Source organism: Phyllostomus hastatus, unplaced genomic scaffold (genome assembly GCF_019186645.2).
Source record: "Phyllostomus hastatus isolate PE091 unplaced genomic scaffold, TTU_PhHast_1.1 phas_contig_40, whole genome shotgun sequence".
NCBI classification, from domain to species: Eukaryota; Metazoa; Chordata; class Mammalia; order Chiroptera; family Phyllostomidae; genus Phyllostomus; species Phyllostomus hastatus.
The window spans coordinates 63229156-63331213 of NW_025333872.1; the positions used below are offsets into that span (position 1 = coordinate 63229156).

The 102058-nt window shown below is 38.6% G+C and overlaps 1 protein-coding gene across 4 annotated transcripts; it reads left to right on the top strand.

The window, feature by feature from the left end:
* Positions 1 to 37164: 37164 nt before the first annotated feature.
* Positions 37165 to 99145, top strand: DSE (dermatan sulfate epimerase). Of its 4 annotated transcripts, XM_045843900.1 has the most exons (7): positions 37165 to 37311; positions 55839 to 55926; positions 60177 to 60645; positions 85868 to 86121; positions 91727 to 91966; positions 94025 to 94232; positions 96512 to 99145. In XM_045843900.1, exons 3-7 carry the CDS (start codon positions 60230 to 60232, stop codon positions 98265 to 98267), a joined length of 2874 nt encoding a protein of 957 aa, XP_045699856.1. In that variant the 5' UTR covers positions 37165 to 37311; positions 55839 to 55926; positions 60177 to 60229; the 3' UTR covers positions 98268 to 99145. The 4 variants fall into 4 exon arrangements, with proteins under 4 accessions (XP_045699856.1, XP_045699855.1, XP_045699857.1 ...); XM_045843899.1 differs by lacking the exon at positions 55839 to 55926; XM_045843901.1 differs by lacking the exons at positions 37165 to 37311; positions 55839 to 55926 and having other exon boundaries at positions 60517 to 60641.
* Positions 99146 to 102058: the final 2913 nt, after the last annotated feature.

Below are 102058 nucleotides of genomic sequence, written 5' to 3' on the forward strand. Positions count from 1 at the left end.
ACCTCCCTAGCTCTAGCACCCTTCCTTTTAAAAAATGACTTCATTCCTGCATATATTCCTGGTTGGCAGGGTGATGCATGCATGCATAGCTCAAATCCCTCCCCCATTTCTGGGGGGGGGGGGTTGTGTCCCCCGTTATAATTAGATGTTTATATACCTTACAAAGTGATCATCCTGGTAAGACTAATACCCATCTGACACTACACATAGTTATTGCAATATTATTGACTATATTCCCTATGCTGTATTTTACATTCTCATGATTGTAACTGGAAATTTGACTTCTTAATCCCTTTCACTATTTTCACCATCCCCTTAGCCCCCTCACATCTGGAGACTATCAATTTATTCTCTGTGTCTATGAGTTTGTCTCTATTTTGTTTTGGTTTTAGATCTGCATATAAGTGAAGTCATATGTTATTTGTCTTTTCTGAGTTATTTCATTTAGCATAATACCCCTGAGATCCATTCATGTTGTCACAAATAGCAAGATTTTATTCTTTTTATGGCCAAGTAATATTCCATTTGTATATATGTACCACATCTTCTTCATCCATTTTTCTAGCAATGGACACTTAGGCTGCTTTCACATCTTGGCAATTATAAAAAAATGCTACAATGAACATAGGAACACAAATGACTTTTCAAATTAATGTTTTGGATTTCTTCAGTTAAATACCCAGAAGTGGAATTGCTGGGTCATATAGCAGTTCTACTTTTAATTCTTTGAGGAGACTTCCATACCGTTTCCCACGGTGGCTGCACCGATCTGCAGTCCCACTCAACAGTGCATAAGGGTTCACTCTGCTCCACATGCTCACCCGCACTTGTTGTTCATATGAGTGTTTTAACTGCTTTGCATGCAAATTTTTATAAGTTAATTGCTTGCAGAGTTGGACTAACTTATGCTAACTCATATCCTGAATCAGAGAGAAGATTCATAGAGAAATGAATTACATACAAACATAAGCCTCCTAGGCACAGAGCAATTTTCTCACTGTTTACATTGCTTCATTATCTTTGTTTTCAAGGCTCTCAGCCACTGCCTTAATGATTTCCTTTCCCTCATTTTTTTCTGTCAGTTTAATCTCACACTACACCAAGAGTTGCTGGTTTGTCTTTTTCTCTTCCGCTCCATATGCTTTCATGATAATGATAAAAGATTTTGCTATATTATCAAAAAGCACAACTCTAACAGAGCAAATTGTTTGTAACATAGGTTCCAGAATGTTTTGCAACATGTTTAAATTGGTTGTTGCTCTTTTCCTTACTCAACGTCAAATTTAATTGTTTGTAGTCTCGAGGGTCATGGGAACAAGTTTTCTTTCACTTGCTTTATATGGGTCTTGACTTTCATATTTATCTTACAACCCAAACAAATATTACTCATTCAAATAAAGGGTTATAAGGATTGTTTGGACATCTCATAGGACTTTGATTCAGATCATTTATTCCAATAAAACAGTTTTTCAAGAAAATGTCTTCAACTAATTGCTTTCCTGATATCTGGCTTCCTATAAGTTTTATAAGGTCCATTTACTCTTAAAATGTTTTAAAATACTGCTCTGGCCTAAATATATTTAAGGAAATTATTACATTATATTTATTCACAAGATAGTGCTATTTTATTTAATGGAAATTTCAAAAAATAATAATTATTTTTAATAGTATATTAAATTACGTAAAAAATTTATTCTATAGTATTCTTTTACACTTTTCCTTAGCCATTATTTACCTATTCTTAGTGTAAATGGAGACCAATCGATAGCCTCTCATATGACCATTTTAATACATAAGATGTTTAAGGAGTTGGCCCAAGCTATAGGCAAGGTGAGTTCCTTTAGCCTTTTATCTTAACCATGTTTTAAGGGATGCCAATACAAGTTGCATCTAGCAATATTTGCTTCTGATGTATGGCACCAGCAGGAGCTGCATCCAGGTATAGAAATCTGTCAAGAGGCAGGTTCTAGTTCCACTGTTTTAGGATTTGTTTTCCAGCCTCAGATTGAAATTGAGGGGTGTCAGTGAGGGGTAGCCCAGAGCCTGATTTGCCTCCTCTCTTAGATGTACTTGGGAAGATTCTTCCACCTCTTTGGATATCAGCTTCCTCACTGATAAAATGAGAGAATGGCAGATAGCACTTACTGAATATCATGTGCCAGGTACTATTCCAAGCACGTTAAACATGAACTCTTTAATCTTCACAACAAGTCTATGAGGGTGGAAGATCCAATACACACATATTCTCTCAATCTTCTCCTGCCGCCCCCTAAGGCTTTCCCCCCATATTGTCATACTACACACGCACACACATTATTTATTATGTTGCCATTTTGTTGGTGTCCTTACTCTGGGGTGAAAATATCACAAGAGCAGGAATTTCCACCTGCTTTGCTTGCTGTTATGTCTAGAGCACAGCCTGGTACTCAATGGGTATATACTGGGTGTTGAACAAATGGGACCTGGAGAGATTAAGCAATTTACTGATGCTCATGGAGTTTGTAAAAAAGCAGAGTTGGAAACTGATCCCAGGTTGTTTGTCCCCAGAACCCAGACTCTAAAGTACGATGTTATACTGCATTAAATTAGGCCATTGATGCCTGCTACTCCCCACTTTCCCCTTTTAAATACTTTGATTCCCCTTTAGTGGGCCTAGATTCACTGCATTTTGTCCTAAAATTCCCAAATGAACTTAATTTCCACCCAAGGTGGAAAATCGGTGCTTTAAAGTTTATGTCAATAAATTCCTTAACTTTAAAAATCTTTGAAATTTATCCTAAGCAGAGTGCAAATTGAGGCTGGAAAACAGAAGGAAAAATAAAAGACAGTAGGACCAATGCTTCCAAGCTAGGTTCACAAGTGAGTTCATGGATCTTTCTATAAAGACTTTCCAACTAGTCCTAATTATGAGGATTGGCCTGTGATTTACATCTAGAAACTTTACTCTAAACTGATGATGAACTAATACTAATCTACATGATTTAAAATCAGTGGTTTAACCATTTAGTGATTTAACCGTATGCTTAAATGCTTTATTATCTAGAATATATTATATCTTATTTGCAAGGAGTATAATAGTATGCAACAGCAAAGAAATAAAATTATACTCTAATGTCCCAATAGTAAAAGTAACAGTGATAATGAATGTTCTGATAGAAAATATTATCATTCTTTTATGAATAGTAATAATTAATAATTTCAAGATTATCCTTCCTTTTTATATATCTGCATCTGACAACATATGGACAGTCTAAACCTCCTCTGGGACTGTACTTTAGGCAGTTGTTTCTTTCTCAGCTTTGAATTAATGAATCCTGCTCTACTTAATAAGTAGGATTTTTATAGGTACTTTTCTGGTGAGGGAAATCCCTTCAGGTCCTGAGGTAACCGTTACCATAGCAACACAATGCAACAGGGTGCTGAATGACCTGAAACTAGAGCTAGCCCAGGAAGCTTGGTATTTGGTTGTGCTCAAGGTGACTTCCTGATTCCAAAACTAATGAATGAATAGAAGCTATTTAGCAGATGCCTGTGAAATGGATTGAGCATTCTTTTTTAAAAATATTCTACCCAGGTATCTTAACTCATTTACTTTTCTTAAAACTTCTGTCTCTGTTATTATGGATAATCCAAGAAGTAAATGCTAATTCAGGATTAAATATACAAGAGATTTATGAGGGTGAATGCCTGTGAGAGAAAATGGGGGAAGAAAATAGGGAATCTGATCATATCCTTGTTTTCCTTAAAATCCTGCAGTGCTCCTTAATTAAGGCCCTTGGAATTCATGTAGCATCCTTAACGTGGCCTGTAAGGCTCTGCCTGCTATATATAGCGCTACCCACCTTTACAGCCTCAACTTTTGATTCTTTCCCCTTCACCTTCTTCACCCAGTTATGTTGGTAAACTCTTAACTTCTTGAACATACCTTCCTCTATCCTATTCACAGGCACTTGAAGTTCAGTCCCCACATTTCTATAGAGCTAAATCCTTCTCTACCTTCACATCTCAGTTTAATTCTGACTCATTCTGGGTAACTCTTCCTGTGTCTGTGTTTACATGCCATTGAACTGGCTCTGACTCCTGGTGACCCTGTGAATGAGTCATGTCCACGATGTCCTGTCCTCAATAGCCCTGCTCAGCTCCTATAGACTCCTGCCTGTGGCTTCTTCTGTGGAATCGGTTCATCTCATATCTGGTCTTCCTGTCTTCCTGCTGCCTTTTACTTTTCCCAGCATGATTGTCTCTTCCAAGAAACCCTGCTTTCTCATGTTGTATCTGAAGTAAGACAGCTTCAGCTTTCTCATGTTTGCCTCCAGCATTGTTTTAGCTTAATTTATTCTAGGACCCAGTTGTTCGTCTTTCTAGAGGTCCAGGATATCTCTGGAAAAAGTGCCCCTATTATACGAACTCAACAGTCAACAGATCCCCTTCCCACTCTTCACCTCCAACCCTCAAAAGGATTTTTTTTATTTTCATACACAGGAAACACAGGTCCTAAAGCCATGTCTGTTGTTGATATTTTGCACTAATTCCACTATCATTTTGATGTGACTTTACTTATATCTTATTTAATAATCTTGCCAGATTTTCTTAGTTTTTGGCCTGGCTCCAAGATATATGCAACAGCAGGTACAGTTGAGGAAGTGAAGATATTTTGCCTATTTTCCCTGGCCTGCTTTAATAGCTAAGAATAAGCAACTTGATGGGATTTGGCAGTTTGGGTTAGTGGCAAGAATGTGAGTTTGGGAGTCACACTCAGTTTGTTATCCCAGCTTCATTCCTTAACATTTGTTTGAGTTGACTCTGTGAGTTTCACTCTTTTACCAGCCAAAAGGTCAGGGAAATCATGGTTGACTTGGGAGAACAAGGTGGTTGCAGGTTATGTGGCTTTGGAAACCTCAGGAGATTTTCCTGAGGATTGATGATTGATTATGTTCTTGATGATGACGATACAGATATACACATATATAGCACAAAGAGAGCACAGCTTTGTTGGACACCGATAGTAGACAACTCCAAGAGGCCCTGAGGCCCATTATCCTTTCCTTTATACCTCCATTTCTCCACCTCCCCCACCCATTAGTACCTCAGCCACCCTGAATTAGCTGGCTGTGTCCTTCCATTGCACAGATGTTCACTGCCTTCCTCCACCCATCCCTATCAATGGGTGGAGCATTACAGGAGCAGGGTCTCAGTCTTCTTAGGATGCATGCGGTTCATGTCTGTCTGGCCTACATTGTGGGTAATGAAGAATTGGACAATTGTGTGCACTATGCTATTTATCTCCTTTTCCATTTTCTCTCCATTTACCATACTCCGTTTCATATTTGCACTGCAAGGTACTGAAAATAAGTGCTCATGACGCCTTTGCATGACAGTTGGAGACCAAGTAGGGACACATACCACCTATTCCAGCCTTATGTATTTCTGGAAGCAGCAGAGTTTAACTGGTCCACCCATGGTGGGAAACAACTCTCCTAAGGTGACCCGTCACCTGAAAGGCAGGGGCCAGGTATTTGCCGGCCCAGGACCATGTTTGGTGGCATCAAAGGAACGCTTCAAACACCAAAGCTCTTCATCTCCCAAGTCACTGGAAAGACATTCCATTCAGCAACATCTTCACTGATATATCCCCTAAAGCAAGAGAAAGAGGTAGATTTTTTACAAAAGGAAACCCCAGAAGCATGAGACTGTTGGTTGCCTGGATTTTGCAAACTCTCAAGGCCTCACTCTCAGACATTGTTCCAGTGAGTCTGGGGTAAGGCCAGGCATGTTTTTGAAAATTTCCATCTCAAGCTGTGTTGTGTCCTCCTGGATGAGGATTGCTATAAATGTCATTCCCAAAGTCCCATCAGCTCCTTAGTCCTAGGGACAGGTTAAAGTGTGTACATATGTGTTTGCTCCCTTGTTTTATTAGAGGAATTGTATACAATGATTTATTTGTACCTTCTACCCTGCCTTCATCCCTGAATTTCTTGTATCTTTCATCAATTTCATAAAACCTAATGCCCTGACTCTCAGTTGGGGTAGGTAGATGGTTTCTTATGAAGTTCAAATATTTATATAACTTGTCACACTGTGATGCTCTGAGGCATATTGTGTGATTTCTTTTGGCACTATACAGGATCATGTTACGACCATTACTCTCTATTTTACTGCTGTCTAGTGTCTCAAATGTGCAACCCATTTATAATTTGCTGTCTGGCGTACAGCACGCATGCATATATTTTCCTGGCCCATCACCACTGTAACCTGGAGAGAAGCGTCATCCTGGAAGAACTGAGAGGAGGCAAAGGCAGGAAGACTGAGGAGTAAGGGCCTCTGTAGAGAAGAAAGGAAAATCTGAGGTAAGAGTTCCCTTCAGTTCTTTCTCTAAAAGAAAAACTTTTATGTTTGAAATATTTCAGGGGCTGCTTATACCAAAAGTGTAAAATCTTTTGGCTGTCCCTGTGATCTTCATGCCAGTTTATCTCTTTAGATCTTGCTGATAATATGTAAATGATGCCACCATAACACTGTTGGACCATCTGTCTTCATTGCTATGTACTTTCATCCAGTGCTGTGGCTCCATGGGTGCCTTTTGGCTGATGCAGAGGCAGCCAAATCCCGACTGACTGCAGTCACACTTCATGTTTCTTGTGCTTGGCCAAGAAAACCATTAGGTTCTCTCTTCATTTGTCAGATGTAAAGATATTGAGGTCTCCCTGACACTTAGTGCTGAAGTACAGAGCATGAATTAGGGTGAAGACTTAACGGAAGGAAAAACACAACGTATGAAAATCTAAATGGGAGAAGAGTGCATAAAAGCAAAGTGAAGCAGAAAAACTCCTAGGGAGATGAGAAAAATAGATAATATTTTCCTGGATTCATTCTGGTGGAACATTCTACAAAGAAGGAAAAGCCCAAATCAAAATATAACCCTAAGTAGACTTTGAAAAATGATTAGTCATGCAGTTAGATTTTCATGAAGTTTCACATTTACTAAACTCTAGCTTTGCTGTGGGGGTCACTTGTGTGATCTTCAAATACAAGGTCTTCTACATAACTCCAGGAAAAACAGATGGGTTTCCCCTACAGGAGACGAGGAGATTCTAAAGGGGTTTGCAGTACAGGCAGGAAGGGAAGGAAAGTCAGAGGAAGTCCTCTCCAGCTGGTACAGTGTCATCCTTCTCCTGAACAGACCCCGTGTCTCTCACTTCCTTAGTTACGCAGGGCATCACACAGAGTAAGCTATTGGCCCTTAGGTACAGAAAGAGGTGAGTCAAAAACTTTAATTCCTAGTAGAAGATTAAAATAAATACCCCATGGATTTTTTCCTCTTTCATCACAGAGTGAAAAATTAGTAAGAGAGGGTTAGAGTAAGTTTTTGAGCTTCCAAAGGTGACCTGGGGAGACTATAACTGACCCTGAACTGTCTCGTGATGTTGGGGTTCCAGAAATGTGGAGTTCGAAGAAGTTGGATTTTTCTTGTCAGGACCTTGGGCACATGATTTGCTGGAAGAACTGTAAGTGGTGTCCACAGGATTACATGGAATTTGGAGTTAAACTCTTGAAAGCATTCTCACAATGCTTAACTTCAAAATGGTCCTGGTAAATATTTCTATTTGTTGTCGGTATACCCAGGAGTGGTGTATGCTTCCTACCTTATTGGTTATTTTACACATTTTTTTTAAGGTCTTGTTTCTGTTGTCTATTTGGTCTGCCTAATTTTAAGGGCAGTTGAAAGCATGGTGTGTGTTGCTCCAGAAAGCATGTCCGTGCACAAGTACATTTAGAGACACCACTGCTGAAGGTCAGACTCTTGACTGCCACTTTCACTGCTTTTGGCTCAAAAAGCAGGTCTGTCCTCCATACTCACATGTCCACCACAGAGGCCAGAGCAGCACATCAAAGCCAGAAGTACAGCAAGTCATCAGAGTTCAGATTCTTTCCTGCTTCCCTGTGGAGGAGTTGAGAATACAAACATCCTCAATTGCTACAGCAGAAGGGAACACCAGTCCAGCAGAACTAAACAGGAAGCACCAAATGGGCAAGTCTTCTATTTATTTTATGACTATTAAGACAGACATAGTTTGGTTCTTCCAACCAGATTTGTCAATGAGGCATAGAAAACACCTTATAAAAACCTCACAAGGTGCAGTCATTTTGGTGAGTTTAAATTCTGCGAAAAGATTTAGTGCTGTTTTTCCAGTTATTTTACTTACTACAATTTATGCAATACTACATTCTTAGGATGTTGGAATTTTACCATATCTTAAGTTAGTTTTTATGCTGTGAACCAGAAACTTAACATTTGCTGTAGTCTATTGAAATTCATATTATGATTTACTTAGATTTTTATTAAATCTCTCAGATATTTCCTTTCCAAGTCCGGGAGGATGTGCCCCTTTTGAGCAGAGTACTTTTATCTCCCTTTAATTTGTGATGGGATGCTAATAGTTTCAGATAAGACCAGGAAATGCTTCAAATGGTACTTCAGAGGTTTGTTTGCCTTACCAAAATTTTAATCTTGTTATATCAGTCTGTTATCCAATCCATTACATCAGAGTAAGTGGTATTACTCGCCGCCATGGAAGGCAGATAAGCAAAAATGAGTCACAGTGTAATAATTTAAACAAGCCTAGTGAAGGAGCAAAAGGAAAGGCAATTTGGATTTTTTATGAATATTTCCAGAAATAGATCAATGAGCCACATTATTCGTATAATTATTTGGAATCGTGTAGTTCCAGAAGACTATTTGGCCTGCTGTTAAAAGGAAATGAATGTTTCTTTTCAGCTTCCTTCATTATTTTTCTCATCCAGCCCGGTGTGTACCACTGGTAGGAGTGGCCCACCCCTAGGATAGGCAATAAGGGAGAGCTTTGTGTGTAGAAACTTTTAAAGAAATAGAATGGAATAACAATAAATGGTAGTCTATTTTTATTATCTGGGTAAGGCCAGTGATACTACTCCTCTCTGAAAAAAATCTTTTTTTGTTTGTGTAAGTACTAAAGCACTGTTGAAGTTACTGAAATTTAACAACATACTATACATAAGCTAAACATTACCATGTTTTTTATTGCTTATTCTTTAGTAAACATTGTGTCCTACATGGAAGTAACTGACTCCCCTGCACTGCACTCAGCTATACATGTTTATTTCAAGAACAAGCAGCCAAGTTCTGTTTCTTCATTTTCACAATCACTGTGCTCTAATCGCTTATTTTGAATTTATGTTGAAACACAGGATTCCATACTTCTTCAGGGACTAGAGAGATGAACTGAGCCTGAAGCAAGCTCAAATAATTTACAACCATTACAAGCTTTGGAGAGTTTTACCAAATATAATAGAAATTTATGATGAATTTTCTGGTGAAGGTATTTTAGTGTAAAAGTTTCAACGGCAGAAACATTTGAAGGTGGACTAGAACTGACTGCAAAGAACAAAGAGAGATGGTATTGCAATTTCTGGAATTTACAGTTAAATGGGACTTTTATGAATTCCTGATAAACTTATTACTATTTTAAAGCTGTCCTATTTGTATATCTGTTTTTTTCATGTAAAAGAAACATTTGAAATGAAAATAAGTAAAAAGTGTCCTTCAATCAACTGTGAGTGAAGATAGACACATCTCCATACTCTAATTCTGTTGACTGTGGACGTGTGAAGGTCAGCCTGACAAAGGCCTTGACAGATTTGCAGGAGTGAGGGCCCAAAGCCCAAAACTGCAATGGGATTATTCATCACCACGGAAAATCAATATATGTAGCTGTAAGTATTTTTCTAAAAACACATCCATTGTACTTAAAAAGTTTTAAAACTTTGTGGGTTTTTTTTTGCATTTTACTAATTTGTACTTGCATTATTGTATATGCAAAATTTAGTAAATGAAAATTGTCACTGCATTTCTTTTCTGGACATAAAAATTGTTATTTGTTTCATTTCATGATCATTACTGAGAACACTTTTGTCATATACAGGAAAAGGTGTTAAAAATTGTCCCTTGCTGGTGTCAGGTATGCTAGGTATGCCACTGCATCCATCTTTTCATTTTAACTCAAAAGAAAATGCATTCTCAGTATTTTTAGTGCCACAATTATGTTTTTGCAAATTATGCCCCAAAGCCATTCATTTGATAAGGTAAGCTTTTAATTACTTAGAAATACAAAGAACTACCCTTAAATACAAAGCTCTCATCCACCATAGATTTTTTAAAAGATTTTATTTATCTATTTTCAGAGAAGAGAAGAGAGGGAGAAGAGAGAGACAGAAACATCAATGTGTGGTTGCCTCTTGTGTGCTCCCTACTGGGGACCTGGCCTGCAACCCAAGGTATGTGCCCTAGACTGGGAATTGAACCAGTGACCCTTTGATTTGCAGACCAGCACACGCAACCCACTGAGACACACCAGCCAGAGCAGATTTTTGATAATAGTTACATTTCTAATAAATCTATGTTTTATGTATTAACTATTTTATATAGCTTAGTAGGATAAAAATAATACAAAAATTCAGCCTGCTGAAATTTGAACATGAAAAACAGAAATTATGAATATCTCATAAAAACTAATAATAGTTGAATCTCTAATTTAAAACCTTCTACTACAAGTACAGATAGTTTCACTTTTTAACTCTAGCAAATGTTTGAGGAATAAATATCGTTATGCCTTTTCAGAAAAAAAGGAAAGCAAGGAACACTATCCAACTTAATTTTTGAGGCCAGCATAACCTTCATATCAAAACATAAACAGGAAATTATGAGGGAAAAGTTTCCAGGCAACCTCAATCATGAACATAGATACCAAAATTCTTAATGCCAGCTCACTAAACAACATGTACAAATGGTAGTATGTCACAAAAAGGTTGAGTCTGTTATAATTATGCAATGTTAGTTTAACATTAGAAAATCAATTAGTAGAATTCACCACACTAACAGAATAAAGGGAAAAACTTGAATGATCATCTTACTAGAAAAGCAGTTGATTAAAGTCAGCATTTGTTTATGATTAAAATGCATCTTTTGGCAAACTAAGAATAGAAGAGAATTTCTTTAATCTTACAAGAGATATCTACAAAACACCAATAGCAGACTCCACAGAGATATGGAGAGCTTTCCTTCTGAGATCAGGATTAAAGAAGCATGAGAACTACTACCACTGCCAGTCCCCTCCTGCTCCTTTGCTACCTTCCAGCAGAATTAAAGCCAAATCATGTTCTGAGAGATAAAGGATTCTACTTCATTTTCCATTCGAAGTTATTCACAACCAATTCCACTTTCTGTTGCTCTCTCAATTCACACACTGCTTGAGTTTCACAAACTGCACTCAGAGAGTAAGCCTTTCTTTGCTGATAGCATTGTTTTTACTCTTCCGTGTGTACTCAGTCAATCATAAACACCTCTCTGAGAATTATGACCAGTGTATGAATGTCCCTGCTATACTTTTGTATTTAGATGTCAGCTCCTTTGGAATCCAGGGAGAATTTTATTTTGGTTATTTTTAATAATAAATGAATCTCTAGGGTTTTTTTAGGAAAAATCTAGAAATATGTATCTTGCAGTATATTAACAGAAAATACACTCCTGTTGAAAAGGTTCATGATGGCTTAAACTGAATCTGAACTGTTGAATGGGAGAATAATATACAAACTTACAAGATGCTATTGGAATAATGTCATAGAGTTAATTTTAGGCAAAGTCTTGTTCATCTGAATGGCTAGTTTTAGTAGGTTGGGCATCATTCTTCAAACCAAAAGGTTGTGAGTTCAATTCCCAGTCAGGGCACATGCCTGGGTTACAGGTTTGGCCCCTGGTTGGAGTTCATGCAAGAGGCAGCCAATTGATGTTTCTCTCTCTCATCAATGTTTCTCTCCCTCCCTTGCCCACTCTCTACCACCAATATAGCAAATAAAAAGCATTATTTTAAGACTAATATTGTATTGCCACCTACCTTAGTGACATGTGAGCTGTTCTATGTGCTTTCATGTTTTAAACAAAAAATACCATCAAGTTATATTAGTACAATTTGTTCTAATATTGTGCTAAAATTATCTGACTATGTATTTTAGGCTAAGTTCATAGTCTTTGTTGCAAAAATATTAATGGCTGTGAAAGATACATATATAAAAATATTTATGACTATAATGAGAATAGCTAGTGATAGTGATTTACTGATAACCCCTATGTTTACCTTTCACCTTTAATGCAATAACCCTATGAGTTATAAATACTATCATTAGCCCAATTTGACTGATAAGGAAACTGAGGCACAGGCAATAAATGTGTTCAATGTCACACCACTGATAAATGGTAGAGCTGGTACATAATTTTAAATAATCTGACTCCAGAAGCCTTGTTACTCACTGCCATGCTATAGTACCTCATGTATATGAGGAAAACATAGAGAAGAAAAGTTGCTTTGTGCAGCATTTACTTTAGATAAATTTTGCAATAGTATCATCATTCATCATTTAAAATTAGAAAGCCCTGATTGCAGAATTAATCTGGACAAAATGAAAAGCATTGGTATTACTAATGATTACATAGAATCTTGAGGTCAAATAGAGGCTGGAGATTTAGAAAAATTATGTTTTGACAAAGTATGAGATTTCAGATAGATCCTAGTAAAGTGGTTTTCATTCTTCTTAATGACTATTAGTAGCAAAGATGTCCTGTGTGATTTTTTTTTGAAATAGCCATAAGGACATTGAATATAAGTTAAGTCTGCTCTGATGTATTTAGACATATTATTCCTACATTCAGTAAGACCCTTGGCAGTTTAGGGGGGCATTGTGAAATTAACTATAACTATTAAGATTACACCTTCAGCAACTGCAACAGAAATTTTACAATTATAGCTTTCCCCCCACTATCCAAAAGCAGTGCTCCCGTGAAAACTTTCATAAGACAAAATAGCATAGAATAAAGAGTATCCCCACTCTCTGAAAGTTTGCATTCCTCCATTTCACTTTTAGGGAAGATTTATGTTGTATCTGTTCTCACTAAATGAATGAAATCTGAAGAATATTTTTGCTTTTATAAAAAAACCCATTACCATACTAATGTACATCTTTTGTAAAAGCAAAATGGCATAATGCAAACTTTTGGAAAGCAGGGGATACACATACATTGATTCTGTCAGGTAAGAGAAATGACAACAATCACACATAACAAACTTCATTAGTTCTTTCATGTAACAAGAGCTTTGTTATTCTTCACATGTTTGTTTGGTGTCCTGATTAACCATCTTCTGTTTTAGCTCCACTTATCTTTAATTAACATGCATCCTTTTATAGCAAAACATTTAAGTTCAGGTCTTATGAATTCAGAGTTCATTATAAATCATAGAATAAACCAAAAATCACTTTGGCATAAAGTGCAGAATTTAAAAGTGTGAGCTAAACAATTTGACCCATACCTAACCAGCATTGGCAGAGTTTTTGTTGCCTAATTTGCAAAATCCAGGTCGCTTGTTCCATTCACAAAGCTGTAGAGTGATAGAAAGCTATTTTGGTTTTTTAGCAAAGCACAGTACAGGCAGCAGCATGTTTATAAAAGCAGCTGCATGCCAGTTCAACAAGATTCTTCAGCTTCCTATTTTCAAGGGTCTCTGGACCTCTGAGGGCTTGTCTAGGTCAGTCTGGAAGTACAAGTTTCTCTAAGGTTCCAAACAGCAAAACTGAATATTCCAGAAATAGTTGCTCTAATCTTTGTTATATTTATCTCACGTGCCCTGTGTTAGAAGCTCTGCTCATCTGTATCCATTTACTAGTAACTTGCTCCTGTTCAGTAGATGAATTAGTTTGTCTTCTTGTCTGTAAATGGTTGAAAAAATCCAGGGTGGCTCTCCTCCATTCCAACCCTGTGCATCTGCTCACCATATTCAGGCCACGTGTCCTGAACTTTTCATCTCCTATAGCTGATGTGGCCACTCTGCGCTTCCAAGAACTTACATAATGTTAAATCTTAGAACATTTACAAGTTGTCAGGAAATGTGCCCGCCCACAAGTCATAACCCTTTCCCCCATTTTTCCTTTCTCTTTCTTTAAACTTTATAGTTTATTTCAGTTCAGTGAAAATAGTCTACTTTTTTTTCACAACTGGAATTTGGAGCTGGTGAAGGGAATTGGTAAATACACTTTAGAAAGGAATGTTCTGCTAACAAATTCAGATTTTATTTTTTTTTTGAGCCATAGGAAACTATGGTTCAATTTTGTTGTTGTTTTAACAGGGAGTGAAATCATCAGATCTATAATTTAGGAATATTAATCTGACTATGATGTTCTCGATGGATTAAAGGAAGAAGAGTACAAACAAGGTCATGAAAGCCAGTTATTGCTGTCAGATAAATCTTTGGTGAGAAAAATAATGAAATCCTGAACTAGGGAAGTAGCAGAGGACATGAACAGGAAGGAAAAAATTGTCAGTAAAATTGGAAGAACTTAGCAACTGAGTAAAGTTGGGGGAGAAGGAAAGTCAAAGGTAACTGAAGTCTCAGGTTGCCGGTTGCTGACCCTGAGAGTGAATGGTATTTCAGAAATGTGGAACAGCAGAAGAAGAATCTTTACTCTGCACTTAAGAGGCCAGCAAAATATGCAAGAAGAGGTCTTTAACCAGGCAATGGCAATGCAGAAGGCATGCTCTAAAATTTGAAAGTTTCTTTTTTTTAAAGATTTTATTTATGTATTTATTTATGTTTAGAGAGGAGAAGGGAGGGAGAAAGACAGGAAGAGAAACATCAATGTGTGGTTGCCTCTCATGTGCCCCCAAATGGGGACCTGGCCTGCAACCCAGGCATGTGACCTGACTGGGAATTGCACTGGCAACCATTTAGTTTGCTGGCCGGCGCTCAATCCACTGAGCCACACCAGCCAGGACTGAAAGTTTACTGATAGTCTGAGAAAATGGATAGAATTTCTATGTGAGAGTAACCAGTATAGAAATATAAGAGGTGCATGGGGTTTTAAAATGCACTCACAGAGAAGAAAAGATTGAGAGAGAAAAATACATAAGGGAGGGATAGTCAGGGAGGTTCAAAGGAGCCATGAGAGTACACAATCATGAAAAGCTGGGGAGGAGATTTCATTCAGGACGTTCATCTATCTGGGCTTTGTTGAGCCTCTTGGGTATACAGATTTATGTTTTTAATCAAATTTGATAAACTTTCAGTTATTATTTAAAAAAAAATTTTTTCAACCGTCTTTTTATTCTCCTCACCTTGTGAAAGTCCATCATATGGATATTGGGTACACTTGCTGTTGTCCTGAAGCTCTCTTATCCGTCTTCATGTTCACTGCTTCTTCCCTTCTGCCATCTTGAATCTGTACTGAGCCATTACAGTGAACTTGTATTTCAGTTTTCAAATTGAAAATATGCATTTGTTTTTTTCTAGTTTGTATCACCTTCCCCCAAATTTCTATTTGTTGATTCATTGCTGTCATATTTTCCTTTAATTCTCAAATATGGCTTACTTTAGTTCCTTAAAATAAATAGCTGCTTTTACAAGTAAGTGCTTTGTCAAAAACTCATAGACACAGACAACAACATAGTGATTACCAGGAGGAAAGGGGCATGGGGGGAGGTAGAAGGGGGTACAGGAGTGATAAATGGTGACGGGGCGTGTAATAGAATTGTACCTTTGAAACCTATATAATTTTATTAACCAATGTCACACCATTGAATTCAATAAAATTTTTTTTAAAAAATGCTCTGTATTTTTTTGTCTGCAAAATCCAGCTTTTGGAGACAACCAGAGATTATTGTATTTGACTGCTTTATTTCTTGAATATGGGTCACATATTCTTGTTTCTTGGCATATTTTATAATTATTTTGTTGAAAACAGGACATATTAGACAATGTTGTAATGAGTTTGGATTCTGATTTGTTTTACTTCTGAAGGTAATTGTTGTTGCTAATTTTTCTTTAATAACTTGCCTGGGTTAAATTTGTGAAGTTTTTCTCCCCTGTCACTTGCATGTGCCCATGTCTCTGCTTGGTTAAAGATACTTATATAGATGTGGATATATGTGTGTATATATGGATATATATATGTTATATGATATATATATATACACTTAAGCAGTTATTATACATGTATGTCCATATATCAGTATATATGCATAATATGTTCTCTCTCTCTATATATATATATAGAGAGAGAGAGAGAACATCTACACACACACAGCTGTTTTTATTTCTAAGCCTGGTTTCCTAAGGCCATATGGCTTAGAGATTGGACAGAGGTTGTGTTCAACACCTTGAGCCAGTTAAGGTTTCTTTTGTTTGCCAATAAATCTCTGTGTGAGTAGAGGAGCTCATTCAAAGTTCAGACTGTTTTCAAGTCTGCTCAGGCTCCACCTTTTATTCCCCACTGGGCCTCTTCTTATCTCCTCTTTGCATGCACACAGCTCCAGAGTTGGCCAGGAATGGGTGACTGGCTCAGGCTGTCTCTGGTCTCCACATATATATAGCCAGGAATATGCCTCAACCATGACCACAACCCCAGACTAGTAGTACTGTTGGCTCTCCCTGTTTACCTACCTAAAATATCATCGCTTCCACAAAAAAATGCTGCTGGGAGTGGCTGTCTCCCACCAGTCCAAACTGAGTGAGCTCATACTTACTATGACAGAGAAGTTGCCAGTGGTCATGGCCTGCTCAGCCTCTACAAAACCTCTGTCCAAATGGGCTGGCGCAGAAGCAAAGGGGGGCGTGTGAGTGTGAGGGGAGAGAGGAGGGCGAAGTAGGGGAGGAGTACAAGGTGGGGGCAGCTGCTCTTGTCCAGAATGTCACAAATTCTCCTTAATCTTTTATTTTGGTTCTGAACAAAGTTGTTTTATTTTAAAATATTTTTAAAATTTTATTTTTATTAAGATTCTCATTAATTTTACTCAAAGTTCAGCAGTTTTTCAGGTCTAAGCACTTCTCAGATTGCTGTATGCCTCCAAGTAAAGAAAAAAAAAACAACTAGGGCAATACTTGCGTGTTTTCCATGATGTTAGACATGATGAAGATAGACTATTTCACTGTGTAAGGATTTCCTTGGCATATCTTCCTTTCAGAAAAAAATAGGTCCTGAAAGTTCTTGTGTTTCATCAAACAGTCCAGCCTCTGCTCTGCATTACATTACTTGACATAGAATTTACAGCCTTAGAAAGGAATGTTTGTTCATTTGTCAAAAGCTAGTCAAATTGTAGTTTTTTTTACATAGTGTTTAGTAGAACCTTTGTTGTTATTGAGCACAAATTTGATTCTTTGTCTACCTTTCTCTTTTGCTCCAAAGAGTGCATATCATTAATAACTTTCCTATAGCAGAGATGTGAATGTTTTCCCCTTGGTGAATTCCCAGTCTCATGACTCCACAGTCTCAGAACACTTATTTTAACAGAACAGTCATCTGATCTCAATTTGGCTCTCCCATACCCAGATCTCCTGGCAGCAACAGAATAACTCTTGTTGGTACCTATGAGGGAAAACAAAGGGTCTGTTTTAAGTGTGGTGGAAGCTAAAAAATAAATCTGATACTTCATTTCACATATTAACGTATTAAACTTTTGCTTTTTATTTTAAGAAAAGTGCTAATAAATTGGTAACATATTAACTTTTTTTTAAGAGACAGAGAAGCATCAATTTGTTGTTCCACTTATTTATGCATTCATTGGTTGATTCTTACATGTGCCCTGACTGGGGATTGAACCCACTACCTTGGCACATGGGGACAGCGCTCTGACAAACTGGGCTACCAGGCCAGGGTAGTAATCCATTAACATTTAAATTCCGAGCAACTACTTTGTTAGCTGATTATAATATTATATTCTTGTTGACTAAGTATTACACAACTACATTCTATTATATTCTGTTTTAGTGGTGTTTATTTATTAATAACTTCATTATTTTGATCTCATCAGAAAATAGCTACATATATACTAAAATTTTTAATAGTGTTCCACAGAAAAAAAGAACAAGAATTATAGAGCATTTTGGATTACATTTCATGAATCCAGAGTCCTCAAGTGTGTGATTTTAGAAACTCAAGTGTATCAATTTAATTCAAATGATTAGTCTTTGCTAAGTAGAGCAGTCTTCTCTGCCATCCAGTGTACTCCAATTTTAATCTCAGGGCATTTAGGAATTTGAGCTTTGTCTCAGAAAGCTCCCTGGTGAGTTATGAATGGAGACAAAGGTCTTAAGGAATATTCGTCCCAACTCGGGTAGAACCTGGGCAGTTAGTTGTCTCTTACATTTTATTAGACACCTTTCCAGTGACTTCAGTTCTCCTACCCCAGGGTGCTGCTGTTTAGTTCATGAGAACTTTAAGTCTCATCATTTAATCTCTAGTACTTGTGTGTAACCTCCTTGCTTGCACTTAGTTTCCACTGAATTATAAGCAAAGCTCATTTCAGTTCCTACCCACCACCTGGGAAAAGTTAAAATCTCAGGCCTCAATTCTGTCTATAAATATGTAAAATGAAGGGTTAAACTAGATGTCTGGCTGTGACATTTCATGATTTTAGGAGTTTAAACATTCGTGGAATCAGTACCAATACACAGTGGTGCCTCATTGAATGTTTCTTTAAGCAAATCAACTATTATCTATCTACCTGTAGCTTCCTTGTTTGGCACAACCAATTGTTTCAGACCTTCGCTTGCCCTGTTACTATGTCTAAGGATTAATTCAGCTAAAACAGCCAGTCATAACTCTTTCTCTTCTCAATCACAAGGGTTCCCAAGACATAGGGCTGCCTAGGATGATGAAGTACCTGCCTTAGGAAATCTCTCAATATGGTGTTGAATTGGCATGGGTCATCAATTCTAAATTCTAGACTCTGCATGGAGATAGGTATGCTTGGAATGGTGGTTCTGACAGGCAAAGGGATTTAAAATCCACAGGTTTAGTGCTGGGTGGAGCAGAAGTCAGTAGCTCTTCAACTAGGTAGTAAACATCGAAGAAATGAAAAATAAAAAGTAGGAACTTCGGGATGCTTTGAGAAGCACACCTCAAACTACCACAACCTCAGCTGTTTGTATTAAAGAAGTAAGAAGGCCAGGAAGAAAACATTAGTCAGGTCTGGAACTCCACTCATTCCAATAATGTGCCTGGCAGAGAAATCACTGCTTGGTTTCCACATAGCCTCAGGGCGAGTCTGGGCAAGCTGGGAGTGGGCAAAAAATTGGCCTCCCAAAATGGATCTGCTTGCCAACCCAATCTACACACATGCCCTGCACTTGGAATCTTTCTTTGCCCCTTCCTTTCCTCATTCTGTCTCCCTTCCCTTTTTTTCTTCCTCCCTCTTTCCTGCTGCTGTTCTCTTTTCTTTCTTTGCCAGAATGATCTGTAGGAATGTGGAATGTGTGTGTCAGACAAACCCATCAGGGACGGTTAAGAGTAAGACAGAGGCATGAGTCTTGTCCTCATCATAAGTGCTTGAGCTTCCCTACCAGCTCATTCTTTTATGTTAGCTAAGTACTAAAATCTGGGTTTTTACTAATTTATACTTCAAATATACACAGGAGTAAGTGTGTTTGTGTGTATGTGGGCACATGGAAGTGTATGTGTGTGGGCCCTTGTGTATAAACACTGATGGATATTTTTCCAAATGAATTGATGATGACTTCTAATTTGTGGTTTAGAGAAGGAACTTTGTGTTCTTCTTTTCCTCTGGAGAAATGAAGAGGCTACGAAGGGTGGTGGAGAAACAGCATCATGCGTGTGTGTGTGTGAGTATGTGAGTGTTAGGTAATATTGGGAGGAAAATGTAGAAATGTTTTCCTTTGAAGTATTGCAGATAAATCTGTCATGTTATGGATAGTTATCAGGAATAAATATGTTTTTAATAAAGGCTTTCTTAATTTCCAGAAAAATCTCATGCAGGTTTATCGGTAAGGTCTTTTAATAGACTTTGTTTCAATAATCATAGTTGCTACCTTTGAGCATTTACTCTGCTAGTCACTGTGTCCAACACTTCACATTCTTTGTGTTTCATGCTCATAACCTCAAAAGATGGTTTTTGACACCCCAAGGAAACTGAGATTTGGAGAGGCTAAGCAATTTGTCTTAGGTTATAGGACAAATAAATCGTATAACTGTTATTTGAACATAGATCTGACTATCTCTAGCCATTGGACACGTACAATCATGACATAAAGGGACTCAGATGGAGGGGCTTATTTTATAATTTTTTAATGAGAGCTTGTCTCTTAGATGGCTGCTTTTTTGTGATTTTAATGGACAATGTAAATATTTGATAATAATTATTTTCAGTTTAATAAAATCTTAGTGTGAATCCAAATGTAATCATGTACCATGTCCTGAGGTTTGTAGATACGGTTTTGGAGTACGCATAAGCAGCCTTCAGACTGAATCACAAGGGCTATCTGCTTTTAAAGAGTGATATAGCACCGCTTTCTAGAACTTAGACTTCAGGTAGCTTTCAAATATACACTCAATATGCAGCAATATTTAGAGGTAATATTTCCTTAAATATAGTTCTTTTTTAAAGAGACTAAAGATAATATTTACTGCATACTACACAGGAACAGAGAGAATCTCCTTTCTCATATTTGTCATTGAAATCTGAGGTAAGGATTCGGGATTATTAAGTAAATGTTGATCCAGACTATTTAAACTTAAAGGTGAAAATTTTAAAAAATTTTAAGGAGGTTGGAAAAATAGTAATACTTGTTGAAAGTCTGTTGTGTGTTGTGTGCTGCTGGGGTCTTAGATAACATAACTTCATGTAGATGTTACAACTGCTCTGAGTATCAGGCATTGTTCTCAAGCAAGGATTTTCGTTGCAAGATACAGAGTTTCCAAAGAGGTGGGTTATTTTAAGAAAGAATGGAGAAAGGGTTTGTATAATAAGGGAACCAGGAAGCTCAGGGACTAAATGTACCATAAGACTTTACAAAAACTTCAGTTAGAACTCTCTTAGAATGGGAAGAAGCTCAAGAAACTCCACCTCAAAAAGGGTAACATTTTTCTGGTACATATGTGTTTATGACTGTTATGTTTTCTTGATGAATTGACCCCTTTATCATTATATAATAGCCTTCTTTGTCTTGTTACCACTTTTGACTTAAAGCTTTTTTTTCCTGATGTAAGTATAGCTAGCATTGCTTTCTTGGTTTACAGTGGAATATGTTTTTACATCCCTTAACAGTAAACCTATGTGTTCTTAAAGCTGAAGTGAGGCAGCAAATAGTTGAGTTTTTTTAATCCATTCAGCAGCTATATGTCTTTTTATTGGAGAATTCAATCTATTTACATTTAAAGTATTTATTGACAGGTAAAGACTTACTAATATCATCTTATTGTTTTATACTGTTTTGTCATTTTCCTCTTTCTTTTTTTCTTGCTGCCTTCCTTTGTTAATTGATTATTTTCCATATTGATATCCTTGGATTCTCTTCTCTTCACTGCTTGTGAATCTATTGTAAGTTTTTGCTTTGTGTTTGCCATAAACTTACATATAACATCTCACAGATATAAAAATCCATTTTACATTTATAATGAATTAACTTCAATTGCATATCACAACTATTCCCCCTTTTATGTTTTTGATGTACATTTTACCTTTTTTTATATTATATATCCATTCCTTTCAGCATTTCTTATAATTGGTGAAGAACTTCCTCAGCCTTTTTTTTTTTTTTGGTTAGGGAAAGTTTTATTTTGCCTTTATTTCTGAGGGGTAACATTGCTGAGTAAAATATTCTTGTTTGGAAGTATCTTTCTTTCAGCACTTTGAATGTTTCACGCCTTCTCTCCTAGCCTGCAAGGTTTCGTTTTTTGTTTTTTTTGTGTGTTTTTTTTTTAATTAATTTCCTTCTATTTATTTTTAGAGAGGGAAGGAAGGGAGATAGAGAGAGAGAGAGAAACATCAATGTGCGGTTGCTGGGGGTCATGGCCTGCAACCTAGGTATGTACCCTGACTGGGAATCAAACCTGCGACACTTTTGTTCTCAGCCCACGCTCAATCCACTGAGCTATGCCAGCCAGGGCTGCCTGCAAAGTTTTTGCTGAGAAATTTGCTGATAGCTTTAGAGGAGTTTCCTTATATGAGAAAAAATATTTTTCTCTTGCTCCTTAAAAAATTTCTCTCTGTCTTTGATTTTAGACATTTTTATTATAGCGTGTCTTGGAGAAAATCATTTTGGATTAAAATTTGGGAGTGACCTATTAGCCACATGAATTTGTGCATCCAAATCTCCTCCCAGATTTAGAAAATTCCCATCCATTATTTTGTTAAATAAGTTTTCTGTCCCTTTCTCCCTCTCTTCTTCCCTGGGATTCGAACCATATGAACACTGTGTTTTGTAATGGTGTCCATAGGCTTTCTTCATTCTTTTTTATTCTATTTGTTTTTCTCCTGTGATTGAATAATTTTGAATGATCTATCTTCTACATCACTTTCTCTTCTTCTAGGTCACATTTGCTATTGAAGTTCTCTTCAGGTCTTCAGTTCAGTCATTGTATTCTTCAGCGCCAAAAATATATGTTTATTAAAGTGAATGTATAAAACTATCTTTTCAGTATTTCTGTTTGTTGAACATGTCATTTTGTTCTTGTATTGCTTTCCTGGTCTTGTTAGATTGTTTGTGTTCTCTTATAGCTCTCTGAGCATCTTTAGAACAATTATTTTGAATTGTTTGTCAGGCAATCCCTTTATCTTTATTTCTTTAGGGCCAAGTACTGGAGGTTTTAGTGTTCGTGTTTCCCTGATTCTCTGTGATCATGTAGCCTTGTAAAGCTGTCTGCGATTTTGAAGTAGCAGTGACCTCTTCCAAATTCCATGGACTGACTTTGTTTTAAGAAGACTTTCACCTGTGGGCAGGGCACACTGAAGCATGCTGTGACCCCAGGTCTAGTGGTGCAGGGCACCAAGTGTGAGCACATGGCAGCACCGGGTTGGGGGAGCCATGGTGTCTCTTTGGCTTGGACTGCTGGGGTCCACAGCATCAGCAACTCGGTGGTACTTGGTGAGCACTGAAGGGGGTTACATGGTGGCTGCAAGGGCTCTTGGGGTCCTCAGCAGTGTTCCCAGGTCCAGTAGCTAGAAACCAGACCAGGGGAGGGAATGAGAAGGGACTCAAGAGGCTGGCATCAATGAATGAGAATTCCTATGGGGTGAAAGCTGGTGAAATCTGCAGGGGGTCTGTGGCAGCTATGGTAGTCATTACTTTATTCAGTGGCAAGGACTGCAGATCAGGTCACTGTGAACTACAGTTGCTATTATTGCATGCATGGCTTCTATTGGTAGCTTTTGCTTTCCCCTCTTATTCTTAGCCATTTCTGTATATCTCAGCTCTACTGGTCTGGTTAGTGTGAAACCAAAGCAGATTCTTTGTGTAGTGTCTGAAAAGGCTGAGTAAGCTTTTCCTTTCAGGGAGAAGGGAACTCTTTCTGGTTAGAAGTTCCCTCTTGGCACTGAGCAATGACAGCTGAGGGATGGGATGATGCAGGCAAAATGAAACTGTCTTCATTCTCTTCTTGTGTAGTTGTTCTCAGGTTCATGGTTCTACTGTCTTGCTGAAGTTTATTAAGTGGATTCTAGAGCTCCTCCAGAGCAATTTTTGTTTGTGGATAGCTGTCTCATTGTTGATTTTTGTGGGGGTTCTCTTATGGCACCATATTGGTCCCACCTATTGTTTTTGCCTAATAGTTTTAAACCTTTATCCTCATCTATATTCAACACTCCTTTCCTTTCCCTTTGATGTAACACTGGCTAGAGCAAATTCAACATAATTTCAGCTTGTTTTCTGAACATTCCCTGGTAGCCTCCTGTGTCCATGCATAATTAGTTCTGGAAGTCTGGAAGCCAGACTTCTAATACATATACCATCCATTTTTTCATGTCAGAAATATTAAAATATTATGAGACTCTTTATTTTGATAAGTTGTCTCAACCATTCTGTCCCTGCTCAGTTGAAGACATCTGAAAGTGAGAATTAGTCCTAGATCAAGGGCAACCATTAAACAGACTCCAACATAGATCTGTAACTATGCGGCTCCATCAAGGCACCAGCTAGACATGTTGACGGGTTAAAGAAATATTAAGAATCCTCCCTGTTTATGCCCGACCCACAACCTTTTATTGTATGAATGAAATATAAGTGTGCTGTCTCCCAGGGAGAGCTAGCCCTTCTCCATGGAAGACTAAGCACCATTTTTAACTCAGTACCTGTAAACACTGATCATTTTCTTGGGGAAGAACTGTCTGTTCTCCCAGAGGGAATAGTTAGTCAATTGCATCACGAAGGGCCCTTGGCATGTAATCACTTTTGTCTAAAACATATTTCAGCAGACCCCCCAGAGTGAGACTTTGGAATCCCATCTGAGGGAAAGATGGTTCGTTTGAAACTGTTTCCAGATGAACCCTGAATACGGCTGCCTCCAGGATTCCCCAGTATTCACCTGTATTAGGGTGTTGGTGTTTTTCCCATCTGGTGATGTATGCTCTTAATTCTTGCTTTTTCTTTGCTCTTGCTTAATAAATTGCTTAACTATTCACCTTTGACTTGGGGTTTTTTATTGTCTGTGAATCTGAACTTCCAAATTAAGTGGCCACAATCTCACACATGCCCCTTAATGGCACACATGTCCTGGTTCATCATTCTTTAATACATTTTAACATGAAAAAGTTAGATTGCCTTCAATAACTGAAAGCATCCCACACTGTCAGGATTAGTGGTGAAACTTTCTAGCCCACATAGCAGGTAGAAAATAGTCCTTTTGACAACTCTCTGGAAAGTCTCTGGAAAGATTGCTAATCACATGCCCTCTACTTTCCTTATTCTACCCACCTCTGAATAGTGACAAAGCTCAGTTAGGTCGGTGAAGAGGTTTTCAAACATGGCCCTGTGTGAATGAACTAGCTGCATGTCAGACTTATCTAGTAAGATCATCTAAGATATGATCCTTTGCTAAGAAATGGGGTAGGCTTGGAAACATTTTTAAAGTTCCTCCCGTAATTTTGGTGAATAGCCAGGCTTTGCACCCGTGGTTCAGAGCATTAAAGAGAAATGTGGCTTCTGTGCCCATCCTGAGAACTTTACACTACCCTCTAGACCTGCACTGTCCAATGTGCCAGATGGGGGCCATTAGCCAAAGGCGGCGGCTATTGAGCACTTCAAGTGCCTGGGATTGCTCGAGATTCCAGACATGTTGAAATGACGACATTATGGATATATTAGGTTAAATAAAAATATAAATCATTATTTTACCTGTTTCTTTTTATGTACTTAATGTAGCCAATGAATATTTTAAATTACATATGTGGTTTGTATTATATTTCTGCCAGACAGTCCTGATCTAGAAAGTCTCTGTGCCATAGCTTAGAAGTGTTGGCTCATAAAATTCTGAAGTTCAAAGAATCTAATGAGGATACTGGCACCCAGATGGGTGAAATGACTTATTTAGTTTACCTGAGCTGGTGACACATCCAGGTTGTCCCTAAGTCCCACATCTCCGGGTCCCCATCTGGTACAAGCTTCTCTGTCTCCTGCTGCCCATGTGTGGCTGTGGTAGCCACACTGAATTTGTTTCAGAGTTTCTACAAGTCTGAGGCACAGAACAGCTCATCACACACAGACCCCACTGCAGTCTCTGCTCACTGCGCTTTTTCCTGTATAGCTAATGCCTCCAAAATTCATTACTAAAGAGCCGTATTTGGGCCCTAAGTTGCTGTCTCCACTTTCACTATCTCATATTAATGGTCTGTTTTGATTCCATGTACAGCTGTGATTTTAGTGAGGTCTTAGTATCTTTTCAAAGGATAGCCCCAAAATAATCACTTTTAACTAATTGAGGAGTGTGAACGTTTGAAATTCATTAATACTATTTCCCCTTTCCCCAGTGTTTACTACATCTCGCTGGGCTTTGGGATCCACAAAATAACATTCCTTCTCTCTTTTCCAGTGCTAGTTTGTTCTTCAGAAGGCTCAAGTGTTGATGGATGGTGAGGCATTCCCTGGTTCCTGCCCATTAGCCATAAAAACAAGTTATTTTTTTTACATGGGATGAGCAGAGCCTCACTTATATAAGACTATTTCTTAAGCCAAAAATATTTTTCCTTCTCTCTTGTCCTTTAATAAACTACTTGAGAATTTTAAGAAAATAGTGTTATTGGTAGCATCCAAAATATTTCTAGAATCCCCACCCACTACCATCACCAATAGGAACATTTGCTGCTCTGAATGGTGTATTCTAGGGACCTCCTTTCCTAGGTGCTTGCAAGCCTACTAAGATCCATGTACGGACATGTCCCAAAATATATGAAAATCCATCTGTGTGTGTGTGTCAAAGTCAGTGATGATGCAGAGAAAAGCCTGATGTCTTTGCACTCAGATACATATCCTTCTGGTTTCTTTAGGTTTAAGTTGAGCTGTCAAGTGCAGAATTTATAGGGAGTAATTAACCCAAGTCACCAATAAATTAAAACGCCCCCAGCAAATAAGAATGTGTGAATAAATCTGGTTTTAAGGTTTCTCAAGACTGTGTCACAGAGTGCTTTCTAATTTTAGTCCTTTACTGTCTAGTTGAATCCTCGCTGCTGGCAGAAGGCCAGCAAGTCTTTTTGGCCTGGGTCCAAAACCCTGTATCCAATGCAGCAAGAATTTCTGGTCATGGCCCTCTCCCCCTCATTATTTATAGATGTCTTTTGCTGCTATTCATTCTCTCTGACCATAGCAGTATTTACTCTGTGAAAAGAAATAAAAGCAACAATCAATAGATGACATATTTAGAGATCACAGTATCAGCACCATCTGTAACAGCAGACTGTAACCTCTGCTGGTATATATTACCACACAATTATTTATAAATAGAGGAGTATTTAGAAGTCTCTAGTTTGTTGGGAGAAAGGGCTACTCTTTAGTTAGTAAGGGATTATGATGGGTTTGGTCTGGGATGTGCAGTCCTTGGACATATCCTTCCCAGTGGCAGGAACTGGTCATACATGTGGACCTTCTCACTGATGAGCTGATGACTTCTAAGCTGTTGGGAACCCCTGGTGCTCTCTAACAACTACAAAATGTTCTTGAGGTGCCTCATAAACACATGATATTCCTGTTAGTAGATCTATGTAGCTATTGGGAAAATCTTAAAGGTAGTGTGTTGTTTCAAACCTTATCTATTTACTACTTTTTCCTTCTGCCAGTGTGAGCAAGTTTTATGCAAGGTTGCCCCTACTTCCAGTTTGGCTAAGGCATCCAAGCATCTTCTTATGTGTTTAACAGTCAGATTTATGCAGGTTAGAAAGAGTTCAAAAACCACTTACAGTTTCATATTTTTTAGAGGTCTATACTCAAACTTTGATGGTAAACATGAAAAATATACCTCTACACATACATGAGAACCCCACACAATGTATTTAAGCTGGAAGTTGCAGTCCATTAGTGAGTCTTGAAATTTATTTAGTTGATCAAAGAATCAACTTTATTTTTAACTGTACTAAAATAAAAATATAAACATTGGTTCAGAGCTTTATTTTATACATATCTATTTTCATATCTTTGTCATCTATGATTTGTCCACCAACCTACTATCTATCTGTATTTTTAGTTTAAAAAAAAGGGTTTGAAGAAAGGCTGCCTTAAGAGAATTGTCAGAAATAGATTATTAGACTTTGTAACAATTCTAATGATTTCTTGGTAGATTAAATAGGGAACACTTCTTATAAGTTTGCATATATGATGATGTCCTTCTTTTACAACTTCCTCTCCCCCACAACTCCCAATTTTTTTGTCCTTTTAAACTGTAAAAACATAAAAAAGGAGGGTAATACTAAGTCCTAAGGACACCAAGATAAATGATCAGAGACCTGCACATGGACGCACCCAATCTCTCTGGGCCAGACCTGGCTCACGTTCCTCCTCACTGATGCCATCCAAGAGAAGAGGCAGGCAGGATGTCAGCTCCTGAAAGCCTTGCCTTGCTGTGCACTGATTGTCAACGGTACATGAAATGAAAGAGGTTGATGAAGAATTCAGGTACCTGTTTGAAAACTGTCTTTCATGTATCATACTTCATGTACTTGGAGGTCAGTAGCTAATGTGACTTGATTATACTTCTGAGCAGTAGAAACACCAAACAGGTAACAAAAATTTAAATCAAGAACTTTATAGTGATATATAAAGCAGAGCATAATTTCTAAAGGAGAAGGTATCGTGAAAAATATTGCTTCCCCATACAACCTGACCCTCCACTCAGGAGGCAGAATCTGGCGCTCCTTTAATTGTCAATCTGGAGTCACTGAAACATCATTTGTTATCTGAGTGTTGAAGCAACAAAACCACCTACAAAGATGGAACCTAAAAATAACTTATATTTTCTGATTTATCTTTCATTAGAACCATCCTGCTACTGGAGAAAGAAGACACAAACACGTTCTGCTGTCAGTTCCTGGTAAAGCTGGCAAGAAAGACTTTCTTACACGTTTCTGAACTAAGAAAATACATAAGTTTTGACAATGCTTTCAATAAAACAAAAAATATGTTTAGAATGATATTTCATCAATTACCTCACTGAATGTAAACAGTATATTTTACTAAGCTTCTTGGTAATAAAATGCAATTTAGCAATGACCATTGTTATCAGAATTTTATGACTTTCAGAAATCATTGTCAACCATCACAAATTTAAATACATCTTTTTTCCTGTTTGTAATTTTAGCTTAACTACTCTAGTCATATCTCTTATTTCTTATATATCAAATATTGTTTTAATATTCATGAAGTTCAATGGGGGAAAAATTGGGACAACTGTAATTGAAGAACAATAAAATAAAAAATATTCATGGAGTTCAGAAGCCTCTTGGCTTTCAGAGAATGGCATCTTAGAGATTAGGGACATACCAAAGTTAAAACATTTTTAGACTCAAAATAGAAACTTTTTTTATATAACTTTAATTTTAATACAGTATAAATAACAGTTATGTGGTTAAGTGGAAACAGCTGGGAGTTTCACAATATTATTACAAATCAGAATTTTATAATACTTCCTCTTCTCTTAAAGCATTTGTTAATCTCAGCTCTTCTATGGTTCTAAGTGTTGATATAGCTTGCTTTTCTCATAAAATGATATCCATTGCCTTGTGAGGCACCATCCCTTAGGATACAATTGTTGAGTTTTCCAAGTTTATAGGAGACAAAAACTCTTTTGGGGTATGTCCTAGAACACAGCACTCTCAATTTACAGTCTTAACCCATTCGTTTTACCCCAACAACATTAAAATTGGTTTAATTCAGGCAGATTCACTCTAAGTGATTTTCCATTATAGTACAATCTAAGAATGTTGTATTCTATATTCTATGTCTGCTTCATAATATTTGCTATTTGTTGCATATATGTATATACATATACACGCGTATATATGTATCTATGAGTACATGTGTATACGTGTTTGACCTTCACATTGTCACATTAACCTGTTCACCATGAATAGAAACACTGCTATCTAGCATTATCCTTCTTGTATAACAGCAGAAAACTTAAAAAATTGATTCATGCAATAAAAATATGCAGATTTGTTAAAGACTTTTCAATGCTTTAAAAATCCTAGTTATAATGAGGATAAATGACTCAAGATGGATAAAGTTTATTGAAGATTGCACCTTCAGGAAAGGAGCTTGGTTAGGTAGCAACCATGTGTATGTGGTGATGAGTTTACTCTTCCCACATGCCAGTGGAAAATTATAAGTAACATACACCATCAAGTTTAACAATGCTACATGGAAACTACCATCGCATTCACGTTTTGAGTAGACATTTGATTTCCTCAAAAAATAAAGCTATTTCTCCTTATGCATGGACATTTTGTTCATGGAAGGAATGCATCTTTACATTTTTCTATAAATTCCCACAGTTCATATAAATGTGAAAACCTCAAAAGGAGAAGTCAGTTGCCCTTTCTTGGCCAATGATGCAGATGGAGAAGTGGGAAAAAGAAAGTTTGGGTAGGAACTAGGGGATGACTTCCCTTCTCACCTCTACCAGTACTTAGCAGCAGGAATTGGTTACTATTACCATCTATGTTAACCTTGGTTTCTTTGTAAAATGAAAGGGTTGGCTCATAAATATTCCAAGTTTCCTTCTACTTTTTTGCACAGATGGTAAGAGCTTCTAAGGAATGCTGTTTTTCTGTTAGACTTTAATCGGGCTTTCAACTTTTGTTATTTTAGCATTTTTAAATATTACCCATGTTTTCCATTTGGCCACAAAGAGCAAAAATGGCTATCTAAAAATGGCACTATTTTTAAAAATCATAAAAATTAAGACAGAAGAAAAAATAGTCTGTATTCTTTGCTGTTACGTTAGAAAAAGATACAGAAAAATGTCACTGGATTACAAATTTAGGTTTAATACCAGTAAACTATCAATTATTCCTCATCTAAAGATATTATAAATGCAAAATAGCCAAGATTTTCTTTGCTTGGTACTGTTAATCTCATCAGTAGAAGAAAAAGTCTGAACAGATTGGCTGTTAACTGTTTTATTGAAATTCATTATTTATATAATATTTAGGCAGCAGAAACATGAAGTGAAACATTAATTACAATCTGAAAGCAACTTAACTAGTTCAGCCAATACTGAAATTAAGTATTATTTCCCCAAACTGCATATCTAACAAAAGTATAGAAATAAGTATGTCAGTGAACTGGTGTAAATGGAAACGCTTCTTCACAATATTTTATTAATTATTAAACTGGTACGAATGTGGCAAGTAAACACATTGTCTGAACCTAATGCTTTGTTTGGTTCAAGTGCCTGCTCAGTAGAACTTCTGTGGAACAGTGGTTCCCAAACTCCCCGCATATTGGAATCACAGGGCTCTACACACCCCAGTCATTATTGATTGGTAAAGGCTACTGCCTGGGCATCAGAAATGCTAAAAGCTCTTCCCAGGTGGTGCTAATGGTCAGCAAACTTTGGGAACCACTGCCTTGGAATACTATTTTTAACTGGCTCACATTGGAACCACCCGGCATATGAAAGCATATGGGTTGTTTGGAGCTCATCCTAGAAAGAATTAAATTAGAATTTCTGAGACATTGGTGTTTTACGTACTCCCCAGGTGATGCTAATATGCAGCCAGGGGTTAGAATTACCACTACAGAATTCTGCTGGAGCAACTCCTTAGCACCTCTTGAATACATTAGCATGACATCCCAATAGGCTTGGCTTCCAAACTGGTGCAAACATGGTGTAATCTCTACTTTTAGCAGGGTTGAGTTTTCCAACTTTATAGGAGACAAAAAAACTCCTGTGAATGAGTGGGGTGCATGGAGACAAGTTGTGCTATTTCTTGAAAAACAGACCATAATAGCACACGGACATTGGGAAATCAGATTCCTGGACCATGAACTTGCCCTCAGAACTTCCTTCACACAATTCTTCCTTAATTGCACTTTTTCTGGAAAAAGCCAGAGTTTGGTAAAAAGAGGAGGATTAAATACTAACCAAGTATATTATAAGGAATCACCAGATTAAATTAAGCCTCAATAAACATTCATTTTCCAAACTCCTCAGTGATATCTACAGTTCCTTACAGTTCTCAAAAACCATGTTTAAGAAAACATGAAATGCTTAAACTTCTTTTGGTCCATTTTGTAACTCTGAGGAAAAGAAACTTCTAATTTCATTCAGTCATGTGGCAAATATCAATAACCATGTTTGTCACTTCGGAGAACAATGCTGTAATTTGGTAGGTGTATGAGACACCTGGGGTAGTTTAAAATGAATCAGGAGGTGATATAAAAATCTTCCATTTCAAAAGTCAATCAAGAATGGAGAATAACTTTCACCTGAGGCCAGGACACTCAAACTACAAGTGGGGCTTTAGATAATGAAAAGTTAGTGCAGGCTGAGTGATTTAGTGGAAAGAACCTGGATTTGTTATCAGAAAACTTAATCATATGTGTTCTGAGCCATCTTGGGAAAATCCCTTCAACTTTCCGAGCTTCATTTCCTCATGAATCAAATGAGCATAGTAATACCGACACCAGCGCCTGTGAGGATAAAATGAAACACATGGAGTGTCTGGCACTTAATAATCTGCTAGAAGATTGTGAGGCCAGGGAATATGTACCCAAAGAATTATATGTCGAAGTCTCCAATTGTGACTGGGGTGGAGAAGGTGCAACTCAATTCTGTCCAAGAATGTAGGTAAATGTTTCTTTTTGTTTCCTTTTGTTTAATTGAGACAACACTGGTTTATAGCATCATATAAGTTTCAGGTGTACATTATAATTCGACATCTCACCACCAGTCTGTTTCCATCTGTCACTACACAAATGATCCCTTTATCCATTTTGCTCTTCTCCCATCCCTTCCTCTCTGGTAACCACCAAGCTGTTGAGTTTGTTTTCGTTTTATGTTCATTTTGGGTTTTTTAAAAAATGAATATATTCCACATATGAGTGAAATCGTATGGTACTTCCCTTTCTCTGTTTGACTCAGTTCACTTAGCATGATCCCCTCAAGTTCCAACCTTGTCATTTCCTTTGGTTTTAATGACGAAAACTAGGCTCAGGCACCTTGAGTCATCTGGAGATGAAGCAGCAGCAGCAGAGCAGCCTGGGTTATGGAGAAAAGCAGGTCAGCACTGAAGAAGTCATGGGAGGCAGCAGCCCCTTGTGAGGAGAGGGCCCGAAGAAGAAGCCTTGGTGGGCATCTGACCAGAGCGGAATTCCCAGGAATGGAAGGGGAAGCTGGAAGAGATGATCACTAAGCACAAGTGTAGGGCAATGGGGCCTAAGTAACCGAAATGATAGTACCTCTTCAGAGACTCAGGGATGAACCTTTCAGGTGTAAGATAAAGTGGTTTTTATTTTAGTGTGTGTGTGTGTGTGTGTGTGTGTGTGTAACAATAGGACTAATTTTGCCTGAGGTAGGAAAAAAACAAAGCATTTCAAGGATCAAAACAATTGTATAGTCATGAACAAGCTGGCTGGCCAGTAAAACCTAAAGGGTGAATTTGAGTTTAATTTAATGGCTTATAACTAAACAAGGGAACAGAAGACATGTACTTGTGATATCCCTGTAAGTTTGGGGTCTGTTGGACTAGAGCCAAGAATAAACTAAGGACACCAGAAAAAAACATGCACTTTTTTGGTTTTTGTTCAGGTAAGCGGAATATAGAAAGGATGCCCCTACTTGGGTTAAGCAAATGATAAGCCAGAACCAATTCCCTTTGTTTCTTCTCTTCTCTGTCATGAAAAAATAACCATTCAACTGAAAGAATAAAAGGAACTTGGGAAGAATTAATTAAAACTAAGTGAAGAACTTGTAAGAAAATATCCTGGATCCCTGAAACTTAACTTCCCTTGCCTAAAAAAATTACATCCCAGCAAAGAGAGTTTAAACATTTAGGACTTTCACCTGGAATCAGCACCAAAAGCTATGAACACTAAAAGAGTGGGTATGGACAAATAAGTTTTCACAAAAGAGCAGCTTAATTCCTGAAACCAAGACAAGGGGCTTTTCACAGATCCTGAGCAAAATTAATAAGCCTACTATCGAAGTAATATCTGGCCACTTAAAAAAGTAAGAAGAAATTCAGAAGTTAATGAGAATTCACTAAGTAGTCATTTCCTTTTTTTTTTTTTTTTTTGACAATGTTGCAACACCAGCAAAGCAAACTCACTGGATAGACAAAGCACATCTGCTGTTTAGGGTTCCATCTGGGAGGAAGAGGTCAATCCCTCTGCCTGAGGAAGGGTGGCATACCTTCTTCTAATTCCCACAAAGATGCCATTGTAACTGAAAGCAGGTCTGACTGCCTGCTGCAATGAAAGCCAATAGTCAGGAGGCAGGTACTGATGTAGAGGAAAGTAGTTATTTTCTACTACCTGGTTGCCAGCACCAGGTTGCCCAGGTGCTGGCAACCTGGAAGATGGGGGACTCACATCTCAAGGCCCAACTCCTGGAAAGATGGGGGACTCACATCTCAAAGCCCATTTCCACATCTCAGTGGAGGCAGAGGTTTTTATAAGGATGGAGAGGGGAAGAGAACAAAGAGATCAAGGGAGGGGGTTGCAAAGTTCTCGACCTGCAGACGAGCACAGTCCATTCCGATAAGGCTAGTGATGGTCTGGTGTGCATCATCCTGGCTTAGTCATCTTGGATTCACGTCATCCTGTTTTACCTCATCCTGACTCTGTGGTTGAAGGTCAGCAAATCTCCCAGAGCTGGGATGCCTAAAGGTTGGAGTCTGTATCTTTTGAAGTTAGTTCCCAGAATTCTTATACAAACATGCTGCTCATCTACAAGCTACACATTAGTCAGAGTCAGCACTTACAGAAACGAGGTCAAAGAATGGTGGTGTGGGTTCAGTTTCCCACCATTAAAATTTTCCACTGTGACAGCATGCAGCCATGTGCATTAAATGCTGCTCTGGAACAAGGAATGAAAATAGGACTCTAACATGTGGGGTCTCATTTGATGTTATTATTCATCAACAGTATGCTATTCAGTTTTGGTTGGCATGGAAGGTACAGGAGAATGGGAACATAAGTGATGACATAGCACACTGATCAAATTTACAGAAGACATGAAATTGGGAGGCAGAATTATTCAGTTACATCACTTATATCCAACATGTCAACAAGCTAAGAGGCCTGACTTAGCATAATAGAATTTAATAGACAAACACGTTAGGTGCTAAACACAAATTGTAATACGTGTAGGTTGAGGAGGTGTGTTTTGCAACAGTTGTGAAAAAGACATTACTGCTTGAGAATTTTAGTAAATTGTAATATAGGAGTCAACAGGGTAGTATTACAGCCATAAAATCTTCCAGGATTTACTCAGGGAAATACAGTAATTAGAACAAAGCCAAAAAAAAAAAAAAAAAAAGAAAGAAAGAAAGAAAAGAAAAAAAAAGAACAAAGCCATTAAATATCTTTTACTGTGTGTTATTTGGATAAAATGCTGAATTAAATTCTTGGGATCAGACTTTCAGAGGGATGATGGCAAAGCAAACCAACTTCCAAAGGCTTTCAGAAAGGATGAGAAAAGCTGGTGGAGTTGGTGGGTACCCAGGCAAACTGAAGCACTTTCCTGTGGAATCGAGGCTAGCTGCATCCCGGAAGACTCTAGAGAGTAGAATTGCAGATTTTTGAGGCCTACTGTATGGGGGGCACTTTCCAAGAGGTGGATATTATTCAGTGGCAGATTTCCAGGTGCATGGAAGGTAAAACTGGGGGTAAAGGAGCAAATGCCAGTGGCTCTGCTAAGCATCTCAACATACTGCTTGCACACAATGATGACATGGGAAGAGAGTTTAAAACGCTGATGCTTAAACTCTAGCCCTAGAGATTCTGATTTATTGGTCTGGTGTGGGGCCTCTACTAAAAAATATTTTATCAAAGCTCCCCTGATGATTTGATGTTTTAGGCTGAAGAATTACTGTGGCTAGAGGGCTACTTGTTGAGGAGTTAAATAAATCAAAACAAATGCTTTTTCCAAAGTTGCTTCCAAATTTGAGAAGATAAATAGAAATGAACATATGGGTTACATACTACAGCTAAACATTTTCAGAATTAATCATCTCCAATATTTGAATTATTACACATAAATCCCTTAGCACAGTAACTAGCATCAAGTAACTCTCAAATATAAGCTATTTTTATTGCACCCTTTCTATAACTGTTCTAAGAAGGTATTAATCCTCTCCATTACATATGAGGAAACTGAGGCTTTGAAGTTAGTTTTCCAAGGCCCCTAGTAGTAAATTGCAATATAAGGATTTAAACCAGAATTCAAAGCTAGTTCTAAATTCTCAAGCCCCTTCAGGTCTCCTCCACAGGCCACCTCTAAAACAGTTGGAAGTTTATGCAAATCAGTGGTTTACCTGAGTAAACATCACAAAAAATTAACAAAACCACTTCCTCTTGATCTGTTTGTAAGGAATCTCTTCAGATGCACTTTCTGAGTTAGAAGCCTAGCAGGGGGCATCCACATTTTTTTCTAATGTGGCCTAAGGGAAACTCCTCTGCAGGTCTGGAGAACCTCTGAGGGCAGGGGGCATGGTTGGATGTGGCTCTTCACAGGTCAAAGGATTTTGAAGCAAACGGGGGAAAAAAAGCACTGCTCTCAGGTAACATCTCCAGTTCTAAGGGATGGGTAAACATCTGTCATTCCTGCACTGTCTAGCGCTGGTCGGTTAATTACATGCTAACACAGAGAGGCAAAGTTAGCCCGGAGGTGATGGCCTGGTACCTATCTGACACCTCTTGAGAAACGTGTTGGTACAGTGGCTGCATTTAAGAGAACTGCAGAAACTTCTCCAAAGGAGCTGTGACGACTAAGGTTCCAGAACTCAGACAGATAAATGCTCTCCCTCTCCTTTTCTCCCACCCATCCACACAGGCCTAGGAGATAAGATAAATGGAATTTTTTCTTGTGAGCTTCAGGCATTAAATGCTCTGTTCCTGACCCTTCACCTTTGATAATTAAAATCCATTCAGTTTGCAGGGTTCAGTGGTTTCAATTTAGTGTTTGTTGTTAGTACAGTTACAGCAAGAAGTACTTTTAAATAGGTGATTTTCTGCCTTCTCTCTGAGAGCAGAGTAAAACGGAATGCGGGAGAAAAGGAGGAGTTAACTATTTTGAAAAAGGCGAATGGAGTAGGCAACAGCCTCCCCCCTTTCCTCCCCGCAATAAGGTTCGCCAAGTTTTCCTCGATTTCTTTCTCCGGGCTCTATGGAAGCATCAGCTCCTCCCCGTGGGCCTTCAAAACTATCTTTCATTTGGGAGCGATTCTTGAGTCCAGCCAGAAACGTACGGGTCATTAGAAGCGATTAAGAGCAAGTCAGAGGCAGAGGCCTGGCAAGGCAGGGGTGCGTGGAGTCGTGGCCAGAGTGGAGGGGAAGGCCGGGTGTAGCTCCCGAGCCGCGAGGCCGGGGAGGGGCAGAAGGAGGGGGAAGCGGGGCAGGCCGGTGGTCGGGGTCCCACAGGGGGAGGGGGTCCCACAGGGGGAGGGGGTCCCCGTTTCCCCCTCCCCATCCTCACCACTACGGGCTCCGGGCTCCGGTGACGTTGTGGTTTCCTCCTCCCTCGGCTGAGCCTCGCGCCCGCTGCATCCCGCCCTCCTCCGGGTTAGCCCACACCCCACCCGCCCGCGCCCTACGGGCTCCAAGTAGCGCCACCCGAGGCTGCAGCGGTGCATCCCGCTGCGCGGCGCCCACCAGCACCGATGGCTCCTCGGGCGAGCTGAGGACTTGGCTCCGAGGGCGCCGGGCGCCCTGGAGTTGACGGGCGCCGGGAAGGGGCTCTGGAGCCTGGGCCGAGGCTGGTGGGGCTACGCCCGAGAGGGCGAAGTCGCAGCGGGGAGCGGTGAGCAGAGGGGCGCGCGAGGGGGCGGACAGGGGCAAGCAGTGGACGCCGCTTTGGGTTCCCCTCGGCACAACTTTCTTTCGAAGTCTTGTCGGGGTGGCTGGCGGGAGGAGGACAGCCACGTCCCCGGCCGGGCACCAGGCGCCAACCGCTGTGGGCTGAGCGCTGGGGCCCGACTCGGCGGGGTGCCTGGAGGGTGCGCTAGGCGTGAGGTCCCGAGCCTTGCGGCTGTAGGACTTGGGGACAGCCCTTCGTCCCTTTCCGCCCCTTGAGCGCTCAGTGCAGAGCTCGGCGCACCGCGAGAACCCAGAGATCGTTTTCAGTGCGTTGGGTCTACCTTTGCCACAATTTTTCGGACGGCCTGCTGGGCTCTGGCTACACTCTGCTTGTGGTTGGGGGATGCTTGACTCACAGGCTGGGAAGCTCTGTAAGCGATGCCACATGGGCTCAGGATCTGTCGCTGCTGGAATCGGAGCCAAGTCTGTGACCTGAGAGCTTGCTCATTTTCATTGCTCACTTGATCGAGGTAGCAGCCTCTGCTTAGGCCTGCTGGCATGAAAGGTTGAAACCGAATCCGTTGCTTAAAGGAAGGGAGTGCACCTCATTTACCTGGAATTCCTTAGGTCAGGTAGTGACACATAGTTTCTAGGGATCTTTGTGTAGTAAAACTATTAAAAATTATTTTCGTTATAGAAAGTCCTGTTTTAGCCAATGTAACATTAAATTTGAGAATGGACGTTCTTGCTTAGAAACTGTTTAAAAATAGGGTTTTTAAAGTATTTTTCACATTATAGGATTTAATCATCTAGTAATTACCCTTTTCTCAGTTTTTTTGACTTCTCAGTGTGATAACCTGTGAAAAATATGATGTACAATAGTTTGTAGAATATTCAGACAGTACTGCTAAAGTCGAATCACAAAAATGTTTGTAATATGCAAGGAAGAAATAAAATACAGGATTATCAATCTGAGTATTTGACTATTCGTGCCAATTTTCTTTTGAAGTTGCCAAACAGATATAAGTGCCTTTATGAAGTGTTGTAGGTAAAAATGGGGTCTAGTAAAATGGAGAAAGAATTGAATTTGATACCTCTGTTGTTTGGTGACCCATCTGTGTGGGTTCAGCAAAAAGTACAATACAGCGCGGTCCATGTAGAGGTATAGGAGGAAATGCGCCAGCTCTCCTGGAGTCGCTAATGCAGACAGGAAGAAAACCTAAGTAAACATTTGAGAGTTTGAGAGCTTGGAAAGTATCCTTTTTCATTGATTGGCATATGTCAGATCAGTGTCATCATTTTAGTTAATTAAATAAAAACAGTGGTCTACAAAGTACAGTTTTACAGTCAGGTTAAATATTGGTAATACAGTCACCAAATAAAAGGGAATTCTCAAAATAAAAAATAAAAAATCTTGGACAAAGAGAGATTTGCAGCAGAACACACTGTATGTTGGCCTTGCTACTGAGGGCATTATTGGGACCTCCCAGGTCCTGCTGGGTAGACACTGTTTAAAGTTCCTCCCTGACGGTGGGGGCCTGGCTGTGGGACACAACCCCTAACAAGTCAGCTAGGTTGGCCACATGAGGTCAGGACCTTCATAGTGACTGACACTTGTGTGTGCATCTACTTTTGTACTTATAAAACTAGTTCACAATTTAGTTTGTACAGACACAGGCTTTCAGTGAGGTTTGTGATCTTCCGAGTTTGATACCCGACAGTGCTGCTTGAGAGGACCTGATGGTTATCCATGACGTGAGGCTCTTAACATCACAGGTGTTCCCCACCTTTCCCAATGCCTCATTATAGAGATTTTGTAATCTTTAAAACACTCTGAAAGTGTTTTAAAATCATAGGTGAAAATGCATTCTGCAATTAAATAATGAAATATTTATACATTTCTTCATATTATTTGTGGTAGATTATTTAGGTATTTATTTCTACTGCCTGGGACCACAGTGCATTGCATGAAAGCTGTTCTATGATTCCCTTTTAGTATTATGATTTCAACCAATGGTTGGAGAGGAATAAAGGAAGATAAAATATTTAGATTTGAGTTTTAATGTATCAGTAATTTTTGTTTCCAAAAGGAGTAAAGAAATTAGTAAGGAAAGACTAACATTTTTGTGGTTGCAGTAGTTAGTACTTAACCACTGGCATGTTCTGAGTTCTAAGTACATATAGTAAATACTCTTACTCTTTTTTAGCACCCTAATAAAAAGAGAAATATTGTTATTATCCCATGATGCATGTGTGGCAGGCCTTTGAGGAGATCTGGGCTGTGGTAGAGGTAACATCATCATCATCATCATCATACTGGATGTTGTAATTCCATTTACTGAGAGGGGCTGGATCTTTACTCTTCTGGAAGAAGGGGGAAGGCACCTGATGAGGCTCAATGACCAGCAACCTTCTGGAAGTTTCTAAGCAGAGGGCAGGGCAATTCTTATGATTAATGCCTTAGGGCTTTCTCATTACATTACCTTCCCCTATAGTGATCTGTAGAATAAAACTCTTTGGGGGTCACCAAATTGCTAGCAGATATTTGGATGACACAATAAAATTCTCTAAATCTAGAATCAGTGCCCAAAATGGGAATTTGGAAAGTGTATAAAACCAGAGTACTAAAAAGAGAAATTATTTTCTCATGAAATTCATATGGTGAATTGGTGGCAGAAGGGGAAGTAGAGATTAAAATTACAGAATCCTGATGCACTGATCCATTTGCTGATAGCAATAATTAGAAATGGGTGAGTTCTAAAAAGTCTTACTAACTCCAATGTGCAATTCTAGTGGGGAATTCCCTTTTAAAAGTTAAACTTTTCATTAAGTGGATACTGTTTAATTGAATAATTGTTTTTTAAAGAAAAACCTTTTTATGTATGTTAGTAAATAAATGTAGTCCCAAGTTCTGACCCATCTAAATTTAGTGTTTCACAACTCCTAGTTATGTTTAGAACAGTAATTTTGTCAGCTAATGGCGGAGTAGTGTTGTAGAAAAGAATCAAACTGGAAAGAGAAATGCAAAGTATTTGTGGTTGGGTTCAAAAGGGGCCATTAGGGTGAATAAACTCTTCCTTACAAATTCATATGTGTTTGCACAATTGAAGGAAAGTCCCCGTAGATCATACAGCTACAGGAATACTTGCATTTTAAAATTGCCTAGTACTTCCTAATTTTTTTCAAATCTAGTATTTTCATATTTTAGCCCAGTGGAAATGGAGAGTGATGTAGAGCAGGTGACTTGTCTTTTTAGGGGGAAATGGAAATACTGTGAAAATAAGTAATTTGTTTGTAATCTTGCATGTAGTTAGTGGCTATTTTAAAAGTGAGATTAAACTAAATATCATGTTTAATTGTACTTTTCTCCTTTATGACTCCAAATTTATATTATTAAAGACTCTTGCATTTTATTTTCCTACAGATCCAAGTTATTATCCCTTTTAATACTCACCACTGTCCATGAACTGTCAGCTCTCTAGAATGCCTCTGTGCTTCTCAGGCTTCTGTAAACTGTCCTCTGCTCCCTCCTCTTCCTCTCTTCTGTATCTCTTCTCAGGCCTTATAAGGATTCCATTGTGGGGCCTCTGTTAGTTTCTGCAGGACCCTTTACTTTCTGCAGGGCCCTCAGCTTATCACTCTGTTCTCATTACCTGGCCTCAGGTCTTTGGGTGTTTTACCAAGTATGTTGCTTACTACTGACTATGTAGGCAAGCTCCAGCCTGTTGAGGGTGTAGCAGATCCTCTTTCAAATGCCCAGAAGAGTATAAACCTGCAGGAGGCAGAGTGTTCAGAGACATGGTTAGAGATCAAAAAGAAGAAAAGGGATTTGGAAGGAGGAGAGAAAAATTGTTGAGGTCATGTGTTTATTTCCTGAATGCAGTAGTTTGTTCAGTCCTTAATTCAGAATAACATTATGAATTTCAGTGTGCTTAAAGATTAGCACTGGGTTTCTATTTGTTTCAACTGTCTTGGGATATCCCATAAGCATGAGTTTGGTTAGTGTTGTCATGAAATGTTAGTAAACAATTCCTGAAGGAACAGAATTTGCCTCTTCAGAAATATTTAGAAGCTATAAACCTACTGATAATAAGCATGAGTTCTTTTGGCCTTGCATATTTGGGAGTGGTTCTAACTATTAGGTTAGTATAGCCATTTTTAAAAATATAACAGATGACAAATGCAGTTAAGTCTCAGTTACACATACGTGACACATTCATTGTTGATTGTTGGTTGTTTGTGTCTACCTGCTTTTCCTAGATGTGGTCAGAGTGAATTTGCAGCTGAGTGTGTGTGCATGCCAAAATGTTTTTTGATATTATTTATAGAATTAATAATGCCTCTTTCCTCCCCAGTTAATATGAAAAATAGGAGGACAGTCATAGCAAAATTCCTTGTGTGTGTTTAATGTCCTGGCTCTTTTAGTAGAGATTGGATAGGTTCACAGTCAGTTGAAAAAGCTGCCATTTAAATCTGAAATATTTGTCGCACACACATGCCATAGAGACGTAAATGTGTATCTGTTGATTAAATCAAGACTTTTGTGTTAAACTTAGCTAGTAAGCAACAGGTATTTAATACATGCAGATGTGATACCACAACAAAGTTGAATCAGCATTTCATAACTCTTAAAAGAGATTTGTAAAGGAAATCGCCTCACCAAGCTTGTGGGTCTATAATATTTTTATTGATGAAGTAGGCAGGCAATATACTGACTTTACTGTTGCAGCCTAATGGTGATTGCAAGAAAAATGAGAATAATTGTTAGCTTCCTGGAGTGGAAGGTAACAACATTAGGTTGCTTATATAAATTTTGGTTTAAAATGTGATCTGCAGATTATGTTGTGAATCTAGTAGCAGTAGTTCATTTAAAGAAATAATGGGCTGCAAATTGACACTTTGATTTAGAGGAGTCCTTTAGATTGCAGTGTTGCAAGAGTTAATGCATTTCTGAGGTTAGCTTATATCCAGAAAGTTGTGTCAATGACAAGAAACTCAAGAACTGGGTGATAAAATCAACAAGCAGTTCAGATGTGTTTCATGCTAAGGTGTCCTCACCACCCAACACGAGGAGTGGAAACCAGGATGGTGGGGCTATCGTGGGGCTGCCAGGCAGTGCTGCTTACCTTCTTCACAGCTCCGATCAAAAATGTCTTGAAACTGAGCTATTTTTGTTATTTGACTATATCTGAGGAATGACTGTAAGCAGTGGGTTTCTAGAATTTCACACATTCTGGTCAAGAACTGTTCTCGGAGCCTTTGCAGTTCCGTGATGTCTTTCCAGGAGGTACAAGTGGGGTGGGGCTCACCAGCCCGGTGGATCGTCAGGCAGGGGCCGGCTGGGTTTGGGAATCACCTGTGGTGTTTACACTTCTCCCAGGGAGGGGCTGGGCCTGGAGGGAAAGAAAAAGAAGCCTGAAAGGGGATGTTGAGCAGCTGTTTTCCATCTTCCCTGAAGGGAAAGGAGAGGAAATAGACTTACAGCTAGCATCAAGAGGGATTTATGCTAAATGCAGGGAAGTTTTCCAGAATTTTTAACCTTCAGAATAGATTTCTGATGGAGGCCTTTGAGGTCTTCTCTGTTTAGAAAGGTTTAAGAAAGGTTGTCTTGAGGAGATATTAGCATTTGTCTCCTGGGGGTTTAACTTGATGACTTTGCTCAGCTAAAGTAGAAAATCATAGAAATTAAAGATTATTTAATTACAGTTGACCCTTGAACAATGCAGGTTTGAACTGCGTGTGTCCACTTATGTGCAGATTTTTTCAATAAATACATACAGTACTGTAAATGTAGTATCCTTATGATTTTTTAAAATAAGATTTTTCCTCTAGCTTTCTTTGTATTGTAAGAATACAATATATAATTCATATACAAAATATGTGTTAATCAACTGTTTATGTTGTCGGTGAGGCTTCTGGTCAACAATTGGCTGCCAGGTGGTGTCAAAAGCAATATGCAGATTTTCAGCTGAGGCAAGGGTGGTGTCCACTGGGCAAGGACCAGCTGTATCGTGAATACAGAAGACATGGTCCATTTTAATGTCTGAAATACAAGTTGCCTTTATTGTTTCTACTTAGCATTTTTATTTGTTATTACAGAGTATTGGCTAACTGGTTAAACATTAAGCATACATTAAATTCCTTTACCTTTCCATTTAGGTACACATTACAATACATGAAAATCCTCTGTGCTTCATCTGTTTTTACCTCAAATAGGTCACTTTTCTTCATATTTCTTTTTGATTCCAAAAAATCTTGAAAAAGGGTTTTGGCATCAGACTGTGATGTTCCATTTGGGCTTTCAGCAACAACTTTTAGGTTTCTCTGCTGCGTGTTGTACAGTAGAACTAGGCGGGCCCCAGCGACCACACAGATGTCCCAGGCATTCATCAGTCACTGGGCAAACTATACAGGTTGGGCGTGTCAGAAGGGGTCTTCCCTCGTGTACCAAAGTTGTTGTAGCAGTATTGATGGTTAAAACTAATAATTATATTTATAGAAACAATGTGAACTCTGTTTCATGTTTGTTTAGGAAGATAGACTCTCCAGTAGAATGGATTCTGTGGTTTCAGGCCAGTGGTTCTATTTTTTTCTCAATATTAAAATTAGGCAATACCGAAGATGTAATTATCCTAAAAGAGGGTTTATTTTGATGAGCGAAAGGTGTTTGAAAATGCATTCTCAGCCAATATTGGGTCAGTGGACTTCAGGGATGCCAAAAAATTAAGCCCAACAAAGTCAGTGTTGTAGGCAGTTGGAATTAAGTGTTTCAACTTAGTTTTATAGCCCATACTTGTAAAGTAGTTTTGAAATGCTTTTCACAATTACCTTTCTCCAAGACAACTGATTCTTGGGAGTACTAAAAAAGCTGTGGAGTTATCTTAGGTTAGAGTGTGTTTTTGTCAGCCCCTTGAGTTGTGAGGTTAATTTCTTCTTTCTTATTATTTATTGTAAAAACGGACAAATTAGACTCTATTGCCCATGTAGCAAACAGAAGGCCCGTGGGCCAAATCTGGCCCTCCACCTTGTTTCTGCCTTGTGGCAGCACCAAGCTCCTTGCCCCTAGTTAAGGAGTAGTTACATTTCTACAGTCCTAAAATTACATTTGGCCCTTTGAAGGCAACTGTGAGGCTGATGTGGCCCCCGGTGGAAATGAGTTTGACACACCTGCTCTGTTGGTACTAATGAGAGCCCAGGATAATTGGAGAGTGAAATAAGAATCCTAGCCACTAGACCACTGACAGACTGACAGTGACCAGAGGGAGAGAAGAGGAAATTTCAGGGGAGAATGGGAAGGGTTTACAGGAACAAATTTAAAGGACACATGGACAAAAACTAGGGGGAGGGTGGTAATGGGAGGGAAGTGGGGAGGGTTGGGTGGGTGGGCTGGAATGGGAGTAAAAGAGAGAAAACTGTACTTGAACAATGATTAAAATAAAATAAAAATTTTAAATTAAAAAACAGAATCCATCTGTTGCTTTTGTGCAGTAGTTCAGCATATCCCTTCCTAAACACTGGTGTGAAATTTTAACATCCACCTTTTTTCCTAAGGAAACCAATATTATTCAGATTGGTTATTCATGTACTATGATAGGGTTCTAAGATTTTCACTGTTAAATTAAAAAAAAATTTAATATGTTGATTTTTTTAGAGAGAAAGGAATGGGTGGGTAGGGGAGAGAGAAAGAGAGAGACAGAGAGAAACATTAATTTGTTGTTTTATTTATGCATTCATTCATTGATTCTTATATGTGCCCTGACTGGAGATTGATCCTGCAACCTTGGGGTATCGGGATGGTGCTCTAACCAACTGAGCTACCTGACTAGGACACATTAAACTTTTTAGGCTTTTGTGACTTGCATAGCATTCTATATAAAAGTCAAATTAATAAATGGTATTTGAGTATCTGCTGTGGAAACTTGGGAACTTCTAAAATTCAGTTTCACCTCTCCTTTTTACATTTCATGTTGCAAATTTTAGGTTAAGTTAGACTACTTCCAATGCCTGTTTCTAGAGGAAGAAATGTGTGGCAGTATTTATTCTACTAAATTGCCATAAAATGATAAATCCTGTGCCTAAAAATGTTGAATTGAGCTAGCAGCATTAGGCTGTTACATAACAGATGCTTCTTTGTGTGCTTATACCTTTTTTCTTGTTGGGGAAGCCACTGAAGTTGGGTTCAGTGATTGCAAGTTTTAGAAAAGATAAATCTGTGTTACTTGGCGATGAATACTTTGATATATGACTTTTTCCAATGTACTTTTGAACCTGGAGAGTCAGATGAAAGAATGTTGTACTTTAGCGATAGAAATACTGAAAGGATTTAGTCATTCAGCAAGTATTTGCCTAGTTGTGTTTGAGGGGATATCTGGGTGGAGGTCAAGAGAGGAGGCATACAAAATAAATATGATATAGTTTCCAGCCTCGGGGAGCTATAAAATTTGGTTGGAGAAATAACTGAGCATGGGTTTCTGTGAGAACAATTAAATGCATGTAGTAGAATCGCAGGTGGGAAGAGATCTGTAAAGGTTGCATGGGCAGAGAATACTTAGCTGGGAGGGGAGAATGGACTGGGTCTCAGAGGATTTCATGCCAAAAATGGAGGGGGGGAAACACTGTAAGGAGGGCAAATGCACAGGAAGAGGAGTGGGCAGAAAGTGAGGTGGCTGCCAGGTCAAGGAGAACTTCCTAGAAAAATTATGGAAAGTCAATGACATTTTCTTTCTTCCTTCCCTTCCTCAGTAAAATCCTCACCATTGAAAAGCAAAGGGAAGAATTCAATTCTCCCTTCATCTTATATACTTTCAGATAATGATACATCACCCAAATTTATAGAGAGGACTGAAATTTACCAGTGCAAGTATAATGTCCCTGAACTTATCTTAATTCCCTTATCTCCAATACCAAATGGATAGAAGTCACAGATAGTGCCATGCTGGAAAGAAGAAAGGCAAAAAGAAAGTAGATCCTTTCAGGCTACGGGGAGCGTACCAACATCCCAAGACCTGCTGTGACATGTCCATTGCTGTGGCTGTTCTGAGAATGGCTCAGATATAAAGCAAACAGGAGATAGAAGAGCCAAAGACAGCTCATTCGGACACACACAGGAAGAGTGTCATGTGAAGATAAAGGCAGAGAGTGGAGTGAAGCATCTGCAAACACTGTAGCACATCTTACCTCCAAATGGTTTGTCTTGGTACCAAAAGATTTTTATTGCTTCTGTTTATGTAATTAATTTTATACAGCTATATAATTATATGTATAGTTATCTCTGAGTTTTTGAAGGTTTATGTCTTAACACATTAGTTAATCTATTAACTAGTGTTAATCTATTAGTTAATTATTAACTATTAGTTAACCTATTAACTAATAAATCTGAGGGTTTATTAAGTGTCTGGCACTCTTCTAAGGTGTTAGGGATATAACAGAAAGCTAATGCCCTCATGAAGTTTACAGTCTAGACGAGAGAGCCAGACACATAAAAATGAGTGAATTATATAATAGATTAGAAGATTATATGTACAATGAAGAAAAATAAAAACCCAGGAGGAAGATAGGGAATGGTGGTAGTTGTGTACCGTAAGGGTGTGATTTAAATAAGGTAGTCATGGACAGCCTCACTGAGAAAGTGTCATTTGAGCAGATACTTAAAGGGGGTGAGGGAGCAAGCCACGTGGATCCCTGCCGGGACAGGCACATAGGCCCTGAAGAGCGAGGACTCCTCACCTGTGCAAGAATAGGAACAAGGCCACATGGCAAGAACTGGGAAAGACAGGGTAGAGTTGTAGGATGTGAAGGCAGGGAGGCAACAGGGTCAGACCATGCAGAGCCTTGAAAGGTATTGTCAGCACTTTGGTTCTTACTCTGAATGAGATGGGGGGCTGTTGCAGGGTTTTAAACAGAGTGGTGACATAATCTGAATTATGCTTGGACAGGATGGCTCTGGTCCCGATGTTGAGAAGGACCAGTGGGAGGTGAGGGTGAAGGCAGAGAGGCTAATTTAGCGGCTTTTGCAGCAATTCAGGCAAGATGTGGTGTGGTTTAGGCCATTATGGGGGTGGCAAAATTGGCTGGATTCTGAGTGTATTTTGAGGGTGGAGTCAACAAAATTTGCTGATGGTTTGGATATGGATTCAGAGGAAGGGAAGGAAAGGAGGGGGGATTTGGGCCTGAATTGCTGGCAGGATTTGTTGCTGTTCACTGAAATGAGGAAGTCTAAGAAGGCAGTGTCTGCGTCTTTGGGTTAATCACATCTGTGTCATTGTTTTACAAACCAAATCTGTGGTGTTCTGGGATTTGATTATGATTCATAAGAGGACATTTGGAAAGTACTCAGATGAGGCCAACAAACTATGATTTGTGAGACAAAAATGACAAAAAGTACATACAAAAATGTTGGAGCATGCGAAAGGCAGCAAAAAAAGTAAATTTATCATTGGTGAGTATTTGAAGATTGAAAAATGGAAGAATGCTTAACTATAAGGAATAAAAAAGAGCTTTATGTATAGTGCTAAAAGTATCACTCCGTATGTACCCATCCAATAAATAAAATTTTTGTTTTAAGTTAAATATACTGGAAATGTAGGTTTAATGCCAGCAAATTACTTTCCCATGAGATTCTTGAAAGCCTTTTGCCTACCATCTATGTATTTCATTTTTAGACAATATCTAAAGCTTTTAAGCAATTTGTAAGTCCAATATTTTCTGCTATGTACTTTGTTCCAATAGTAACATCCTTGGACAGAATCCTTTTTCTGGGTTTAAGTCAGAAAACAATAACAAAAGTTGAGTAAAGAGAAGGATTTGGTGAAAAATATCACAATATTTTTTATTCTAATAGGAAGGAGTATTATAGCAAGACTCATAATTCTAACAGGAATTTGGATGACTGGACTAAAACCAAAGGTTGGTGTCCCCAAGACCACTTTCAGACTCAGCGAGTCACTGGAAGGACTCACGTAAAGCTGTTAGAATCGGGGTTTAGTGCAGCCAAAGGATATGCAAATGACAGTCAGCAAAGGGGAAAGGTGCATAGGCCAAACAGTTCAGGAGAAACCAGGCACAGGCCCCAGGTGTCTTCCCTAGTGGAGTTGCACTTCCAGCAACACTATGCAACAACCCATGCCAAGTGTTGCCAGCCAGGGGAGCTTGCCCAGCCCTGGTGTCCAGGGCTTTTATTGGGGTTCTGTCATGTAGACAGATTCTGGCCTACCAGAGCAAAACTAGCAGTTTGTCATAAATCACACTTAGTATAAACTCTCTGATCACACTGGTATCACATCGTTCAAGGCTTCAGGCAGACGAAAAACTCATATCAGACAGAATATTACAAGGGCTCTGCCCTGAGCAATACAAGGGCCAGTGCCAAAGACAGGCCTTTCTGTCTTTCTTCTTCTTCTTTTTTTTTTAGACAGGCCTTTCTTAGAAAAGTGTGGTCTTTGAGCACTAGGCCTGCTGAGTTAGCCCTTCTCTGCCTACTGTGATAGAGCCTTGAACATGGTATTAGTGCTTCGTAGAGTCATTATTATTAGGGGTAAACTTACAGGACCTGATCCTGGAGGAGACGAAATAAGGACATAGCCCAAATATGCACAGTGCTAGTGAACTGGAGTAGATCACATTTAAGAGGTTATACATATTTTGTGGTACTTTGCTTAATAATCTATAATTGATGTCATGACTCATGCCAAAGAACTTTGCAGGTACTGGTCTAGAAGAGCAGAGGAATACGTAGTATTGACTGGAATCAGGAAGGAGGTGGAAAAGAGGAAATGTAGCCTGAAAGTGGATGTTCAGGTAGAGGAATTAGCTCGTGTGACTATGGAGTCTGAGATGTCCTGGCGTGACTTCCAGTCGAAAGGCAGGAGAAAACTGCTATCCCAGCTCCACGGGGTGGGGACAGTAAGGGTGAGGGAGAGGAGAATGTTTTTCTGTGTGTGTGTGTGTGTGTGTGTGTGTGTGTGTGTATAACATATTAGTGTACCATACATATTAGTATGGTATATCAGTAAGCTTTATCTCTCTATATAAATTTTGTTGATGAAGAGATAGTATTATATTTGAAGACTTCTTTTCTCCTTAAATATCTTCAGATACTTGTATGTACCTCGAAAGTTATGTGCAGTTGAGCAGGAAGAAGGAAAACCTCTTGGCATCAAATATTTCATATTTGTCAAAATATTTGGTATTTTTAGTGTCCTGAAAGTCCCCAAGGTTATGAATACACAGTACCCCGTATCTAGTTTTTATGAGCACCTCCTCCTGGCATATGGCACACTCAGTCTGGGTTGGCATGACTTTGGTGTTCTCCTTGATAGGCAGTGATGCTTCTGAAGGCCTTTATTGAACACTTTGTAAATCCTTGGCACCCTTTTATTACTTGGAGTGTAGCATCTAATTGAAGGTCACAGAAACCCTGGGGGAAGGTGCTATTATTTCACCCGTTTTACAGAGGAGAAAATGGGCATGGCTGAGGGTGCGGTGGTGCAGGGATTTGAACCCTGGAAGTCTGGCTCCAGCCTGTGCCCTCAACCACTGACGATGTTCTGAGGGGAAGAATGGTTAACTAGTATTTTGAAGAAACACTTACCAGAAAGTGGTAAGTGTTTTATAGGTGTTATCTCATTTAATCTCCCAACCAGTCCAGGAGAGAAAGACCATTTTTATCTTCACTTTAAATGACTAGGTTTAGATGGTTGGCTCGTCCCAAGCCACACAGTGGTGAAAAGAGCCCCTCTGTGGCCCGTGGCACTCTTCTGAGCCACCTCTCCGTGCTGCACTCTGAGTCTACTGCAGGGAGAGCGTTTTTGCTTTAGTTTTCATGAGCATTTCATTGGTTAGTTTAATGTTATTTGAAACTGTATGTTGTTACATTTAACTGTTGGCTTCATTATCTCTATTCATCTTCTTTTCTCTGCTTTATTTTTTTAGCCCATAGCGCCAGAAAAGAGTGTTTTCATGCTTAAAGTTATTGCTGAGAAAGCTATAGGTGGTTTCTCAGACCCTTCCAGAAAACCTTTGGTTACTTACTGTTCAGAAAAAATTTGAAAACAAAGATTGTTAATTTTCTTTTGAAGTCAGCACAGTAATTTAAATAAATTGCTTTGGACTAAGGGAGAAATTCCTATTTAACTTTAATGGCAGACAGAGTAATACAAATACTGCAGTTAAAAGAAAAAGAACCTCAGAAACATCAGTTTCTTAGATTTTTTTTTATCATATAGTATTTAGAGCAGAACATAGTTTTTCTTGTTTACTTTGTATCCTCATTGCTAGCACATTTCCTGGATTTAACAGCTACTCAGAACATACCTGATTCATTAATATATACAAGAAATTCTTACCCTCAACATGGATAGGGAATTGATATTCCAATTCTGAAAAACAGTGCATTGGAAAATTTAACACATATGCATAAAATACTACTTTTTAAAAGATTCAGGACACCAAAAATAAATACACTTAGTTATGCTCAACATTATTTTGAAAATATCAGAATTAAAAATTAAGGTATTGCATTTCAATCAAAATTATTTTGAAAATAATATCAGAATTAAAAATTAAGGTATTACATTTCAACACCATCGTTGAGAAAATTAATTAAAAGTGTAATAAAGAAGTACCAATCAGATGTCCAATTGTTGGACTGCTAGATAAACTGGAATTTATTTACAGCATAACTTAGAAAGTCTAACCATTTCATTTTGTCTTTTAGCCTTTTTAAAGCAAAATGAAGCACTCCAGTAGTTGCATCAGTGGACTTGCAGACTCCTCACCTCTCCCCTGCTTTCGCTTTGCTCCATGAAAATGATGCACACTTAACTTCCTTTCTACATTTTATAAGACAACCATTCTCTCAAAAACTGGATCTTAATGGTTCTTAATTTTGTAATAATGCGCACCAGGCAAAAACTCTACTACTAAATTAATGCCTGCAGCTAGATAGCCACTAAATTACTCTTTCAAGTAGTCTCTGGTGAATGGGAGATGGAACCTTCAGACTTGACACCAGAAAATATGTATAGCCACTTTAAACATAATTTAGATTAATTACTGTTTTCATAAAAGGAAGTTCTACAACCGTCATTGTTGATGTAGGAAAGAAGTGAGCTTCAGATGTGTTATGAGAAAACGTGTCGTGCACAGAAACTTTCCTGGGGACAATGCAGAAATATTCTCCGACTGCACAGAGCTGCACTTAACTTGCAAACCTAACCTGAAGTTTCTCCAGTGTTGAGTGTAGAGGTTGTGAGCACCATTATTATACACAGTGTGGTTTTGCTGTGTGGGTTCAGGGTTATAATTACTCCCTCAGTAGTTTGTGTAAATTCTTGGGGGTTCCATGTGGTATAATTCCATATTGTGGATTTTTGTTTGGAAATGACTTTTTAGGGAGATATATTTCATTTCACCCTTAAATAAGGAAACAATAAGCCCTCAGTAAAAGGAACTTTCATTTTGATTAAGAGCCCTTGGTTTTTAAAATTTTCTTTTTTGGCTGAGTCTGCAGACTTTACACATCAGGGAGTATAATTTTAGGGAATGATTGTATAGTACCCAAACCATATGTTTTCTTAGGATTTGACATTTTTAAGAATAATGTTAGATTTATTTTACTACAAAAATTTACCAAGAACACATAAGGTTTATTTTGCTATTTCAGAAAAAAATATTTTTCAAAAAATTACTCTAAACCTACATTTAATAAAATCAAAATAGAAAAGTAAGCAGAACTTTAAAATATGTGCATTCCATAAATTAAAATATGTGGAAACAGTGAGGGTAGTATGTATGAGACCACGGTGAGATGTTTCTCAATTACAGGGTTTCTCTGAGAGTTCAGTCCTGCACTAGATCAGAGAAGGAAATGTCGGCTCCGTTAGGATGTATCAGTGCTCTCAGGCCAGCAGAGTTTGCCTAAAACCAGATCAGAGGTCTAAAGAAGGAGGGAACTTGGGTTTCTGTGGAAGCAGGAGTAAGGAAGTGTTGCAGATGCTAACTATGCAGTGTCCACACATTTTTCAGGGGAAAGGGTATGATGTCAGGAGCATTCAGATGTCTGGTTTGCTGGATTATTTTAGGCCTTTATTGTGTTTCCTGCCTTAGTGTGGGAGGTATTTGACTCTCTTAATCATGTAACTAACTACTGGGCCCATCCATTGGGTTGGGAGAACTGGAACGGCTACTCTTGGGTGAGCGTGAGTCTGGTGCGGGGCCAGGGATGGGGGTGGTGGCAGGAGCTGTGGGGGATGTTCATTTTGACCGTCTTTCCTAGATGCCATGACAATTCAATTTTTAAATTTTGTTTTTAATGACATCCCAGATGCTAACAATTCAGCCCCCTTTTAAGTGCAGTTATGGTGGTGATCTTGACTGGTTGAGTCACCCCAAGCCTAAGGCCCCTCCCACTGCTTGTGTTCTGACTCTTTGTTCAACAGGCAATTATCTAATAATTTTACTTCTTGTATAGTTTTTTGATGAAGCCAGAAATATTTCCCAATCTGCTTGATCGTTGTATTCCATATACACGAATGCAGACATTCTGGTTTTATTTATGTTGGGGAAGGAGAGTTTTAGTTTTATTAATGTTGGAGAGCATTTCCTGGGCTGATCAGCTGAAATATTGATGACATTGACTGAGCCAAGACCATACCCTGGACTGAGGTTAGCACAGCAGTTCTGGCAAGGGCAGCAGATGTTCCACGAGAACTCAGGTACCCCTTTCATAATATAAATTCATTACTAGGAAACAGATCCCCAGCCAGAGATAGCAGTATTTCCCAGTCCTTATTGTGGACTTTCTTTTGAAAGAATACAGTAAGAAGTGTAACCTTTTGTACATCAAGAATTGCTGGCCTTGGGAAGCAATCAAACTCAGGTAATAGTTTACTTTGATGTTGTTCTTTTCTTTGGGAGCAACTAATACTTGAAAAATTTCAAGGGTTGCATGCTTTCTTTCCTAGTGAGTGTTGAGCTTACTGTGAACAACGTGTTGAAGAGTCAGGAGTGTTGTGTTTGAGCTTCAGCTGTCTCTTAACATGTGCCATGACCTTGCCCTAGTCAGTTCACATCTCTGGTTCTCATTCTTTTGCTTATAATATTCTGTTTCTTTCAAATAAAATATTTTATGACTAGGATAATATAATCTTATGCCTAAAACTTCTTCCCCTTTTAAAAAATTACAAATATTTATTGAACTCCTACTTCATATCAGGTTCTGCATTACATAGTATTTAATCTCCCCAGGAGGTTGGGGCCATTTTACGAATGAGAGAATGGAGGCTTTGGGACCAAAAGTCACTTGATTAGAACTAGCAGACAGCACAGCTGCAATTATATACCCATGTCTGCCCAGCACATTATATTCATCATAATGCTGTCCTCCTTAGACTTGACACATCTTATAGAAGGGTTTTAATCCATCCTAATTTAGGATATGTTTTACTTTCTGCAGGGTGATTTCTCTATTACATTCTTATACATTCAATGTTTAAAAATTTTTTAAATTATTTTTTAATCCTTTTTATATTTTGTAAGGCCAGAGGAACTGGAAGAACATTTGCAGTGCCATGAGTTTAATTTTTAAACAATCTCATACTTGGGAACACACTTCATTTTGGAAACTTGGTGGACTAATCTAGTTTTCAGTTCTTTTAACGTTCATACCACTCTGTGCTTTCCTTTTGGAAGGATGGCAGAAATGTTGTTGAATTGGTAAAAATTTGGTTATAGGAAAGAAACTTGGCTTAGGATTTAGGAAATTCGGGTTCTAATTCTGCCTCTGAAGTTTACTCTAAGACACTGTTAGAGTAATGGCATACAGTAACTTCATCATATTGTTTTGCCACATTAACTTATTGTAAGTAAAAGATCAAATATGTGAAAAGCACTTCACACAGAATTTCTCTGTCAGAAATCAAAGTAGCTGCAGTGGGCAGTTGGAACCAGAGCTAAAGCAAAATAATTTCTGGCATATTTTTGTTGTACAAGGACCTGCTTAAGATAATTAGAATTTAGACATCTTGTTAAATACTTTTTATATTTTTTGGCTTGGCCTAAGCAAAATGTCAAACTAGGATTACTGCAGATATATGTAGGGCATACAGGTGGAGAGGTAGTCAAATTGCTATCTGAATTGTCTTGTAGTGACAGGTTAATTCTTGAAGGACAATTGTATTCATTAATTGGTTGTAAATTTGGGACTGTTTTGCTCTCTGAGGAGCAAAAAGGAGACAAAAGAATGGGAAAGAAACCTGGATTAGGAAAACCAGTATATTATAGTGGAAGAGAAAAGACTTTGAAGGGAAATGAGGCCTAACAGAGTCTCTCAGTAACGTCCTGAGAACTGACTTATGGGTAACCTATATTATTAGAGTCAGCTGTGGAGGGTAGCCTGCGATTTTGCCATGTTGAAAATGCCATGCTTTTGAGCTGGGCCAAGTGCAACTTAAAGACTTAAGTGAGTTGGCTCTGCTGGGTCTGTCACACAATCGATGAGGTAGAAAATAGCTGAGAGATCATCCACAGACATCTGGAAGTGCAGAATGATTTGTCCAATCTGTGTGTGTGTGTGTGTGTGTGTGTGTGTTTTGTGGTGGGGGAGTTGGCCATTCTGGTAAACTCATTAGCCTTTAACGAATGGCCACTATTTCACTCAGCATTCTCAGCATCTCCCCAAGTTGAGTCATTCAGGCCCCACCTTCAACAAATTTTGCCTTAACCATTTACTTAAAAAAAAACACACACCCAAAACTTTTAAATTTAACTGTACTGAAACAGGAACTTTCTGTATCTGTTGAAATCTCAGGTTTGTTGTGCTAGTTACAATTTTTCCTAATGTTTATTGAAATAAGTATGTAATTGAACACCTGTCCATCTGAGGTTCACCTAAAACTATGTTGAGAAAAGTTCCTTTCATCTAATTTCAGCTCTTCTCTTTACAGAGTGCATTCACAGAATGCCAAAGTAGAGGTTAAAGGAGAAACCCAAAGGCTGGACATAGGGGCTTTGGGTGGAATTTTCTAGACGGACTTAAGAGGGTAGATGGGAATTAGGTTTCCCTATAGGTTATCAGCTTAAAGTAAGTTTGGGTTAGACTTTAGTTATCCTTCCTTCCTTCCTTCCTTCCTTCCTTCCTTCCTTCCTTCCTTCCTTCCTTCCTTCCTTCCTTCCTTCCTTCCTTCCTTCCTTCCTTCCTTCCTTCCTTCCTTCCTTCCTTCCTTCCTTCCTTCCTTCCTTCCTTCCTTCCTTCCTTCCTTCCTTCCTTCCTTCCTTCCTTCCTTCCTTCCTTCCTTCCTTCCTTCCTCCATACTTTTTAGGCTACAGCACTTTCTAGGCCTTGTGAGTGTTTCCCTCCATTAGTTTCCTAGCAGACGTTTTTTCTGAAAAATTCTAAACTTGCATTGGCTTCAAATAAGAGGGAATAAGGTTTCTCCTTGCTCACGTTTAGTGATGATATCTACTCTGCTGGCTCCTAAGCCCAGGAGTCAGTTCGGTTCAGCCAGAGTTCATGAGCCGCGTTTTCTGTGGCAGGCACAGTGCTGAGCCCTGAGATGCGAAGAGAAAGCTGTGGTCCTGCCTTCTGTGAAGCACAGTATATAAACAGCCAGAACAACCCAAGGTAATCCAGCCAGATGCAGGGCAAACGAATTATCCGAATAGATGCACAAAGGCCTTAGTAGCTGGGAGAGCGCTGGGGGTTGGGCATGTGGAGTGTGATGTAAGGGAGGCAGCACACCATGTCAGCCACCTTGAAGGCTGTGGGTTTTTCTCCCCGGGAAGTCTTTGCCGATCGTTCTGCAGAGTTTCTGTGGGTTCTGCGCTGGCCCACATGGAGTTCCAATAAGAATTAATGTTTTATATGTGTGGTAACGCACAGCCTTGCTGCCCTGACACCCTCACATGAATTTCAAGTAATAACTAGGGAACCTTCAATAACAGTTGGCATATTGAGATGGCACCATTCCCAGAACAACATCTTAATGAGGTTCTGTGCTTCAGGAGCAACTCTTCTTGTTTAAATACACTCAGGCACGTCCTACCGAACGGGAAGCAATGTGGCACAAGTGGCTGGGTGCATAGTGTGAGTCCGAAATTGTGAGGGACTCTGTGGAGCAACGCTGACTTTTTCAGTGACTCTGTACCTGGATAGGAGGATGTTATGCATAAGGAAAGAGAAAAAAAAAACAGTCTTAAGCACCTTGAGGGAATGTTTATACAGAATCTAAAATAGAGAATGTCTAGTTTCCACATAGTTTCTTATCCATAACTCAAGCCACCCCCTACCCACCTAGAATAGGGGCTGCACATTCAAAAACCAGGCCCTGGCCAGGCAGCTTGGTTGGTTAGATTTTAACCATTAGACCCTTTAACCGTTAGAGGGTCTTCCTGATTTGCCAGGGTTGCAGGTTTGATCCCCAAGAATCAACCAGTGAGTGCATAAATAAGTGGAACAACAAATCAATGTTGAGCGCTCTCTCTCTCAAAATCAATTTTTAAAAAAGTAGTGGAAAGATCTTTAATTCTATGCATGTAGGGGTCAGTTAAAGGAGAAGTTTCCAATCCATCCTCACTCTGGGTACCTAAAACCCCCACAATGTTAATTGTATTGATGGCTGCATTCAATCTTAGACATTGGGAATTTAATACACACAGGCTTTACAAAAACTGTTAGCATAATTATTGTCTGAAAAGAGCAAGAAATAAAGCTAGGGTTGGGGAGGCCGTGGGGGCTGAGCATTATTACTTCAGATCCAGCCACGTCTTTGTGTTGCTAGAGACCCACACCCCTTCTCAGACACAGCCATGAAGGATTATTTCTTTTGGCCAGGTCTCTGACCTTGAAGGATCCAGCCAGCTGCCTTGAAGTTTGGGTGCTAGACATAATATAGGCAGAGTCCAAGAGTTATTTCTGTTTTATATATTTTATTTAGCATGACTACATTGATCTTTTTTAATTCACCACCAGTTCTTCTCTTGAAGTAAATCTGAAATCCTTTGCAAAACCACCACCATTGATTTCTTACACTGTGTGTATATGCTATAGCACTTTGAGAAATATAAAGAATACTAGAATTTATGGCAGTATCCACAAGTGAGGCCCCAGTGCCTTTCTCTTGGACATTTAGCAAGTCAGGAACCTGGATTGATCTCTAATGTGTGCTAAATCCTTAGTCTTCTTTTTTCTGAATGTGATGAGCCAGTTTTTCCTTGGAGAAATAGTTTGTGTTCAGCTGGGGGGGGGGGGGTGATTTTTCTCGATCAGTTTCTCCCTTTAATAATTGAAAACTACTGTTCATTATTTACATAAAAGCTGTCTTTTTCTAGTCTGCTTTCTATAACCTTTCCCCTCTGAAGAATTTCAAGAATTCCCTGACTTTCCTCTAGGGGATTTTATGCGTGCTTTATCCCAGATGTGAGACATAGACCACTAGGCTGAGGGTGTCTTTCTTTCTTTCTTTTTTTTTCTAATGTTCCTACATTTAAAAGACGTTCTTTTAACCTGTGAGCAAAGCTGCCACTGAAAAAAAAGACTTTATAAAGAAAGTTAAGTAATAAGAAAATATGTGAGCTTGGTTTAAATGTCTGACTTACTGAATGACACTAAAATCCCATATGCACAATGAAAAAGTAGACAGTAGTTTCAAATAATAAGGGGGAAATGCACACGTGTTATTTTAGCCTTTTAATTCTGGGATTTTATTTCCTGACTGAAGGCATGTCGGTTTCCAGTCCCAGCAAGCCCGCGTCTGGTCTTTCCCTGCATGCTTGCTGATGGCAGCCTAGGGAATGCCCGGGCCTGGCAGATGTTTACCCTGGTTTTGTCTTCTCTGTCCCCACCTTCTGCTGACACAAAGAGGATATTAAGCCTTACTCATAATATTTTGTCTGCTTACATTCTCATAGACATATTGATCCTAATCCCTGGTTCAAAATATAGAATGTTAGGAAGCAGGGAGAGATTAGAGTGAAGGAGGCTATGTTAAGAAAGATAGGATTTTCTGGTTTTTCCCTAATGTCCGTTTAGATTCCCAGACCACATTTCACCACCAGCTTTTGGTTATTGTGGTTTTCATATTAGTGGCTAAAAAATAACCATAAAACCTGAACTTTTTGTGTGCTAACTATGAGAAGAATGCCTATTTACGGAAGTATTGGGTTGGCCAGAAAGTTCATTTGGTTTTTTTCTGTAAGATGACTCTAGCAGCGCTTAGTTGTCTTTAACTTCATTTGAAACAATTTTGTTAGATTGTATTGTGACAGCTATCATATCAGTGTGCATTAAAAAATAAACTGATCAGAACTGGTAAATTTTGGGGAAGCCATTTTAATATTGAAGATGGAGGAAAATATGCAACATTTCAGCATATTATGCTTTATTATTTCAACAAAGGTAAAAACACACAACTGAAACACAAAAAAAGGTTTGATCAGTGTATGGAGAAGGTGCTGTGACTGATCGAACATGTCAAAAGTGGTTTGTGAAGTTTCATGCTGGAGATTTCTCACTGGATAGTGGATGCGCCATCCAGTGGAGACCAGTTGAAGTTGGTCGGGGAGACCAGTTGAAGTTGATAGCGATCAAATTGAGGCATCCTTTAAAAACAATCAATGTTATACCATGTGGGGGAGATAGCCCACATACTCAAACTATTCAAATCAATAAAGTTATTCGATGAAAATGAAACCAAATGTCTTTTATTTTATGGAAAAAACCACATGGACTTTTTGGCCAACCTAATATTATTCTGTTTCCCCAAGTCCAAAGTTCTGTGTTCCACAGTGAATATATGCCTGGTGTACCATACCTAATTAATTAATTTTAAATAATTAAGCTTCAGTGAGTTTCTTTCTCTTTTAAATTTTGTTGTTGATTGGGGAGGAATAAGGTAAAAGGTGGTATAAATGGTGATGGAAGGAGACTTGACTTGGGGTGGTAAAGACACAATACAGTATACAGATGATGTATTATAGAATTGTATACTTGAAACCTATATAATTTTATTAACCAATGTCATCCCAATAAATTAAAAAAAAATAAAGCATATACATGGTTAAAAAGAAAAAATCTAAATTCATATATGCTTTATTTTTCAATACAAGGCCTGTCTGGGAAAAAGTCCAGCTGTTGTTAATGTAACAAGAACAATTTGTGCAACGTCAATGTAACCTGGCAGCCAAGGAGAGTGGACTGGAATGTACATGTGTGAACAATGACAACTTCACTGTACTAGTCAGTGGGGATGGTAGATGCTGTTGAGTGAGCATGTGTGGCTATGGCATTCAAAATAATTGAGTGAGTAGGGCAATAAATCTGCATCAGATTTTGTGTTAAGCTTGAATATTCCTCTGTGGAAACTATTCAAATGGTTCAGAAGGCTGCAGCTATGTGCAACTGGTGATTGGCAGCTTCATCATGACAATATGCCCACTTGTGCTTCACGTCTTCTGAAGGCTTTTATGGCAAAACATCAAATCATCCAGGTGACTCAGCCGCTAGATTTGATACCTTGTGACTTCTGGCTTTTCCCACAACTAAAATCACCTTTGAAAGAGAAGCAATTTCAGACCATGGATGAGATTCAGGAAAATATGACAGGTGGCTGATGGAGCTTGGGAGAACTGTGTGATGTCCCAAGGTGCTTACTTCGAAGGGGACTAAGGCATCATTGTCCTATGTTCATTGTTTCTTGTATCTTGTATCTTCTTCAAGAAATGTTTTTATTTTTCATATTACATGGCTGAATACCTTCTGGACAGACCTCATATTTAGACCTTTTCCTAGTAAGTGGGTTGACTACCTACTATGTTTCTACTTTGCAGTGTTTCTTTAGTTAACATATTTTTCTCTTCTTTTTCTTCCTCTTGTAGTATCTTTCAAAGATGGTTTGGCTGCCTTGGAGATTTGGAGATCTGATGCCACGATGAGGACTCACACACGGGGGGCTCCCAGTGTGTTTTTCATATCTTTATTCTGCTTTGTGTCAGCCTACGTCAGTGACGAGAACCCAGAAGTCATGATTCCCTTCACCAATGCCAACTATGACAACCACCCAATGCTGTACTTTTCCAGGGCGGAGGTGGCGGAGCTCCAGCTCAGGGCCACCAGCTCACATGCACACATCGCTGCCCGGCTCACAGAAGCCGTGCATACCATGCTGTCCAGCCCCTTGGAGTACCTGCCTCCCTGGGATCCCAAGGACTACAGCGCCCGCTGGAATGAAATTTACGGCAACAACTTGGGTGCCTTGGCGATGTTCTGTGTGCTGTATCCTGAGAACATTGAAGCCCGAGACATGGCCAAAGACTACATGGAGAGGATGGCAGCTCAGCCTAGTTGGTAGATTTTTGTCTTTTTCTTCTTACTGTATGGATTTTGCAATTTAAAGAAATGAATTTATACTCAGATGAAATCTCAAGAGGCCAGAGTTTCCCATACTTGTTTGTGTGTGTGTGTGTGAGTGAGCATGAGTGAAGGGAGGAGTTACTTGTGATTTGTGTTACCAGTGGCTTCTGAAAGGTCCACAGTTTCAAAAGGTCTCGTAACTTTTGTGTTTAAAGTTAGAAGGAAAATATTTAGATACAACCTAACCAAGGAAAAAATAATTTGTTGAGTTGAGTAAACAGTACCATTTTGATTATTGAGAGTTTTTTTTCATCCTTTTTAAAAAGAATCTATATATGTATATATTATTGTCATCTGCCCTTAGGTTCTGATTGACCCTACCTCCAAGTGGTTAAAACCTTTATTCAGCAAGAAATTTCAGACAATTAAAATGTTTTGCATGATAACATTTATTTTTATGATAATTAGGAGCTAAAAGTAAATGTGATGGGATTAATATGCAGTTTATAAACAAGATCCTATTCAGTTACCAGCAAATTATACAAACCTGTAGAAAAATCAGTGTTGTAGGATACTTGGGTGAGGAATTCTTATTTGTAATAATTTACATGCTGAAATTCGGGTTTGAGGATAATCTTTCTCTTTCTGATTAGTTTAACTATATTTATAGCTGATGTGCCTACTTGCTCCCCAAAAGATATGGATAAATTGATTAATTTAGAGATTCAGTGGGTATTCTTACTTAAACTATGTTTTAATACATATTCATGGTTTAGTTGCACTAAAAAATTTACAAACCATATGAAATACCCTTTTAAAGTTACATAAACTGCTACTTGTCATAGGGCTAGAGAAACCTCATTGTTAAATGCTTAGGAAAGTCAGTGAATGTACTTAATGCTGTGATGAGTTATATCTCCCTCACGTGAGTTAAATCTTACATTTCATAGGGATGGTAGTTTGCAAGCTTCCTGAGTTTCTCTCATGGGGTGAAGGCATTGAATTCTTCCTAAATTTCTGCCAGTATGGTAAAGACTGTTGTTTGCCTATAGAGCTTGAAGAATTTTCTGGAATTTCTTATTGAAAAAGATTATGGAAGAGTTTGCATTAAATCCATATCAGAGATGATTTTAAAGACATATTAAGTATGTATAAACATTTTAAAAATTTTATAATATTTGAGATTGAAAAGGACCTTTTTAAAATTTTTGTTTCATTGTTGAACCTTGTATGCAATAGTTTCTGACTTTGGCACTAAATCACTGATCTTACTCTGTTGATGCCAAAAAAGAAAATAAAAGATGTATGAAAATTTATTTGATATTTACACTATAAGATTATATTATCATATTATAATTATAAATTATATAGTATATATTATAATTACTTGACACTGTGTAGTTAGTTAAAAATCACAAGTATACTTATTCAGGGAAAAAACTCTTTTTGGCCCTGGCTTGGTAGCTCAGTTGACTCAAGAGTTATTCCCAATACAACAAGGTTGTAGGTTTGATCCCAGGTCAGGGAACATACAGGAGTCAACCAATGAATGTGTAAACAAGTAGAACAACAAATTGATGTTTCTCTCTCTCAAATCCATAAATTTAAAAAAAAAAACAACTAGAAAAAAACTTTGTTATTTTACAAGGGTACTTTTTCTTTCAAAGCTCCCCCCCCATATTTTTTAGATACCTAGTGAAATTTGAAATGTTCTAGAGAGATGGTTACTGTAAAAAAAATCTATTTAACATCATAAAAGAGTAGATGACAGTGAAGTAGCATTTTTTCCATGGAAATTTTTTTAGCACAAATATAATAACATTTAGAGAATTGCACAACTAGTGCACTTTTGTTTGTTATAGTATTAAACATTCAGGCATATAAATATCAGGTTGAATGAACACTGTTATTAGAGAGGATTATACTTCTATCACAAAGGAGAATAAATGACTTCCAATAAAAATGACAATTTTTACATAGTTTTTTCAGGTTTATATTTACTGGTTATTGGAAATGTGTAGAAATTTACTAGAAGACTAGTATTTTATTCATGTTAGTATTGATAAAAATAGGTATAACTTTATGCCATTATTATCCAATAATCTAAAAACCATTCTGAACAATTGACTTCTTTTGCTTGCCCTCCGAAAAGCTGAAGGCCAGAGATTGAGAATTTATCTTTTCATCTAGTTTCTAGCTCCAGAAGTGATCCTAGCAGAAAAATTTGAGCTACTGGAACATTTTGTCTTGGCAAGTACTGTTACTAGGCTGTGTTTTTTAATGATTTTATGGAAATTTTAACTCTCTAAAAGCTACCACACCTAATCCCTAGACTCTTAAATTTTCATTTCAATTTGTAGTTGAACATAATCACTTTTTGAAAACTTAGAACACTGTTCAGTGTTTTTATAGTTTAACTATCTCTGTTGAAAGCCACTAAATCATGCATCCCCACTATGCATAGAGGAGTATAGTATGTTGCAGGGGTGGGCATTGTCTCAGGATAGTTTACTTGTATTTGGTTTCAGAGGGAAAAAAAAGACTAGCTCTTACTTACAAAAGATCAATAATTAATATTTTGGGGTGAAAAACCTTTTTACAGTGGCTTCATTGGACTGAATACATTTGCCATTTCCTTGAACATTTCCACTCTTTAGAAAACCAATAACCAAATTGTGTTCGTTGACTTAATCACCACACACTTATTGAGTATCTCTTGTGTCATGCACTGTCCTGGGGTCCAGGGATTCAAAGATGAAGAAAGAGCCCAGTGACTTTATAATTTGCACCTGGGGTAAGGGGTACAAATGTCTGGCGTTTGAAACTGAAGTTGGGGCTATATTCTCTTCTCAGAAATGAGTACGTTGGTGACCTACTTAAAGGTCTGTGTCATGCTGCCCTCAAATGCAGCAGAAAGTGTCAGTGCGAACTCCAGCTCCCCGGTCTGCAACTGTGTCTGAGCCCCAGCATTCTGACATATATAGTGACAGTAGCAGCAGTATCTACTGCATAGGATTATAAGGATTAAGTGAGATAATGTGAAGTACTTAGCACAGCTTTCGTCACATATTAAGCCTCCAATAGATAAGAATATCACAATAATAATTATTGTTACTCTTATTTACTTAGTCCTAGGCCCTGTTTGGTTTATGACTTGGTATATGTAGGCTTTAAGTGAATAGTATTTGGGATTTATTTGGAGAGTTTACTCATTTTTGTTTAGATTGCTCTCAAAACTCCTAAATTTTTCCTTTTGGCTTTGTTCCATTAAAACTTTAAGCGATGCTCCCCTGGGCCTTTCCCTGTGCATCCAAGAGTCTGATGGTGACACCAGTGAAGAAGGCATAGGGCAAAGTCACGATGACGTGTCTTTTGTCTGGTGTTAGAAAGACCCACATCTGAGATAAGCATGAACACAGATTTATTAATGTGGTTCATTTCATCTGAGTATTTTGTAAATGAAAATCTGAAAGATCACATCTGTAGATTCACTTACCCATGAATCTTGGGCCATTGTAAATGTTGAATGGAAAATGTTCTCTAATTCTACTAATCTTGTCATGTGTCCATCTGATATAATGTGCCACAGAGTGGGAAGGAAATCTGATAGACATGACGATGTGGTGGGGATTTGGCAGCACAGGGAGAGGAGACTGTGCGCTGAGTCTGCCTTTGCAGAGGTCCCCATCCTGTTGCAGAGGCTTTCTCTCCTTCGTTCTCCCTTCTGCAGTGCTCATAGTCTTCATAACAATTAAAGTACCATATTTTGCCACATGTAATGCACATTTTTTGGCCCAAATTTTTGAGGGAAAAATAAGTATCCACATGATACATGGGTAGTACCTGAAATACCTTGAATCTGTTCTTGTGTTTTGTGATTATTTGTTACATAAAATTTCTTGTACCACTATATGCTCAAAAGTAAGTGCTAAAATTATTTTATAGTACAAAAAACAAATATCTAAATATAAATAAATAAATAATTGAATTAAAAACTTAAAACAAGATTTTTTTCCTGAAAGTTTGGGCCAAAAACATGGGTGCACATTATACATGGGTGCACATTATACATGGCAAAATACAGTAACTCAAGCTTGCTCTTAACTTAGTTCTAAAAATCAAAATTTAAAAAATATTTTAACATATGTATGTAATGGCAAATTATTTTTTCCCAGCTAATAATGTCTTCGACATCTCAATTAAGCCTTTTCCCCCTGTAGATCTCATCTTCTGAATGAGATTTGGGTTGCCATGGGCTCTGTGTTAGGTGAAAGCATGGCTAGAATTTAACATGCTACCATTTTAAGTCTGCTTAATGAGCTGAGATAATAAATCTAGGGCTGGTAACAATAGAAAATGCATTTTATTGCACTTAAAAGGAATTCATTTTTATATAATATCACCTAGTCACTAGAACAAGTTCTGCATATGCCAGTTGGCACATGGGAGTATTCTCATTTATAAATGGTTGCTTTGTGCATTCAGTTCTGACATAGTTAAGAAAAAGAGCACAATTGAACTCCAAATAACTAAAAATCTTTCATTGTTTTTTTCCTCAAGAGCTTAATAAAGTAGCAAAATAATAAAAGAAGTTTTTAAAAAGATTTTATTTATTTATTTTCAGTCTGCAACCCAGGTATGTGCCCCAGGTGGGAACCAAACTGGTAACCAAACTGGCAACCCTTTGGTTTGCAGGCCGATACTCAATTCACTGAGCCACACCAGCGAGGGCATGAAAGCAGTTCTTAATAGAGGTTTATAGTGATGTCCATAAAGTCAGTTTCTATGATGAGTTTTTGGAGTCAGCACATATTATTCTACTCTCCTAATTTTTTTTAACATTTCTGTATGCATGTATGTATTTATTTTTACTTATTTCTACTGTGCCTTTCCTTCAGAAGATTAAGGAAACAGAAAATATAAGATTCAAATTAGAAGTAGCTGAGAAAGAAAAGAGAGGAGAAAAAGATGAGAGGCATCAACTGGACCAGGAATGAGATATTGATGAAATGTATCCTATATACCATGAGTGGGCCACAGGCGGGCTCTGAGTTTTTTAGCCACAGATAAAGTAGGCTTGGTTAGTTTTCAGTACACAGTGCCTTGGGATTAAAAACAGATCAGTTACTCTGTAGAAATGCTATTTTGGACATAAGGATCAGACAGAATTTCTCCTGGGGTTTTCATGAAGAACTTCCACAGTAGCCTCAGGAATATCCTTGTGTGACATGTGATGAGTTGTATGATGCTGTTGTCATTACACAGACTAGACTGAGGGGCAGGACCATGTGTGTTTTGCCCATGTGTGTATCCCCAACATCAGGTGCATTTCTGCCGAGTGCGTGAATGAATGCTGTAATATCCCCGGATGGAAGATCTCCAAAGTAAAGTTCCATAAAATGAGGTGGAGGAAAAGAGCATACAGTTAGCCACAGGTCCCTATTCCCCCCATCTAGCCTAGTCCTTCAGTAGAATTTTGCATATGTAGAAAAATGAAATGACTGCATATCTATCAGGCAGCTTCCCTATACATTGTACATCTAAGCCAAGGTCTCAATAGATGTGGTGAGGTTGACATTACAGTCACCCTCAGCAAGTTCTGAGAGTAATTAATCTACAGTTGAATGCAAACAGAAAACTCACTCCAACGATTATTAGAAGGCCCTAGAGATCCTGAATCGCTTAAGAAAAGGGCAGTTAGGTTGACCATATTTTACTTAGCATGCATTTAAAAGAGATTGAAGATAGGATTGTAACAGCAAGGATTTGTTGTCCAAGCTCTAATTGACAGTGGCTAGTCATCTGGTATGCGCTTCTAGTCCACAGGCTTTGGGGACTTCTGTGTAAGACTGCCAACCATGGAGGACACAGGGCACCTCACAGAAGGTGTACTTGCCTCTTGGCTGCCAGTTTATTGGCCAGACACCCTTTGGTAGGTCACTTAACTTCTTTAAACCTCAGTCTCTTCATCTATAAAATGTGGTGATTCTTCCCATATATCAATAAGATTGTGGCAAGGATTAAATAAGATAATGCATGTAAAGCTCTGAGCATTATGTACCTGGCACATAGTTTTAATAAAAAGTTTACTGTTATTACACTGAAATACATATGCACATGTAACTTTATTTTTAAGTTTCTCAATACACAGCACTTTACCTACCCAGTCACTCTGGAGTTGAGTGTTTGAGAAGTATTCATTGTGAATCATTCTTTCCCCCTGTCTTTATGACATTTTTGCTCACTTATTGTCAGAAAATAAATCACAGAGGAAAGAAATTACTTCACTCTTGCATTAGAGCCAGTCAGCTAAAGGAATCAGAACTGGTGAGGGAAACAAAGGAAGTTGAACTTTGGACAGAGATGTAATTATATTTTTATTTGCAACAGACTGCATATTAAATCCTTACCTGTGAACTACAAGTTTCTGGAGAGTGACATCTGAGGTTGTACTTGCAAAATAAAATAAAATAATAAAGTAAACAGAGAAAAAGAGAAAGAAAAGCCCCTGGCACATTGAAATGAACCCATCAGTTTCATTTCTGCACATTCCACAATGATGACTGTGTCTGTCTTGCTCAGCCCTGCTGGGCTCTAAATGCAGTTCCCCACAACTGTTTTTGTGGGCTCTTTACTTTTCTAATTTGCACGTTAAGGCTGGGAATCGAAGGGGGAGGAGGTAGCCTGGCCCCCAACATGAGGAGCTATAGCACTATGAATCAGGGTTTCCTCCACTGACCCTAGAGTGGTAAAGACAGGAGGCCGAACCCAGAATGCACCTGGAATCCATTGCATTCAAGGAAACAAGTCCAGTGGACTTGTGAAAACAAATGCTGGGCTCTCAGAAAACCCAGCCCCCAGCTCCCCTGGTTTGTTCTCAGTCATGTTTTCCCTTCCTTTTACTCTTCCTCCTCTCTCTCTTTTTGCCTCTCTTTTCCTCTGTTCCTTTCATTCTGTGATTGAAAGACAGTTATCCCCTTTTACTCCACTTGAAATCCTTGGAAATAAAACACTAAAACTGATGACTTGAAGGTTTTGAATGATGATTGGATTCTTTAAAAGTTATAGAAACACATGTTTTAGGAACCTGGTCACTGGGATTTCCCTTTTTCAAAAAGCAGGTTATTGCCAGCATCATTCCAAGTGAAGACATGGGGCAAGGGTCAAGGTCAGGTGAACTGTGGCAGGGGGAAGCATGGGAAGAGTTGCTAAGGGAGAGGCAAAGTGAGCTGTGCTCATTAGCTGAGCATCTCAGTGTGATTGTCTAATCCGTATCAGGCAAACCGTGCTCCATCTGTTTCAAATGCAAGTGAGGAAAAAGTAGTTTTAATAAGGCTCCTTTCTAACAACTAGTGGAAGATACTGTACAAAAATGGTAAAAATACACAATTGAAAAGAAATCCAAAGTTAATTTCCTTTGTGGGGTCTGTTTGTTGTTTGACTCTAAGATTCAGGATTGGTTTGACCTTCAACATGTCTCTGTGATAAGTGACTCGCTGTCCCCTACCTCCTGCCCTTTCATTGTTATATGCTGCCTTTTTAAACACAAGGTGGGCTTTTAGAGTTGCCTGAGGGAGCTAAGGTCAGGAGAGTTTTCCACCTTTTGGTGGGGTTCTAAATCAGTGCCCCACATATGCAAAAACATGCATATATTAAGTTCAACATAGTCTTTAAATTTGGCTTTTAAATTTTTCTTATTAAAAACTTGCCAGTGATGATGTTTATTTAAATTTTGTGCATTCCTTGCCCCGTATATTGAGGGAAAATGTTAGCTGGCAAGTGCTACATATATGAGGTCTGTTCAGAAAAAGTAAAGCCATTGTTAATATAATGAGCATGGTTTGAGCCATACAGAAGTAATGTAGCAGCCAAGGAGAGTAGACTGGAATGCACATGCATTAACAATGATGACCAGTCAGTGGTGGCAATTGAGCCATTGAGTGAGCACATGTACTGTGTGGCCATTGCATTTAAAATGACTAGTGAGAATAGCAATGAATCTGCATCAAATTTTGCATTAAGCTGGAACATTCCTCTGTGGAAACTATTCAGATGATTCAGAAGGCTTTCAGGGACAATGCAATGAGTGCAGCGCAAATAAAAGTGTGGCACAAATGCTTCAAAGATGGTTGAGAATCAGTTGAAAGTGATCCACATTCCAGAAGGAGGCCTGCAACAAGCAGAACACCTGAGAATGTTGAACATGTACAGGCTGCAGTCAACAAAGATCAGTGACAGAAGGAGAACTAGAAGCTGATCTAGGGATTCCAAACCTACTGTGTCTGAGTTTTTGACACAGGAACTTGGCATGGAAGGTGTTGTGGCAAAACTCATTCCACAGCTTCTGCTACCAGGGCAGAAGGAACATGTTGCTGAAATTGGTAATGACTTGATTTAAACTGCTACCAATGAGCCAGGTTTCCTCAAGAAGGTCGTAACCAGAGGTGAATGGTGGGTCTATGGCTATGATCCAGAAACGAAGGCCCAGTTTTGCCAATTGAAGTCTGCCTGGTTCTCCACACCCAAAGAAGGTGGGGCAAAGTTGCAGCATTATCAAACTATGTTAACTGTGTTTTTTAATTGGGAAGGTGTTTATCACAAGTACACTCCTCCAGGCCAAGCAACTAATAAGGACTACTACCCCAATGTTCTTCATTGATTGAGAGATACCATACAACAAAAATGGCCACATCTATGGGCAACTGGTGATTGGCAACTTCATCATGACTACGTGCCCAACCAGGTATCATGTCTCATGCAGAATTTTTTAGTGGAACATCAAATTACCCAGGTGACTCAGCCATTCTACAGCCCAGATATGGTGTCCTATGACTTCTGGCTTTTCCCAAAACTAAAATCACCTTTGAAAGGGAAGAGTTTTCAGACTTTCGATGAGATTTGGGAAAATACAACAGGACAGCTGATGGTGATTGGGAGAACTGTGTGAAGTCCCAAGGTACCTATTTTGAAGGGGACTGAGGTGTCATGTCCTATGTACAATGTTTTTTTTTTATTTTAAAGATTTTATTTATTTATTTTTAGAGAGAGGGGTAAGGAGGGAGAAAGGGAGAAAAACATCAATGTGTGGTTGCCTCTCACACACCCTAAACTGGGGACTTGGCCCACAACCCAGGCATGCACCTTGACAGGGAATCGAACCAGTGACCCTCTGGTTTGCAGGCTGGCACTCAGTCCACTGAGCCACACTAGCCAGGGCTGTACAATGTTTCTTGTATCTTCTTCAATAAATGTCTATTTTTCATATTGCACTGCTGTGTACTTTTCTGGACAGACCTTGTATATCTGTATTCTATTTCAATAATGCTTTATAATTATTTTTTTAAAGTTGGTTTTATCTTTGAGCGAAGTAACTATTCCCTTTTCATACCATTTAAGAATAGGGTCTTACTGAGAGAAAGACCAATACCAGATGATTTCACTTACATGTGGAATCTAAAGAACAAAATAAATAAGGAAACACAACTAAAACAGACTCCTAGACACAGAGAACAAAGTGACTGTTGCCAGAGGGGACAGGGTTAAAGCACAGGAAGGGAACATAGTCAATAATAGTGTAATAACTATGTGTGGTGCCAGGTGGGCACTTGGAACATAGGGGCATCACTTTGTAAAGGATATGACTGTCTAACCACTGTGTTTTACACCTGAAACTAACACAAAATAACATTGAATGCAAACTAAATTGAAAAATAAAATTAGAAGTACAGGGTCTTGCTGACATTGAGTTCTTACTAATGCTATATAGACATTTATAAGTGCTAGAGAGTAATGATGACAGGTGTATGCATATGGAGTATAATAAAGTTGGGTAGTTCATTTTACCTTAGTTATCTTCAGAATTGCTTTTTTACCTCTTCATTTCCTCCTGCCATATCCATTAAGGAAATGTGGTTTAGCTATGCTTAACACAGCTTCTCATCCATCTTTCCTGTTCGTTTCCAGTGTCAACATGCTGGCATAGGACAGCAGGCAGAGACACAGTCAGGGGCCAGATCACTGCCAATCCCATGTAAGCCTGTGGTTTAGAAGCTTTGTGTGTGGAATGCCCTGGAGGTGAGAAATCAGGAGGAAGAGAACTCAGTAGAAGCTCATAATATTAGTCTAGGAAGGAGATGAAAACCACAATTAAGACAGTACAGTGGGGAGAAAATGGGATGCATTTTAAGAGACATTGAGGACAGAGAATCTACACAAAGATTGATTGGATAAGGGACAGTTTTTCTGAAGTATGATTCTTTCACCAGAACCATATAAGTAGTCTTAAAAAGACAGATTCCAGGGCCCTGCCCAGGCTCCATAAATGATTTCTTGGAGTAGATCAAGGAACCTGCCCTTTTAACAAGTCCCCATGTGATCCTGAGGCACACTGAGATTTAAATGATAAAGGAAAGGGAGGTGTAAAGACAGGTACTTGGTTTTTGTCTCGAGTGAGTGACAGCTCAAAGATGCTACAGATAAGATAGAAGAGAAAGTGGGTTTTGTGGGAGAGAAAAGATAATTCACTTTTCTAAATGCCTTTTTGAGTCATTCTCCCTCCCCTTTATTCTCCCCTTTTCTCCTCCCTCGCATTTATTCTGTTCTTGTTCTTGCTACTTTGTGAATACATTTTGTTAATTGTTGTTTGTGCCCTTATTGCATGTGGGTGCACCCTTCAAGAAAAAGTATCTTCAGGTGGTAAAAAAAAAGTTAGCCTGTCATCACCATCACTGTAAAACATGCTTCCATCCAGAGCTTACAGATTTTTAAATCTCTTTTTTCTAGAACTTGATGATTTTAGTGTTTCAGGCTTTTCACTGATAGGCATTGATGTACACTCCCCTGTGGTCTGTTTGCACCAGGTGCATTGACATTTGCAGCTCTGCCTGGGTCTGGTGGCAATACATTTACAGACCAGCCTGAACTGGCCTTTCTGCTGCAGGGAGCCCAGACTTATCCGTCCCTTCTCCTCCTCCTTCCCCTCCAACCCTACCCAGACTTCAGGATGCAGTTAACTTCTCCTTCCTCCATAACATTTTCGCTAATGTCTGCCCCTCTCAAATCCCAAGTTACCATTTTTCATGTGACTCCCTGGTTTGCAAATGTTGACTGGATTACTTTCCTTGTTCTCTCATCAGAAGTGTATGTCTTCAAGATGCAGCCCCAAAGAAACTTCTTTCTAGAAATCTCCTGAAGTCCAACTTCTACTCATACCTTTGCCAGTGTGACTGAGACATGTCAAGGAACCCATGCAGAACCCCTAGAGGATGCTCCTCCTGCACTCTAATTCTTGGTTTATTTGTTTGCCTCTTCCACTGACACCTAAGTTTATTGAGGGTAGCACCATCATCATGTTTTGCCATCGAGTCCTGAGAACCAACTACATTATATTGCCCACAAAGGCTCTAATAAGACATAGTTAATGAATGAATAAGTGATCTTATTTTGATTGAGAGTCTAAGCTTACCAAGTGCAGAAGTCCTGGATCTGTATACAGCTTTAAGTCTGGTTTGGTGCATTGTACACTGTGGGTGCTAGGTGTCTGGTCTCACGTCCCCTCTGAAGACTTGCCTGCTGTCTGCCTATAATCACAGGCATTGCACCCCTGGCCTACTTGGAGGCCAGTAGGAGGTATGTCAGGACTTGACATCTGGGTGCCTAGTTTACCAGAGAGTCTTGGATTAGTTGCACTCTGAAGTGCTCCTCCTTTGCACTTGGTATTTTTTCCTCCCTATTCCTTGAATTTTGTCATCTAGCATCTCAACATATATGTGATATTCATGAATGTTTCCTATCAGATAAACTCAAATTTTTTTTAGTGCAAAGCCACCTGTTTTCAATCTTTGAAATGAATGGTAGTGACGTTAGGTGGTGGAAGGTGATACTTTATTGGAACTAAGGGCAAGAACTGTGGAGCCAGACTGCCTGTCTTCCAATCCCATTCAAGAGCTGTGTGACTTAGAGCATGTCACCTGACTTCTCCATGGCTCCCTTTCTTCATCATAACTTGGTGATAAATACAATACTTACCTCATAGTGGTGTTTAGAGGATTAAATAAATTAATGAGAGCAGTACCTGGCATAATGTGTCAGCTTTAACTATTTGTTCATATTTTGTGTTCTTATAAATTAATACCAACAAAGGCAATTTTAATTTATAATAAATATATGCATGTATCCATTTTTAAGTTTATTGTGTACTTATTCTGTTTTAGGCATTGTGCTAGGTATCGGGGACACAAACATCTGAGGCCAAGTTAAACATCATCTTGCCTTCATTTGCTGACCTCTGGAAGATGTAGACTAACAGACAGTGTGAATGCAGGTGTTCATGTTGTGAGAGGGGAGAGTACAGTGTGTGTGTGGTGGGAAGACCTGGCCAAGTCGGAGCATCAGGGAAGGCTTTGCTGCTGGGCCCTGAAGGATATAAAACAGTCAGTTGAGTGAAAGGGGAAGAGAGCACGTTTGAATGTTCTAAGCAGAAGTGACTGATATTTGGAGAGCGGATCTATGCCATAGCTAGTACCCTGGTGCCCACAAGGCGATGTAGCTCCTATTTCTTTTACCAGGAAGCAAGGAGGCCGCTAAGGAGCGTTCCTGGAAACTGGCCAGAACAGAGACAGGGGCAGATGGAGATAAGTGTTGTAGAGACTCAGGGCTGGAATCAAGACCTAAGTTTGCACCATGCTACAGCATGTGCTGTACATGTACCATATATGGTGTAACATGTTATACTGGTGAGGAGAGAGAACAGGCTACTCCATAATATGGGAGTGAAGTAGCATGACCCTTTTTAGAGAAACTTGACAGACAACTTATCTTGGTATTAGGAGAAAGAAACAGAAATTGTTTTAAAAATTCACAAACACTAATTGAGGGTATGCTAGGTGTCCATGACCCAGGGGGAGCATAAGCCAGGTGAGGAGAAAAGGCAGCAACAATTAAAGTTATCAAAGCACAAAGTGAAATCACATTACCCAAAATGGTTTAAGGCAAAGTGGGATTAAAAGCCAAGCGAGTGGAAGCCCCCACATTATATGATTCCATTGATATGGAATGTTCAGAATCGGGAAATCTTTGAAGACAGAATGTGGGTTAGTGGCAGCTTAGGGCCCAGCAGGGCAGGCATGGGAGCCTGGAAGGGGTATGAGCAAAGGGTGTTGGGTTTCCTTCCGAGGCCATTAATGTGTCCTCAAGTTGACTGGTGATGGTCACACGTCTGTGAAGGTACTGAAAATGATCGAATCACACATTGTAAATGGGTGTATTGTTGTGTGGTATGTAAATCATATCTCAGTAAAGCTATTATATGGAAAAGGTTAAAGAATAAAGAGAAAGCAGAGAGCTTTTGAGGAACTGAAAATTTAATGTAGGAAAGGGACGAGCAAGCTTTGAGTGGAGAACCAGATGCTGCAAGGCCTTGCCCGCCATGTGAAGGGACTCGAACTTTTCCTTACAAGCACAGTGAGGCCAGTGCAGGGTTTTCACAGGGTAACAACACGATCCGATTTGTGTGTGCCAGGATGTTTTTCTAACCTATTCACTGCAAAATGAAATAGAGCACCATACAGACATGTGTAGCTTAATAAAGCAACTAACACCCAGTGCCCTGGTAACCACAGCACAGGTCAAAAAAGAGAACTTGCCAGCCGCCCAGAGAAGCCCCTTTGTGGGCCCCATTCGAATCACAGCTCCCTCTGTGCCCACAAAGCACACCCTGACTTCTATACTCATCACAGCCCTGGGTTTCTTTACGGTTCATTCAAGGGTGCATCCCTAGGCACACGTTTAGTTTTGCTCATTTTTAAAAAATTGTCTTTTGAAAGTCATTTTTATCAGCAGTTTTTCCTCCATCGCTTTACTTTTGTTGCAATTATCTATAGAAGGACCTGGGGCTCTTCGAAGACCTGTGCCACGTCCCACAGTCTGGATGCTGCTGACTACACAGTCCAGGTGTAGTTCCCAGAGCCCCTCCCCCTGAGGTATTTTCTGCGGACTGACCGCTGGATGCTATGGCTTGCTCCAGCTCAGTTTTGATCACTTTGACACCAACATGGGTGGTGGCTTTGCTCCCTTCAGGGGACAGAAAATGGCTGCTGGTTTCTCCATTTGACAGATTTGTGCTTCAGAAAGGAAGAATCTCTGACCACCTGTGGAGAGGGATTGCAGAGGTCAAACCAGGAAGACCAGTTAGTCCTTTTGCATTTATCCTGACGAAAGCCTGGAATAGGGACTCTGAGAATGGAAAGAAATAATGGTTTCCAGAAAGGGTTAAGAGTTAACGTGTATGAGACTTGGCCATTGTATTTGAGGACAAAAAGGACAGAGAAATATCTTTCTGGAAGGGATGCTGAGAGGATGATGGGGTCTTTCAGTGAGATTGTAAAACTTGGAGTGGTTGGGGAAGGCTAATAAAGTGTTTGGTTTTGGATATACTGAGTTTGAAGTGCCTGTGGACGGAAGAGATGTCAAATTCATATCTCTCAAGCATTATTTTTAACCACTTCCTGCTTGCCAATAGTGTATAGTGACTTAAAAAAAATGTTGCCACCAAAAAAATTGAAATAGGCTTTCAAGTACAACAAACATAGTTTCTGTCGATGATAAAAAATCATAGAAGGAAAATTCAAAGAAGGTGAGATTTAATTCAAGTGGGGTTCCCACTATATGTGAATGAATAACAACCAGAAGCTGAAAAGGAAAAGCAAGGTGCTACCAAACATTCTAGCCACACAGGTGCCCTCAGATCACTTCCTGGAAGTGAAACGAAAATGAAACATCATGTGGTAGCTCTTTAAGAAGAAAGTGTCAGCTTGAGTGAGTTGTGCTGTTTTTTTCTGAAGTTAGAAAAAGAAAAAAATTCTTGATGAAGCACAGATAGTGACTTGGGTTTGTCACAAGTTAGTGAACAATTTGTAGTTCATTTCTGTGATTTCTTTACCGTGAATTCACTGTGACAAAAAATCTGGGGAAGGAAAAGATAAGAAGAAATTCACATATACTTCTAAAACTTTATCTTCTTGCCCTAAGCTTTTAGTCATAATTAAAAAACCACAAGGACTTTACTATTTTCCCTTCTTTGGAGAGTTTTTGACCTGGGAGAGATTTTAAAGTGTTACTGAAGCCAGTTTGGATTGAAGCCAGTTTGAATCTTTGACTCTTTGCTTTTCTACCATGGCCTGGGGTGGGATCAACTTTTGTTTTCAGTATGACAAATAACCAAAGATCTGAAATTTGGGAAACTGTTTAATGACTATGACATGTTGAAGACAGCCCGCAAGTTTGACTCATAATTTAATTTAAATTTAATTTATTCATTCTTTTTTGTGGCAGCATATGAGATAGCACATCTCCAATTTTTTATGATTCACAAAGCACAATCCTAAACTGACTTTTTTCCACCTTATTGCCAAATATTTTTAAGAAGTACTCCTTGAAACTGTGTTCCCAGGACATGAAAGAAAATAAACACTATTCATATAGGGTGCTGTTCATAAGCATTATTTCATTACCCTGCTGGAATAGAAATGACTTCAAAGCCTAGCAGAACTGTTTGGGGGGATGAGAGATGTTTTATTTTTATTTTTTTAAAATTTCATTTATTCATTTTTAGAGAGGGGGAAGAGAAAGAGAGAAATATCAATGTGTGGTTGCCTCTCATGCACCCTGTACTGGCGACCTGGCCCACAACCCAGGCATGTGTCCTGACTAGGAATCGAACTGGCCACCCTTTGGTTCACAGCCTGAGCTCAATCCACTAAGCTACACTAGCCAGGGCAAGAGATGTGTTATTGTTGGTTTCCCACACACTGATGAATTACTCTTTTGCTCCTGCATTGGCTGCCTAGACTTATTTGGTGTTTCATATCTGCCTTCATCAGACAATACCTTTTGCCCTCTACTTGGAGCAGTTTGCACTTTTCTGGTGTCTGGGTTCCTTCCTGATGATCTGACAGTGGGACTAGCCCTCAGTGCTGGCCCCAGACCCTCTGCTCTGGGAAAATGCTCTGGGAAGCCCGGGACCTGACCCAGCTCCACACACGGACCTGGACCCAGGTCCTCTGTCTGCAGGAGGCATCAGAGGGACTGCTTATTTGGTGTCACCTTTACCTTCTAAAACAGTGGTTTCCAAACCTTTTTTCACTGTGACTCATGATAAGAATTAAAGTTGACATCACAACCCAATGTACACATCACTTGAACTCTACATGTATAAACAGTAAAAGTTGCACAAATCAGCCCTTGCATCTAAACCATGCTTTGTAGTCTACCATTTTCTACTCTATTGCATTTCCTTAAATTACACTAAAAACATGCTTGTCACAACCCATTATGTTTATTTCACAATCTATTAGTAGCTCGGAATTTATAATTTGGAAACTCTGCCTAACATTTTGATAAACACAATTTGTTTTTAGAGAATCCCTTCTTAATATACCCCTGATCTTGACTATCTCCAGAGAGGAGATCACTTCATTCTTTGAGGTGGCCACTTTATTCCATATTTTTAGTGTTTATAGAAGAGTACTTGTTCCTAAAATATACTAGGAAGCAACTTTTTTTCATTAGGAAACAGTGCAAGTCTGTGATTGATGACTCCATTTCAGGTTTCCAGGGCTGAGTGGAATAAATTCTTCAGTCTGTTATTTCGTATTGGCACCCAGAATAAAATAAGCCACAGTTAACTCCCTGTTTTAAAAAAGGTAACTTCAATGAAACCTTTAAAAATTATATTGTAAAAGAAAAAAGTTTTCATAAAGCATTAGAAAGTGGGCATCTCATGTAAATACCACCCTTACCGAGGAGACCGTAAGGAAGCATGAAATGTCATTGTATGTATCCTAGCAACTCAAGACCCACCTCATTTTGTTTTTATATTTTCCTACCATTAGGGTGCCAAGATTTACCAATTTGAATACAGTGTTTGCCATTGTTAAATTGTCTCTCACTTTTTAAACTTTATATCACAAGACATTCTTTGCCCTTTTTCATGTGTTGTCCGTAATATTAGGGGATTGCTCTCTGAAATAAGTGTCAGTGTTTGCACGGGCAGCAGCAGGGAGATGGTGGGTGCCCGATGACAGCGATGGTGGGCTGATTCCATAAGGTGTGTGTGCTCACAGCCAAGACAGGTGCAACGAAGCACCACAGATGGGGTGGCTTAAAAGAAACCAATTACTTCTCTCATAGTTCTGGAGGCTAGGCGTCTGACATGAAGGTGTAGCAGGATTGGGTCTTTCTGGAGGCTCCCAGGAGAAACTGTCCCGTGACAGTCCCATGCCATTCTCCTAACTTTGGGTGGCTGTAGGCGGCCCTTGGCATTCCTGGGCTTACAGATGTGTCACTCATCTCTCTCTCATTCAGACCATCCACCACCAACACCTGTATGCTCTTGTCCTTCCATCCTCCCAATATAGACAGAGAAATGTGGTAATTTTAACTAGATGAATATTGTGTTTGTGTATTTTAACAAGGCCAAAGCTATTGACAACTGAACCATATCATGTACTTAGTGATCACTTTGCAATTTGCACACCACTTTTTGTTTTCTCTAGGATGGTTAGCAGCTTTCTTTCTTTCTTTTTAAATTCTCACGTAAGGACATGCACATGGATTTTAGAGAGAAGGGAAGGGAAGAAGAGAGAGGGAGAGAAACATTGATATGAGAGACATCGATCAGTTGTCCTTTGCATATATCCCAGCTGGTAACCGAACCCTCAACCTAGGCATGTGCCTTGACCAGGAATCAAACATTTGACCTTTCAGTTTACAGGATGATGCTCCAACCGAGTCACACCGGCCACGGCACAGCTTTCTTGTTTTACTTGCTTAGTTTCCTGTACATTTATTACTGATTTCCAACCAGACTCTCAGGTAAATCTCAATCCATTCATATAAGACATTATTTTCAAGACATTATTTGTAACAATTTATCTTAAAGAAGTAACTGCCAGAGCCGCTTGACTTGCTGTGATCTGGATCTCTGTACACCTGCTGACTTGGTCTCCAGTGCTGCCTGGTGTTGGATGCCCTGGTGCTGGATGATCTCACGTGTGCTCTTTTTTGTCACACGTCCTAATTTTGGTGGAGAAATTCTCCACTGGTTTCCAGAGGAAGTATTGAAAACAAGTACATTTTGCAACCTAGGATGCCTGCATATGTTTTTTCTGCCCTGGTGCTTAAGTGGAAGCTTGCCTGGGTATGGAATTATAGCCTGGACATTGTCTCTTTGAATTTTTGGTCTTCTAGCTTCTAGTGCACTGTTGAGATGTGTGATTCCACTCTGATTCTTGACACTTGGAATGAACTCTGATTTTTCTTTCTGAAGCTTTTAGGATCTTTTCTATGTCACCAGTGTTATGAATTGTAGGATCACATGCCTTGGTTAGGGATGAGTCTGTTTTCATTCACATCCTGTGAACTTGATGGACTATTTCAGTGTGGAAACTCATGCCCTATAGTTCTAGGAAATTGTCTTGATATATTTTGATTTTTTTCTCCATTGCTTTTTCTTGTTGATTGTTTGGGGGGGCGGCTTTCTTCTTATTCAGTTGTTCAACATTTTGGGCCAATTCTTTCCTTTTCTTTCTTTTTTTTGGGTCTTATTTTCCTGCTTTCTTGATATTTCCTCAACTTTCCTTCAGCCCTTCTATTGAGTTTGTCTTTTTGACTTTTTATTTTTCATTTTCAAAGGTTCCTTTTTGTTTTGAAATTTTTTCCTGCCTGCATGGTTTAATTTTATCATTTTGTTAATTTGCTGCATTTATCATTTTGTTCATTTGGACCTCTTCTATTATGGGATTTCCTTAAATCTCTGGTCATTGAGTGCCTACTCATGTATTAGAGTGGGTATTACACGTTTCCTGTTGTTGCTGTCACAAGTTACCATAAATCTAGTAACTTGAACAACACAGGTTTAGCTTACAATTCTGTAGCTTAGAAATCTAATGTGGGTCTCTCACTGGACTAAAATTAAGGTGTTAGTAGGATTGTGTTCCTTTCTGGAAGCTCTAGGGCAGAGTTTATTGCCTTGATATTTTATAGCTTCCAGAGGCTGCATAAATTCCTTTGTTCTTGTCTTCCTTCCTCCATCTTCAAAGCTAGCAATGTTGCATCTCTGATTTTTCCACTTGGGTTACATTTCCTTTTGACTGCAGCCAGGAAAGGTTCTTTGCTTTTAAGTACTCATGTGATTGGATTGAGTTTACCCAGATTGTCTAGGACAAGCCCCCACCACAAGGTCCTTGCTCTGATCACCTCTTCAAACTTCCTTTTGCCATGGAAGGCAAGGTATTCATAGATTCTGGGAATTAGGATATAGACATCTTGAGTGGACTGTTATTCTGCCTTCCACAAATTCTAAAGATATGATTGTCCACTCTGTGAGTGTATTGTACAGGGGTGACGTAGGGGGTTCAGAACACCATAAGGCTGACAACAATTTGGCTAAACCTTTCTTGGGAAACTCAATGTCAAAATCGTGAGATCTGTATTCTCAGTCCTAGAGTAGTTACTTTCCCTTGATGTATCATGTTATGTTTGAAATAGATGGCATGTTTTTAATGTTGCACATTATAAAATTTACACTGAAGTTTAGAAGATAAGTACATAAAATACACAGAATTATAACTGATCAGTTACTGTCAGAGCCAACATTTATAAATTGTCCTTTTTCCTGAACTTTTTAATTTGAAAAATTTCAAATGCATAGAAATTATATATTATACAGTTGATGTTACTTACACCCTCAATATCTGGATTAAATTATTAGTTGTATTTTCAGAGAACCAGTTTTACCTTTGTTGATTTTTCTCTTATTACTTATCTGTTTTGTATTTCATATATTTTTGCCTAATCTTTATTATTTGTTTTGTACTATTAACACTAGATTTAATTTGCTTTTCCTGCTGGAAGCTCAGACCATTAATTTTATGCCTTTTCATTTTGTGTTATCACTTGAAGCACCATACAGTTTCCTCTAAGGACCATGCTAGCTGTATCCCCCACATTCAGACATGCTGTGTCTCCATGATCATTTGCAGTGATTTGTAATTGTGCTTATGACTTCTTCTTTGACCCATGAGTTATTTAGAAGTACATTGCTTTTATATAACTATATGATATATTAGTAAGCTCTTAAGCTGATAGTAGTGGACATGTTTTCCAAAATTCTTATTGTCATTTGAAAGCTCAAAATTTGTCATTGGCAACCAAAACTTTTAGTTTTCCTTGGCCTGAAAAGCTTCCTTGTTCATTTTCAAAAAAAATCTTCCTTTTAAATACCGAAGTCTAGATAACTATAGTTTATTAATTGGTCATTTTCTCGTGTAAAAATGGCATTTTATGTAAAAAAGCAGCCAGTTCAGCTCCCAGCTCAGTGCCCAGTGTCTCTTCCTGTGACAGTTACTGTGCCTGGGTATCTATTGTCCTTTTAATGAATTTCCCATTTCATCATACAGAACTGAAAAAATAAAGAGTTGAGATTTTACAAAGTTAATCAGTGTACCACTTTATCAAGGATAGTCTTAAGGGAAACTGTGTTGTTGTTGTTGTTGTTATTGTTGTTGTTGTCATTGCTTTAATTTAGAGTGCATGGCAGCAGTAAAGAATTATATAAGGATTACTAGGGCAGTTCGGTGCCCCTGCCTGGAGTTTTCCTAAGGTGCCAGCATTTTTAGCCATTAGTGTTTTGCATCATCAGGGCATATGTCAACATACAACATCTTTATATTATTATGAAAAACTTTGCACCTGGGGATCCCCTAAAAGAGACTTGGAGACCCTAAGGGTCCATGAACCTTACTTTAAGAACATCTCCCTAAGGAGAGAAAGTGTAGCTCATAAAAAGAAGAATATAGTAAAAGTTTTCCTAACTAGCCTCCTCTTATCTGACTTGCCAGTGAAATTAACCTCCAGCCCTCATGGGAGGGAGCAGCAACTCTCACAGAGTGCGGGGTCAGGCCCAGGCTGGCCAGCCATTCTCTGCTCTGTCCATTCATTCCTGTTCCCACCCAGTAGAGTTACCTGCTTAGCAAATAGCAGTTGTATTTGTTCTCGAACCAGTTGGTGCCAGTTTCACTAATACCTGTAATTACACAATTTTAATACTCTTATATAAATAGAATAAGTGTGAGTTTAAAAATAAAAAGAATTCATGTTTGAAAAACCAACCTCAATGCTTTGGAATGACTTACTGTAAAATACTGCTGTCATCATTTAGTATGGATGAGATTTGTAAAAGTTTAGGGGAAAACTCATAAAAACCTGGAAGGATTCTACAGTCTTTCACACATATCTTTAATTTCTCCCTATATTACAGAGAAAACAAAGCTAGAAATAGTGATGATATGTTTCTTGCAGGAAGGAACAATGAGACTCCAGTCTGTAGGTAACCAACTATATTCAAAGAAAGACATTTAGCTCACCTTCAAAATAATGATGAATCTATGTACATATAGGTATTTTAAGCCAAAATAAAATTCATAAATTAATACTGAGCTCATTTTTTAATGATTCCCCACTTAACCATCCATTCCACTAAACTTAACCACTGGTCAGTATCACATTACATAAGACGGTTTCTTTGCTGCCATCCATGAGCTGGAAGCAAATTTCCTTTGGTTTCCGTGATGGTAAAACACACACTCTGTCTTCCATTACCGCGCTTTGTATCTGTGGCTGGGTAAGGTTTCATTGGTAAAGGATTTAGATAACCTTTTAGAAATATAGCCATTACAGGCCAGATTTCATAATGAATTATCAGTGATGAACCCAATGGTGCCATGAACTATTTTATGTCAGTGTACTAGTATTTTATTGAATTGAAAACTGCTTGGAAGTAATAATTGTATGCAGGAGCTTAGAAATTGTCGCAGAAATTGCATTATAACATTTCCTGAAGAAAGAGACTATATTAAATGTCCTTCTATCTATAAAAATAAGTTTACTGGTTAATTAGACGTGTCAGGGTTTGGTAGATGGTCGTAGTTCATCAGTGTCAGCTTTATTGCAGCTAGGTGCAGATGCTGTTACTTACAGACGCAGCATGACGTGGAGCAGAGACACGGAGCTGGGAGACAAATGACTTGGATTCTCTGCTGGGCTCACCAATCACCATGAGTCAGCAGAGACTGTGTTCTTAACTCCTGGCAGTGAGCTTGCAGTGTGAAGTGTTTCCCCTCCATCGCCAGAAGTAGGGAATTAATTCATTCTCTTCACAGTCTGTTTACAACCAGTATGTACATTGGCAAGCTGACTGGCAAGGTGACTTTGTGACTAAATGGTTAAGAAACACATCAACCTTAGTCACTTTAGCACCAGTCTATATCACCAGCACAGCTAGCCAAACAGTGATATTATTCTGAAATACCAAGGGATTCCTCCAAATTTCTGATTTCATAGTGATTGCATATTCATTGTCAATAGTGTGGCCTAGCTTTATAAACTTGTTCCTTCATTTTTTAACTTTTAACAAAAATATTTTTTGAGAGTTTACTATGTGCTAGACACTGTTGTGGGAATGGGGATCTAGCAGTGAATACAACAAAGGGGGAAAATAACCCTGCTGTTATGAAACTGAGGTTCCAGTAAGGTATACATACACATGCAGTACACACACATACACACAGTATACATATACACATCTGCAGCTTACATGTACATGCATACAGTATATACATGCATACACATGCAGTATACCTATATATACACACGTGGTATACATTTACACACATCAGTATACATGTACATGCACATCAGTATATACACACATACATGTGCAGTTCACACACAGTATACATGTATGCAGTGTGCACATGTGTGTGCATATGCACCTGTGGTATGTATGTATATACACACATGCACATGTAACCTACATGCATATATATACACACACCTATGCTAAGAGGACCAACAAGTGACGAAGGGAGATGAGAGATTGTTGACTGGGGGGTACTGTTGAAATTTGAACAGGGAGACCACAGAAGCCCTCACTAAGATCAGTTCTTTAATATAAACTCCTAAAAGAAGAGCACAGTCTAGAAGTAGTCTCTCAGACATTTTTAAGTATTCTTAACTTTGGGTCTGTGGTGCTTGTATGGGGGAAATAATTGCATTTTAATTTTTACTAATTCTAACTGAAGTTTATCATTTCTTTCAAATCATGATTATAGATAACCAACCATAGTAATACTGGAAGAACCTATAACTTTGTCATAGTGATCACAGATATTTTCATATCACATTGCAGTTATAGACATCTCAAAATATTGTGCTCATCACTATTATTTTTATTTTTTAGATTTTATTTATTTATTTTTAGAGAGGGAAGGGAGAGAGAAAGAGAGAGAGACATCAATGTGCGGTTGCTGGGGGTCATGGCCTGCAACCAAGGCATGTACCCTGACTGGGAATCGAACCTGCGACACTTTGGTTCTCAGCCCACGCTCAATCCATTGAGCTACACCAGACAGGGCTTCATCACTGCTTTTAAATTATGGTAGTTACTATCCTTGCTGTTAAATCTTATTATTTAATAGAGAAGTACCAGGGGACCCCAAAACAATTTATTTATAAAAAATTGTGTGTTGTTCATATGTATTTATACTTCAATCATCTTGAAAGTAGTCTCCATTTGATGTAATGCACCTATCGACATTTTGTCCACTGTTCAAAACAGTTTTTGAACTCATGAATTTTGACACTTTTTAGTGTTTCTGCTGTTTTTTGTTTCACCTCTTCCACGTCGGCAAAATGTTTCCCTTTGAAGACTTTTCATCCAGGGAAACCAAAAAAAAAGTCTCTTGGGGTGAGATCAGGTATAGGGAGTGTTGGTCATGGGGGTCATGCCATTTTGGGGGGGAAATTGCTGAACACAGTGTGGTGTGGGCAGGTGCGCTCGTAAATCACCCGTTATGAAATGGGCAAACACATTGGAAGAGTCTTCAGAAAAAATTCACTGAAGCTGTATGCAGCCTCTCCCAATGATGCCACCTGGTACACTGATACAGATGGGTTCCTAGAACACTCACCTAGTGGGGGAAGGCTGTACAAGTTGCCTGCCCGCCAGAAGGTAATTCTGTTTTTTTTAGGGGGGGGGGCGCTTCTCCCTTGTACATATCACAATTTTAAAAAACTCTGTATTAATAATTACATTTCAAAGTAATAGCTTTCCCTGTAGCCCTATGTATTTTAGCTTATGAATTTTAAAACACACTGAGAAAGAGACTAAGGCTTTACGAAATTGCCAAAAGGGGCTCATGGCATTGGATTATTAAGCTTTAGTTTAATCCCTAACTGAGAGCTCGCTTCCACCTCCCACAAGAACAGCACACTCTTCGCTTGCTTTCCTCTCTTGGAGATTACTCAGATACATCCTGAACAGATGGGGAGGGTTTTCTGCATAATGCCATAGAACTGTGACTGTGGAGGATCCTTGCAGCTTCCTGTTTAGCTCAGGCTACACACCATTAAAATACTTGCTGAATAACATAGTGAGTCAAGCAGAAATTTGACTTCCTAGAAAAATGACAGTTTTAATGCTTCACAGATCAGCTTTTAAACTTCTCTAACAAATACTTGAAAAGGCCCTTAAAGACAGTGCAGTTTATTTTCTGAGAAGAATGAGATGTAGAAATAGTTAGAATCAGTTCATTTCATTCATTTACATCAGCTTTTTAGCCACTCTCCCCATCATGGTGTTGACCAAGTGGGTCTGTCCAGATTGACAGGCCACAAAGTACGTAGAGCACAGGACCTTCTCCTGGACCAGCCTGTGGGAAATAAGGTGGGATATTCGTATTTGACAGTTTCAGCAAGGCAGCCATAGGAACAGAACCCCTTAGGCTGGTAAAAAGGGGAGGGTGAGCACTAGTTCAGTGGATATGCCAAAGAATTTTGCCTTGCTCCTCCATGTTATGGGCTTCAGATCTCTTTGGATATATTCTGCTACCTCTTACCAAGAGGAAAAATCAACAGTAAAAATTTTCAACATCCCGATGTTGCCAGAAGCCTGAGGGAGAGAAATGTTAACTCTGTAATTTTCACATTAGGTAAACTTTATGCTTGGGTCTGATGTAGAGGGAAGCCGATTCTGTGTCGTTAAACCTGTTGGATCATATCTTCAGTTGTACCCTTGAGTTACGAGTAATAGGCACTTAAAAAGTGTGATGACAGCTGGGAGCCTCGTTGTACTCATTTGCCTGGCTTATGTTCTTTACAGGTTGGTGAAAGATGCTCCCTGGGATGAAGTCCCGCTCGCTCACTCCCTGGTTGGTTTTGCCACTGCCTATGACTTCTTGTACAACTACCTGAGCAAGACCCAGCAGGAGAGGTTTCTTGAAGTGATTGCCAATGCCTCAGGATATATGTATGAAACCTCGTACAGGAGAGGATGGGGATTTCAATACCTGCACAATCATCAGCCCACCAACTGCATGGCTTTGCTCACAGGAAGCCTAGTTCTGATGAACCAAGGTACGTGAGGGCTATCCGGGCTGATGTGAGTGGTGGTTGCCACGTTGTGAGCAAAGCATTCTTATGACTATTCTTAGTACATGTTCATACTTGATCCTAATGAAGCCTATGAGATGAATAACATATAGGGCATCTCTGAGAGAATTGAGACACATCTCTTTCTTCATTTCTGCTAGTTACATTAGCATGAAAGTTATTTAATTTTGGCTTTTTGATTGTCCCAAGCCATATTTTTATAGCACAGGATCATTGGTAAATATTGATTTTTCCAAAGAATTTTGACAGTGAAGACAGCCAGTCTGGATAAATGGAGTTTTTAAAATCTAAACAGGTGGTTTACTATTTGAAATGAACGTTCCTTGCACAGATGTGCATCATTGTCTCAGCACACTTTTATTCTCTAAAGACTTAACACAACCAATGTAGATCATTTAGGTCAAATTTGGAAGTAACTTTTGTGGATTGTAGAGCTATGTTTCCTTATGTATAACATACTTGCTCTGTTCTTATAATTCTGACTTAATTGCAAGTTCTGTGGAAATCTATAAATTACTAAATAAGGTTGTATTTAAGAAAAGCAGCTGTAAGATCACAATGAATTGTGAAGATATTAAATATACACTTGGAGCTGGCAAATCTAAGAGAATTTAACTCTTAATTATATTCCTCATAAGAATAAATAAGCATTTTTCGGATTATCCAACCTGAGACTCCTCCAGCCTAGCTCTCTCTCTTGTCATATTAGCCAACCATCACATTTGATTAGATCTTAGAGGAAAAGTAACACCAGTTGAGCATATGACAGGTGCTGATTCTTGTCCATATTTCATCTAATTCTCCATCAACCATACAAGGTACTAGGGATTTGGACTCAGTTCTGGTCAGACTCAGAATTCATTCTTTTTTCACTATATTTGGTTGTCACTCTGGGAATAGAAATTTAATTTATAGTAATAAGGAAAGCTGCTAAATTAAGAGGGTAAATCTTTTTTATTGAGTTTATTGGGGTGATATTAGTTAATAGAATTACAAAGGTTTCATGTGTACAATTCTATAATACATCATATATATATTATATTGTGTGTTCACCACCCTAAGTCAAGTCTCCTTCCATTACCATTTATCCCACCTTTACCATCCTCTACCTCCCCCACCTCCCTTTCCTTCTGCTAATCACATTATTATCTGTCTATGAGTTGTTGTGTTTTTTTTTGGGGGGGGGGTTAATCCCTTCACCTTTTTTATCACCCCCAGCCCTCAATAGTTGTCAGTCTGTTCTCAATGAGACAGTTTCTATTTTGTTTGTTAGGTTTTTGTTCATTAGATACCACATATGAGTGAAATGATATGGTACTTGTCTTTCTCTGACTGGCTGATTTCACTTAGCATAATACTCTCCGGGTCCATCTATGCTGTCACAGAGGGTAAGATTTCATTCTCTTTTACAGCCAAGTAGTATTCCACTGTGTAAATGTACCACTATCATCTACTGATAGACACTTGGGCTGCTTCCAAATCTTGGCTATTATAAATAATGGTGCAATGAACATATGGGTACATATATTCTTTCAAATTAGTGTTTCATTTCAGTTTCTTCTGATATATTCCCAGAAGTGGTCAAAAGTCAGTTCTATTTTTAGAGTTAATGCCATACTGTTTTCCACAGTGGCTGCACCAATCTGCATTCCCACCAGCAATACACGAAGCTGCCCTTTTCTCCACATCCTTGCAAACACTTGTTTGTTGATTTATTTGGACATGCATGAGATGATATCTCATTGTGGTTTTAATTTGCATTTCTCTGATGATTAGTGATGTTGAGCATCTTTTCATATGTCTGTTTGCCATCTATATGTTCTCTTTGAGATGTGTTCATTCAGGTCCTTTGCCCATTTTTTAATTGGATTGTTTGTCTTTATAAGCATTGGATATTAACCCTTTATCAACTATATTATTGACAAATATGTCTACCATTCAGTGGGCTGTCTTTTTATTTTGTTGATGGTTTCTTTGCTGTGCAAAAACTTTTAGTTTGATGTAGTCCCTTTTTTTTTGTTGTTTCCCTAGTCTGGGGAGATATATTAGAAAAATAATGCTATAAGAAATGTTCAAGATTTTACTGCCTATGTTTTCTTCTAGGATTGTTATGGTTTCAAGTCTAACATTTAAGTCTTTAATTCATTTTGAGTTTATTCTCATGTATGGTGGAAGAAGGTGGTCTAGTTTTCAGTCCAGTTTTCCCAACACCATTTATTGAATAAATTATCTTTACCCCATCATAAGTTTTTGCCTTCTTTGTCAAATGTGAATTGGCTATAAAAGTGTGGGTTTATTTCTGGGCTCTTTATTTTGTTCTTTTAATTTATATGTCTGTTTTTATGCCAGTACCATGCTGTTTTGATTATCGTACTTTGGCCTTATAGTATAATTTAATATCAAGTAGTACAATTCCTCCAACTTTGTTTTTCTTTCTCAAGATTGCTTTATCTCTTCAGGGTCTTTTGTGGTTCCATATAAATGTTTGGAATATCTGTTTAAGTTCTGTGAAATAAGCCATTGGTAGGAGCTGTGTTGAATCTATAGATTGCTTTGGGTAATATAAACATTTTATTTATTTTTATTTTTTAATTTTTAAAAAAATTGTCATTGTTTACACTATTACAGTTGTCTTTACTTTTCTCCCTTTTGCCCACCTCCACCCAGCCCCCTCTCCTCAGGCCATCACCACACAGTTGTCTGCATCTGTGGGTGATGCATGTATGTTCTTTGGCTAATCCCTTCATTTTTTTTTCATCCAGGTCCCCCTTCCTCCTCCCCTCCGACAGCTGTCAGTCTGATGTATCTATGCCTCTGTTTTTATTTTGTTAGTCAGTTTATTTTGTTCATTAGTTTCCACATGTAAGTGAAATCATGTGGTATTTGTCTTTTACTGACTGGTTTATTTCACTTTAATAATCTTTAGGTGCTGGAGCATGGACATTGTAATGATGTTAATTCTTCCTAACCACAAACACAGTATATGCTTATTTGTATCTTCTTCAATTTCTTTTTCCAGTGTCTTAAAATTTTCTAAGTACAGGTGCCCTAAGTACATCCTTGGTTAAATTTATTCCTAGGGTTCTTTTTCTAAAGCAAATGTGAATGGGGTTGTTTTCTTAGTTCCCCTTTCTGATAGTTCATCATCGGTGTGTAAAAATGCAACTGACTTCTGGATATGTATTGTATATCCTGAGGGTGAATTTTCATCCTAGCTTCCTTTGCCCCCTACTCTCACAAAAACAAAATTTAATCTCAAGGTCTGTGACTAGTTCAGACTGGAGCAAAATTTGTACTTCCCTGGCAGGTGTTGTCATATGTATTTTCTGGTTGAAGTTATAGGTTGCTCTGGGATGCTCTTCCAGAGCCCCTACTTAAGCCCCTACATTTATAAGAAGACTGGGTAGAAAAAGGGGTGAAATGTCTGGTTCTGGACATCTCAGTTAGTATTTAGGCTCACAGTCCTCACTTTGTTGCATTCTCACTCCAACTTTAGGAGCTACTTTGGCCTGGCTGTTTCCATATTCTGTGTTCTTTAGACCAGGCCTGTACAATAGGTACTGCCCAAGGTATCTTAGGGCATACCTGTAGTTCCATCTGGACTCACATGACATCTCCAAAGTGGCAGAATTAGAATTTTCTGTCTGTTTTGCTGACTCTGTCTAAGGCTTGGTGCACAGAGACCACAGGACCCCATGTAAGCAGTTTACAAATCATTTGGAAAGAAGAGAGATATGAAATGTTTAAATGATTAGCCAATAGTTATAATAGCACCAGGGAATGAAATAAGAGGTATCATGAAGTTATGGTTACATATCAATTGAGTGTATTAAATTTGTATTCAAAAGAACAACATTCTTTAGGTAAGTTTGAGAAGGTTCATGGAACTTTGAAGGATGGATAGGATATATTAAGTGAAAATATGAAGAACATTCTAGAAAGGTATGTATGTGGATGGTGGAAAAATAGCATCAGTAATGATGTCATAAGTACATCATATGACAGATTTGAAGTTTACAAAGTATGTTGGTGGGTATTGCCTTGTATCTCCAGAACAGGGTTGTTATCAGGAAAAAATAGGGAATATCAGGTAATGTGATATCCAGGGAGCAGCGAGTAACAGACCTGATTTTAGGCATCAGTTGCAATGGTGTCTGGTTGCAGATGGAGGAAAGAGAGAGGGAAAAGATGAAGATGATTGGAATTTTGAACCTGAAAGGTCAGAAAATGGAAATTGAAAAGTGTATCCAGAAGACTGGCGTGTCAGGTGTGGAGCTGGATGGCAGACAGATCCAGGGTGCAATTAACAGTCACTTCTTCCCAGATGAGGCTGAGAAGGGTGTTGCCTCATGAGATGGGAGAGGGACTGAGCCTGCGACCTTGGATTTAGTCTGGGAACTGTGGCAGCCCCACACCCAGCAGACCTCGTGGACCTCGTGGAGTGTTCAGCATTGATGGTCGGTCACGCACACCTGTGGGCGTGAACCGATAAGACTCCACCCACGTTAGGAGGCAATGAGCTTAATTTTATCTTCAGGGGTTGCATGTTTTAAACACAAGAAAACAAAATAAACCTTAAATCTCAAGACCTGGGTTCAAGTCAAAGTTCTGTTCATTTTTAGTCATGTGCCAGAGGTCTTGAACAAGTCAGCTTTTCCATAATTGGGAGGTAATAATGCATAACTGAGTTGTTAAAAGGATTAAGTAAGATTATGTTCAGTACTGTGTAAATTACAAATGTTATAAAAATGTGAGGAGTTGTTATTGTTACTTAAATGCTAGTTTCACAAGAATTATAGAAAGCTGGCATTTCTGAGTTGTAAGGATTTTTAAGAAGTTTTTAGACCTTTAATTTTCAGTAGGGGAGATGCATGAAGGTGACAGGTTGAAGAAATGCTTGAGCAAAATCACATAGCTCATTTTCGACAGATTCTGGACCCCCAGCTGACTTTTTTTTCTTTTTTGCCTTTAATTTGCCACTCCAATTGTCTCTTCACTCCATTGTGCTCCCTTTTCAAATCCAAAGGAATCCAAAAGCACAGAAAAACATGAGAAATTTTCTAATGATGAAACAAATTGAAGACTGCTTGATTAGCCTTTATAGTATTTGCAGCTTATTACAAATCCTATAAAATAATGGTGAAGGTTTTGTAAAGTAATAAACCTCAAAAAATATTTTCAAGTAGTTTTCAGAAAAAAAATTGAATTTAAAAATGTCAATATACAAATCTTGTCCTGCAAATATAAAGTTGTATGTAATTTGTGATTTTAGATGTGATGTAGTTTCAGTTTATTAAAGATTGGGAAATGACTAATACTCATTTTAAAGGTTTATATTCATTTAAGTAATAAATGACTTGTATTTAAGAACTTCTTAACTTATATCACATACGCATCACAAACCTGGATTAGCAGGATGTTATTTATAATGTTGATAAATGGGAGTTTTTCAAAATGCAGTTTGTAATATAAACTAGTCAAGATGACTGAGAGGGTTTTATTTGGGCATATTTTTATTTATGTTTTGTCACAGCCTTAGTCATTGTTTCCACATGTTTTCATCCTTCAGGGTATCTTCAGGAAGCGTACTTATGGACCAAACAAGTTCTGACCATCATGGAGAAGTCTCTGGTCTTGCTCCGAGAGGTGACCGACGGCTCGCTCTATGAAGGGGTCGCATACGGCAGCTACACCACTAGATCACTCTTCCAATATATGTTTCTCGTTCAGAGGCACTTTGACATCAACCACTTTGGCCATCCGTGGCTTAAGCAACACTTTGCATTTATGTATAGAACCATCCTGCCAGGTACAGTGAGGAATCACAAGTGGTTCAACGTTAACTGTGGTCATTTTTCCAGATTATGGAAGTGGTCTAGAGAAATGTGGAGTTTGACCCACATTGCAGTTCAAAGGATTTTTTACAAATCAAAGTAGTGTTCAATGTAAGAGTTATATAGCCAGAACATCTTGGGAGTTAACGTGAAAGATATGTGATTTAGGTATTGTGAAACTTGGAGTGTAATGGATCAAATATAAGTTGTAGTCTCCACAGAAACTTTTGTTTTTGTATATATAAAACTTATGTACATATACAAACTGATTTTCTTGAATCTAGACAGAATATAAGTATTTATGATTACATGTTAATTTTCCTTTATGTGTGATCCTTGATCAATCCTATTTTGGGTTTTAGTTTATAATTTTTTTCTTCTAAACTATATAGACATGATTCAAAATGAAAGATTACACCTACATATTTAAGTTGTAGCTTTAATTATTTTCTTTAAATATTTTATTGAAATAAGTAGTATAAAATATAGGAATGTAACCAAAAAATGAATCTATAAACCTACTCATTTATTGCTTAGTTTTCTAAGAGAACTAGCTCAAAAAATCATTATATATGATTTAAGAACTTATTTATTTCTAGGAGAGCCTTGTGACTCTCCTTATTTCTAAATAGGACTAAGATGTTAGAAAAAGTTTAAGAGGTACTTTTTCATCAGGATGGGTTTTTTCCCCCTTAGTGAAATGCAATTTTTAGGTGGTGATTCTAGACTTATAGTAAAGAATTTAGTATTTAAGTCTTTCTGCTATGGTTATTTACACATGGATTGGCTAGAATCTCCACTTTTGGACTAGTTTTCAGAGAAATACTGCAGAACAAGAGAACCATATTAAGATTTAGTTTAGACTTACATTCAGAACTCTATTTGTTTTATTGCTTATTATTAGATATGCAGGAGAAACCTGTTTTGTAGTTTATCTTGCTAACCGAAGGCCATCTACAGTAAGAGACCTTTAATGGTCTCAGTGTTCTGTAACTTAGCTGAGATCTAACAGCCAGCCACCGCAGGGCCAGGGTCTGCTGTGAACTGTGTATGAGGCTACTTCTTAAGCTGAAACAGTATGAACAACTTTGTGCTGGGCAGGTGATTCAAAGAGAAATAAAACATATCTGTTTTCAGCAACTCACAAACCAGTAGAAGATTCAGAAAATCACATTTTATAATAAGATTTATTTAGAAGAGCATTTACTAGACTGCTAGAAGCAAAACATTAGCTCTAAATGGTGGAAATATGGTCATGGTACCATTTAGAAGGAATTCTGTGTTAAGTCCATCTGTTTCAACAGCATCTCTCTTTTCTCTGCAGTGGCTGTTCTAGTCGTGGTTAGTCCTGTCTGACCCAGAGCTTTCTCCCATTCTTTTTCAAGAATGCCTGGAGCATAGCCTGCCTTACCTGCTTTTATTTTTCTGACCCATTTCAGTATGATCTTTCCCTCTTTTCTTTAACTTCCAGCAATACATACTAGCAGGATCTTCTGTGGAAATTGTTTTCTTCCTGTAGGAACTCCATTTCTTCCCTAAACTTTATAACTTCCACTTTATTGGAGGCCAAACTGGAGCATTTATGTTATGATCTTGGCATAGGCTGCAGTTTGAGTTGGTAGGAGAGCTGGTGCTCATTTGGGGTTCAGGAACTCACCGTGCACAAGAGGATAGCACACATATCTGTGCAAATGTAGCGCACAAAGCATGGACATAGGGAAACGAGAAAGAAAGGTGGGCTGCATATGTTGTCAGTCGTTGTGGCTTTTTCATCACCGGTGACAAGTTGCCACATAGGTGAAAACTTGAACACAAGGTTTCTGGAAGACCTTCAGAGGGATTCTGATTAATTGGTCTGGGGAGGAGTGTGGGCATTTCAGTTTTGTTTGTTATTTTTATCTAAGATACACAATTAATTCTAATTTGCAGGCAGGATTGAACAACAATAAAAAAAAGAAAAAATCATTGTTTAGGCGTTTATGGGAATATGCAGTTTTAAACTTATCTTAGTTCTATCGAACTTCTTTCCCCAGGGTTTCAAAGAACTGTGGCCATTGCAGACTCAAATTACAACTGGTTTTATGGTCCTGAAAGCCAATTAGTGTTCCTGGATAAATTTGTCATGCGTAACGGCAGTGGTAACTGGCTGGCTGACCAAATCAGAAAGAACCGTGTGGTGGAAGGCCCAGGGACACCATCCAAAGGGCAGCGCTGGTGTACTCTTCACACAGAATTTCTCTGGTATGACACATTGCTTTCACTGGGAAAAGAAATTATACCCAGGGTTACAGTGTGCAAGATTTTTGCCTTAAAAAAACAAAAACAATAATACAAAGTACCTTATACCTAAGTACTTGCAACTTCGCTTCATATCATAGTGTTTGAAACTGTTAGAAACATTTCCTTACATTTAAATCTAATTACTGTTTGCAGGTTTTTAAAAAATATTAGGCCTGTCCTAGGCTCATGCTATTTCATAAATATGCATATTTTGATTTACATAATTTTTGAAACTGTATAAAGAGAAAACGACAAACTATAGACTGGGTTATTCTGAAAATCACACCAAAAGAAGTCGTAAAATCTTTTGTTTTGTTTTGATAAATGGAGCATTATAATCTCCTAATAGCAAAGCTGTTACTAAATTTTCAAAACTATTGAAAGTGTTTGACAGTATTTGACAGTTTCACTTTGATAATAAAAGAACCATGTAATTTTTTTGTCTTAATCTTTTAAGCCCAGAAAGAGAAGCCAGCATATCCTTTTTAAAGTACTGCCAGATATACTGTTGGCATCCAATAAATTAAAATAAAAATTACAGGAAACTAGTTAATAATTAATCCCTGACATCTTTTCAAACTTTCGGTATTTGCATTGGACTCCAAAATAATCTTCTGTGGTTTACCTGTTTCTCTTCATTATTTTTTTAAAAATTTAAATAGTTAAGAGTAAAATAACACTAGAAAAGAGGTATAGTTTAACCAGCACTTTTAAAAATTATATTCACGGGTGAACTAAATATATTACTGTACTTTTCAGAGTATAAGATGCACTTTTTTTTTACCACATTTTTTTGCTCCAAAAATTTTTCCCCTACTTTCCTCCTCTAAAACCTAGGTGTATCTGGGGTCCACACCATAAGACACACCTAGGTTTTAGAGGAGGAAAATAGGAGAAAAAATTTGAAGCAAAAAATGCAGTAAAAAAGTGTGTCTTATAGTCTGAAAAATATGGTAGTATGCAACCATTCTTGACTCCTTTTAGGGGTACAGTTATCTAACTGTGTTTTCAGTTACACAAAAATAAGCAACCAAGAGAGTTCTACAGAGCTGAATATAGGAGTCAGGTTAGTGCTAAGTCTAACTTGGTTTAAAATCTGCCTTATAGGAATATACAAACTGACCAAAAACAAAGAAGGATGGAAAATTCAGCTTATATCTGGATTTATTAAATCACAAAATGAAGCCAACATTATTATATTAGACCTAAGTAGAGACACATTTTCTTATGTTCTAAAACTGAGACTCTAGAACAACAAATGAAATGGCTACAGTTAGGCACCAGTAAGATTAACTCTACCATAGGTAACGGATTCACTTTAGAAAAAAGTATCTAAGAACTAATAATACATGTCTGCCTTTCTTCCCTTGAGCAGGAAATTACATGAACCTGTCAAGGACATTACTTGAGATCATCCTAAGTAAAAAGTCATGTTTATTATTATTTTTGCAGTCTTTCTGAATCAAAAACCTGTGTTCTTAATCATTTGGAAGTTTAATGTTAGTTTTTTACTACTTTGATAATAAATATTTATCCTCAATAAAAACAAGGTATCATTTATTGTCTGAACTGCATGTTATCATCTGCAGATTAAAGCAAAGCTTTTAGATCTGGGCTAGGCAGTGGGAGCCACATTTAGAAATCCTCCAGTATTAATGGTTTCCTGAATCTCATCCATTTATATTCTTGAATGCTGTATTCACAATAAATTTTATCTAATACGTAAAGCTCAGCTCTATTTAAAGGGTCAAAAGTACTCTGGCAAACTTGAACAAAACCATTTATTGTAGGACAATATTTCATTGCAACTCAAGGCTTGTTAAATTCTAGACCCTGACACAGGGTTCTCTGGAACAGGAACCCTTCAAACTAGAGGTCTGTATGAAGGGCTTAACTCTGTGATCTGTGAGCCCCAGCCATTTGGACAGCTCTGTCATCGTTAAGTGAAAAAGGTTCACAGAGTGATTAGCAGCAATAATCATTTCAGGCTCAAATCCAAGGATCACATATTGTAAAGAGATTCTCCTCTCCCTTTCACCAAGTGTGTTAGTTCCCCTGCACAGTCTAATCATCCAAGGGTGTTATTGGAAACGTCCCAGGGACAGTCTGCTCTGTGGGTGCTTGGGTGGCTTTTGTGCATTACTTCTTCCAGCTGCATTACCATGCGGCATCACAGTTCTCGTATGCTATTTTCACTTCCACCAGAAAACCAATTAATTTTTAAAAATTAATTCTTTCAGGTATGATGCCAGCTTGAAATCCGTCCCTCCTCCAGATTTTGGTACCCCGACACTGCATTATTTTGAAGACTGGGGTGTTGTGACTTATGGAAGTGCACTGCCTGTGGAAATCAATAGATCTTTTCTTTCCTTCAAGTCAGGAAAACTTGGGGGACGTGCAATATACGACATTGTCCACAGAAACAAATACAAAGATTGGATCAAAGGATGGAGGAATTTTAATGCAGGGCATGAGCACCCCGATCAAAACTCATTTACTTTTGCTCCCAATGGTGTGCCTTTCATTACTGAGGCTCTGTACGGGCCAAAGTATACCTTCTTCAACAATGTCTTGATGTTTTCCCCAGCTGTGTCAAAGAGCTGCTTTTACCCCTGGGAGGGTCAGGTCACGGAGGACTGTTCATCAAAATGGTCTAAATATAAGCACGACCTGGCAGCTAGCTGTCAAGGAAGAGTGGTTGCAGCCATGGAAAAAAATGGAATGGTTTTCATCCGGGGAGAAGGAGTGGGAGCTTATAACCCCCAGCTCAACCTGAAGAATGTTCAGAGGAATCTAATCCTCCTACAGCCACAGCTTCTCCTCCTCGTGGATGAAATACACCTGGGAGAGGACAGCCCCTTGGAGACAGCAACGAGCTTCTTCCACAATGTGGACTTCCCTTTTGAGGAGACAGTGGTAGATGGGGTCCATGGGGCTTTCATCAGGCAGCGAGATGGTCTTTATAAAATGTACTGGATGGATGATACTGGCTACAGTGAAAAAGCAACTTTTGCTTCAGTGACTTACCCTCGGGGCTATCCCTACAATGGGACGAACTATGTGAATGTCACCATGCACCTCCGAAGTCCCATCACCAGGGCAGCTTACCTCTTCATAGGGCCATCTGTGGATGTCCAGAGCTTCAGCATCCACGGAGACCCTCAGCAACTGGATGTGTTCATAGCCACCAGAGAACACGCCTATGCTGTTTACCTTTGGACAGGTGAGGCCACAGGGCAGTCTGCCTTTGCACAGGTCATTGCAGATAATCAGAAAATTCTGTTTGACCAGAGTTCAGCCATCAGGAGCACCACTGTCCCTGAGGTGAAGGACTATGCTGCTATTGTAGAACACAGCCTGCAGCATTTTAAGCCAGTGTTTCAACTGCTGGAGAAACAGATCCTGTCCCGGGTGCGGAACACAGCTAGCTTCAGGAAGACTGCCGAGCGGCTGCTGAGGTTTTCAGACAAGAGACAGACTGAGGAAGCCATCGACAGGATTTTTGCCATATCGCAACAGCAGCAGCAGCAGCAAAGCAAATCGAAGAAAAACCGAAGGGCAGGCAAACGCTATAAATTTGTGGATGCCATCCCTGATATTTTTGCACAGATTGAAGTCAATGAAAAAAAGATCCGACAGAAAGCTCAGATTTTGGCACAGAAAGAACAGCCCATAGATGAAGATGAAGAAATGAAAGACCTTTTAGATTTTGCAGATGTAACGTATGAGAAACACAAAAATAACGGCTTGATAAAAGGCCGGTTCGGACGGATGGCAACAACTACTCACAGCAAAGCTCCGTCACTGTCTGCTTCTTACACCAGACTGTTCCTGATTCTGAACATTGCTATTTTCTTCGTCATGTTAGCAATGCAACTGACTTATTTCCAGAGGGCCCAGAGCCTGCATAGCCAAAGATGTCTTTATGCAGTCCTTCTGATAGACAGCTGTATTTTATTGTGGTTGTACTCTTCTTGTTCCCAGTCACAGTGCTAGCACTGACGCTGTCGATTGCTTGACCATTTGTGCTCACAAATCTATGCAAAAAAAAAAAATATCGCCCTAGTTTGTCATTGGATTTTTTCCCCCTCAGATTCATTTTAACAAATTCAGGGCAAGATATCTTCACACAAGAAGGCAGGGGCATGGAGAAATCAGAACTGGAACAGGCAAAGAATTTGTCAGAGGAATAAAAGTTGCTTGGTTGTCACAAGATGTTTCTGAAGTGTTTGGCTTGACTAATCCATATAATACTACCCTTAGAAGCAACAAAATGTTTGGTTTTAAGTAATATTTAAGAAACAAAAAAGACTTAGAATTGGATTTTATTAATATTAATTTAATGCTTTTAGCAATCCTCAGATACTATTTTGTAAGAAGGCCGAAGCAAACAATTCAGAGAAATACATCTTGCTAAGTTGAGTATGGTGGTGTCAACTTCCTGGGAGAGTAGTTCGTTAGTTAAGCGAACGAATAACAGCACCTGCATTTTGGATTACTATTCAGGTAACAGTAAAAATGATGGCAGAAAGTCAACAAAATCTTAAAATATATTTCCAATAGAATATATGTATCTATGAATGACTATTTGCGTGATGATGTCAGTCTGCACACAACTGGTTTTGCTTTTATGCATTCACTGGTTATTCAGTAATGACAATTACAGGGAACTTGATTTCCTATTTCCTTTATATGGAAAACTGTTGAAGACCCAATGACTAAACTTCAGAATCAAATATTTTATATCCTGAACATTGATTTCAATACCAAAGAAGGTGGGGAAACTAAAATTTGGATATGATTCTTAAGTTTTTTAATAGAAAATTTTCTTTAAATTTATTTTGTTAAATAAACATTATAATTGTGATTTTCAATAGTGTCTACTTTGTCCATTATATTCAATACATGGAGCAGTTTTGAAATCTTTGAAGAGAAATGTTTTTTTGGGCATGCATTAATTAAACTTATAAAATAGTGTTTGAATTGAAAGAAGAAATTTCTCAGCTTACTTCCCTTTTATTGTTTAAACATTTTCAATATTTAAAACAAAAGTCAGCTTCTGTTATGCATGTAATGCCATGGTTTTAAAAAACAAAATTTTCTTATGTATTTGCAGTCAAGTCTTCAGGAGGTTAACAGCAGCACAGAGTGCTGGAAACACACTCCACAGTTTATACTTCAGCACAAGAAAAGGGCACACTTCAGAGGACTGAAGAGTGAATGATCTTACATTCAGCATATTTGAGTCTTCTATATTTCTCCCCTGAAAACATGTTTGCCTCCAATTTTACAGTTAAAACACATTCACTGATTTGCAGGTCTGATGTCATAATGACAATATTTCCCTTTCACTTCTCCTTTTTGTTTGTGGAAATGGCAGTGTGTAACAGAAAACAAGACCACAGAGAAGCTCTTTTATGAGCACCTTTTTGCAGTTCTACTTTTGAACCTTCTTACATAAATAAAACACAAGTCTGACTTTTAACTGTGCTTTGCCCTCATACTTGGAATCTAGAACATGACTTCTGGGGAAGTATTTTTTTTTCTTTCATGGACAAGTCCTCTAGGGAGGATGTCATTACACACTGTTTAGAAGAATAATGTTTTCAAAAGAAGAATGCTTCTGTTTGTCCTACGTGGATGATGTTACTGGGATTTAAACTTGCTTTATGTGACAGATTCTCTGTTTACTTAACCCCATTTGACATTCCTCTCTTCTCCTCTTTCTCATTCAAAAGGATGAATTGTCTGAAATGATCAAAAGCAAATTTTGGGAAAAAAGGGAAAATTGCCCTTTGAGGCTCCCAAGCAAACCTGATCTCAGATCCCAACACGGAGGCATACTTAACTAAGAGAGATGAAAAGTGCAAGCAAGTGCCAGATCCAGCTTTCCTCTTGTTTTCATTAGGGACAGATGATAAATCAGTTGAAAAGTAATTCTTAAAGATTTTATTTCTTTATTTTTAGAGTATTTTTTAAATGTGGTAATCATGTATCTTTAAAACCAAATTAATTAAATGGGTTTTTTTTCCCCCTTCTAGTGGACCTCATATCTATTTCACTTAAAACGAAATTTCCATGGGCAGTGCTTGAGTAGAAAAATAATAAGGCTGAAACAAATCCTTGCTCTTCATACGAGACATGTTTTGCATCAGGGCTAGTGCATATTTGATGAAAACAGGAACTCTTTGTATCTTCCAGAAAACCAAGCAATGTTGAATCTCCCTTGTAACCGAGTAATCAATTATGGAATCTGTGTCAGTGCCACTCACTATGAAAGGAGTGTTTCAAGTTCATGGGATAATATGTGAGCTGTGGTTCAGGGCATTGGCAGAACTTTTCGTCCTAGCCTTAAAGAGAATTTGGGAATCATTAATTAGCATACAGAGCCTGTCTGTGCAGTGGCAGGGGCATATTCCCCTTCTGGTAACTAAGTAAGTAATTAATAGTTGTGATGATGGGTAAGACCTATTATCTGCTGAGAGAGCATTCTCTTGAGATCATCATAATTGCTAATAAAGTCAGAAGACCTTATTCTGTGACTTTTATTAATTAAAATTTATTGTCTAGAATATTGAATTCTTCCACAATATCTCTCATGATTTTTAAGAGTACACAATGTTCTCAGGTTTTTAAAAATAATTTTAGCAAAATGTTATACACACTGAATTAATACATTTAAAAAAGAAAAGTTTACATTTTCAATCTGTTTCTAAAAAATTCCTCATGGTACACAAACGACCCACAAAGAAATTAAATTTCTCCAATTTTTTTTTTTATTTTAATTGTTACTCAAGTACAGTTTTCTGCCTTTTACCCCCATCCCAGCCCACTCCCCCAGCCCTCCCCACCTCCCTCCCATTTCCATCCCCTCCTTCTTATTGTCCATGTGTCCTTTATACTTGTTTCTGCAGACCCTTCCTCTTTTCCCCTGAAATTCCCTCCCCTCTCCCCTCTGGTCACTGTCAGCCTGTTCTCTATTTCAGTGTCTTTGGTTATATTTTGCTTGTTTGTTTGTTTTGTTGATTAGGTTCCTGTTAAAAGTGAGATCATATGGTATTTGTCTTTCACCGCCTAGCTTATTTCACTTAGCATAATGCTTTCCAGCTCCATCCATGGTGTCACAAAGGGCAGGGGCTCCTTCTTTCTGCTGCATAGAATTCCATTGTGTAAATGTACATTTTCTGTACATTCTAGGGACTGATATGTCCCTTAGAGCAAGGGACATAAAGGAAAGAATAAACAAATGGGATCTCATCAAAACAAAAAGCTTCTGCATGGCTAAAGAAAACAGTATTAAAATTTTAAAAAAACAACCGTATGGGAAAACATATTTGCCAATGATACCTCAGACAAGGGTTTAATCTCCAAAATATATCAAGAACTCACATGATTCCACTCTAAGAAGACAAACAACCCAATTAAAATGGTCAAAGGACTTGAAATTTCTCCAAGTTTTTCAGAGAATTCAAGTTATGAAATGTACAGGGGTGGGCAAAAATAGGTTAATAATAAATAATACAATAATTAATTAAAAATAGTACAAGAGGAGCAAACAGCAGATATAAACTCAGGTGGCTGTAAGAAAACTAGAGTATATGGTCATCGGTGTCAGAGATTAACTCAGGAAATAAACGGGGTTAGGGAGGTGTGTGAAGGTCTAACTTGGAGTTGAGTGCTAAGAAATGAACTTGAGGTGCTCTGATTGAGCCTCCAAAATCTGTTCAGAGAGGAAACAGACTTGAGCAAAGGGACAGTCCTCTCTCCCACTCCCTGCCCTTTGTATG

Excerpts from the sequence above, each read along its gene's own strand:
- DSE (XM_045843900.1), top strand. The coding sequence starts at position 60,230 with ATGAGGACTCACACACGGGGGGCTCCCAGTGTGTTTTTCATATCTTTA. Across the intron at positions 60,646-85,867 it reads ATGGCAGCTCAGCCTAGTTG|GTTGGTGAAAGATGCTCCCT; the intron begins GTAGATTTTTGT and ends TGTTCTTTACAG. Across the intron at positions 91,967-94,024 it reads GTATAGAACCATCCTGCCAG|GGTTTCAAAGAACTGTGGCC; the intron begins GTACAGTGAGGA and ends TTCTTTCCCCAG.